General features: G+C 40.2%; 2 pseudogenes across 1 annotated transcript; one reads left to right on the plus strand and one right to left on the minus strand.

Moving 5' to 3' along the window:
- Nucleotides 1–26,724: 26,724 nt before the first annotated feature.
- Nucleotides 26,725–70,151, plus strand: LOC125366957 (annotated as a pseudogene).
- A 26,285-nt stretch (nucleotides 70,152–96,436) lies between these two features.
- LOC125367294 lies at nucleotides 96,437–97,747 on the minus strand (annotated as a pseudogene). Its single transcript, XR_007214041.1, has one exon. The product of XR_007214041.1 is annotated as a homer protein homolog 1-like (transcript).
- Between the last annotated feature and the right edge of the window lie 46,432 nt (nucleotides 97,748–144,179).

Consider the following 144,179-nt stretch of genomic DNA (forward strand, 5'->3'; position numbering starts at 1 on the left):
AGTCTTAGGTGGACCACTGCTCCATGTGTGACATTGGGTGAATTCCTGGGTCTTGCATGTCCTCTCTGGCACTCGCCAGAGTCCTCGCTCCCAGAGCTGATGAGGACCTTCATCTGAGATAATGGATGGCTCTGTGGCTCACACACTCTGAGTGCTCAGTCAATGTCAGTTGTTTTTAGCAAATTGCATCATGGCCTTGACACAAACTGCGGTCTCTGGATGGGAAGTGGAGCAGAACTCAGTTCTGGAGTATGCAAACAAAATGCAGTGGTGTGCAGCCAGCAGATTGAAATGCTCATTGGGAAGCCCAGGGGTGAGAAGGGAGTAGATAGAGTTCCTTTAACAAAGAGGGGACAGCTGGGCCCCCACATTTCCCCAGAGTTCCTAGGATAGTCCACCAGGTTGGCGCGGTCCAGGAAAACATCATGAGAGCTGATGGTCTCAGATGCTGAATTGTGGGTTTTTTTTCCCCCCCTTCCCATCCTCCCAGATCCAGTAACACAGCCAGGCAGAGCCATCCTCTGCCTCCTTCTACCCTACCGTCCTCTGAAGGCTAATTATTATCAAAATTCTCTGTCATTGTGTTATGCCCAGGTTTCAGGGGTCCCCAAAGACCACCAAGGAGCCGATTCCAATGCAAGTACGTGAGAGTCTTTATTGCAAGCTCGAGCCTGGACTCACAACCTTCACTGACGCAGTGGATCTGGATTGAGAGCCTCACCCTTCTATCTAGCAGGATTTTTACAGGGTTGTCAGGGGCATTTTATGCATCATAGTATCATGTAGCAAATTACAATGTACCGAGGGAAAATAATAAAACAATTCTAAAAGCTGGTTGGTGGGAGGTACAGGTCTGGAATAGGTGGTTGGTCAGCTCATGGGGGGTGGTGACCTAAGCTCAATGGTCTGGGCCCCCATGACATATGTGCCATCCTTCAGGGCTGTCTAGCCATTATCTTGCCTGAAGGAGTAGCTAGACCTTGAGGCCTTCTCTGCCATCTGCGGCTGAAGCTGGGGAGCTTACTGCACAAACTGGGGTTTGAGACATGTTTCCCAGTGTCTAAGTCCTTGACATTTTCATAGAGTAGCTGTCAAAGAATAACATTGTTAATAGTTGGCTGTGGCTGAGAAGGACTGGTTTTAACTCCTTAGGTGTGGAGAAGTAAAACAGCAGTTTTATTCAAGCTCAATTATTTTGGCAGGGCCACAAGTACGTTTTGAATAATGACTCAAATTATCCTAGCTCCACTGACTTCTGGCTACCTAAATTATTTAGATTGTATTAATATTTCATCTAGGCCTTATATTCCCCCTTCTCTGTGACTAAGGGGGGGGGGGCAATCATGGTCCCTTGACTTTTTTGGTGAGTTGATGGGCACAGATATATCATCTTCTGTAACTTCTTCTGATTGGCTCAGGGGCGTCGATTTTACCTAGTCAGGGACCTATACAGGCAAGTTCTGTCTGATTGTAAGGTAAACAGTCAAGGTGTTAGAAAAGCATGCTTGTGAACCACTCCTCCAGGGTTCCCTGGCTCCAATTAGTTTTTTGGTTTTTTTTGAAAGGCCAAACTCCCGTAACTCTAGGATCTAACACCAGCTCTGTTATCCAAGCAGCGACTCACTGGATGCTGTTCCATCATATTCAGGAGCGCATGCTGAAGTCACAGGTTTTGGGCTCCTGGCCTGAGAGCTGTCCTCCAGCACTTTAGCTCAAGGCTAGCACTCTGCCTTTTCAAGCTCTTTGCATGCTGTAGGGACTTTTTCTGCCTGGGCTGGCTTCTACAGGCCTAGATCAATGAGTCTCACTAAAGGGCAATTAATTTAAAGTAACAATGTGGTCCTAGCAGAGTAGCCCTCAAGCCGGCTTCACCTGGTTGGATGGCTCTGCCTCCTTGCTGTGAGCCCCAAAGCTGAGCACTGATTGGCTCGGGGGGTGAGGATGAGGAAGACAGCCAAGTCTGACATCTTGAGATCAGTGCCCAATTCCCCAGCACCCTTCCAGGGCCTAAGGGAAGGGGAGCAGGCATTCAAATGCAGGTTCCTAGGCTCTGTCTTTAGCCAGATGGAACTGAAAATATCCACACAGGTATTATTATGTGAAGGATGGAAGGGATGACGTGATCAAGATGCATTGTTCTCATAACCTGACTTTTCAAATTCAAAGTCCTTTGCACCACAGCTTCATTAAAAATAATATTAAAGAAATGTGTTACCTTATGTTATGCTATTTATTTCTTTATTTAGTGCCAGTCTTCAGGCTTGAACAAAGGGCCTGGGAGCTGTTCCTTCTGCTGAATGGTATCACTCCACTTCTTGAGCCATGGCTCCACTTCAGGAGTTTTTGTTTTGTTTTTTGCTTTTTTTTGGGGGGGGCAGTTAATTGGAGATAAGAGTTTCATGGACTTTTCTGCTTGGGCTAACTTTGAACTGTGATCCTCAGACCTCAGCCTCCTGAGTAGTTAAGATTACAGGTGTGAGTCACTAGTGCCTGGCCCTTATGTATTTTTATCCTGTAGAAAAGTAGACGATACTCAAGGGATGGTGTGATTTTCTTGTCCCCTGGAGACTTTTCCTGTACTGCCCAGGTGGGCCTCTGATTCCAGCCATTGACTCCTGATTCAAGATGCAGCCTAAAGCCCAGCCTGAACTGAAAACATCGGAGAATATCTCTCACTCTGTCCCAGGTACCCTGAGGCCTCCGCGTCAACTGGAGAAAATTTTTGAGATAGTGAGAGCTCTGAACCAGACCAAGGCACTTTGCTAAGAATAGACTTGCTTTTCAATACTGTGGTCTACAGCCAGACCCCAAATGCACATCCAGAAAACACTTAGGGAAAGAATATATTGAGCAACAAAAATTATAAATATCATAGCATCGTTCCCCTTGGTTCATGTCTTCCCTAAATGATTTATACATTGCATCTTGTTTCCCAAGATTTGCTTACAGTGAAAATTTGTGGCTAATCTTATCTAGTTCCAGCCTTAGTCAGTGGTGGAGAAACTGGACATTTATTTTCCACAGGAGATGTTTTTGTTTGTCTGTTTTCTAGTGTGAGGGCTTTGATTCAGGGCCTGAGCACTGTCCCTTAGCTTGCTATACTCAAGGCTAACACTCTACCACTTGAGCCACAGTGCCACTTCTGGATTTTTACTGATTAATTGAGGGTGCGATTCTCAGTCTGCCCAGACAAACTTTGAACCATGATCCTCAGATTTCAGCCTCCTGAGCAGCTAGGATGACAGCTAGGAGGCCCCAGTGCTGGCTTAAGCCTTCCTTTTTCTTTCACAATGAGCAGTCCTATGTGCAATAGGCAAGAATGGGCTGGACAACAAAGGAACAATACATTTTCAGTGGATTCGATGTGTCATTGCTGTGAATAGACAAACATGGGATCACATCCTGGACACCAAATAGGAGAGGGAAGGGGTTCATCCTAATTTCTTCCCTTTGCACTGGTCTCAAGTGTCAGGTTGAAACGAAGGAGCGCTGAATGAGTTAATGGGTAGAAAGTAGGGCAGATGCAAAATAGCTGGAAACCATAAAGCAATAATAGTAATAGTAATAATAGTAGTAGCATTAGTAATAGTAGTCTTTTGTTTTTTTAATTCTGGGGTTTATCCCTTAAGGAAATGCCTGAAAAATCCCAGAAGGTTCTAGAAGGGAGGCAATGAGCTCTCCCCTGGCATCTCCTAGTCACTTCTGACCATTTTCTATATACATGGTGCTGGGGAATCGAACCCAGGGCTTCATGTACATGAGGCAAGCACTCTTGCCACTAGGCCATATTCCCAGCCCTCCATGAGACTCTTATCACCAATGAACCACCAGGGAGAGGGCATTCAATACTCTTGGAGTATTGAATTTCTTCTTCACCAGCATTATGACACAATGACAGTAACCTTTCTCAAAAGGCTGTCCTGAGATTTAAGCAAACAAGTATTAGGAGAAATGGTAGTAACTATATGTAAGAATAAAGCCAACACATCAGGTACATCAGCTGGAGTCCCAGTCTAAAAGAACCAGAAAGAAAAGCTTCATGGCCACCAGGTAAAATAGGCACTGTTTCATTCCCTTACTATATATTTAAATTTTTCTACAAAATTACCTTGAAATAATCGTACACAAGGTCACAAGGTACAACAGGTCACCACCCCTTCCATTGCTCTCCCCAAACCTTTTCTGATAGAGTCCACACTGTGACTTGCCCAGGCCCTAGGCCTTGAATGTGAGGGAGCAGGGCTGTCAACGAGGCAGCCTGAGCCCAGAACACATAGCTCCCACACCACGTTCTCTCTCCACGGGTGACAACCAAGAGCTTAGCCATGAGCATCCTTCACTCTGTCATCATCTAGTCCTCAGCCAATCATTTCCAGAGGAAAGTGCCCACAGGCACAACCCAGAGCATCTTGATGCCTCAGCACCTGCTACCATGGTCCCTGAGATGCCCAGACTCCATCTGTACTCAGAGAGAAATTTCTGCCTTCAGATGCCACTGCACAGGGTTGTAGAGAGCCTAGGCCGCCTCAGTTAGCTCATCAACCAAAGGGCAATATCGGACAGTGTTATAATGCAAATGCATTGAGCTGCAACAGCGGTGTTTTTTTTTTCTCCACAAGACTTAACTAGGGTACCATGACCTCTGCAGGGACCAGAATTCTAAAAACACATTTAGAATGGAAAGGTTTAGGGAGATTCCTATGCTAATCAGCCACATGTTACTGGAATGATCATGCTCAGCAGTGTGGCCATTGGGCAGCTTCAGGTCAGGTGACCTAGAGAAAAAATGATGATTCAGAAAGGCAAAGAGAAGGCAACCAGAAGGCCATGGCACCATGAAGGTAATAGGAGAAAGTGCATACATGAGGCAGGTCCCCAAAGGAAGAGGGTATCCTATAGGATGCGGGCTCACAGCTTTCTGCTTTGCAGCCTGTGTTAATCTGCAGCATTAAAACCTTCTGTCTCAGCGTCAGTAAGAGCAACAGACCTCCAAGACTTGAAAACAAACCCAACAGGGAGGAAAACAAGAAAATGGCTGTGGCCACAGTGGAGATTCCCCTCGCACTTTCTCTTCACTCTTGGCTTGGAGACCATCAGGGTTGAAGGAAGAGGAAGAGGGTCTGATCTCTTTTCAACACCCATATGCCTTACATTTGTTCTGTTCTGGAATTAAAGGAATTGTCATAAGCTGTGCTAAGTATATATAGAACTGTGTGCAGAAAAAAAAAATCACACACACACACACACACACACACACACAAAAATCATATCTAGAGCTGGGTGCTGGTGGCTCACGCCTGTAATCTCAAGAGACTGAGATCTGAGGATAGTGTTTGAAAACCTGTATGAGCAGGAGACTGTGAGACTCTTCTGGCCAATGAAGCAGCCAAAAGCCAGATGTGGAGCTGTGGTTCCAGTGATAGATTTCTAGCCTTGAGAAAAAAAATAAATTAATAATAAAATTAAAAAACAAACTAAGGGTTAGAGCACACCCAGGCCCTGAGTTCAAGCCCCAGTACTGTCACAAAAAAACACATAAAAAACATGCAGCAACAACAACAACAACAAAATCAGATCTGATTTTCACTTATCCAAGCATGTTTCTATAAGAGTCAATAACCATCAAATAAGAGAAGAAAGAAATGAAGATAAACCACAGTGTTCCTTGGCCTAGTCCATGCTATCAGAACAGATTTATTTTTTGGGGAGTGGGGCTTGAACTCAGGGCCTGGGCACTGTCCCTGAGCTCTTTTGCTCAAGGCAAGCACTCTACCACTTGAGCCACAGTGCCACTTTTGGCTTTTTCTTTCTATGTGGTGCTGAGAATTGAACCCAGGGTTTCATGCATGCAATTTCTTGTCAAGTTCACCCATTTTCTGTTTTTAACAATTGTTCTTCAACACCACTAGCCTCCTTGCTCTTCATATAATGTTTGTCTTCATTTACATTAGAAAAGAAAAAAAAGTAGTTTGTTTGCAAAGCTTAAGTCAGGGTCCTAGGAGAATACATATATATAATGAGTAAAAGGTCCTTTTTTAGTATGGCATTGTCACGCTCATACTTATTAAGTTGTAGAAGTGATAATAGTATGTACCTTTAAATTATAACCTTTACTTGTTATCACCATGGCTATTATTACATTCAGGGCATATGAATTATAAAGAATCGACATGGCAATCAACAATATTATTGGGTAGTAGCCCAGTATAAAACCAAATGCTTTTTATATGCAGTCATGACTGAAAATCACTTGAAAATGATTTTTCATTTCAGTTTTTCAAGGACAAACTTCAAGTGACATGTTGAACTGAAACCTTTTTGCATAACTACATAAAGAAAATTATAATAGAAAGAACTCTCCATATACTTTCTTTTTTTCTTTTTTTTTTTTTTTTGGCCAGTCCTGGGCCGTGGACTCAGGGCCTGAGCACTGTCCCTGGCTTCTTCCCGCTCAAGGCTAGCACTGCGCCATCTGAACCACAGCGCCCCTTCTGGCCGTTTTCTGTATATGTGGTGCTGGGGAATCGAACCTAGGGCCTCGTGTATCCGAGGCAGGCACTCTTGCCACTAGGCTATATCCCCAGCCCCCCACATACTTTCTTGAAGTGAATTAAAGTGCCTGGAGCATACTGTGATCAGCACACCTGGCTATGGCACAGACAAATTGGAGCTTGAATGGATATTTTGACCTATCTCTGCACAGCTCAGAATGGGTCTTCTTTGAAGTATGAATTGATCATTCTCTTTGTTGTTGATCAAACATGAGTAATATTCTCACAACATGGATAAAGTTTAACTTGTGTACTAGAGAACCTAGAATGGAACAAAGATTCATTTTCCTGCTATCTATGTTGTTATAGTAAAAGCCAGCTGTATTAAGGTATACATTTCCTCCTGTGAGGAACTAAACAGCCTTCTCCATAGTCGTAAGTAATACGGCAAATTGACCAGAGGACTTTTTTTGCTTGATTTGTTGAGAGTAGGTGCAGAACTTGAAAAATCTCTTCTGAAAGTTCACTCCCAGTCTAATCCTTTCACAGTATAAGTAAGTGGCCAACAAATTTAGGACTATGAGGAATTACAAAGCCACACAGATCATACTGAAAAAATCTTATGACATAGAATATTAGGCAGTGCTGTTTACATATGAGTAATGCTGCCAAGGTAAGGATTGAGTCACCATTCAAGCATGCCTAGAAGTAGAGCTGTGGGTCAAGTGATAGGGCGCTACTCTTGATAAAAACAAACAAACCAAAAAAAAAAAAAAAAACCAAAGAAACTCAGGGACATTGCCCTGAGTTCAAGCCTTATTACAAGCACATACCACACGTTTCATCTGACTCCACCCACCCCCACACCCCCACATTACGTTTTTCTACAGATAAAATGGACCATATTTTCTATATATTACACTGAACACTTATATGTAATTTAGATTGAATCTAGAATCTGTTTGGGAAATATTTTTATTTATTTCATTTTTTTAAAATGTAGATTTTATTTTATTTTTTGAATTTTAAGGCATCAAAATTTCTTCTTCTTTTTTTTTTTTTTTTTGGCCAGTCCTGAGCCTTGGACTCAGGGCCTGAGCACTGTCCCTGGCTTCCTTTTTGCTCAAGGCTAGCACTCTGCCACTTGAGCCACAGCCCCACTTCTGGCCGTTTTCTGTATATGTGGTGCTGGGGAATTGAACCCAGGGCCTCATGTATACGAGGCAAGCTCTCTTGCCACTAGGCCATATCCCCAGCCCTCAAAATTTCTTCTTGAGAAGTTAAAGTTAAATTTTGCAGGTCACAGAAGGAAGAAAATGCCTTCCTCATCCATAATGTCACAGCACCTCTGGCTAAGAAAACACACGGTAAAGAACAGTGTGTGTTTACCTTTAAACAGCATTTCTTTGAGGAAATGTTATTTAATGGAAAAGATGGTACTATCATGTAATAAGTCCAAGGCTGTTCCTGGTTCTCCCAATGACTCACTTTGACTTTGGGGCAGGTCAATGGTCTTTACCACTGTTGCTCTTCATCTTGGAGAACTGGACTTCATGCATATGGGAGTTGCACTGCAAACAATGCCTGGAAAACGCGAAGTGACAGATGCTCCCAAAGTGCTGAGCCTTAAAAATAAAACTACCCACACCACCCCGATTTGAATTCAGTAGAGGTCGGGATTTACTGTTATTTAACCTTCCAAGGCTGGCACTAGAGGAAGTCCAAAGCATGGACTTACGGGATGGATTTATTTATTTATTTATTTATTCCGTTTTTTATTTATTTAATATCTGAGGTATTGGGGCTGGGAATATGGCCTGTGGCAAGAGTGCTTGCCTTGTATATATGAAGACCTATGTTTGATTCCTCAACACCACATATATAGACAATGGCCAGAAGTGGTGCTGTGGCTCAAGAGGTAGAGTGCTAGCCTTGAGCAAAAAGAAGACATGGAGAGTTCCCAGGCCCTGAGCTCAAGCCCCAGGACTGGCCAAAAAACAAAAAAAGAAGAAAGTTGTACAATCTTTGGAGTTTTGGAGTTTTTCTTCTTCATGGTGTTTGGTGGCTCTTTTAGAGCCAAGTAATACATCCATACTCACATGGGATGCTTTAAGTTGAAAACTACGTATTTAAAAAACATCTCAATATCTTCCCTGTCCCGCCTCGGGAGGGGAGGGGAGGAGACATAGGCCCTCCCTCCCCCCATCCCTCACCCACCAAGAAACCTTTCAAAACAAGAATTCTTCTAATGTCCACCCCTCTTCCTTCCTGCAGTTCTCCACGTTGTTACAGTCCTTGGAGTAGGTGGAACAAGCACAAAATACCATCTTTGAGCTTGGGGATATTTTCAGACTTGCAACCGTAGGTTATTCTAAGACCTTGGGCAAGAAGTCTCATTCTATGAGCTAGTTCAATGTTGCTTTTCTTTCAATGTGAATTCTTTACACAATATGGCTGATTTTTTTTCTGTACGCATTGCATAATTTCATTTTCTTTTACATTCCTTTCTTTTTATTTTGGTGGGGAGGTGAAAAAGGATAGATTCAACACCTGAATCTCACATCTTGGATGAAATAGTATGATTCCAATGTTCTAGCCTGGCCCAGTTTTCCTCCTTTGTTGAAATGTGCGTTTCTCCACAGACACTATGTAAGGAATTTGCTGAGAATATCTATGGAAGAATTTACGAAGAATAAACAGAGAGGGCATTTTGAGCACAGGAAGAAGCAGAGATGTGCTATGAAAAGCCAGGAGCCAATGCCTGGAAAATGCATTCAGTCCTTATACAGGGCTAGATCCTTGCCAGGGAAAGCCAAGCCCTGTTGCTTGAATCGGTTATTGGAGGATCTGTTTTGCCAGACTTATCAATCAGGTGTCAGGGGAGGGGATCAGATCTCCTAGCCAATCAAGAAGGAGGTTTCCAGGCTCCAGAACTGTCCAATGAGGAGTGCCGGTGAAGGGCAGGGTGAGGAGCAGGTACTTCTGGTGCTTGAATCTGTGTTTGCTCCTAGTGTCTGGTGCTCATGGAGTGCTGAGGTGGCACAGCAGGGAGATTCTGCTTCTGCTATGGCGTTGGAATCCTCCGGGGAGACCCAACAACAAGTGAGAAGAAGGAAATAGTGCATGTAAGTGTGAATATGGGGTCCTGCAGGACAAGCTATGGCAACCAGAAATAGCTGTGACACCCCTAGGTCACCTCAGCGGGCCTGGGGTTAGTGGGCTGAGCCTCCTGTGAATGCGCAGAGCTCTGGGTTATAGGCCTGACTGAATTTTGTTTTTGATGACCAGTGTGGATATTATGCATTTTATTGGATCATAGTTCTCTGCATCTCAAATAGTTGTTGATTCTTATTTTTGTGTGTGTAACTGTGTGTGTGAATGAGAATATGGCTTTTTGTGTCCTCCTAGGAGATACTATAAAGCAAAAGTATGTGATCTAATTTAACCATGGTATTAAGAGAGTTTCACCCTGTTTCTGTGCCTCACATCAAGATAATTTGAGGACATCATTTTATGGTGATACAATGGGATTCATATCACATACTCCTCTGCCCCTTTCAGTGAATACTCACTATAGCACTGTATATATGTATGTATATATATATATATATATATATACATACACATGAAATGTTATATGTATACATTAGTATGCACTTTGCTGGTATACTTGCTACAAGTTTGAGGGCCCTGCTCATCTCATGAACCCTCCCTTTGGTGCATAGTAAGCCTTTGAATATCCTCCTTCATGGCCTTACCACCAACATCAACACCAGAACATCACCTATGCAATTGACTATAATATTTGCTCAATATTGACAGGCTATTTTTAGGACCATCCTTTGTCTCATTTGTGTTACTCAGACTTTATAAGTTTCTCTAATGCTTGATGGCAAAATGAAATCTTACCCCTGGCATAGTGCAGAGTGGAGAACTCATATATTGAGAAGAGAGTTATTTGTTTCCTACTGAATGGGTAATCAGTGCTTTATTTAGCAATTATAATCCAACCCTATTGATGAAATTATTAAATCAAGAGTGATAAAATATCAAATTCTATAGAAACTAAGTTATATTGGCCATCTATTGGTAAAAATATTAATGATTTATAAACACTTCCTAAGTAGTATTCCATTTAAAAAGCATAAAAACTCATTATGTTGTGCAAATACATGGTTATATTTCCAAATGAAAACTAAAGCAATAGAAATCTATTGTATACATAGTGCATAATAACTCACTTATTACAAAAATAAACGTCACAAAGGAAACGTAAACAAAGGAATAAGGGACATTGGAAGAGAGCAAGGAAGCCTGATATTATGTGACCATGTGTTTTAAGTAGCCAAACATAGTATAGAAAGCAATAATTCAGATGTTTAATAATGAATAGAGAATTTCTTATAAAGTTAAAAAATTTGACTTGTAATTCTTGTTATCAAATGATGTGACATCAATTGACAACGAAATGAAAAATGTGTACCTATATAAATCTAAAGTATACAATTTTGTAAGTATAATGTTTCTAAAACAATTACATAAAAATATGTTGAAAAGTATATCTAGCCATGGGTAAGCAAACTATTATAAATCTTCACTTTCTTCAGCTTTTACACCATACATACAATACATCATGATATACAATTAAAATGTATTTGTGGAGGGGGGAATGAGGGATGAGGTAACAGTACAAGAAATGTATCCAATGCCTAATATATGAAACTGTAACCTCTCTGTAATTCAGTTTGATAATAATAATAAAAAAGTATTTGTGTAGCATATAAAACACATGCTTGAATTTCTAAAGCTTCATAAGGAACACAGAGAGGGAGGAGAAAGAAGAAAGAGGATGATAGGAAAAGAGAGAGGGAAAGGAAATGAAGAGGATGGGGAGAGAATGATCCAGCAAAACTGACTCAGGAATACTGCAAAGGCAGATATATGAATAGAAATACATCACTATTAAATAAACCCTCTCATGAGTATATAAAAATATGGAACTTTGTTAACAGGAAATATTATTGAAATGTATTTTGAGATTAAGAAACATAGTGATGTATATGCAGGAATACTATGTACTTTAGAATGTAGAAAATATCCATAATCCCATCTACTCAACAAGCTGTGACATAGGGATCAGATTTTGAAGGCAACCTGGGCAGGAAAGCCCATGAATATCTTATCTCCACTTAACTACCACAGAGTCAAATCTGAAGCTGTGGCTCATGCGCTAAAGCAATATCTTCAGCAAAAAAGACTCAGAAACAGTAGGAAGGCTTTATATTCAAGTCATAAGACTAGCACAAAAAAGAAATTGAAGGCAAATGATTAAGAAAACAAAATTAGAAAATAATTCAGTGAAAATAAACTAGTGAAGATGATGGAATAAGTGCAGAATAAATAGGACAAACCAAAATATACAGAATGAAATTCAAATTTACCTCGATTTGACTACAAATTGTGAATGTATCATCACTAGAGAAATGAGTATAAATTACTTATTTATTGAGGACATTTGAAATATATAAAGTAATATCTGATGAAAGAAAGGAGTGTAAATTTACTCTACACCTTCTATAAATTTTAACATATGTAAGATTCATCTTAAGAAGGATTATTCCTCACAGTGTGTGTTTTGTCATGGAAACAATGCAGAAAATTTCTTTCTGGCCTTCACAAGATGATGTAGCACTTGGGGGCAAAGATGCATCCCAGGAGCCCTGCAGTGGAAGCCAAGATCGAGAAAACTTCAACAGTCATCAGAACCTTCCCTTTGGCACTGTGGTAGACAGGCAGGAAAGTGAATCACACACTGTAGAACACCAGCATGCTGAAGGTCAGAAACTTGGCTTCATTGAAGCTGTCAGGCAGGTCCCTGGCCAGGAAAGCTATAGTGAAGCTGGCCAGGGCCAGGAAAACCAGGTATCCTAAGACACAGTAGAAAGCAAAGAAGGAGAGCTTGTTATACAGGATGATGATGTGGCCAGGTTCTGAGTGTACATTTATGTCAATGAAGGGAGGTGAAGTACCTAGTCAGATACACACAGAGTCACTAGGATCAGAGTGCAGATGAGAATGATGAAGTTAGGAGCCCATCATACCAGCAGCCACCTCATCCTACTCCCTGGAAAAATGACCTTGAAAGCCAGAAAAGCAGTTACAGTTTGGGCCAAGATAGCAGAAACAGCTGCAGTGAATGCAACTCCAAATTTGGTTTGCTGTAGAATGCAGGTGAGTGTGCTGGGAAGGCCAATAAAGAGCAAGGAATAGAGAAAATAGAAGAGGGAGATGAACAAAATGTAGCTGAGAACCTTGTTATTAGCCCTGACAATAGGGCTGCTCTGATGTTTCACAACGACCCCAAGAACAATAGCTGGGAGTGTAGAGAAACAAAGAGCCATGCAGACCATGTCAACCCCAAGGGTTCTCCATAAACCAGGAAACATGCAGCTCTTGGGAGGCACTGATTTTTCTGTGTGCTGGCATACTGTTGATCTGGGCACTTCACATACTGCTCCATATCTGGTGAGGAAATCATTAACTGTTAGTCCCTTTTCAATACTTAAACAGAAATTAGAAAATCCATGCAGAGAGGTAAATCTAACATGTCAAAACTTACCAGTATAGAACTAAATATTCCTTGACATTTTCAGTACTATTACTATTTCTTCATTATGCTGTCACACTAATTCCTACATTCCTGTTTTCAGTTTGATTGAAAGTTTTTTTTTTTTGTTACCAGCACTGACTGTCATGCATATTATTCCTTACCATTTCTAATCTGCGTGGCATGCATTGCCATAGCAATTCTCAGTCTTGTGTGTTCTACTCAAACTCCTCATCCAACATTGTGGACAGTAAAATTTGAAAGTCCCTGAATGTCTCTTTGCATTATAAATAAGACTCCTGTAGCCCTTCCTTAATGTTGTTACATTTGTCTCTCCTACTTACCCATAAAGCGGAGAGGGGGGCAGAGAATCAAATGGATCTTTGAAGGTCTAAATTCATACTGTGCACAATATTTGTGCTTGCATCTTCCACAAAAGCCAATGCAAGGGACTTGCTCTGTTGAAAGAACATTTCTGGGCACTAGGAAATAAAATTGTGCAAAACCTCTGTTTTCATTATAGTCTATAAAGTTAATTTAGAAGAAGATGGAGACCTTGTTGTTACAAAGGCATTGCTTTTAATGTGATAGAAGTTATCCTTACATTACTGAGTAGTTGAATAAACATGAAGAAAATTTAAAAAAAAAACAAACAAATAAATCCTACAAGTATTTCAGTGCCCATGAATTTTATTTCAAGGAACAATGACATCCATTTTGACAATTAAATTACAAAGTGAAGGAAGACTTTGATGTTGCAATTAATTGCAATACACAACTTTTATATTGCATGGATTGAAAGACACTAGAAGAGACAATGAATTCCTCCCTAAGTCATGAACTTACCTGTCACATTAGCCATCTCATTTTCTGAGCAAGGAGTTCAATCAAAGCAACAGGCAGGCTTTCCCTCCTGAGGGGATTTCCTGACCTCAGGACAAAATTCTCACTGCACTCAGAGTGAGGAGGCTAAGGAAAATCAAGTATGTGTCAATAAATGTTCAAAGTCTTATCTGGCACTCAAAAATTTTCCTTCTTTTAAAGAATAAGATGATTAAGCTTAGCATTTCTATGCAAATAAAGTTGGTGAGTTAAAAGAATCATGTTATAGATTCCATATCATATCACAAAAATATTATGTACAATAACCTTGATCTCTATCCAGCCTGCTTAACTCATGAGAAATGACAAGTTGCAGAGATTAATGGTGAGAAAGTAAGTCCTAGAGTCCAGCCCTGTGGAGTTACCTTGAATTCATATTATTTTAAGTCATCTCTTACTCATCTGTGACATGATGAGATGCTAGGAGGAAGAATCCCAGTTGGAATTTTGAAAGTATGTTGTAAGGTAACGCACAGACCTCCCTGTTATAGGATTATATGAACAACTGGCCTATTATATGTTCTTCTTATTTATCCAGTGGTCAGGCAGTGAGAATCTTCTTCTCACACAGTCTCCTTCACTGATTCATCTTACCAACATCACCCAAGTAGCAGGCCAAGTAACCATTGAAAGGAACCTCCAGAGAATGAGTGAAATAAACCTTGAAAACACATAAAGGGATTTCTCCAATACTTTTTCAGAGCACACAAACCTGCTAAGAAAAATGCAATTTATACTTTATAGTTCTAAACAAACACTTACAAACATAGTTAAGTTTGTATTAGTATTTTTTATGCTGATCCTAAGGCTTGAACTCGGTGTCTAGGCAAAGTCCTTGAACTACTTTTCTGTTCAAGATTAGCACTATACCACTTGAGCCACAGCTCCAAATAAGCTCTTTGGTAGATACTTACAATAAGCGACTCAGAATTTTCCGCCTGTTGGATTTTAAGCTGACATAGAATCTTAGATCTGAGGATATCAGCCTCTTGAGAGGGTAAAATTACAGGCACGAACACCAGAGCCCACCCCTGATGAATTACTTGGTTCCTTTTCTATCCAACAGTCAGTCAATACAATTTTTTTTAAAGTTGGGAATAGCTAGAAGTGCAATATGGGGTGTAAGTTAGCTTATAGGGTATAGAGTTTGTGTGTGTGTGTGTGTGTGTGTGTGTGTGTATGTGTGTGTGTGTGTGTGTGTGTGTGTATGTGTGGACTAAGTCTTGAAATCAGTGCCTGGGCTTTGCATCAGCATTGCTGCTGATTGTTAGCACCATACCACTTGAACCACAGCTCCACTCCCAGTTTTGTTGGTTGTAAGAGATAACTGTTTCACAGGCTTTCCTTCTAGGACAGAAACATTTGAAACAGGATATTAAGATCTCAGAAAGCTAATCAATAATATTTCAGGAGTAATTTTCTGGTACCCAGCCAGTTGTAAATTTTGAGGGTGAATTTAAAGAGTGCTTACTTATATGGCACACACACTTCTATAGTTCCTATGGCCCATTGTACCATATCTTCAGATAAAGACAGCCGATGACCATGCAGAGCATATGGAGAAAACTCTCCTATTTTCTCCACAAAGTGAAGACCTTCTGGAAAATTCCAAATGTTCAAAATATCATACTCTGCCGCTAATTTCTTTTCCTCGTGCAAAATCCCTTTATCTCCAGCAGGACAGTCTTCACAAAATTGGACGGTCTTCACAAAAGGTGCAGCTAAAAGAAATACATCATTTTATAGTGAAGTGCATCCCACAATTAAGTTGGATAATCTGGTCTAATAAGAGCTCCTGGTTGCCTTTAATTTCTGATTAAGCCTGCCGAGCCAGCCAGCAGCAAAAAGGGAATCCTGAATGAGGGGGGGCGAGGATTAAATAAAAGGAAAAATACAAGACAAGAGAAAAAAGACAAGAGGCAAAGATGGGGTACAGGACGTCTGCATCTTGAGATTGAAACTGAAGACTGCAGCTATGTTTATTTGTAAATTCCAGCTGATATACAGTTTGACAACCAGGAAATAGCATAGGATTAACTAAGGTTTAAGAAAACAGGAAGGCCCTGAAATTGGTAAATAACAACAGACAGTAAAACAAGATATGGTTAAATGGTTTACATAACAGACTCTTGTCCTTGAGATAACAACATAGCCAGAGGTTAGGATGAACTTTGTTGTTGGCTCCCTAAGCCATGACCTTGCATGCCCTTGAAAGTAAGCCAGAAGTCATGGTGAATTTCGCTGTTGGCTCCCGACAATTAAGAATTCAAAAATAGCAGAGATACTTAATGAAGTCTTGCAGAAAAAATTCTCTGGGGTAATACATAATCAAAATAATCACTCAGAAAAGAAGTAGAAGGCCTCATTTCAAGAGAAACCAGTTCTATGTAAATAATCATCAATGAGACAATTCTCAGTTACCTAGCTACAGTTTTTCAAGGTAACTAATTTTAGGAATATATATAGTTTGAGCATAGTAAAATTTTGAAACAAAGAACAGTGAATCTATATTATTCAGAAAAAATATGGATAATTTAGCAGATTATCTTTTCTATTAATTATGAAACTCATAAGTAAAAGGTTAATTTATAATTTTCAAAACATTGGCATTGTTGTGCCAAGTTGCAAGACCACCCCCAAGAAGACCACCGAGATTCAGACACTCCGAAATGCAAAAGCAAGGCAAGGCTTTATTTAACGAGCTGCCAACTCGGGCCTCGTCCTACCCACCGACACAGCGGAGGTTAGGAGGAAGCCCCGAGCTGTGATTATACAGGGCTTATAAAGGCAAAGAACAAGGTTACAACAATCAGCTGTGCAAGCAAGATTAGAACACAGGTACAAATCTAATTGGCTCAGGGTTCGATTCTAAAATGGGGTTCACATGGTGGGACCTGACTTCAAAGTCTGGCACCTCATTTCCCCCTTTTTCTTTTTGGTACCTTGGGAGCCAATCATGGCTCCATTCTGTCCATTTCAATGGCTTGCATGTCTAGGGGATGATATAGAGGTAAGGCATGGGCCAGTAGGGCCAAAAGTAGTATCCGAAAATAACTCTGGTCCCTCGGTTTTAAAGGGGGGCTGATGGGTGAAGATCATCCATCTTCTGTAACTTCTTCAGGCTGACTCAGGGGCGTTGACCTCACCCAGCCAGGAACCTATAACCCTAGTCTACTTTACCAAGGGACTGCAGGATTCACCTCACTTTGGAGTGAGCTGCCAAAATAACATTAACACCAGCCAGGGTAGTAAGGAAAGAAGGCAAAAAGAAAATTATAACAATATTCAGTCTAACTTTCTTTTCTTGAGGCAAAGGCGAAGCGGCCCAGCTGGGTGCTTGGAGACCTCCCATGTTCCATCACGGTAGTTGTCATCCAGGGCAAAGGGGTCAGCTGGCCTGGCGTAGAAGCAATGAACCCAAGTGGCGATGCCGTCTAGGGTCCCTTCCACCGTGGTTAATCTGTTGATTGGGGGCATTGGCAAGCTGACAGGCCTTTAACAGATCTCAATAAGGACACAACACAATCTCAGGTCTACAAGCTTTCTTTCCTAAACAGATGTATCAGCTTAAAATTTTTACTGCCAGTCAAGAGTTTTTGAGTAAATGCGGGGGGGGGGGGGGTGAGATTTTAATCTATCCTCTCATTTGACAAACTTCCCCTTACTAACCACTATCACAGATGACTGGCAAATACCTGCCCAGTAGACAGACATGGGCATTGGAAAGGCAGGCTTATGAACTATTCTAGGACTTCCCGGCTTTAACTTTTGAAAGGCCAACAGTAGTGACTCTAGGATCTGACATCATCTCTGCCATCCAAGCAGTGGCTTACTGCCTCTGGATGCTCCATCACTTTTGTCCCAGGAGGAGTGACTTTTGACTTGGACTCAGGGCCTGAGTGCTGTCCCTCAGCTCTCCAGCTCAAGACTAGCACCGTACCACTTTTGAGCTCCACACTACTCCGTTCCCAGCACTCTGCTGGCTGATTAGAGACAAGTCTCTCACAGGGACCTTTCTTTGCCCGGGCTGGCTTCGAACCGCAGATTCAGATCAATGAGTCTTATAAGGGGCCACTTTACTCCAATTATAAGCAACAAGGTGGTCCACACAGAAGTAGTTTTTAAGCATGCTCTCTTACCTGGAACTTATTAAGGGTCAGTATTAGATCTTGACAAACTTGTAGGAATCACCTGTGCTTCTCTGTGGGCCTGCTGGAAACTGTTACAAAAAACCTACAAAGAAGCTGGAATGGCAATTAAACATTTTGGTAGCCATAATTCTCCTTTTCTCACTTTGCAATAATTATTTAGGACAATTTTTACTTCCAAATTTCTTCCAAAAGGCTACAAAAACAAAACAATTAATACAAAAGGAGGAAAACACACAGGCCTAAGAAAAGTTACCAGTTGGAGATCTCCCAAGCTGGCCCACAACCTCCTACAAGGGTGCAGAAGGAATGGACCCGAGTTGGCCCACAACCTCCTGTAAGAAGGAGTGGACCCGAGTTGGCCCACAACCTCCTGCAAGGGTGCAGAAGGAGTGGACCCGAGTTACGAGTTGGAGATCTCCCAAGTTGGCCCACAACCTCCTGCCAGGGTACGGGAGGAGTGGACCCAAGTTGGCCCACAACCTCCTGCCAGATAAGCAGAAGGAGCAGACCCAAGTACAAGGTGGGCGGGTTGAGTCTCGTTTAGGAGGTCCTCCTGGTCAGTTCCGGCCAAAAACCAAACTGACTCGCGCCCTACAAGCAAAAGCAAAACAGACAAATTACAGGACAAGACAAATGAACAGTGCTGTTTTCTTACCTTCGGAGTCTGGGATCTCGGGGTCTCTGGGGCCATCCCGGACGAGCCCCCAAATGTTGTGCCAAGTTGCAAGACCACCCCCAAGAAGACCACCGAGATTCAGACACTCCGAAATGCAAAAGCAAGGCAAGGCTTTATTTAACGAGCTGCCAACTCGGGCCTCGTCCTACCCACCGACACAGCGGAGGTTAGGAGGGAGCCTCGAGCTGTGATTACACAGGGCTTATAAAGGCAAAGAACAAGGTTACAACAATCAGCTGTGCAAGCAAGATTAGAACACAGGTACAAATCTGATTGGCTCAGGGTTCGATTCTAAAATGGGGTTCACGTGGTGGGGCCTGACTTCAAAGTCTGGCACCTCATTTCCCCCTTTTTCTTTTTGGTACCTTGGGAGCCAATCATGGCTCCATTCTGTCCATTTCAATGGCTTGCATGTCTAGGGGATGATATAGAGGTAAGGCATGGGCCAGTAGGGCCAAAAGTAGTATCCAAAAATAACTCTGGTCCCTCGGTTTTAAAGGGGGGCTGATGGGTGAAGATCATCCATCTTCTGTAACTTCTTCAGGCTGACTCAGGGGCGTAGACCTTACCTAGCCAGGAACCTATAACCTTAGTCTCAGTCTTGAGGCGAAGGCAAAGCGGCTGAGTTGGGTGCTTGGAGACCTCCCATGTTCCATCACGGTAGTTGTCATCCAGGGCAAAGGGGTCAGCTGGCCTGGCGTGGAAGCAATGAACCCAAGTGGCGATGCCGTCTAGGGTCCCTTCCACCGTGGTTCTAAGGAGTTTAGTCTCCTGGGTAGGATTTCTTTCAGGATCTTCTTAGCCACTACATTCGCAGTCTCATGCTTTGTTGGATAGACTTCAACCCATCCTGAAAAGGTGTCTACAAAAACTAGCAAATATTTGTAATTTCTGTGAAATCTACTTCCCAATACACGCCTGGCCTATTCCCACAGAGGCGAGCTCCTTTAGTAATCTGTTGATTGGGGGCATTGGTAAGCTGACAGATCTTGCAATTTTTAACAATATACCTTTGCAGGCCTTTAACAGATCTCAATAAGGACACAATCTCAGGTCTACAAGCTTTCTTTACTAAACAGATGTATGAGCTTAAAATTCTCACTGCCAGTCAGGGCTTTGAGTAAATGCGGGGGGTGAGATTTTAATCTATCCTCTCATTTGACAAACTTACCCTTACTAACCACTATCACAGATGACTGGCAAATTCCTGCCCAGTAGACAGACATGGGCATTGGAAAGGCATGCTTATGAACTATTCTTCTAGGACTTCCCGGCTTTAACTTTTGAAAGGCCAACAGTAGTGACTCTAGGATCTGACACCATCTCTGCCATCCAAGCAGTGGCTTACTGCCTCTGGATGCTCCATCACTTTTGTCCCAGGAGGAGTGACTTTCAACTTGGACTCAGGGCCTGAGTGCTGTCCCTCAGCTCTCCAGCTCAAGACTAGCACCGTACCACTTTTGAGCTCCACACTACTCCATTCCCAGCACTCTGCTGGCTGATTAGAGACAAGCCTCTCACAGGGACCTTTCTTTGCCCGGGCTGGCTTCGAACCGCAGATTCAGATCAATGAGTCTTATAAGGGGCCACTTTACTCCAATTATAAGCAACAAGGTGGTCCACACAGAAGTAGTTTTTAAGCATGCTCTCTTACCTGGAACTTATTAAGGGTCAGTATTAGATCTTGACAAACTTGTAGGAATCACCTGTGCTTCTCTGTGGGCCTGCTGGAAACTGTTACAAAAAACCTACAAAGAAGCTGGAATGGCAATTAAACATTTTGGTAGCCATAATTCTCCTTTTCTCACTTTGCAATAATTATTTAGGACAATTTTTACTTCCAAATTTCTTCCAAAAGGCTACAAAAACAAAACAATTAATACAAAAGGAGGAAAACACACAGGCCTAAGAAAAGTTACCAGTTGGAGATCTCCCAAGCTGGCCCACAACCTCCTACAAGGGTGCAGAAGGAATGGACCCGAGTTGGCCCACAACCTCCTGTAAGAAGGAGTGGACCCGAGTTGGCCCACAACCTCCTGCAAGGGTGCAGAAGGAGTGGACCCGAGTTACGAGTTGGAGATCTCCCAAGTTGGCCCACAACCTCCTGCCAGGGTACGGGAGGAGTGGACCCAAGTTGGCCCACAACCTCCTGCCAGATAAGCAGAAGGAGCAGACCCAAGTACAAGGTGGGCGGGTTGAGTCTCGTTTAGGAGGTCCTCCTGGTCAGTTCCGGCCAAAAACCAAACTGACTCGCGCCCTACAAGCAAAAGCAAAACAGACAAATTACAGGACAAGACAAATGAACAGTGCTGTTTTCTTACCTTCGGAGTCTGGGATCTCGGGGTCTCTGGGGCCATCCCGGACGAGCCCCCAAATGTTGTGCCAAGTTGCAAGACCACCCCCAAGAAGACCACCGAGATTCAGACACTCCGAAATGCAAAAGCAAGGCAAGGCTTTATTTAACGAGCTGCCAACTCGGGCCTCGTCCTACCCACCGACACAGCGGAGGTTAGGAGGGAGCCTCGAGCTGTGATTACACAGGGCTTATAAAGGCAAAGAACAAGGTTACAACAATCAGCTGTGCAAGCAAGATTAGAACACAGGTACAAATCTGATTGGCTCAGGGTTCGATTCTAAAATGGGGTTCACGTGGTGGGGCCTGACTTCAAAGTCTGGCACCTCAGCATGAGCATGTTGAGGTTATTTGCAAGTAAAAATTTATGAAAAGATGGATTATATTTTGTCCCTTTACTGGCCTAGTTTTTCTTAAGAGCAAATAAACACATGTCTAGAGAACATCACATCACCGACATTCAAATAAGTATAATTTGTTAGGTTTTGGAAATATGCCTCAATTACTTGATTTTGTACCAAAAGAAACCTTTCTATACGTGTTTCCTCTTACCTGTGCAGGAGAAAGCACTGTCTCTTTTGTCTTTCTCCTTGTTTGTACTTCTGTTTGATGAAGAAGCATCCATAGAGAATCTGGGCCACAGCATACATGGCACTGTATTTATTGTAACTGTCCAGACATAGTCATGTAAAAAATGTGCCAAGGCAACCAATCCAAAGAGGCATCATGAGGACAGTTCTCCCACATGACCCAATCACACTTATAATCTGAGCAACTAAAGAAAAGAAACCACACCCTAGCAAGGAAAAAGTCTTCTGGGTATTTGGAAGGGTTAACTGCTTTTACAAATATCTGTGAATCCAGAAACATCTGGGTGATAGTGTGAAAAAATAAGAGGTACATGTAAAGAACCTAGCATGAAATTTCGATTTCTCCATGTTAAATCCCGCTGTGATTTCATGATGCAAACTTGGCCTTTTACAAAAATTTGCTCAACACTCATCATTAAATATAATAGGGATTCATTATCACCATACCTGATAAGGACATTTGCTGAGCATTTATTAATCTGGGTATAATATGCCATGATTTTGAAGATATATGACACAATATAGTTTGGGATTCCTATTTCAAATTCTACACAAATTCTGCTCTTGGCCATCTCTTCTTTTAATTCAGGAAGAATCCACAAACTCTTATCTTCTAATATTAACAGTCCCACCCAGTTCCAGCTGAAGTGAAGTAGTAAGGAGACCATGGCACTGGTTATCAGTGTGTCCTTTGGAGCCATCTGATAGAGAGCAGGAAACTTGTTATGGCATTCAGGGTGTCATAATAAGTTCCAAAAGTAAGCTAAAGGAAATGAATATTGTATGTTCCCTAAATGAGGAAATTTGCTTCCATCACAATGCAGTCATGATGTATATTAAATAATTATTTAAAGTAAGTGAATGGAAGGTTTTTCTTTTAATTAAAAATACATTTTATTTTTATTTTATAGTATTGTATGATTTTTTTTGTCTTTTTTTTGGGGGGGAGGGGGTTGTTGTTCTAATAATCATGGGGCTTCAACTCAGGACCTGGGCTCTGTCCCAAAACTTCTTGGTGCTCAATGCTACCGCTTGAACCTCAGTGCCACTTGTGATTTTTCCGAGTAGTTTCTGGGAGATCAAAGTCTCAGGAACCTTTGTGCCTTGGCTGCCTTTGAACTGAAAACCTCAGATCTCAGTTTACTGAGTACCTAGGATTACAGGCACCCAAAATACATTTTGTAAAATGCTTGCACAATGTATCAATTTGTGTACATTGAATCTTAATTTTACTTGCACATTCATCTACTCACTATTTCTCTTTCTGCCCCCATCCACATCTCCTCAACACCTACGGCCCTCAGACAAGATATACTTCAGATTTCTGCTGTTTATTTTCATACTTCCAGTTGATCAGAAAGATTACACCATTTAATTCTACCTGTATATATACCATAGTTTAGTTAGATTGGCCATGTATACATATTAATGGATATGTGTGTTGCATATTTTTCATATTCCATGATTTCTTATTTTAGATCAAATATTACAAGTTTTTATATTTTATAGCTAAGACTACATATGACAGAAGACATATCTTCTTTATTCGCCTGACTCAATTCATTCAACATATTTTGCACATGAGCATGAATGTATTTATGTACTATTATAGGGCCACAAACTCAGGGCCTCATGCACCTGTTGGCTTTTTCCCTCAAGGCTAGTTCTCTAACATTTGAACCACATATTATATCCTGCCTTTTGCTTATTAATTGGTGATAAGTTTCCTGAGTAGCTACAACTACACCTGTGAGCCACCCAGCTCAACATATCTTCACACTTTAAAGACATTTTCAGCTCTTTGATTTTTAAAGAAAATTACTGATGTCTTAAAACTCCAGATAATTCATTTTTCTGCTAAAATTTTCCAATCCTTTCATCAAACAAATTGGACAATAAATATCCAATTATCTTTAATACTCTTTGATACACCAAAATTTGATAGATTCCTTAATCCAGCCTTTTCCTTTAATTTTCTTGCAAAACCTGAAGTGGCATCCAATTAGACATTTTAAAATATCTCCCCACTTGTCCCAATCTCAATCACAAGGCCCTAAATTCCACAGCATGCCTGGGAATGTAAAGTAATTGTGGTTTCAACAAACTGAAAAGCTTCAGCACAATGAAAGTAACAGTGGGATAGCCAAATGAATGGTTGTAACTCTTACTAGCTATTCAGATCACAGAGCATTACTACCATATTGAAATGCAAATAAAATTTAAATACCAGTTGGAAAAATTCCAATCAAAAACAGATTCATGAGCAAACACTTTAAAAATTAAATGCTAAATTGGAAATCTAATATAGCAAAATTTTTAAACCATTTGAACAATAATAACAATGCAGTTCAAAGCAACAAAGTGTTACTCATTATCCCAGACAAAAACTGTAGTATCACTAGAACTGAAAAAATGGGTGGATGAGAAATATCAAGCTGAAAATATAGTGCCAGAGAAATTTTAGTTGAAGATTCGTTTACTACTTGAAAGATGGCAGCATGAGCAGAAAGGAATATGCAGTTTTAAATGATGGTACCAAGTCCATAATAACTCAAGAGATGAGGTCTCAGTGGAGATATATGCTAGGAACATGCAGCTCCCCTGTGGTAGAAGCTGAGAAGTAGCTACTTCACATATATTAATAAATTTGTAAATTAAATACCTGCAAGATCTCATTAAAAAACTTTTTAAGAGCCTGGAGATTAGCACCTTAAATACTCTCTGGGATGAATTACATTTTCATTGCTTATTTTTGTCTAGATAGAGTTCTGCTCATAAAGGTTCTAAGAACTAGAGGCTCCACATTTCACTGAAGAATTGTCAAATATATTCACAGGTGGATAACTTATACTCCTGGTTGTCATTCATGTACTTTGTACCTGGATCTACTTCTGTATAAAATGAACTGGCCAGTTTTCATACAGATGTTCTGGAACACAGGGGTAGCTTCTGAAAATAATTGTTGCATTTCTTTAGTTGAAAAGTAATGAAGGAGGAGGTAAACTTATTCAAGTGCACTTTATGCATATATGGACATATTATAGAGCAAAGCCTCCATAAGATAATTTGTACCAGCTCAAAAACAATAAAAATTAAAATTCTTACCCCTTAAATTTTCTTTGTGATGGTTTATAAAAATTGAAGATTGAGCATACCTCAAGAATTTAAAACTACTTGTGTTGGGGGCTCATGCAGGTAATTGTAGCAGGTCAGATGTAAGGATCTGGAGTCAGAGACAAATGGAGCAGAATAGTCCATGAGAAATTTAGCTCTAGTTAACAACAACCAAAAAATCAGAAGAGGATGGGTGGTTCAATTGATAGAGCATCAGACTTGAAAAAAAAAAAGGCCAATCAAGAGTGCACAGTTGGAAATTAACCAAAGAAAGAAGAGATATGGGAGAGAAGAAAGGATGTGGGACACAGTATAAATTATGGTCATAAATAGAGTGTCTATAATGAAAAGTTATCATAATGCTAGTAGGTGTAGTTAAGTCAAATATCTCACTTGCTAATGCTGAATCGCAGTGCTCCACTTATCTATAAGAATGGATTCATGGATAAATGTTGCTTTCTGAGGTCAACACCATGAGTAAAAATTTACTATCCCAGACCACACGTTTCTTTATGGGTGCTAAGAAACCCATCAGGTAGAAGAATAATGCTCAATGTATGTATATTTGCACACAAACAATAGTATTCAAGCATACTTTGGGAAATGAAGAGAAGCAAAATCAGGTAAACATGGGTAAAGAGTGGGGAATAAGAAACATAAGCTAGGCCAGGCAATAATGCCTCATACCTGTTTGTTAACTACTCTGGAGGCTGAGATCTGAGGATGATGTTTTGAAACGATCTTGGACAACCATGTCCGTGAGACTCTTATCTCCATTTAACAACCAACAATTGCCAGATGTGCAGCTGGGGCTCAAACTGTAGAATACTACCTTGGAGAAGATAATCTCAAGGACATTGCCCAAGCCCCAAGTTCCCAGGAACCACTGAGAAAGGAAGATAACTAAACATACCAGTGGCATGTAAAATAAGGACACAGATCTATAGCAAGGAAAAAAAAATTATTCCTGTTCCTGCCATCTCTGCTACCAACTATGAACAACTACCTCAGACTACACTTGTCATCAGCATTGCATAGAGACTGCAAATGATAGAGGCAATGACATTTTCTCTTGAAGCAAGTATCAATTAAGCTGTTAGAATTTCGTGAAGTATAGCATTTTTCTTTTATTTATTTATTTATTTATTTATTTATTTATTTATTTATTTATTTATTGTATAGCCATCTATTAGTGAGACATGTGCAACAGACCAAAAGAAAAGATTATGCATGTACCCAATTAAATCAGACCACATCGTAGGAAGGTAAAATTCTCCCATAAGGGATCTTTCAGAATGCTGACCTGCTTAGTAAGGTCTGCATGGTAAAGCATATCTGACATGAAATAAAGACACAGTGCTTAGTTTTCAGCAGTCATTAATGGTTTACAGTAAGAAACACACACACACACACACACACACACAGAGAGAGAGAGAGAGAGAGAGAGAGAGAGAGAGAGAGAGAGAGAGAGAGAGAGAGAAAGTCCTAAGGTTTGAAATCAGAGCCTGGACACGCTCTGTGAGCTTTTTTGCCCAAGGATAGCACTCTGCCACTTGAGACACAGCTCTAATTCCACTTTGGCTGGAAGTTCTCTGGCTGGCTGCAAACCTAGATCTTTGTATATCACTGTCCTGAGTAGTTAGGAGTACAGTTATGAGTCAACAGTCTACATTAAGAAATTTTATATGTGTGCTCCAATATATGTGTTTCCAAAGAAAAGTTCTCAGTCCACTGGACTGTGGATAAAGAAATGTGTCCTGTTAGGATGGAACTCATGTCACTCAGTTAGGTTGAAATAAGATCACTTCATCGTCTGCAGGGACAGCTGGGATGAAGAAAATACAGGAATGCTGGAGTAAAATGAAGAGTTTACAGCCCTGGAAAGGAAGCTACATGGAAGGTAAGCAGAGTCCTTTCCCACTAACAGGTAGAAAATTACTCAACAAAAGATGTAAGATAAAAGAATGAAGGTGATCTATTGCTGGTCCTATAGGAATGGGCGGCCAGGGTAGAGTAACAGAGAACATACACATGTATTCATGGAGTTCCATCAGCCATTGCCTATCTTGAGACCAAAATAAGTTGACAAGATACAGTTTGTTCACTTCATGCCCATAAGCATCGCTGTTACTAGGATCGGTTCCCCAAATATAGAGAGAGAAGAACCCAGCAATCATCACATTTCCATCCTTGTGTGCTCTCTGCTTCATTGCAGAAAAGAAGCTAGGGCCAGCTAAAGACCTGAGAGAGCAGGCAAGCTGGAGAAGGAATGTGAAAGTCAAAGAACACATCCCTGAAGCCTCTGGCAAGCTGAAATCCTGGCTGAAACTGGCCCACAGCTTCAGGTATATATAGTCGTATATCTTGGGATATGTGCATGTGTATTTTATTAGCAGAGAAGTACACTGTAGCTCACATTTCATCAACACCTCTTGTGATTTCCCAGGGTAAGTGGGGATCTGCATCTGAGGCAATTTACTCAGAAGAAAAACACGAGTTGGAAAACATGTTTGCAGATTTTCTTTCTTCATCCCAGGCACTATGATTTCTTCCAAGACCACAGATAATAAGGGACCAGGGAAGAAGTTATCTTTGATTATATTTGGTCCAACTTTTGTGTTAAGAAATTATTTGCATGGAAGCCATTTGGGATGATGCAACTGGATTACATCAGAGGATGCCATGTCAGGTGCACAGTGATATGGCCAGAAAATAAATATTTTTAAATGAGATGTTTAACAAAGTTATTAAGGAAGGCAACACACTCCCACCCCGAGTATCTACTAACAAACTCAGTGTCCACAACAGCCACAGAAAATTGCTGGTTGGTCCAGGCAATAAGAATCCCATGAGCACAGTCCTCCACACAAGTACTCATTTACTATTATTGCCTTAGAAGTAAAGATACTGCTTATTGAAGTTTCTGAATAGCATTTGGGTATAATAAATTTTGACAAGGAGAGTGACAGAGAATAATTTCCTCTGTTACCACATGTTCTCAGATCAATGCATCATAAAAAATATCTTCAATAGGATAACCTCAATAAGTAAATATCATTGCCAAAATTGAATGGCACATTTGCCTTTTGAACTCTCACATTCACAGAAGTAATTTATTTTAATATTTTATTGTCAAACTGATGTACAGAGAGATTACAGTTTCATACGTTAGGCATTGAATACATTTCTTGTACTGTTTGTTACCTCCTCCCTCATTCCCCCCCTCCCTTCCCCCTTTCTCTTTCCCCCCATGAGTTGTTCAGTTGATTTACACCAAACAGTTTTGCAAGTAATGCTTTTGTAGTTGTTTGTCTTTTTACCCTGTGTCTCTCAATTTTGGTATTCCCTTTCAGTTTCCTAGTTCTAATACCAGTATACACAGTTTCCAATATACTCAGATAAGTTACGGAGATAGTGCAGGTACAACCACAGGAAGGGGATACAAGAGGATCATCAATAATAGAAGTTACGGTTTCACATAGCATGTTGAAAGTGATTACAACAGTAATATAACAGTCGTTTCCATAACATGGAGTTCATTTCACTTAGCATCATCTTTTGTGTTCATAAGGGCATAGCTATTGGGCTCGTGTGATCCTCTGCTGTGACTAGCCTAAACCTGTGCTAATTATTCCCTATGAGGGAGACCATAGAGTCCATATTTCTTGGGTCTGGCTCACTTCACTTAGCATAATTTTTTCCAAGTCCTTCCATTTCCTTACGTATGGGGCAATGTCATTCTTTCTGAGAGGCATAAAATTCCATTGTGTATATGTACCACATTTTCCTGATCCATTCATCTACTGAGGGGCATCTGGGTTGGTTCCATATTTTAGCTATGACAAATTTTGCTGCAATGAACATTGTTGTGATGGTGGCTTTAGTGTGTTGTTGTTTGTGGTCTTTTGGGTAGATGCCCAAAAGTGGGGCTCCTGGGTCATAAGTGAGCTCTATGTTTAGCCTTCTGAGGAATCTCCATACCGCTTTCCAGAGTGGCAGAACCAGTTTATATTCCCACCCACAATGAAGTGGGGCTCCCTTTTGGCCACATCCCCACCAACATTTATTATTCTTAGTTTTCTTGATAATGGACATTCTTACTGGGGTGAGAAGGAATCTCAATGTTATTTTGATTTGCATTTCTTTTATGGCCAGTGATGTAGAGCAGTTTTTCATATGTGTCTTTGCCATTCTCATTTCCTTATCAGAGAAGTCTCTTTTTAAGTCTTTAGCCCACTTTTGCGGGGGCTGTTGGTTCTTTGCTGTTTTGTTTTGGCAGAATTTAATTTTTTTTAGTTCTGCATGCATTTTAGATATGAGGCCTTTGTCCATTGTATGGCTGGTAAAGAGCTTTTCCCCATCTGTGGGATTTCTGTTTATCTTGTGAGCTATGTCCTTTGTCCTGCAGAAGCTCTTCAGTTTGAGGCTGTCCCATTTGTCCACCCTTTCTTTGATTCGTTGCATTTCTAGGTTTTTGTTATGGAAGTTCCGTCCTGTGCCAAGGAACCCAAGTGTTTCTCCTACTCCTTCTTTTAGTGTTTTCAGTGTATCTATTTTAATTTTGAGGTCTTTGATCCACATAGAGTTGATTTGGGTGCAGGGTGATATGTAAGGATCTAGGTTTAGTCTGTTACATGTGTTGAACCAGTTTGCCAGCACCATTTGTTAAAGAGGCTATCTTTCTTCCATCCTCCTTTTTTAGCTCTTTTATCAAAGATTAAGTAGGAATAGTTCTGTGGGTTCATTTCTGGGTCTTCAATTCTGTTCCATTGGTCTTCAGGCCTGTTTTGGTGCCAATGCCAAGCTGTTTTTACTACTGTAGCTTTATAATACAGCTTAAAGTTGGGTGTTGTAATTCCTCCAGCACTGTTCATTCTGCTTAGGTTTGTTTTTGCTATTCTGGATCTTTTATTTTTCCCTGTGAATTTCTGGATTGCTTCCTTTATTTAATTAAAAATGTTGATTGAGATATTAATGGGTATTGCATTGAATTTGTAGATAGCCTTTGGCAATACTGCCATTTTGATTATATTAATCCTCCCAATCCAGGAGCATGGGAGGTTTTTCCATTTCCTTAGTTCTGACTTAATTTCGTTTTTCATGTTTTTAAAGTTCTCCTCAAAGAGGTCTTTCACTTCTTTGGTTAAGGTTATTCCTAGGTATTTTATGTTTTGGGGGGCTATTGCAAAGGGCATTGCTTTCCTGATATCAGCCTCGGTCTTTGGTTCGTTAGCATAGAGAAAGGCCGTTGATTTTTGAAGGTTTATTTTATATCCTGCAACTTTACCAAAGTTTTGGATCAGCTCTAGTAGCTTGGGGTTAGAGTCTATGGGATTCTTTAGGTATAGGATCATGTCATCTGCAAAGAGAGAAAGTTTAACTTCATCTTTTCCTATTTGGATCCACTTTATATTTTCTTCTTGTCTAATTGCTCTGGCTAGGAATTCTAGTACTATGTTGAAGAGCAGGGGAGAGAGTGGACATCCCTGCCTTGTTCCTGATTTTAATAGGAATGGCTTTAGTTTTTCCCCATTTAGAGTTATGTTTGCTGTTGGTTTGCCATAAACTGCCTTGATTATATTCAGGAGTGTTCCCTGGAATCCCAATTTTTCCAGGGCTTTTATCATAAATGGGTGCTGGATTTTATCACATGCCTTTTTTGCAACCAGATATATAACCATGTCGTTCTTTACCTTGCTCCGGTTGATGTGGTGGATTACATTAATTGACTTACGTATACTGAACCAACTTTGCATTCCTGGGATGAATCCAGTTTGATCATGGTGTATGATTTTTTTGATGACCTGTTTAATTTGATTGGCCAGGATTTTGTTCAGAATTTTTTTCATCTATGTTCATCAGAGAAATTGGTCTATAGTTCTCTTTCTGTGATGACTCCCTGCCTGGTTTTGGGATGAGGATTATACTGGCATCATAGAATGTTTTTGGTAGTAAACTTTCCCTTTCAATTTCACTCAAGAGTTTGAAAAATGTTGGTGTGATTTATGTTTTGAAGGCCTTGTAGAATTCTGCTGTGAATCCATCTGGACCTGGGTTTTTCTTGTATGGGAGATCACTTATTGGCATTTCTATTTCAATGCTGGATATGGGTCTGTTTAGAAGATTTATATCTTCATGGTTGAGTGTGGGGATATAATTTTTTCTAGGAAATCTTCCATGTCTTCCATGTTCTTGAATTTGTTGGCATAAAGGTTTGCTAAATATTCCCTTATCATGTTCTGAATGTTGGTTGTTTCTGTGGTGATGTTACCTGTTTCATCTCTGATCTTGTTCATTTGGGTGTGCTGCCTTCATTTTGTGGTCAGGATTGCTAGGGGTCTGTCTATCTTGTTAATTTTTTTTAAGAACTAACTCTTTGTTGTGTTGATTCTTTTGGTAGTTTGTGAGTACATTTCTTATCAAACTTGCTATCTCCTCCTCAATTTTTCTCCCAACTTCCCCCCCCTTTGTTCCCTCTCCACCTTCCCCCAAGTACTACAGTTGCTTACAGCATATTGTCTTGTAAGTATTGATGTTGCATTGGCTCACCTTTATTCTTGTCTCTCCATTTTGGTATTACCCTTCCCTGTTTCCAGTAAACGTACATAGAGTACTCAGTGTACCAAAGGCAGTTAGAGTGACATCATGGATAAAACCATGGGAAAGAAAGACAAAAGAAAAAGGCATAATTTCATATGGTACATTGAAAAAATAACAGCAACAAAGATAAACCACTTATTTCCAAATCTTGTAGTTAATTTCACTTAGCACCATCTTATGTGATCATATGTACATTGCCTTTGAGCTATTTTGCTCCTGTGCTAGGACTATCCAAGACAAGTACTAATTGTTTCTAATGAGTGAAACCAAAGAGTTTATGTTTCTTTGGGTTTGGCTCACTTCACTTAGTATGATTTTTTTCAAGTCGTTCCACCGTCCTCATGAATGGGGCCACATCATTCTTCCTAGTAAAAGCATAGAATTCCACTGTGTATATGTATCACATATTCTTGATCCATTCATCTACTGAGGGGCATCTGGGTTGGTCCTATATTTTAACAATGGTAAATTGGGCTGCGATAAATATCGTTGTCCTGGTAGCTTTAGTGTGATCTTGCTTGTAAATCCTTTGAGTAAACACCCCAATGCAGGGTTGCTGGGACATAGGGGAGCACTATGTTTAACCTTTTGAGGAACCCCCACACTGCATTCCAGAGTGGTTGAACGATGTTTTTGTTGTCTGTACTGCAGTGCTTTAAGTTTTCTGTCTTTCATTTCTTGGGGTGCATAAAGCAAAGATCATTCACTACTTAGAGCATAATAGAATACCTGGCCACCATGTTCAGAAGATTTCCAGAATTGTAGTCATAGAAGAAGAAGCTCTGTGATTGGAACCACGTGTATCCCGTGTGTGTACATGTGGGTTTTTTTCAGCTAGAGATATCCTGCCTGATTTGTAGACTAGATGTCTCCCTAAACTGTAACTCACACAACCTTCCAAAACTGTGGACAAGTCAATAACCGAGACCAGACTGTGGAATTGAGCTTTGAGCTGCCAGGGGACCTGTAGCTTTCTGTCAGTATCATATCCTATGATTCCATTCACCAAGGTATTTTTTTTTGTTTATTTGTTTTTGTTTTAGATTTCCTATAGGGGAGTATGTGCAGAAAGTAAGGTATAAATATCAACATGTGACACTACTTTTTAAGTGTTGTTGGATCTCAAATCATTTTGCAGACATACTTATTTTATTCCTTCTTATATTCTCACAGAAATTAAAGGTATCCCAGTTCCCAGTCCAAGATATACATTAAAAATAGACAAACCAAGAATGCCATCTATATCCTACAAAAGTAACAAGGGTGAGGGATGGAGCTTTGTTAAATAGCAACTCCTTTGTACAACTACTTAAAGTTTTTCTTAAACCTACTCAGAAAAAAGAAAAGAAGAAAAAAAAACTGTGTTTTCTGAGATTTCCTACAAATGTGATATTACACTAAACCTAATGCATTTTCACATTTAATTCACAGTTTTGACCAACCACAGAGAGAGAGAGAGAGAGAGAGAGAGAGAGAGAGAGAGAGAAGAACTCTGAGAAATTTAAAAAGTTACTTTTGGTGCATGTGTCATACTGAGACTTGAATTTGGGGCCTTGGGTTTACATTTGACTTTCATTGTTGTTGTTGTTCAGGTCCTGGGGCTTGAATTCAGGCCTGGGATCTCTCTCTCTCTCTCTCTCTCTCTCTCTCTCTCTGAGATTTTCACTTCAAAGCTGGCATTGTACCACTTGAGTCACAGCTCTACTCCTAGCATTTTGTGGGCTTATTGGAGATGAGTACCATTGACTTTCCTGCTCTGACTGGCTTTAAAATAAAGTCCTTAGAACTGAAACTTCTGAATATGTAGGATGAATATAGGCATGATCACCAGTGAGCAGCTACTATGTGATTATAAACACACACACACACACACACACACACACACACACATATATATATCACACACATATACATCTATCTATCTATCTATCTATCTGGTATTGGGGCTTGAACTCTGTGTGTGTGTGTGTGTGTGTGTGTGTGTGTGTGTGTGTGTGCGCATATTGCTGGTCCTGGGGCTTGAACTCAGTACCTGAGCACTGTTTCTGAACTTCTTTTATTCAAGGTGAGCAATATACCACTTATGCCACAGCTCCATTTTTTTACTTTCTTGAGTAGAGTATTGGAGATAAGTCTCACAGACTTCTGTGCCAAGACTGGCTTTGGACCTCAATTCTCAGATTTCAGTCTCCTGAGGAGCTAGGATAACAGGTATGAGCCACTACTGCCTAGCTGTGGTATAATATTTCTTAAGCAACCTTTCTCACATCCTTGTTCTGAATAAATAAACTACCCTGTCATTTTTTTATTCTGGCTCAATATAGTTTCTGGCCCACACAGACAAAAGTTCTGATTAATATAATTATTCCCTACAATTCTCTTATCTCCAATAAACTCAAAAATGCTGGAAATGGTGCTGTGACTCAAGTGGTAGAGCATTCACCATGAGCAGAAAACAAACTGACAGTGCCCAGGCATAGAGTTCAAGCCCTAGGACAGGCAACAACAACAAAAAATTACTTAGGACACTAAGATCTCGGGCTCATAGTTTGAAGCCAGTCAGGGTAGGAAAGTCCTTGAGATTCTGATCTCTAATTAACCACCAAGAAGCTAGAAGTGGAACTGGGGCTCCAGTGTAGAGCAATAGTCTTGTACAAAAAAACACAGTCTCCGGGCCTTGAGTTTCAACCCCAGCATTGGCATACACACACACACACACACACACACACACACACACACACACACACACACACTGTGATTATTATCTTCAGTGATTATTATCTCCCTAGAGTTTGTGTTTTTGATCAACTTGATCTGACCTTGAGGATCCATAACACTTCTGGAGCTTGGTGAAGAAAACAGAAGGTTTCTGAATTGAGGGGACTTTGCAGCCAGCCTTTGTCTAATTGTTATCATTCACAATATCCATTATGTTAAAGTCAGGAGATATTTGGCTGTCTTGCAAGAAGGGGGATCTTGAAATCTTCAGCCAACCCATTCCTTGACTCTTGGCTTGGGGTTACTGTGAGAAAAAAAAATGGATAGTGTCTCAGACCACTAAGTTTTGGGGTCTGTTTGCTACACAGCTCAATATAGCTAACACATAATCTAACAAGAAAATTAAATTCAACAAATGTATCTGAGTAGCCACCTAATCTACAGTAATATGCATACAAAATTATAAAGATGTCCAAATAGATCACATTATCAGAATTAGAATATATTTTCTGGTTTCCTTTGCTTGTTGAGTGTACCCTTCTAGGAGATACATATCTCCAAGGTGCTCTTACTTCAAATAATTAGACATTTGTGTTCAGCTAATGAGCGTTTTACCAGAATGAAAATTAAACGATTCTGGCCAAGTGTTACTGGCTCATGTGTGTAATCCTACCTACTCAGAAAACTGATATCTGAGGATCAAAATTCACTGCAGACTAATCTGTGAGTAGTTTTGTTATAGTTGACTAGCAGAGAAGCTGAAAGTGGAACTGGGGTCAAATAATAGAGTGCCAGCCTTGAGTGAAAAAGCCAAGAGTAGAGCATAAGGCACTGAGTTCACAAACTCAGTACTAGCACAAAAAGGAAAAAGAGAAAGGAAAGGAATGAAGATAGGGAAAATTAGAAGCACATCTTTTTCCTAAAAAATAATAAAATTCAGGAAACAGAGATGAGATCACTAGCGAAAAAAGACTGTGAAATGTCAAAGGCTGGTCTTTCTTTTCCCCACCCAGTGGGTTTTCTTTAAAAGGTAAACTGACCTAGAGAACACATTTCACAACAGTGCTACTATTTTAGATTTTAGAGGTTGTGTTGTTTAGATTCACTAAGTCACTTGTTGAGAAAATAGCCACTTAAATATTTTTAGCTATTCAAACTCTCCTTCCTTTAATTGCTAAATTAAGGGGTTTTTCAGAACAACTCAAGGCAATATTTGCTATCTTGAGCAGCTGTTGTTTCAAGATTCCAAAAGTAACTTTAAAAACTGTAATGGAAGAAGAAGGTAAAAGGATTTACAAATAACAACAACACTATTTTTAGAAAATTTTAAGGTAGTTTTGGCATTGTAGGAATCAAACCTTGATCCTCAGATCTCAGCCTCCTGAATAGCTAGAGTTACAGGCAGGAGCATAAACACTGGGCTTCTATTTCCTTTTGGGGGCACTATTTCAAGTGATACTGGGCATAACTAAGTCAGAGAAGAGGAAAATTAGAGCCTGCATTATGTTATATGGATGCTTTGGAAAAGGAACTTTTCTAAGAAACGCTACGTATATGAAAACCTGCTGGTATTAGGCATGAGAAATGACCATAAATCTGTAATACTTGAAAGTTTCTCAAACAGGATTATCCCCAGCCTGATGAAATTCGTGACATTATATTAAAAAGCAAATATTAAATACAGATGATTGTGGTTCATGCCTGTAATCATAGTCAGAAGGCTGAGATATGAGGATCAAGGTTCAAAGTCTGCCTGGGCCGGAAAGTCTGTGAGACTCTCATGGCCAAGGAACTGCCAGAAAATTCAAAATGGAGCAATGGTTCAAATTGGTAGAGTGCTAGCCTTGATCAAAAGTGTTCAAGGACAGTGCGTATGCCCCAAATTCAAGCTCTACTACTGACCAAAACAAACAAAAAGAAAATAATATTAAATTTAAAAAAAACAAAAACAGTTTTCCCCTCCCTCTGAAAGTTTAAACTTGCAAGTCTAAAATTGAATACAGGTTATAAGGTTAAAATTATACCTTTCTTTGTGTGTCTGTTCTAGGACTGTGCCCTGGGCCTGTGTTCTGTCCGTTAGCTTTTCACTATAATCAAGTCTGGTGCTCTACTACTTATGCCACTGCTCCACTTCTGGCTTTTTGTGCTTAATTGGAAATCAGTTTCAAAGACTCTCCTTTTCAGGCTAGCTTCAATAGTGTGACCTTCAGATCTCAGTCTCCTGAGTACCTAGGGTTACAGGCATAAGTACCATGCTTGGCTTACTTTTGCAACTGTAACCATTACTTTGAACCCCATTAGTAAATCTGTTAGACAACTTACTGGTATTTGTCAATTTATGAGGGTTTTTTTGGTAAGGATTTGAACTCAGAAGGAAAAAAATGTAGCCAAAACATAAAATGTAATGGCTGGTTTCCATTTTGGATGATTTTTTTTTAATACAAATTATAGCTACCACAACTTTCTTCATGCTGTGACTTAAAATAGCTACAAAGAAGTTGTACAGGACTGGGTAGGTAATGATTACGTTACTCTGAATATGTCAATATCACAGACATTGAAAAAGAGCTGACAGGAGCCTACAGAGTATTCACTGAAATGTGACACACACAACTATGAAGTACTCTTCCCAATATACATAGGGCTGCTCAGACCACTGTGGTAGACTCACATGCAGTGTGAGATTTCATATATATAAATATATATACACACATATGTATATATACACATGTGTATATATATCAATTATTTTTATGCAAATCATGAGGCTTGAACTCAAGGCCCAGGCACTGTACCTGAGCTTGGTTATTCATGGCCGGCAATCTAATAACGTGAGCCACTGCTCCTCTTCTGACTTTGTGTTGTTTCAGGGGAGATAAGAGTCTCATGGAACTTTCCTTCCTTGGCTGGCCTTGAATCATAATCCTCAGTTCTCAGCTTCTTGAGTAGTTAGGATTATAGACATGAGACGCTGGCACCCAGAGAGACTTCATATTTTGTTCAAGGATGTGGAGAATCTACAAAAGTTGGGGAGTATAATATCAGAATGCAAAAGGACTAGAAAATAGCATGGAAAAGGTGGGTGGGAGTTGGTTTTCCTTAGACCTAAGAAGGTTAAATGTTCTTGATATTTAAGAGTATTCTTGGTGTAAAAATAAAATGGACAATCTGGGCAACAGTAGATCACACGTTTAAGAGCAGCTATTCAGAAGGCTGAGATATGATGATTTAGGTTCAAAGCCAGCTGAACAAGCAAGTTGGTGAGGCACTTGTCTCTAATCAAGTACCACAAAAAACAGAAGTGAAACTGTGGCTCAAGTGGTAGAAGGCTAGATTTGAACATGAAAGCTAAGCGACAGTGCTCATGCCCTGAATTCAACCCTTAGGACTGATGCAATAAATAAAATAAACTAGGGAAATTACATATAGAGTTTCCAGCCTCCCAGAAAATAAAACAATATACTTAAATAAACAGGAACACAAACCTGTAATCATAATTCCTCCAGTGAAAATCAATTCTATCTTTTGATTGCAAAATTAGTAGACAGATCACCAGATGGCATCTCCACAATGGGAAAATACTTGGGAATGGAAATCTATCTGACTCAACAAAACCTTGGGCTGTCAGTCTATGGATTGCAGAATTTTGATATTGAACTAGTTCATTATTTTCCTAGAAATACTTTAGTTTTTATACTGGAGAGAGCCATATATGGAGATTTCAGGACCAGACATTTTCAGAAGTAAAAGGACTCACTCATCTCACTGTACTGTCAAGTCAGAATACAGGTTGTAGTATGCTGCATACTAAGCATGTCCAAGCAGAATCAAATCCCAGGGGTAAGATGAAATCCTTTAAAGCCAGGATACATGTCAGGGGGAATCATACAAGCTGTTAGGTTTGTGAGTCTGTGTGAGAGAGACTGACTCTGTGTGTGTGTGTGTGTGTGTGTGTGTGTGTGTGTGTGTGTGTGTGTGTGTGTGCAAGTTCTGGGACTTAAACTCAAGGCCTGAGATGTGTCCCTAAGCATATTCATTCCATGCTAGCACTCTATCACTTAAGCCACAGTTCTGCTTCTAGCTTTTTTTTTGGCCAGTGCTGGGCCTTGGACTCAGGGCCTAAGCACTGTCCCTGGCTTCTTCCCGCTCAAGGCTAGCACTCTGCCACTTGAGCCACAGCGCCGCTTCTGGCCGTTTTCTGTATATGTGGTGCTGGGGAATCGAACCTAGGGCCTCGGGTATACCAAGGCAGGCACTCTTGCCACTAGGCTATATCCCCAGCCCCTCTAGCTTTTTTTTAGTTAATTAGAGATTAGAGTCTCAAGTCTTTCCTGTTTGGGTGCATTTGAAAAGTGATCCTCAGATCTTAGCCTCCTAAGTAGCTAGGATTACAGGGGTGAGCCACTGGCTTCTGGCTCTCATTTCTTATTTTCAAATACTCTATTTGTCTTTTCATGTGTGTGGTCAAGTCCTAAGATTTAATCACACAATCAGTTATGCTTCTTGCATTTTATAGTATTGTTTGGGTTTTTTGAAGGTGGTGGTGGTAAGAAACTAAACATGCTAATTTAAAAAAGGAAAGATTATAGTTTCAGACCAGGAGCGGTCCATCGATAATTCCAGCCCACAGTGTAATCCTAGCTACATAGGAACTTGAGATCTGAGAATCACAGTTCAAGGCCAGAGAAGACTGTGAGACTCTTACTTGCAAAAAGCCAGGATTGAAGATATAGCTTAAGTGGTAGAACACTAGCTTTTTTTTCTGAGTAACTGAAGGGCAATTTATTGTGAAGTTGCAATTTAAATAACAGACAAGAATTTAGAGGGCTACTGTAACGAGGAAGGAATTCACCTCACACTCCATTTTCCTCCAGTACTCTAGAGAGAATTGATGGGATTATATTTTAGAGCTATAGAAAGCCTCACTTAACTTCGGATTCCTGAATACTTTTGTCCCCACTCCCCTTCCATGTTGCATATTGTAAATAAGTCAGAAAATGCAAGTCATCTTGCTCTGATTTAAATTCCAGGTAGTCAGGAATGGACCGAGCTCTCAGAACCTCAAACTGTAGGATGGAAGGAGCGAGCATCCACATGGGCCTCACCTGGCTCAGGGCCAGCTCTCCATCTGGAATGTCTCTAAAAGCATGACTTCACTTCTGTAGTCATTGTGATTAATGGCCCATTGTGGAGGGGGCAAAGAGGCACCATTTATCAGCAGGAAATGCAGGCTTCTCAGACATGCTATGTTAGTTACTTTTCTCATTTCTGTGATCAAATATCTGACAGAAGCATATTAAGGAAGAAAAGTTTTATTTGGGCTCCTGATTTCAGAGTTATCATTCTGTCATGGAGGAGGGAAGTAGGTAGCTCAGAATAGTTTACATCGTGGCAGCTGTAAAATAAAGAAAGGGGCATACAGGAAGAAGCCAGGGGAATGATATAGCTCAAGCTCACAAGATCAGAGTGCTCGAGCACCAGCTTTGTACAGAAAAATTTAATGAACATAATTTCATAGTTTCAAAAGAAGTAGCAAGTGGTACTTGGTTTCAGTATTCCTTGTTTGTGCCATCTTTAATCCCCCTTAGTCTGGTGAATGTTAGAAGCCAGCTTTGTTACTAATATTCTTCTTTAGACCAAGAACTAGGTGATAGCAAGAAAGACACCTTACAGAAAGCAGACAGGAATTGTGAAAAGCTTGTAGTGAGAGGGATGTGGGCTGGCAGCTCAGCATTCCATTCCTTTGCTGACAACCGTTCAAATCAGAAGCTGCTCCTGACTCCAGGTGACAATGGGCCCCAGCTGGACCTCAGGTGGCTTTTCAGAAAAAAGGGATACCTGTCCTTTTGGGAACACCAAAGAACAAACTGTGTGAATGTGGAATGGTATAAGGTAATTATCTTTCTTGCCACTATAGAAGATAAAGAGGAAAACAATGCTGACAGCAACGTTCAAGCTTCATCCAGCAAAGAGAAAACATAGCTACCTCTGTAAGTTTCATTCCAATGGGCCAATAGGGTAGCTTCCTCTTTGAAAATTAGTGTTTCTTTTGTTTTAAGTTTTGTTTTTATTTCTTTTAATATTTCTTTTTTATTAATTAAATTTGGTTGACAAGGTATTGTGCAAAAGGGGTACAGTTACATAATAAGGCAGTGAGTACATTTATTGTGATATCTAATACCCTCATTTTTCTTCACCTTCCCTAGACCAGGTAGGCGTATATACAATATTCAGTGTAACAAAATCAAATACAGTAACCATGTGGCGTATTCCAAAGGAAATTCACCTAGAACTTTAAATGTAATGCCAACAACAGAATCCTCCTGTGTCCTTCTCTTGGAGTTATTTTTGCTTATCCTCGTCTTATATGATCACATGTACATAGCTTTTGACCTATTGTGTTCCGCAGATAGGTCTATTCTAGACCTTTTTATGTATAATAGTTGTTTGGTTTGCGATACATAATGTAAGGTCGCTGACCCAAACCTGTGGAAATACCATTTGAAAAGAAGTTTTTTTGTTTTGCAGACCTGGTCTCTACTGTCCCCCCCGCCACCCCACCCTAACAGTCATATATCAAGGAGACCATGCCTCCTTGTGTTCTATGTGTTCTAGGCTTATCTCGCTCAACATTATTTGTTCAAGTTCTGGCCATTTCCCTGTGAATACCAATATTTTATCATTTTTAATCGCTATGTGTATGGGTACCGCATTTTTTTGATCCATTAATCTGTAGTGGGGCATCTAGGTTGTTTCCATATATTGTCTATTGTGAATTATGCAGCAATAAACATGGATGTGCAGATGTCTTTTTGATATCCTAAGACTTGTTGTTCAGTATAGATGCCCAGGAATGGTATGGGTGGGTCATAGGTCATAGGGTATGTCTATGCTGAGCATTTTGAGGAACCTCCATATTGTTCTCCAAAGTGGTTGTACTAATTTGCACTCCCACCAACAGTGGAGAAGGGTTCTTCTTTCCCCGCATCCCCTCCAGCATCTGTTGTTGGCTGAATTCAGAGTATAGGCCATTCTAACTCGAGTGAGTAGGTGTCTCAGGGTTGTTTTTATTTGCATTTCCTTTACTACCAGGGATGTTGAACATTTCCTCATAAGTTTCTTTGCCATTTTTCTCTCTTCTGGGAAGTCTCTCTTTACCTCCATTGCCCATTTAATAATTGGTTTACTGGGTTTGGAGCGGGTTAGTTTTTTGAGTTCTCTGTAGATGACGGATATTAGGCCTTTGTTGCTTTGCTGGTGAAGATCCTTTCCCATATGGTTGGCTGTCTTTCTAGATTGGTGGATATGTCTTTAGTTGTGCAATTTTTTTTTTATTTGGTAGTAGTCCCATTTGTTGAGATTCTCCCCTATCTGTTGTGCCCCTGGGACTATATTCAGGAATTTCCTCCCTGTGCCTGTAAGTCTCTCCTAGCTTCTCTAGCATCTCTCCTACTCTGTCCTTCAGTAGTTTCAGGGATTCAGGTCTGATGTTGAGGTCCTTGATCCATTTTGAGTTGATCTTGGTGCATGGTGATAGGCTTGGGTCTACTTTGAGTTTTCTACATATGGCTGCCCAGTTTTCCCAGAACTAGTAGTTGAAGAGGCTATAGTTTTTCCATTGTATGTCTTTAGCTCCTTTGTCGAATATCAGCGACTGTAAGAATGTGGCTTTATTTCTGGGTCTTCTATTCTAATCCATTGGTCTTCAGGTCTGTTTTTATTCCAATACCAGGCTGTTTTGGTTATGATGGCTGTGTAATAGAGCTTGAAGTCTGACATTTTGATTCCTTCTGCACTGCTTCTTTTGCCTAGAATTGCTTTGGCTATTCTAGATCTTTTGCTGTTCCATATGAATTTGTGGGTTGCTTTCTCTATGTCAGTGAAGAATGTGGCTAGGATCTTGATGGGGATTGCATTGTATTTGTATAACATTTTGGGTAATATGGCCATTTTCACTACATTGATTCTGCCTACCCATGAGCATGGGAGGTCTTTCCATCTCTTTGTGTCCTCTTTGATTTCCCTTTTAAGATTTTTATAGTTCTCATTAAATAGGTCCTTCACGTCTTTAGTTAGGTTAATACCTAGGTAATTTATTCTTTTTTAGCTATTGTAAATGTTATTATTTCCATAATTTCCTGTTCTGCCTATACATTGCTCGTGTACAGAATAGCTGCTCATTTGTGTGTTGATTTGTATCCTGCTACATTGCCAAAATGGTTTATTATGTCTAGGAGTTTGGGGACTGAGTTTTTTGGGTCCTTCAGATATAAGATCATGTCACCTGCAAATAGGGATAGGTTGATTTCTTTTTTTGCCAATGTGGATCCTTTGATGCCCTCCTCTTGCCATATTTCTATTGCTAGGGATTCCAGCATTATGTTGAATAGAAGTGGGGAGAGTGGGTATCCTTGTCTTGTTCCTGAGTTTAGGGGAAATGGTTTTAGTTGCTCCCCATTTAATATGATATTAGCAGTTGGTCTGTTGTATTTAGTTTTTATTGTTTTAAAGAATGTTTCCTCTATTCCTGTTCTCTCCAGGGCTTTTAACATGTATGGGTGTTGTATTTTGTCAAAGGCTTTTTGGGCATTGCTGAGATGATGATATGGTTCTTGGTTGTAGCTCTGTTAATATGGTGAATTACATTCATCGATTTACGGACGTTGAACCATCCTTGTGTGGGGGGGATGAAGCCTCCTTGATCATGATGTATAATTTTCTTGATCAGTTTCTGGATCCTGTTAGCTAATACTTTGTTGAGGAGGTGTTCATTAGTGATATTGGTCTGTAATTCCCTTTTTTGTTGGGTGTTTGCCTGGTTTGGATATGAGTATATTAGCTTCATAGAATGAGTTTGTGATTTCTCCCTCTGTTTCTATTTCACAGAAGAATTTGAGGAGTATTGGTATTAGCTCCTTATTGAAGGTTTTATAGAAATCATTGGTGAATCTATCCGGGCCTGGGCTTTTCTTTGTTGGGAGGCCCTTGATTACCTCCTGTATCTCACTGTAAGTTTTTGGTTTATTTAGTTGATTTATTTCTTCTTGATTCAGTTTGGGAAGTTTATACTTCTCTAAGAATTGATCAATTTCTGTAAAATTTTCGTTCTTTAGTGAGTAAAGGTTCGGGAAATAGTTCCTTATGATTGTTTGAATATCCTGTGTATTTGTTGTAATTTTTCCGGTGGAGTCCCTGATCCTATGGATATAAGTCTCTTCTCTTCATTTTTTGGAAGTCTTGCAAGAGGTCTGTCAATATTTTTTTATTTTATCAAAGAACCATCTTTTAGTTTTATTTATTTGTTGAATGGTCTCTCTATTAGCAATCAGATTTATCTCTTCTTTAGTCTTTTTGATATCCCTCCTCAAGGTCATTTTAGATTCAACATTATCTCATTGGAGATAAACATGTCAGTGAAATTCTGGCGTAGCCTGGCTTTGAACCACAATACTCAGAGATCTATAGTTCCTGAGTAGGTAGGATTGTATGAATGAGGCACCAACACCCTGTGTGTATATTCATAATAATATTTCACTCCCTGGCTCTGCAAACAAATGGAGGTGAATCCTTATTAACATTCCCACCATAGCAATGATTACAGTTATGCACCAATATTGAGATTATCATCCACACAGGATTGGACTAGAACTCTCTTTTACTCAATTCCCACCTCTTACACACTATGATGATAAATATACACCCCATCTACCTAAGGGATCCATAACTTTTTTTTCCAGCCTGGATTTAGACAGCAATCTTTTTATTTCAACTAGGATTATAGTTGTTTGCCACTGGTTGATGGTTACAAATTAGTTTTTTCTCTTGAAAAATCAATCCACTGGAATTTTCAGTGATATAGAATTGAATATGTAAAGTACTTTTGGGAATACATTACATCTATCATTTCAATTCTGCTAATTTTTGATTACTTGAAGTCTTTCCATAGTGTGATTCTTACTTGGTTTCTGTCTTGTAAGCTTTAGTTTTCATCAGAGAGGTCATTTACAATCCTTTCTTAGTTGTACAGACTATCTTGGTACTTCTTCTTCGGAAAGCTGACATTTAAACATGTATATTAAGTGAACTGTGTGCTAATCTTTTGTTTGTTTTATTTTGAAGAAAGAAAACTTAAAATTGGGCTAAACTCACAAAGGAGAGTTAGTTTTCTAACTCTAAATATATTAATTGTGAAATTTTTATTTTTGGATAATATTAAATTTTGCTAATGTAAATCTCTCAATCAAATGCACCTATACCCATTATTTATTTTATTTCTTCCAAAAAGTTTTAGTGTATTAATGAAGTCATTAAACGACTCCATTATCCTTTTTTCATTCATGCATATGAAATCATTAATGTTATGATAGAATGTATCTAAACCTTTTGGAAACAAGAGAATATTAGATAAAATAATCCTGTGACTACATTTTCCTTGTTCCCTTGTCTTGCCTAGTATATTTATCTGTGATATTATTTTATGTGCTTTTTTCTTCCTGCTTCCTATTCATAAAATCTTGCTTCAAAATATTAGACCATCCATGTGTACATTCTCCTCATCCCTTCATTTAAAAGAAATTCATGTTGTGTAAATTTAGTGAAAAACAATTAAGAAGAAATTGGAAAGGAACACACAGTATTATGCAAAAGAATTGAAATCAAGTATTCTCCCAACAACCTCCTGGAGTATATCACAAAGTGCAGATTCAGTGTTTTACCTACTTAGTCATTCTACTAACAAATTCCTAATATATTGGGGGGTAGACAAATACATCCAACAGAAACTGAGAGAATATTTTGATGATATCTGGATAAATATACTGTGGATATTGGAAATATATTTACATGATTTCATTTGTTTCACAGCATGCAGTTATGCATCTCATAGATTGTTTTGCCTGGGCTGGCTGCAATCAGCAATCCTTAGATCTGTGCCACCGAGTTACTAGGATTACAGATATAAAACATTGGTTCCCAGCTTGGAATTTTTTTTATAAGTGCTTTAATTTCATTCATTTATATTGGACATTTAAATATTTTTCATTATTGTTTTATTGGTCTTTATTATCTTCTTGTGTTTTTCTAATTCATCTTTGAAGAGTTTTCTATCTATGTCTGCCATGTTTTCAAGTAGAATAACAGGAAGTTTCATCTTAAGTATCTCAAGTTGAGTTTGTGTGTTTCTGTGATTGCATATCCAATCATATTTATTCCAGTCTTTTCTCCATTGTTCATAGTCTAGCTAAAGACTTCTCCCTTTTTTTTTTGAGAAACATCCTGTGTTTCATTGATTATTCTGTTTTTGTACACGATTTCATTTAATTTTATTTATGTATTTCAATTTTTCTAATAAGTATGGGTTTCATTTCTTTCTAGTTCCCTGAAGTCCAGTATGGTGGACTAGTGTAGACATATGTACTTTTGATTTAACAATGGCTGTTTATGCTTTCTCTTAGTCCTTTATCTATATATATAGACATTGTTATTCTATTTTCACTTTGTTTCTTTTCTAGTGTTAGCTTATGTACAATTCTTGTCTTAATTCAGAGGTTATAATTCATTTAATATTCATGTATTTGCATATTTCCTTGGTTTTCTTCTTAATTCCTAGCTTAGTACAGTATGGTCTTTCTGGGTTCTCAATAAAATTTCAGTAATTTTTAAATATTGAGGTGAATTTTGTGTACAATCATAAGATCTGTTTTGAAGAATGTTCAATATGTTGACAGCGGTTGTTTTATTCAGATGTTGGGTGAAATACTGTAGGTTTATGTGCAGTTTACTTGATCTAATGTGAAATTTAATTCTGATTCTCCATAAACTCTCTTCTCTCCATAATCTGTCCAGCTACTGATAGTATCAGTGACTACCTGTCTCTCAGAATCTGCTAATATTTCCTTACTATCATGAAGTGATAAAACACTAGGCAAATACATGTTTTGAATGCTTGTAATTTTTGTTAATTAAACACCTTTATCAATGGATTAGGAACATCATTGTCACATTTCAATGCTTAGAGTGTATTTTGTGTGATATTTTATGGACAGTGCTGCTTTCTTTTAGCTTCCACTGGAATGAACTCCTTATTCCACTCATTTCTTTGCAGTCTATGTGTGTCCTTAGAGATGAAATGCAAAATCACCATATAGGTGGCCTTGCATTTTTATTCAGTGGCCCACTCTCACTTATTTGCATATTTTCATGGATTTCTGTTTTCATTGACCACTTTCCATTACTCACATTACATAACTTGTTCTCAGATTTCCTGAAGTTTCTTCCAATTTTCTTCTTTCCTTTAGAAATTTTATTGGTTACTTTGTGAGTTCTCTAGTAGTTTGATTTGATTTTTTTTGGTGAATTTTCCTTGGTGGTTCACAGGAGGCTTAAAATATTTAATTACAACAAGCTATTTGGAATGATGACAAGGATTCATGTTGATAAAATCATGATGATTATAAGAGAAAGTCTCATCCCATGAGACAGAAGGCCAATGGTGACAAAATTATATTAAGTAAACACACTGAATACCTTAAAGTTTATCAATGTATGATTAAAAGAGTAAACGCAAACAAATTAAAAATCTAGAAGAGTACTGTATTCTTCCCGAAATTTCAAATATTGGATAGTCAGTTTTAAATTGTTCTGTGATGAGTACTGGGTAATAAATTATTCTTTGGATGTTTTTTTAAATCCATTTAAGGAAAGTATTTGTTTGGTACACCTAGCACTTTACCATTCTCATCTTCATTGTCTCATCACTCTTACTGCTTCTATACATTCCCTTATATTTTCTGTTCATTAATGTTTCTTTCTGCTTCAACAATTTTCTTTATGATCAAGCAGATCTGGTAGAGATAATATTCACTTATAATTTCTTCAAGTTCAGTAAATATTTTCTTCCTTTTTAAATCTGTTCAACATGTAAAGAATCTACTTACAACAGTAATATGATGATTTTGTCCTGTGATAATTCCATATGAGGAACCAGATTATATTCAAGAAGTTTATCCCCTCACTTTTACCTCTATTCCTGCTTTTATAGGGTGTCCTGGCTTGCATTATGCTGTCTTCTTGTATACACACATATTAGTTTTTACTAATATATGCATATATACTTGGGTATATACATACAACAATACATACCTTGATTTTCTTATTTTTTGTGTAACCTTTCATTATAGTAACTCAATCTAAATATACTGGTTCAAGGATAATAAGTATAATCGTTTTGCCCAACACTATATTTCATCATGGTAGCCTCAAACGAAGATATTTGTTTTAGACTCTTTATTACAATTATTTCTCCATAACCAATGATTAGGAGATATTTTAATGTCTATATTAACAGAGAAAAATGCATTCAATCCATCAAAGACTTGCCACTGTATTAGAAGATCATGTTTTGAATACTCCTTTCAAATTTCTGTATTTGTTGTGCAGGATTGTCTTCATTAATTACCAGCTTGTTCTCACTTTGGCTTTCGCTGTTTAGGAGATCAACAAGAAGCCCAATCTTTATACAACATGAATGTTGTAGTTGATATTTAAATATTGATTTCAGAACAGGATTAACATTCATGAATCCCTTTAGTTTGGCTTTCTGCATAATAACAAAAGGTGAACTATACGTGTCTGAAAGAAAGTAAGCCGGGATCAGTACATAAAGGACCAACAGGAACATCAATGTCCAGATTGTGGCACTCCTAGAACTCTACAATTTTCCACAGTTGAGGGTGGGAGGAATGGAAGGATGTGAAAACATGTCTACATTGGTGCATTGTAAAGTGTGTGAAGAACCCGAAGGGATAGGATTTATGAGCATATCAAATTTCACGAGTCTCCAAGACTAAACACAAAAACAGTGGGATATCCACATTCCATTATTCACAAAAGACACTACAAAAGATCTGAACAGAACTAGCCCAGATGCCTTATGTCCTCTGTGTGGTCTCTTGGCTCTGCCCCATTAAAAATGGTGTCCCAATTCAGCCCTGCATTACGGTTGATCTGAGTTATAGTATTGATTTTCTGATATTTCTTTACACTTCTCCTCTCATGACTTGGTTTTCTATCAGTGGTAAATGTATTTGTGGGTTTCAGGTCTTTGTGCTAATAGTCAACTTGTAGATGCCATTTTTCTAATAAAGACTCCCAGTTCAACCTCTCAATATATGGCTTCTCTGTATCTCACAGCAACCCATGGAAGTTTCCAACTATGTATCAGTTGGCTCCAAAAGACACATCACTACCCAACATGATGGCCTCCTTCCTGCTTCACATCATGTGGAAATGGGTGAGACCATTAATCTCACAAGATGAGAATGGTTTCTGAACCCTTCCAGAACTGAGGCAGAAATTAAAGAACAAGTGAAAGAACCATATGAAACAAAATATTCCAAGAATTTTTTCACAACCCAATCAATTATATGTCTTGAATGACTATAAGGCACTTTAGACTTGTGTTCATGTACTCTTTAAGAAAAGCAGGTAAGTAAAAATGAAGAAATATACTCCAAGTGTGTATAAATACTTTTAGCTACAAATAACCTCAACATGGTTGCAGTTAACTTTTGAAAACTGTAAATTCACCGTTCCCCTCTGAGTTTCTTAATAACAAAAATGACCTGCTGAATAGAATTATCCATAATCTTTGTTAGAGACCTTGTTTCATTCCAAATTCAAACTAGACACATGTAAAGTTAGTGGCTATGGAAAACTCTAACGAACAACTGAGAATTATCTGATTCACTATTTGCATGAAATTGGATTCTCTTGAAAAGAGGCCTTATACTCCTTTGCTGAGTAATCAGGATTCAGAAAGATTCCTTCTTTTTTCTGCATAGATTGTCTTCTGGGATACTTCTTTAAGTGTTCCTGCCATTCTTCAATTCTGTATCAAAAATTAAAGGGAATCAGAAGCTTTTCTAAGTTCAAGTTTGCTGTCCTAAATCTAGAATGTACTTCACTGTTAAATGATATGCTTTTTTAGATGCATTATTTTCAGAATAGCGTAAAATTCTACATACCTGCTGGAGACCAAGTGATTTTGCATGAGAAAAGTAAGTTAGAAGCACATTATGACATGTGAACATTTGGGATTTTCCATAGAGTCTTGAACTTGAAGTGAAAAGGGGAAATTTTCTGCATATACTCTGCAGGGCCATCAAGTGTTTTTCTTTGCACATATGGCAAAGTGGGTCATAGGAACTACAGATGCTTACTTGGTCTAATTTAATGATGTTTTGGACAGGTACATAAGTAAAATTCACTTTAAAAATGTATACCTGGTTGTGGGCCAGCAACTTAGTTCTGTAATACTAGCCACTCAGGTGGCTGAGACTTGAATATTGTGTTTTGAAATAAGCCAACCAGGAAACACTGTGATAATAGAATCTTCATTTAACCATCAAAACCCTGGAAATGGTGGTGTGGACCAAGTGCTATAATTATGTAGCAAAGTTCAGATGTAAAGCCCATGATCTGAATTCAAGCTTCTACATACCACAGAGAGAATGCAAAATGTATACAATATGTACTTACTAACAACTTAAGAATACACATTAAATATATTCAAATTAAGAAATGTTATTGCCTATTGGATAGAAAAGGAACTTAATGGAATAGAGCTGGGCACTTGTGACTAATGCCTAGAAGCTTAACTACTCAGGAGGCTGACATTTTCAGATCAAGCATTACAGGTCACTTTAAAACTTTTCCTAAAGTGTACATGAACAGATATCTTAAGTACCTTATTGGCATTTAACAAGTGTTATTTGTTAGGTTTTGAAAAAAAATCCTTGGAATATTTAATATCATATGGTAAGAAAACCCTCTAGGAAATGACTTTCTTCATGGTGTGTGCCATCCAACACAGAAGTCCTTAGCTTTGGAGGGGAAGGCACTTTTCCCAAGTGATTTTCCATTTTTGTAGTTCTGTTTGATGAAGAAGCATCTCGTGGAGACCCTGGGACATAGTATACACAATATTGTATACACTGTCACTCAGTCCAGATATAGTCACTTCAAGAATGTATCCAGGCAACCAATCCAAGGTGGCATCCTGAGGGAAATTCTCTAACATTACACAGAGAGAATCAGAATCTGAGCAATTAAAAAAGAGAAACCACAGCTTAGCAAGGAAATAATCTTGTGGGCATTTGGAAGGGTTCACTGCCAGACAAGACAGAAAAGTCAGTGAGACACTTATCTCAGTTACCCACCAAAAAACTCAAGTGAACCTGTGGTTCAAGTGGTAGAGTGCCAATTCTGAGTACAAAGAGCTAAGTGTCATGCCCAGAGCCCTAGTTCAAACCCCAGGATCAGCACAAAATTGAATGTTGATTGGAAATTTTTCATAAACTATAAATTACATCTTTCTTAGCAGGTTTCTAACATGGTGAAAAAGTGCCTGCGGAATCATTTTTTTTTGTGTGTGTTTGCCAGATTTATTTTGCTTTGTTCTGTGGAAGTTCCGTTCAACCTTTAGTTGTATTCACAGTGGCCAACACTGTGATTGTGGTTCTGACTCTCAAGTCCACTTCTCAGAGTGCCTTGTAAGGGGCTTCCTGGTAGTATCATGGGCACCCGAATGCATGATACTCATCTGTACTCTAATCCAGGTTAAGGTGACTTTGGAAAACAGTTGGGAGTCTCTCCTTCCTGCATTGACACAGGTGCACATTTGGTCCATAGCCACACCATCATCTTGTGTAACAGGGTTTGCTGTGTCCTGGGATACTTCAGTTCACTCGCCTGGGTCAGCTTCCCTGTGGGTTTTCAGGCCTGGAAGAATTTTTGATGCAGTCAATAAAGCTATGTTCCTGATATTCAGTTCCTGATATTCAGTGTTCTGCAGTGTCTGGGTCACCTTTCTGTCTAACTACCACAATAGCCAGGGGAAAGGCAAGATGGCTGTGGAGGTCTTCTCTTTCAAGGCTTCTAGTTCAAAGCTCCTACACTGTATTTTTGCCCCCAAGTGCAACATCACCTTGTTAATGCCAAATAGAAATTCTCTGCAGTAATTCAGGGGTAAATGATACAGAATAAGAAGAATAAGAATGCTTAAGATTAAATTCATGTGTTTCATTAGTTTATAGGTCTAATGTAAATCTACAGCAAATTTTCAGTATTAAAATTGGATATATTGAGAAATTCTGCTTCAGTGAATGAGGCTCTAGTACTCCTTTTTTATTACTACCATGTGTTGATCACCATTTAAAGTGGGATTTTCACTTGTATAATTCCTATTAGACCTCTTTTCTTTGTCTTTTCACTATTGACTTTGTCAATCAGTTTCTTGGGGTTTTTTTTGTCAGTTGCGTGGCTTGAACTCAGGGTCTCGGTGCTGTCCCTGAGCTAATTTGTGTACAAGTGTAGCATTCTACTACTTGAGCCATAGTGCCACTTATAGTTTGTGGGTGGTTAATTGGAGATAAGAGCCTCACAGGAACTTTTCTACCTTAGCTAGCTGTGAACCACCATCTCAAAATCTCAGCCTATTGAGAAGCTAGCATTGCAATGAGGCATGAGTAACGAGCACATGGCACTTTAAAAAGGTTTTAACTATTCTAACTTTCTATACAACATCATACTGCATATTCCTCTAACATATTTTATTGCTATTTTCCTCTTCACAATGTTTCACCTTTTAACATGATTCTTAGAGATTGTTTTGTTCAAAATTTGTATAGTTCCATTCACACATTTATATTCTGCAATAAACTTGAGGATCTTTTATGGGACGGGTCTCTATGTCTGTCTCTCTTTCTACTTGTCCCTCTTTATCTCCTTCCCACTCTTCCTATTCCCTCTCTCTCTGCTTCCTTCATATGGCTTTTAGACATCTAGGAATGGCCTGTACAAGCTACCAAAATCCATTTCAATTTAAGATTACAATGTATAAGGTTATTTGATTTCTTTTCAGAGAAAAATTGATAATGTTTCATAGTCTGCTCTTCCATCGCTAGAATAACTTTAAATTTACTATTGTTTAGGCACTATTAAAATGCCACATAGAAATTTCCATACATTAAATACATCTACATCACTGGCCATAAAAGAAATGCAAATCAAAACAACATTGAGATTCCATCTCACCCCAGTAAGAATGTCATATATCAAGAAAACTAACAATAACAATTGTTGGAGGGGATGTGGCCAAAAGGGAACCCTGCTTCACTGTTAGTGGGAATGTAAACTGGTTCAGCCACAATGGCAGGCAGTATGGAGATTCCTCAGAAGGCTAAATATAGAACTCCCCTATGAACCAGCAGCCCCACTTTTGGGTATTTATCCAAAAGACCACAAACAAAATCAAGTAATATCACCAGCAGAACAATGTTCATCGCAGCACAATTTGTCATAGCGAGAATCTGGAACCAACCCAGATGCACCTCAGTAGATGAATGGATCAGGAAAATGTGGTACATATACACAATGGAATTTTATGCCTCTATCAGAAAGAATGACATTGTCCCATTTGTAAGGAAATGGAAAGACTTGGAAAAAATTATACTAAGTGAAGTGAGCCAGACCCAAAGAAACATGGACTCTATGGCCTCCCTTATTGGGAATAATTAGTACAGGTTTAGGCAAGTCATAGCAGAGCACCACAAGGCCCAAAAGTTATACCCTTATGAGCACATAGGATGATGCTAAGTGAAATGAACTCTATGTTATGGAGACAATTGTTATATCACAGTTGTAACTACTTGTAACATCCCATGTGTATCTTTAGCTTCTATTATTGATGATGTTCTTGTATCACCTTCCTGTGGTTGTACCTACACTATCTCTGTAATCTTATCTGAGTATATTGGAAACCATGTATACTGGTATTGGAACTAGGAAATTGAAAGGGAATATCAAAATTGAGAGACACAGGGTAAAAAAAGACAAACAACTACAAAAGCAATACTTGCAAATCTGTTTGGTGTAAGTGAACTGAACACCAAATGGGGGGAAAGGGAAAGGGGTAGGGAGGAGGGGGGTATGAGGGAGGAGGTAACAAACAGTACAAGTAATGTATCCAATGCCTAACGTATGAAACTGTAACCTCTCTGTATATCAGTTTGATAATAAAAATTTGAAAAAAAAATAAAATGCCACATAGAAATTTGCATACATTAAATACATTTTACATTTCTGTTGTAATGTTATTACATCTTACTATCTCTTGAAACATGAGAATGTTTATGTACCACATTTCAAAACTATTAATTTGTAAGGAAAGCATTATTTTCTGTTTCAAATAGGTTAAATGGTGCGTTCTATACTACTTTTCAAAATCACAAAACTATTTAACACATATGGACACAATCTCAGGCATTTCTTGTCTCTTCAGATGTACTTTCATATTTCTTCTGATATGAATTAAATTTATTTATTCATCGTGGTACTTGGGCTTGAACTCAGGGCCTAGCCTGTACCCTAACTTTTTCACTCAGGGCTGCTCAATCACTGGAGCCACAAGCCACCTCTGGCACTCCAGTAACTGGAAAAAAGAGTCTTGTGGACTTTCCTGCCCTGGCTAGCTTCATAACTTGGTCCCAAGAACATAGAGTCTTGAGTAATTAGGATTCTCTTCTCAATTTACATTTCTAATAGATGATGATATCGCTGAATAAAGATTTTTAAAAATTAAAATTTAGTTGAAAATACAACAATGTATTCCCCAAAGTAATATTTTACATATGATGTTTCTGGAGGGCATGCTGTTTAACAAATGAAATTATGTAATAATATTTTCAATATCCACAGTATATTTATACAGACATCAACACAATAATCCTCAGTTTCTATTGGATATATTTGTCTAACTTTCTTCTTTATTTTAGGAATTTCATTAGTAGAGTTGAGTTTAATATAGCAAAGTAAAACACAGGACCTTCATTTTGTGATATACCATGACGCAGTTGGGAAAATATTTGATGTCTTTTTTTTTTTGCCAGTACTAGCACTTGAACTCCGGGCCTCATCACTGTCCCTGGATTCCTTTTGCTCAAGGCAGCACTGTGCCACTTGAGCCACAGCACCACTTCTGGATTTTTCTCTGTGTATGGTCCTGAGGAATCAAACCCAGTACTTCATGTATATGAGACAAGCATTCTAGCACTAGGCCATATTCCCATTTTGTCTACTGAGGGGCATCTGGGTTGGTTCCATATTTTAGCAATGACAAATTGTTCTGTGATGAACATTCTTGTGCTGGTGGCTTTAGTGTGTTCTTGTTTGTAATCTTTTGGGTAGATGCCCAAGAATGGGGCTTCTGGATCTTAGGGGAGCACTATGTGTAGCCTTCTGAGGAATCTCCATACTACTTTCCAGAGTGGCTAAACAAGTTTACATGCCCACCAACAATGTAGTAGGGTTTCCTTTGGCAACATCACCTCCAGCATTTCTTATTCTTAGATTTCTTGATAATGGACATTCTTACTGGGGTGAGGTGGAATCTGGAATCTCAATGTTGTTTTGATTTGCATTTCTTTTATAGCCATTGACGTAGAGAACTTTTCATATGTCTCTTGGCCATTCTCATTTCCTCTTCAGTGAAATCTCTTTTTAGGTCTTTAGCCAACTTGTTGAGGGGGCTATAGGTTCTTCGAGGATTTGTTTTGGAGGAATTTTTTTTTTCTTTTTAGTTCTGCATATATTTTATATGTGAGGCTTTTTTCCATTGTATGCCCAGTAAAGATTTTCTCCCCATCTGCGGGCTTTCTGTTTATCTTGCAAGCTATATCCTTTTCCCTGCAGAAGATCTGCAGTTTGATGCATTCTCATTTGTGCAACCTTTCTTTGATTTGTTGCATTTCTGGGCCTTTGTTAAGGAAGTTCCGTCCTGTGACAAGGAGCCCACGGGTTTCTCCTATTCCTTGTTGTAGTGTTTTCAGGGTATCTGTTTTTATTTCGAGGTCATCAATTTGAAATTTATTTTGGTGCATGGTGACATATAAGGATCTAGTTTAAATTAGTTGCAGGTGTTGAACCAGTTTTGCCAGGATCATTTGTTGAAAAGGCTGTTTCTTCCATCCTATTTTTTAGCTCCTTTATTAAAGATTAAGAAGGCATAGGTCTGCGGGTTCATTTCTGAGTCTTCAGTTCTGTTCCATTGGTTCTCAGGCCTGTTCTTGTGCCAATACCAAGCTGTTTTTACTACTGTAGCTTTGTAATACAGCTTAAAGTTTGGTATTGTAATTCCTCCAGCACTATTTTTTTTACTGGTGGACCCAGGTAACTGCAACCATAGTCAGGACATGGGGCATGCAGTGGCGAGTGGACCAATGCACACTTTATTTCAGGAGGGCTAGGGTTTATAAAGGGTTAGAAATCAATTTCACAACTTCAAGGGTAAAAATTAATACAGCATAATATCCATCTCAAATACAAAAGTGGAAGATGTTACTACTGGGAGGGAGGAAACTAATACAAAAGTTTTCCTATTACAAAAGGTAGTTACTACAAATTGTTGATATCAAAACAAGGGATTATAACCAGTCAAGGCAGAACTGTAATTATCACCTAGCTACTATTTCCTCAAGACTAAATAACTTTGATCATGACTTCTCCATTTACTTGTGAAGAGACTTCCCTATCTACAGGGAGAATCTTTCCCTAAAGGCAGCTGGTCAAGCAAGTCTCCTCAGGGAGACTCTGTACAGGGGAAAGGGAGATTTTCATAACAAAAGGTGGCTTCCTTTGGCCCACAAACACAAAAGAACTCATTAGTAGGGATTTTTCCCCACAGACCTATTAGTGTGCTAATGAGGCACCAGAGTAACTGTGCCAAGGCTCAGTTTTCCACTGAAGTTAATTCTCCCACATTCTACTTAGGATTATTTTTGCTTTTTGCCGTCTTTTATTGTTCCATATGAATATCTGGATTGCTTCCTTGGGATATTAATGGGTATTGCATTGAATTTGTAAATAGCCTTTGGCAATATTGCCATTTTGACTATATTAATTCTACCACTCCAAAAGCATGGGACGTTTTTCCATTTCCTTAGTTCTGCCTTAATTTCGTTTTTCATGTTTTGAATGTTCTCATCACAGAGGTCTTTCACTTCTTTAGTTAAGGTCATTTCTAGGTATTTTATGTTTTTTGAGGCTATTGCAAAAGGAATTGCTTTCCTGATTTTGGCCTCAGTCTTTGGGTCATTGGCATATTGAAAGGACATTGATATTTGAGGGTTTAATTTATATCCTGCTACTTTGCCAAAGTTTTGGATCAGCTCAAGTAGCGTGGGAGTAGAGTCTATGAGGTTCTTTAGGTACAGGATCATTTCCTCTGCAAAGAGAGAGAGAGTTTGACTTCATCTTTTCCTATTTGGATCCCCGTTATATCTTCCTCTTGCCTTATTGCTCTGGCTAGGAATTCTAGTACTATTTTGAAGAGGAGAGGGATGAGCGGACAACCTTGTCTTGCTCCTGATTTTAGAAGAAATGGCGTTATCTTTTCCCCATTAAGAGTAATGTTCACTGTGGATTTGTCACTTTCAGCCTTAATTATATGCATGACTGTTCCCTGGAATCCTAGTTTCTCCAAAGCTTTTATCATAATTGGGTGCTGGATTTTATTAGATGCTTTTGCTGCATCTAGCGAAATAATCATATGATTCTTGACATTGCTCCTGTTGATGTGGTAGTTTATGTTGATTGACTTGCGTACAATGAACCAGCTCTGCATACCGGGGATGAATCCAGTTTGGTCATAGTGTATGATGTTTTTGATGACCTGTTGAAGTCAATTGACCAGAATTTTGTTGAGAATTCTTGCATCAATTTTCATTAGGGAAATCGTTCTATAGTTCTCTTTCCGTGAGTCACCACCTGCTTTTGGGATAAGGGTTATACTGGTATCATAGAATGTGTTTGGTAGTGAACTTTCTCTTTCAATTTCATTGAAGAGTTTGAGAAATATTGGTATGAATTCTGTTTTAAAGGCCTTGTAGAATTCTGCTATGAATCCATTTGGACCTCTGCTTTTCTTGGATGGGAGATCTTTTATTGAAGTTTCTATGTCAATGCTGGATATGGGTCTGCTTACAAGGTATATATCTTCATGGTTAAGTTTTGGTATATCAATTTTTGCTAGGAATTCATCCATTACTTCTAGGTTCTTGAATTTTTTGGTGTAAAGGTTTGCAAAATATTCCCTTATTGTGTTCTGAATATTGCTTGTTTCTGTGGTGATTTTACCTGTTTCATCTCTAATCTTGTTTATTTTGGTGTAATGCCTTCTTTTTTGGTCAGAATTGCTAGAAGTCTGCTTATCTTGTTAATTTTTTCAAAGAACCAACTCTTCATTTTGTTGATTCTTTCTATTATTTTTAACTCTAAGTCATTTAATTCTGATTAAATTTTAAATATTTGCTTCTATCTATTGGCTTGGGTTTGGCTTGTTCTCTTTCAAGGAGCTTAAGGTACTTCCTTAAGTGGTTGAAGTTGCTGTTTCTCTAGTTTGTTGACGTAGGTACTCTGAGATATAAATTTTCCTTTGAGTACTGCCTTTGCTGTTTGCCAAAGGAGCTGGTACTTTTTGTGCCCATCTTGGTTTAATGCCATAAACATTTGAACTTCTGTTCTAATTTCTTCAATGACCCACTGGTGCTTCAACAGTATGTTGTTCAGTCTCCATGACTTACAGGATTTTCTGTGGTGGCTGTTTGTATTGAGCTCTAATTTTATTCCATTGTGGTCTGTGAGAATGCAGGGAATGACTTTGATACTTCTGAATTTGTACAGATTTGCTTTGTGCCCTAAGATGTGATCTGTTTTGGGAATGTTCCAAGTGCTGCTTAAAAGAAGGTATATTCTGGTGTTCCTGGATGGAATATTATGTAGATGTCAATTACGTCTAGTTGGTCTGTGCTGTTTTTTAGTTCTGAGGGTTCTTTCCTCAGTTTTTGGCATGGTGATCTGTCCAGAGGTGGCAGTGAAGTGTTATAGTCATCCATTGTCAATGTGTTTGGATCTATTATTCTTTTTAGAATCAGTAGTGTTTGTTTGAAGTTGGGTACTCCTGTATTTGGGGTAGAGATATTTAGGATGGCCATATCCTCCTTTAGGAAAGATCACATTATTAGTATGCAGTAACCATCTTTGTCTCTTCTTACTATTTTTAATTTGAAGTCAATTGTTGCTGATACTAGGATTGCAACTCCAGCCTGCTTATGGGGGCCATTTGCTTGGTAGATTTTATTCCAGTGTTTGACTTTTAGAAAATATTTGCTTTTGCTGGGTAGATATGTCTCTTGGAGGCAGCAGAAAGATAGGTTTTGATTTTTGATCCAATTTATGTGCCTATGTAGTTTAATTGGAGAGTTAAGTCCATTAATATTGAGAGTTAGGATTGAGAGATCATCATTTGTTCCTTTCAGTATAGCTAACTTGTTAAAAGCTGTGCCTTCCCTATTCTTGTCCTAATATCCAGGTTTTCTAATTAGGGTTCATTCCTCTGTCTGCATTTTGTTCTTGATTATTTTCCAAGTGTAGGACATCCTTGAGGATTTTCTGTAGTGCTGCTTTGGTAGAGATGTATTGTTTCAGTTTTTCCTTACTGTGGAAGACTTTTACTTGACCTTTGGCTATGAATGCGAGTTTAGCTGGGTACAGTATTTTTGGTTGATAGCTATTTTTCTTTGGAGTGTGACATTCCAGGCTCTCCTTGCTTTCATGGTCTCTGCTGAGAAGTCGGGTAAATCTGATTGTTTTTCCTACATATGTGATTGTTTTCTTCTCCCTAGCAGCTTTAAGGATTCTTTCTTTGGTCTTTATTGATCCTGTTTTGATCACAATGTGTCAGTGGGATGTCCTATTATAGTCTGGTCTGTTTGGCATTCTAACTGTTTCTTGTGTCTGAATAGGCCTATCCTTCTGGATATTTGGGAACTTCTCTACTATTATTCCGTTGAACATATTACCTATTCCATTAACTTCTTTCTCTAGGTTTTTCTCAATACCTATTAGCCTTAACCTGGGCTTCTTGATTGTATATTGGAGCTCCTGAAGTGATCTGTTTTGCTTATTCGATTGTTTTGTTGTTGTTTTTTTGTTGTTGTTCTTTCTCCATACAGTCTAAGGAATCTTCAGTTTCTACAATTCAGTCCTTTGTTTCTAGTCTGTTCTTTAGGCTAACTACTTGATTTCAAATATTCCTTCCATCTGACTGGTCTTTCTTGATGGCTTCCATGTCTTTGCTATAATTTTCTAGTAGGTCCTGTATGGACTTCTTTACTTCACTAATTTGGTTCTGAGTGCTGTCTTTCAAATCTTTCAGCTTGGTAGCTATCTTTTCATTGGACTCTTGAAGTTCATTTATGTTTCTATTTGTGGAGGCCATGATATCCTCTATTAATCTATGGGTGGACTGATGTATTAATCTTTGGATCACCTCCTTATACTCTAGAATACTTGTCTGAAGAGATTCAAACTTTTAACATTTTTATTAGTAGAATTTGTAGAGAATTTTGAGGGTTCTCTTCTAGGTCTTTCATTGACTGCTCTGCTTCCTGCTTATTTTGAGTGGGAGATGAGATTCCCTGGCTTGCCATCTTTCTTGTGCTTCTTCTGCCCATTTGGATTGGAAATGCCAATCTACAAGCACCTGTGAGCACTGTTTAAGACCCAAAGCAGACCTTACCAAGCCCTGTTGTATAAATCTTAGAAGTTCACAATCATATACAGATACCTTCCCTGTGTTTTTGTAAATAAAGGCAGATTTGGTATCCCCATAGAATATAATTTTAATATAACAACCAACCCTATGCTCTGTATTCAGTGGTTACTTGTTTACTGCTATAATTCTATGAGCAAATTTGTTCTTACATTTAGTTCTTTTTGTACTGGTGGGATTTCTCTATGAACCCTTTTGACTCACTCAGATTGAACAGGGATACCTTCTAACTAGGCTGCCGATAACCAGGGGTCAATGGAGTCTGGAGTTCCTGGAAGTAAATTTAGGAGGGTAAGTTAGGAGTAGTGAAGAGAATGGAGTAGAAGGAATGGAGGAATGATGATTTTTGTTCAGTTTCAGTGACGTGGAAGAATGGAGAAGAGTAGAGTGGGTAGAAAGAACAAGATTAAAATGATAAGCATTGGAGAGTCAACCGAAGACTAAAGGTTTTAGTCAAAGGAAAGTAATTTTAAAGAAAAAAATGTAAAACGAGAAACTAAGAATAAATACAGAAAAACAAACACACAAAACAAAACAAAAATGTCACTAAAAAACAAAAAAAAAAAACCCAGACGACTCAAAAATGAAAGAGAAAAAATTAAAAAGTTAAAAAAAAATGGTTAAGAAACAAGAATTAGACAAACATGCAAAGCCAAAGGGAGTCTTCCTTATTTGGGTGGACTATTTCCAGTCTCTAGTTTCCTTGCACTGGTCTACAGTTTGCTTTCCTGCTGCTTGGCTGGTTTGATTTGCTTTCAGCTTGGAGGGTGTGGATCTGTTCTGACTTTCCTCCCCTATTCATTAAATCCTGGGGCTCTGTGGTTTGCACAGCTTGCAGGCAGGAGCTGGGTGTCTTCTGTAGTTGAGGGACACTGAACATTCTTGGGAACCATGGGAACCAGTCTGCTGTGGTGCTGTTGCCTTTAATGCCTGCCTCTGACTATGCTGCAGACTCATTAGGGCGGATCACCTTGGGCCTGGTTTACCTGGCTGAGAGCCGCATGCGGGGGGGGGGGGGGGAGGGGGAGTGGGAGGCAGGGGGCAGAAGGATACCTTCTCCTGGGTGGAGGTGGCCATGGAATTCAGCTCAGTTTGCTGGTAGTATTTGGGTGTCCACCGTAATGGGGATGTTTATTTGACTCTGGAACTGTTTACTCTCCTTCGGTTTGTTCCATGCTGCTAGTAGCTGCTTGCCGCTTTTAGTTTGATTTTAGAAATTCTGGCTTCTGAGGAGTTAGCAGCTGCAGCTCTGGCTGACTTTACCTGAGTTTGTGAGCCATGGCCCAGGAACAAGCCTCTTGCCTAGGCAGAGGGACCTTCTCCGGGGCGAGCTGTCTCTCACCATTCAGTTACTCTTGCCCTTTTAAAAGGTGGCCCCTTTGTCCTCGCTTTCCTGTGGCCCATTTTATTTCCAGTCTACTCTGTCCCAGTTTATGCCAGAGTCAAAGATTGTGCCTTGCTGTGGTGAGAGGGAAGGGCTACCTTCCTGATGCTGCTCTGTGGGCATGGGTAAGAATGTCTTTCCTGGGGTACTCATGCTTTCTCTGTGATTTTGGCCCCTTCTTGCTCAGCCTGTGATCTGCATCTGTCTGGCTCCATCTGGAGGATTTCTTCCCGGTCACCTCTGTGTGCTTTAGGTGCGTGGAGTGCCAGGTGTTGTATGTGGTAGCGGGACGCCACCTGGGGCTCAAATCTGTTTTCCCGCCAGCAAAGATGATTTTTCCTTTCTGACCAGAATCTCTATACTGTTTTTTTGTTTTGTTTTGTTTTGTTTTGTTTTGTTTTGGTCCTGGGCCTTGGACTCAGGGCCTGAGCACTGTCCCTGGCTTCTTTTTGCTCAAGGCTAGCACTCTGCCACTTGAGCCACAGCGCCGCTTCTGGCCATTTTCTGTATATGTGGTGCTGGGGAATCAAACCCAGGGCCTCATGTATACGAGGCAGGCACTCTTGCCACTAGGCCATATCCCCAGCCCTTATACTGTTATAACTTACTTTGGCTGTCTTTCTTGGAGTAAGAGTTTCTCTGGAGTGGTAAAACTGAGATCTCAGAGGGAGCTTAACTAGGGATCTGCTCCTCCTCTGCCATCTTCCTTGAAGTCTCTATGTCTTCTTTTGTGTGAATGTGTCTATAATTTTGCATGGTCATGACATTCTCTGGTAGAATTCTGTTAAATGTGTTACCTGTATCTTTCATTGTATGTTATTCTCCTTCCTGAATAGTTGATCTTAAATTAGTCCTTCTGCTTGATCACTGAAGTCCTTGCAAGTTCATTCATTGTTTCTTATATTTGTTCTAAAAAATTTTTTCCATGTCTTCTATTCCACTGTCAAAATTTTCCATTTCATATTTTTTTATTTCTTTCCCTCATACTTGATTATTTTTATGGCTTTATTTTAGGTCTTATATGGACTCCTTTACCTCCTTAAGGTTATCTGTGTCTTCTCTCATATTATTTTGTTGGGAGACTATGTTTTCATTGGACCCCTTTCCATCTTCTGATATTCATTTATGTCTCTTTGTAGATGACATGAATTATTGTACTAATCTTTAGGCCAACCATGCTCACAAATTGCCTTCTGTAGGTTCTTTTTCTTTTCATAAACATTTTTACCATTGTATTTTCAAAGCATAGTTAGAACTGTCTTCTAACTCCTTCATTGTCTACCCTGTAACCTGCTTATTTTCTGTAAGAATCAATTTTTCCTTAATTTCCATTTTCATGTATTTCTGTGGATACTTTCAGTCCATTTTGAATCACTTCTATTTCCATGTTGCTTCCATTGATTCCTTCTTTACACAATGTGCCTTCATTTCATTATATTCATTTCATTAGAATGTCCACACTCCCACATTCCATTGCATACATATATAAGACAAAACATAAGGAAAAATACTGTTATCCTCCTTACTCCTCTGTTTTCCTTCTTTCCAGTATCTCAACCCAAATATATTGGGAAGAGAGTAGTGATTAATGCAATTTCTTATTGTGGCCTTGGAAGATGGATTTCTATGTAAACCTTCCTCACAATTCTTTCTGCATCCCCCTTGTTAAAGTTTCCTCTCTCAATAGTTAGTGCCTGGGATTTGGGTGATTGCGTTTGGTTTCCCTACATAAATAAAAATTTCCCTCAAATGATATTTAAGATCTAATTATGTTTATTGTTGCAGGAAGAGCTGTTCATTAGTTTGGGTTTGTGAGCACAGTTTCCTATAGAATCTTCATTAAATGGGGCTTTGCTTCTGAAAGATGCTATTTACTTGAAACTACCTTAGCTCAACCCGCAATATAACTACATAACCTATGCTACATAGAGACTTACATACAAATTTTCACATAGGTGGAGATTATTACTTAAAAGGAAGTGAAAAGAATATTCAGTGTCTCATGAAAGCCTCCTCTATGTTTAATGGAAAAAACTTTGCTGTGCTCCATGTGTGTGGTAGTGAGGATAAAGCAAGCTCTTTCTCATTTAACTAAGTGTCTGAGGGGATTGACAAATTCCTTTCATGTCCATATATAATAGTATATACCAGCACAAGACATGAAATTCATATTCCATCCAGATTGGTGATAATGTTTTGACATATTTATTGGCAGAAGTGCAAACATTCAGTCCATAAAAGTCATGAGTTTGCAATCAACCTCCTGAATTTCTATGTTCACCATGCAGGTTTTCCATCAAGAACTACCAGTTTGTTTTGGCCTTTGCTTTTGCCATTGAAGAGATCAACAAAAACCCTGACCTTTTATATAACTTGACTTTAGGATTTGATATCTATGATATTTATTATGGACAATGGACATCATTTAAAAATCCCTTCACTTGCCTCTTTGGGAAGTACAAGATTCCAAACTATAACTGTATGAGAGAGAGCAAGTCTATAGCAGTACTTACAGGAAATTCAGGAGCAATATCTTCCCTGATTGGGACACTGCTGGACATCTACATGTTTCCACAGGTGAGAGTGGGAAGGGAGCAGGATATTAAAAATGACTAATTTAGGTCACTTCAGGCATTAGAAGACAATACTAAAAACAGACTGGATTTATGAACCAATCAAATTTTGTCAAATGATAGAGTGAATAGTCAAAGACAATTGTATATATTCCCACTGGTTTGGAAAAGGGTATAAAAATGTTAGAGAAGACAAAGGGACTTTTCTGGAGTTTTAAGTTTGATTTTCTTAAAGATCAGGAAATGTCAAATGATTTTAAAATGTCAAGAGATATTGAGCTGTGTGCTAGTCACTCACATTTGTAATCCTAGTGGCCCAAGAAACTTATTTCTAATTGAAGAGAAAAAAGTGGACACTAATACGTGTTTCAAATAGTAGAGTGTTGCCTTCCAGGGAAAGGGCAAGAACTACATGAGGCCCTGATTTCCTGGATCTGTACTGACACACACACACACACACACACACACACACACACACACACACACACGTGTACCTATTGTGGTAGAACTTCATGGTGCAACTTCTCTGGGAAACACAGTAAGTATAAAAAATGACCATCAGAATACTGAAGAGTATCTTCTCTTTGAGGAGGTTGGTGTTACAGGGATGTGGAAAGCAGCAGCAGAAGGAGTAAATAGGTGGGCAAATAAAATATAATGCTCAATGTACATATGTGGAAATGGAACTACTAAGGTCGGAGAATACAGAGGCTGGAAATACATGACTGGAGTTGATGATAACTGACAAAAATGAGGAGACATCATACAAAGAAATTGATGCATTGTACAATAATTTGTAAGTTTAAATTCTTTTCAAAAACTAAAAGAAAACCCACTTTTCACTTACTTCACATGGTTATATAATACACACCATGTCTGAGATTATGACAGATGGAAATCATATCATTCATGAAGTGTCCTACTTTCATTCTCTTTAGATTACCTCTGGTCCTTTTGATCATACCCTGCGTGATAATAACAACTTTCGTGGTCTCTATCAGATGGCTCCAAAGGACACATCAATAGCAAGTGCAATGGTCTTATTACTGCTTCACTTCAGGTGGAATTGGGTGGTACTGATAACCTTACAAGATGAGAATGATTTGTGGATTCTTCCTGCATTGAAAGAAGAGATGGACAAGAACAGAATTTGTATAGACATTGAGCTAGCATTTCCAAAACAGTTCCTCTTAAATATTTTCAAATTCATGGGAAGTTATAACCACATAAATAAATCTACATCAAATATCCTCATCTTCCATGCTGATAATGAATTCCTACATCATGTAATGATTTTTGTTGAGCAATTTTTAATAAAAGGCAAAGTTTTTATCATGGACTCAGTGTTCGACTCAACCAGCAGAAAAAAATACTTTGTTCTAGGTTCACTGCATGTACATCTCATTTTTTCACACTATCACCCAGATGTTTCTGGATTCATAAATTTTGTCAAGGCAGTTAGCCCTTCTAAATACCCACAAGACTTTTTCCTTGCTAAACTGTGGTTTCTCTCTTTTAATTGCTCAGATTCTGAGTCTGACTGTGTAATATTGGAGAATTGTCCTCATGATGCCTCCATGGATTGGTTGCCTGTGCACATTTTTGACATGACTATGTCTGGAGACAGTTACAATATATACAATGCTGTGTATGCTGTGGCCCAGGCTCTCCATGAAATGCTTCTTCATCAAACAGAACAACAAACAATGGGAAATTGGAAAGGGACAGTGCCTTCCCCTGCACAGGTAAGGAAGGCTGTGTTGATGGCACACAACAAGAATATACTCACTTCATAGAGGGGTTTCTAAATACATGAAATTAACTATTTCTGGTTTTCAATAAACAAAGAAACTATACATGTTTAAATGTCTGTGACATTCTGTAGACATGTGTTCATGTACTCTACAGGAAAAGCAGGCCACTAAAAAGGATAAGTTGTATTTCATGCGTCTAAAAATTCTTTTAGTTACAATTAACATCAACATGATAATAGGTAATGTTTTGAAAACTGTAAAATCACCATTTCACTCTGCAAAGTAATTGCAAATGATGAAATCCCGTACATAGTTAACTATATTTACATTATTAATCAAGATTTGTTCTACTTTATATATTGAATTTTACAAACTTCAAGATAAAGACATTGACAAAAAGTGGTGGTTGTAGGAAACTGTAGATAGGCGACTTAAAATTGTCTCACTCATGACTATTTACATGGAATTCGTTTCTCTTGCAAAGAGTCCTTCCATTACTGTACAGAAGGGCCAGCATTCAGAAAGGCTATTTATATTCTCCTGTAAATTATCTTCTGGGATACTTCATTACAATCCTCTGGTATTCTGGAATTCTGAACCAGAAATTTATGGCAATCAGGAACTTTTCTTAGTTTAGGTCTTTTCTGGGATGTACAGCACCATCAGCCAGTGTATCTCTTTTAGTTGCATCCTTTTCTGAAGAACATCCAATTTCACAATTCTGCTGGAGATAAAGTGGTTTTGCATGATGAAAGGAAATTGAAACCAGAGTTTGATCTTGTGAATATTTGGAATTTTCCAGAAGGTCTTGGACTTAAAGTGAAAGTGGGAAAGTTTTCTCCATATACTCTACAAGGACATCAACTATCTTTATCTGAAGATATGGTAGAGTGGGCCATAGAAGATATAGAGGTGTGCTGGATATCTTTCTAATGATTTTGAGAATATGTAATTAAGCAAAATTCATTCGTAAGTTTTATACCTGGTTGGATGCTAGCAACTTACTCCTATAATGAACTACTTAGCTGGCTGAGGTCTGAATATCATGTTTTCAAATCAGTGCTAGGAGGAAAGCCTGTGAGATGCCTCACCAATTACCCATGAATTCAGTGGGAAGTGGAGCTCTGGATCAATCATTAGCGTAAGCCAAAAGCAACAAACCTCAGATACACATCCTAGGCTTTCAATTCAAGTCTTAGTCTCACACACACACACACACACACATACACACACACACACATACACACACACACAAATTTGTACCGTAAAAAGAAGGTATTGTACCATTAAATATTTTCCACTTAAGAAATTCCGTGGATGGACTACTCTATAGGAAAGGAACAGAATAATTTAAAAGGGTGGAGCATTCATGGCACATGTTTGTAATTCTATTTTCTCAAGCTGTCAGCTGTCTGCTTTAGATTTCAGATTACATGCCAGGTCAAGTCTGTAGAAAAGTCTGTGAGACCATTATCTCAATTAACTACTAAATAGCTGAAGTGGAGATTTGCCTCAAGTGGTAAAATCCTAATCTTGAGCAAACAATTCTCAAAGGCAGGGCCCAGACTCTGAGTTCACACTACCTTACCTACGTAAATGTAACTCCTCTGTACATCACCTTGACAACAAAATTACATCAATAAAAGGAAAAAATGTTACTAGTGTGTTTCTCAATGTTTACTGAGAATGGTATCGTAAAATATCATTTACATTTCTTTTGTCTGTCATAGGGCTTGAACTCTGGGCCTTGGTGTGTGCCTGAGTTCTTCGCCTCAAAGCTAGACATCTACAACTTGAGCCACATCGCCACTTCTCGTTTTTCTGGTGGTTAATTGGTGATAAGAGTCTCACGGACTTTCTTTTCCTTCCTGGCTTTGAACTGCGGTCCTGAGATCTCAGCCTCCTGAGAACCTTGGATTGCAGGCATGAACCATTGGTGCCCAGCTAAACTGCAGTTTACTCAGCAGGTTTCTCTGCTGTGACAAAATATCAGAGCAAGTGTTTTGTGTGTTTTAGATGTAATATTTTGCTCCATCTCCTGGAAGTTTTATTCAATACTTAATTGCCTGCTACTTAGGCACATATACTGAGAGATATCAGTGAAGAAGCATGAGCTTTAAAAACAAGATTCTCAGCACATGGCCCCTGGATGAATCAGAAGATATGATGATCCTGGGGTTCAAATAACTCTGAAAAGGGAAGGCTTGTGCATTTCTGTGCAGCATAGTTTGAATGCTTTAAAAATGACTTTCCTCCTTATTCCTCATCACTCTCATATGTGTAGGAGAGAAATGATAACATGAATTCGAGAAACTCCACAATGCTAGTCAGTAGGAATTACTTTCTTACTAATAATTTCCACAATACTCAACATTTAACAGGTTAAGTAGAGATCAAGAATTTAGAACACAAGCAGTTTTGGGGATATGAGGTGGAATCTATAACGGTATTCAATTAAATGACCAGATTTATGTGCATAAACCATGATGCTTAATAAAACAATGGAATTATTAGAGTGTCATGTGAAAGTCTGTTGGGTTACTGATACATATCTGGCTTTCTTTAGCCGCCACACTCTGTCTGCAGTGCGAGTTGCCCTCCTGGATTGAGGAAATCCCCTCGGGAAAGAAAGGCTGCCTGTTGTTTTGATTGCACTCCTTGTTCAGAAAATGAGATGGCTAATGAGACAGGTAAGTGCATGACTTAGGCAGAAAATTCATACTCCTTCTTAGTGTCCCCCAAACAAGGCAATGCAAAGGTTGTGTATTAGGATTGCAGCATCAAAGCATCTTTTTCTTCACTTGGTAATCTAATTGTGACCATCATGCTACTGCTCCTTGATAAAGAAATCGTGAGCTCTGAATTACGTGTGTTTTTAATTTTTTCGACATTGTTCAATGCATGTTTACTCACGTAATCACCAGTATAAGTTTAATATTTGTGATATTAATTTTTTCGACATTGTTCAATGCATGTTTACTCATGTAATCACCAATATAAGTTTAACATTTGTGATATTAAGTACAAAGCCTTTTTAAAGGTATGCTCTCCTTTTTCTTCAAAATGAACTTTAACACAAAAAAAGGACCTTTCATAATTTTATATCCACTCCCCAGAAATGTTCTTCCAACAAAGCAAGTGCTGTGGGTTGAGTTATGTGGAAGAAGCAGGCACAGTTTTGTTTTTTTCCATAGCGTAAATTTAGGTCTTCAAAAATTGATTTGATTTTCAGTTGATCAGCCCTTTGTTAAGTAGGAGAGACAAATATAACAATGGCAAGGAAGGGCTACATGGCTCGGATTTAGTTTGCACACAGACATTTAGAGAGGTGAACGCTTATTATGCACAGTTGTGGATGAGTGTTTTGACTAGTGTAGATAAGGCTAAGAATAACTATGGCAGCATAAAGTGGTATAGAAAATTTTTATTGGGATATTAGAAAGGGCAGTAAATAACATGTTTGATATTTCATAGTGGCTAAGAAAAGGTGAGAATGCATGTCAGGATATGATGAAGACATAAAATAATACTGAACAAGTCTGGTAATAGTTACTTTCACGATAATAAGTATAGATATGTTAGATATGTTGGAATTGTCTCTATGTATAGTCTTGCTAACTTCCCTTTAAGTACTGAAAGGGCCTAATGGTTATTTGAATTCCTCACCAGACATGGAGCAGTGCGTGAAGTGCCTATATCACCAGTATGCCAACACAAAGGGAACCCAATGCCTCCAAAGAGCTGCAAATTTCCTGGCTTATGAAGAGCCCTTGGGGATGGCCTTGGCCTGCACTGCTCTTTGTTTATCTACACTCACAGCAGTTGTTCTTGGAGTCTTTGTGAAACATCAGAGCACACCTATTGTCAAAGCTAATAACCAGGCTCTCAGCTATATCCTGCTCATCTCCCTCATCTTCTGTTTTCTCTGCCCCCTGCTCTTTATTGGCCATCCCAACACCATCTCCTGCATTCTGCAAGAAACCACATTTGGAGTTGCATTCACTGTAGCTGTTTCTGCTGTCTTGGCCAAAACAGTAACTGTGGTTCTGGCTTTCAAGGTCAATTTTCCAGAGAGAAGGATGAGGTGGCTGCTGGTGTCAGGGGCTCCTAACTTCATCGTTCCCATCTGTACTCTGATCCAGGTGACTCTCTGTATACTCTGACTAGGGACTTCACCACCCTTCATTGACACAGATACACACTCAGAACATGCTCACATCATCATCCTGTGTAACAAGGGCTCCCTCATTGCCTTCTACTGTGTCTTGGGATATCTGGTTTTCCTGGCCCTGGCCAGTTTCACTGTGGCTTTCCTGGCCAAAAACCTCCCTGACACCTTCAATGAAGCCAAGTTCCTGACCTTTAGCATGCTGGTGTTCTGCAGTGTCTGGTTCACTTTTCTGCCTGCCTACCACAGTGCCAAAGGGAAGCTAATCGTGGCTGTAGAGGTCTTCTCCATCTTGGCTTCCAGTGCAGGGCTCCTGGGCTTCATCTTTGCACCCAAGTGCTACATCATCTTGTTGAAGCCAGATAGAAATGTTCTGCACAGCTTTAGGAACAAAATACACACTGGGAGAAATAGTTCTTCTTAACATGAAACTTACATGTACAATCAAATATATGCAAGGTTGAGACCAAATTTGCATTCTTTTTTTTCATCTGATGTTTATATTGTTGCAATCAATTCAATGAATAAGTGATACTCGTTCATTTCTCTAGTAATGGTACAATCAGAAATTACAATCAGAACAATGAATCTCTGAATTTCATTTTGTGTGTTTTTTATTTCTTTTTACTCTGCACTTACACAATCAGTTCCAATAGAATATATTCACTGTTACTCATTTTCTAATTGTGCTTCCTGAATCACTTCCCTAAAATTTCCTCATTTCCAGTCATAGGTCATGAATTTAAAGCCTGGGTAATGTCCTTGTTGTTTTATGCTCAAGGCTAGTGCTTTAATCCTTGATGCAGAGCTCTACTTTGGCCTCTCTGATAGTTAAATTGGAATAAGGTTTTCTTGACTTTACTGTCTAAATTGGCTTTAAACCCTAATCACAAGAGCATAGCTTCCTGTATATCTGGGTTTATGGATACATTTCTAGCTTTTAAATTACATCATGTTCCTGCGTGCGCATTGCTATTCTTCTTAGTCATAATTCATTTATATTTTCATCTTTAAAAAGTTCCATGTTGGGGCTGGGAATATGGTTTAGCGGTAGAGTGCTTGCCTTGCATGCATGAAGCCCTGGGTTCAATTCCTCATTATGCCAAAAACATAAAAAATGCACAAGTGGCCCTGGAGCTCAAGTGGTAGCAAGCTAACCTTGAGCAAAATGAAGCCAGGGACAGTGTTCATGCCCTGAATCCATGCCCCAAGACTGGCAAAAATAAATAAATAAATTAATTAATTAATTAATTAATAATAAATAAATTCCATATCTTCAATTGAGTGTATTTTGCATAAGTGTTGCATTTCCATGCACACATCTGCCATTTTCTATATTCCTCAATCTGTTTTTGTGGATCATCTCCCTCATTCTCTCTGATTGATTTCCTAATTCTTCCCTTTCATTTACTTCCTTATATCTCCACCTTCTCTTCTTTCCTTATATTGATTTACAATTTCAATAATGGGTTGATTTGCTACAAAAATATTCAATTATATATAAGGTATTGGCTTTATGAAGTAATACCTGATGAATGTAGAGATTCATAATTTGCTTGCCTATGGCTGGATATACTGTTCAACTTATTCTAGTTCAATCACTTAAAAAATATTGTATGTATGAAATTACATACATCTTATCTGTGTATTTTTTCATGTTATCATTTGATGTTACAACTTTTGATAAAAGTAATGTCACATTTCTAATATTTTAATTCTATATGAAATGTATTATTCATCATTAAAAGGCCTGAATTATTGCTTTCTATATTATATTTAAGAAATACATGACTATTTAAGAGATATGATCACATAATGGAATGCCATTCTACTCTTTCCTATTGTTCATTGCACATTTCTTCTGAAATATTCATTCCTTACTAAATGTATATTATTATCTTTACATACTTCTATACTGATTCCCAATCAAACATGTCAATTTATGAGTACAATGACATTTCATTTGTACGTGTGGGATTATATGCTGAGAATGGACTTGTATTGCTTTAGTTTTAAAATAGAATTGTTGGGCAAAATAAAGTCCTGCATTGTGTCTATGTTCCTTTCAAAAGGCATACTACTTAGCAACTATTTTTGAATTACTAGTATTTTTATCACTGGTTGGTCAAAATATTTCCATTTCTATTAAAGTTCACATTTTATCTTTCTTCTTGATTTTAGTAAATCCATCAATATAAATAGATTACTATTGATGATTAAAACACTGGTTTCCCATTTAGTAGCAAGCAGTTAACACTCATCACATAAAAGATCCCCAACTACAAGTTAAGCAGAAGTGAAAGTGCATTTTGTCCATCTGGCAGGAGAGCAAGTAATCAAGTCTGAGTAAAAAAAAAAAAAACAAAAAAAAACACATGAGATGATTCTTAAGATGTACTTTTAATGTTGGTGTGAATGTTATAGTCAATTGTACAGGTGAAGATCTTGAACTGGCATTGTTGATAATAAGACAAAGAAAAGATGACATACAAAGGATTAGTACCCATTTAAATGAGTTATAAGATAAGCAAGGCACTCAAACTGTTAGCAAATAATGCAGAGTAGTACATATTAAATACAAATATACACTATTTCATGTATATATAGTGAGTATTCACTGATTGGGGCAGAAATGTGGGTGGCCTCAGTTCTCCTCACAGCTCCATAGGATGATGTCCTCGGGCTTTTAATCACCTTATCTTCATTTGAGGCATAATATCAGAGTGAAACTCTGTGACCATCATGGGAAAATTATGTCACTTACTTTGACTTTATAGTTGCTCCTGGAAAGATATGGAAGGCCATAATCTCATTCATACACAAAAAAAGAAAAAAAAAACAAAGATGAACAACTCTTAAAGATTCAAAGAATTAAGGTAAACACAATGGATAGTATCCATGTTGGTGATTAAAACAAATCTCAGCCAGCACTTGTGGCTCTGCATAATTCCAGCTATTCAGGAGGCTGAGGTCTCAGAAATGTGGTTTAAAGCCAGGCCTGGCAGGAAATCCATGAGTTATCTCCAGTTAATCACCAGAGTACCAGAAGTGGAATTATTGGTTAAATTATGAGAGCTAGCCTGGAGCAGAAAAGAGATCATGAATAGTACCTGTGCCCTGAATTCAAGCTCCACTTCCTCCCTCCATCCCCAAAATGACTTAGACAAGTCGGAAGTCCTTTCAGATGAATCCCTAGTAACAAAGATAGGAAAATCACCTGTGTTTTGGTGATCTGCTGAAGGCACACAGAAAAGAAATTTCAAAACACTCGAGGAGGCTTGAAAAGTTACAAAACACACACTAGAGCATAGTGGCATTGAAAATTTCCCTGGCAACTGGCTGCAGAATTCCTGTTGCTTGTTGGCCATCATGCTACTTTCTTGGTTCTAGGCTGTTTTCAAAGAAAAACCCTGGAGGAGCCACTGAATGATGACAACTCTCTTAATAAATGCGTGTCACAACATTGTCAGCTATTTGTCCAGCTCTTCAAAAGAGAAGAACAAGTCAACATATTTCCTTTCACAGGATTAACCTGAACTTAAGAGCCAATGTGACATCAGGAAACTTGTAAGAGTTCTCTGTCCTTCTATATACTGGGGAACTCCACCCTACTATGTCTTATATGACCACTCCCTTTTACATCTTGCAGAACTTCAATCCCCCATGCCATCACCATATCTAGATGTCTTTTTCACTAAAGGATAAAATACCTTACACTTCAATCCTAACACAGTGGTAAATGGTTAGAAGTTTTGTATGTCCAAGCATTCCTTACTCTCTGCACTTACCTTTCCCACCTCTGGTCTTGTATAATTTTCCCTACTCCCCTGGCACTTGAGCAGCATATCCTTGCCAAGTCACCAGAGAGCCTGAAGATTACATAGGCCCCAATGAAAGTACATTGCCATGAAGCCTAGGGTCTTTCTTGAAGTTGGTAGTCTCTGATCATGGTCTCCCAGCCATCTCCTAGAAAGGTATCAATTCATATTCTAATGTGACTTGCTACCAAAACTGCTGCCTCTCTTCATGGGCCCCAGAATCTGAGGCTTTCCTTCTGTTGTTTGTGTGTCTTCTAACATTTGTTCTTATTGCTAAGCCCTTGCCTTGTAAAATTCCTGTCAAATTTTATCCAAGGACACATACACAGGTTCACCAAGAAACAGTTGCCACTAGCTACATTCTCCTGGACTGGACCAGCCATCTCTCTCTCCTACCCCTAATGTGCCCCTTGCCAGCAGGAAGTAGCCAAAGAGAATCAGCACCCCTTTTCACTTTATAATTCAGAAGCCTGGAATGATATGCTTGTCTAGGAAGGCCACCATCTCTCTATGCCTGTCTGCACATAGGCTTCCTCATCCCCTTTGTTTTCCATGCAAGAAGTCTCCAATCAGCATCTGCATTACCTAGATGATGGGCACACCTGGAGACAGTTACCTTCCCTTTCTCTGAGGGCACATCCTGGACTGCCCCAGTCATACCTCCTCGAATTGTGGGAGGTTCCCAGATGCTGAGATCATATCTGCATTCACCATGGCCACAGCTCCTCCATTTCCCTTCCTACTTAATTCCAAACCTGCCAGTGGTCAGCCCATTTCTGTGGGCCTTCCATTGCAAGGTGTGCTGGCAGTTTGCTCTCCCCCAGTGAACACTCTTCTGCCTGAACCATGGGGTGGTTTCACTTCAGCAAACCTTACACAAAGTTCAAGCCCCAGAACCAGCAAAAAAAAAATTCCTCTCAAATGAAGATTTGATTTCCATGTAAGTGTTGCAAATTCACAGATATGAGAGAATAAAAAACCAAACTACTTAGAAAGGCTCTGCTGCCTTTTCCAATGATGTTTTGAGATTGATAACTTGAGGAAAATGAGGCCTAATGAAGGATTCTCAGAAAGATCATATGATGAACGTAGAAGTGCCATCTTTACTTCAAAGAGAGACAACAGGATACATTCATTCCTAGGGATGCATGTCTCATCCCAGTAAATAACACTTGTCTGACAGCATGTATGCCTTTCTGAGAGACTTGCTTCCCCAAAGCTTATGCAACCCCTTACCCAAAATGCAGATAACAGAACGCCTTCTTTGTCTCAAGGGAAAGGATCTGTTTCATGGCAGGATTCATTCTTAGCTGCAAAGAGGGCCCCAAACACCCAGAAACTCAGAAAGTAACACCAGGAGTGATTAGAGCAAAGATCATCTGTCTTTACATAACTTTGAAGGTAGACCCCCTGCCTTTACCACCAAAATCTCTCTATCTCATGAGACCATGCACACTCTGTTATAGTGGGCTCCTGCCCTTCTGTTTGTCTGTATGATTTTTGTCAGCTTCTCTGCTTGCTTGCTTGTGTGCTTACTTGATAAATCTCTACCATATTTTTTCAACATCGTGACTTTTCCAGAAACCTTGTTCTGCAATCAAAGAACTCTAAGAGTGAAATAGAGAGGCTAAGTGTAGCTGGCTTCATCTTGGCTAGGTGCTAGTTAAGGAATTGAGGTTACCTGTTGCCATCTTGTCTTCCTGGTAAAGGAAGGTTAGGTCCTACCTCCCAGGCGAGGGGTACACCTGAATTCTGAGAGGCAGGACAGGGACTTGGACAATAGTTTAGTGGAGGTGCCAACCTTGGGTCAGAACCTGTCAACCTCCCTATGACCTGACCTCATTTATGCCCAGACCTGCTCAGATGCCATTACACCATGCATCTTGCCCTGTGTCTCCTGTCTCTCCTCCAGTCACCATGGAATCCTATATCAGCTCTCCATTTGAGTTGATCTGGTTTGTTGGAATTATTTTTCCATTCTTTGTTTGTTTTATTAATGTCATGTATCCGTTTTCTAGTAATGTTAAGTGTATTTAAGGGACATGCAGTTCATTGTGACAAAAAAAAAAAAGCCGACCTGAAATTGTTGCTTTTCCAATAAAGACTCCCAACTTGACTTCTCAAAATGTGACTTATCTCTTTTTGTGCGTGTGTGTGTGTGTGTGTGTGTGTGTGTGTGTGTGTGTGACCGATTTACCTTACAGTTGAAGACTCCCTCCTTTCAAAGAAAAACATCCTTAAACCTCACCTGGGTCCAATGACAGTTTGACTACTAGCTTGACCCAAACTTGAACATAAACTTCAGCTAGGAAAACAAAAGAAAAAAAACAAAAATGATTCCACAGAGAAAACCAAGGTAAATTTAGTTGTATTTATACAAATTTTTCATCTTAGAAACTGAAGTCAAATTTAGAGTTTGGGGATAATGCTTCACTATTAATGATTTTAAATGAGTGATAAGCAACTAATTTGAAATAAAATATGAACATGTGCCATTGTATTATAACACTATGAGCTTTCTTGACAGTTAAAAATATTTTATAGCATGTATGGTTTATGTTTATAGTGTACACAGTAAATAAAAATGTGTAAAAAATACCCATAGAATTTGCCTGCAATGGGAACATTGTTTACTTTCCTTACTTTTGGTAAACAATAAACTGAGACACTAAAATCCCAGGATGTTTCAGAAGACCCCACTGTTGTGTCTTTTTCAACTGGCTCTTCTCCACACCCACGTTCTGATAAACAAAAAGTTTGGGTCATTTGGGTTTATTTTCAGGTAAGAGAAACCATCTCTTTTCCCTTCACGTGATACAAGGAAAGCTGGGGAAAATACATTTGTATTAGAGAGAGAGAGAGAGAGAGAGAGAGAGAGAGAGAGAGAGAGAGAGAGAGAGAGAGAGAGAGAGTGTGTTACTCAGGAGACTGAGAACTGAGACTCATCATTTGAAGCAAGCTGGGACTTGAAAGTACATGAGACTATTCTACAAGTAATCAAGTAATTATGGTAAAATAGAATTTCTACTGGGATATCTTATTACATTTCTCTGCTATTTTTCATTTAGGAATCAGAAATTAAAGGCATTCAGGAATTTTTCTTAGTTCAGGTTTTCTGTTTTAATTCTCAGATGTACTTCACCATGAGATGATGCAACACCTTTTCCTGAAGAACATCCAAGTTCACAATCCTGCTGAAGTTCAACTTATTTGCATGAGGAGAGGATGACATAACCTCTTGCCATGATCACCAACCACTCAGAAAACCCAACCTACAATAAAGAGAAAAAATTCACAACAAAACATAGGTACTATTATGTCTTCATTGACATAATTTTCTCAACCAATCTTACTGCCCTTAAGCACAATGTATAAAGGATTTGGAGGCATGTTGTATACATTATTAAAAATGATTCCCTTCCAATACCTGTTGAAACAGTGTGCAACGTTGTCTTTATTGTGGCCTGGGATTTCTGAGAGAAGGGTGATCATGACAGGATGTTGACTGTACCTCCTATTGCCTGCCTGTCTACCTGCCAGCAGGCCTGCCTGCCTGCCTGCCATGATCACCCATCTCTCAGAAATTCCAGGCTACAAGAAACAGAAAAAAAATTACAGCAAAACATAGCTACTACAATGTCATAATTGACATTATTTGCTCAACCAGTCTGACTTCCCTTAAACACAAGGTATAAAGGATTTTGGGCTATGAAGTACGCATTATTAAAAATGCTTCCTTCCTAGATGTGGTATGACAATGCTCGAAGATCTGTTTATTGTATTCTGGGATTTCTGTGAGAAGGGTGATCATAACAGGATGTTGACTGTACCTCCGAATGCCTGCCTGCCTTCCTGCCTGCTTCTTGCCAGCTTGCATACCTGCCTGCCTGAATGCCTGCTATGTTCACCCATCTCTCATAAATCACAGGGTACAATAAACAGAAAAAAAAAAACTACAATACAACATAGCTACTATGATGTCATAATTGACATTATTTGCTCAACAAATCTGACTGCCCTTAACCACAATGTATACAGCATTTGGGGGCATTTTGTATACATAATTAGAAGTGTTTCCCTTCCCAGATGTGTTGAGACAGCATGAATTTCTGTTTATTTTAGCCTGGGATTTCTGAGAGAAGGATTATCATGACTGGATGTTGACACTACCTCTTAAAGCCTGCCTGCCTACTTGCCTGCCTTTAAGCCTACCTGCCTGATTTCCTGCCTGCCTGCATGCCCGGCTGTGTGCCTACCTGCCTGCCATTATCACCCATCTCTCAGAAATCTCATCCTACAAAAAAACAGAAAAAATTACAAAAAAACAGCTACTATTTTGTCATAATGGACACTATTTTCTCAACCAAACTGACTGCTATATTGTGCTAAGCACAATATATAAAGGATTTGGGGGCATGTTGTATACATTATTAAAGATGCTTCCCTTACCAGATGTGTTGAGACTGTGAATGAAGTTCTCTTTATTGTATCCTCGTATTTCTTACACAGGGCTGATCAGGACTGGATGTTGACTGTACCTCCAAATGCTTGCCTGCATGACTGCCTTCCTGCCTGCTTGCCTGCCTGCCTGCCATGATCACCCATCTCTCAGAAATCACAGGTTACAATAAACAGAAAAAAATTGCAACACAACGTACCTACTATTATAACATAATTGTCTTTTTTTTTTTTTTTTTTTTTTTTTTTTGGCCAGTCCTGGGCCTTGGACTCAGGGCCTGAGCACTGTCCCTGGCTTCTTCCCGCTCAAGGCTAGCACTCTGCCACTTGAGCCACAGCGCCCCTTCTGGCCGTTTTTCTGTATATGTGGTGCTGGGGAATCGAACCTAGGGCCTCGTGTATCCGAGGCAGGCACTCTTGCCACTAGGCTATCTCCCCAGCCCCTGTCATTGTTTGCTCAACCAATCTTACTGCCTTTAAGCCCAATGTATAAAGGAGTTGGGGCATGTTGTATACATTAAAAATTCTTTCCTTCGCAGATGTTTTAAGACTATGTATGAAGTTGTTATTGTAACCTGGGATTTCTGAGAGTGGGGTGTTCATGATAGGATGTTGACTGTACCTCCTAATGCCAGCCTGCCTGCCTGTCTGCAATGATCACCCATAACTAAAAAATACCAGGCTACAATAAACAGAAAATTTACAAAAAAACATAGTTACTTTTATGTCACAATTGATATATTTGCTCACCAAATCTTATGGCACTTAAGGACAGTTTATAAAGCATTTGGAGGCATGTTGTATAAATTATTAAAAATCATTGCCTTCCTAGATGTGTTGAGACAGTGCATAAATTTTTGTTTATTGTAGCCTGAGATTTTTGAGATAAGGATGATCATGACAGGATGTTGACTCTACCTCCTAATGCCTGCCAGCCTGCCTTCCTGCCTGCCTGCCTTCTGCCTGCATGCCTGCCTGCCTGTCCTGATCAGTCATCTCTCAGCAATCCCAGACTACAATAAACCGAAAAAATTTACAAGAAAACATAGCTAGTATATTGTCATAATTGACATTATTTTCACAACCAATCTGAATGCCCTTAAGCACAATGTATAAAGGATTTTGGGGAATGTTGTATACGTTATTAAAAAATGCTTGCCTGCCCAGATGTGTTGAGATTGTGCACAAAGTTCTGTGTTTTGTAGCCTTGGATTTCTGAGAGATGGGTGATCATGACAGGATGTTGACTGTACTTCGTAATGCCTGCCTTCCTGCTTACCATGATCATCCATCTCTCAGAAATCACATGCTACAATAAACAGAAAAAATTAACAACTAAACATAGCTACTATAATATCATTACAGACATTATTTGCTCCACCTGTCTGACTGCCAGAAAGCACACTGTATAAAAAATATGGGGGCATGTTGTATACATAGATATAAATGCTTGCCTTCCCAGATGTGATGAGACAGTGCATGAATCTCTGTTTATGGGATTCTGGGATTCTGAGATAAGGGTTATCATGACTGGATGTTGACTGTACCTTCTAAGGCCTGCCTGCCTGTTTGACTGCCTTCCCGCCTACCTGCCTGCCTGCCTGCCTGGCATCATCACCCATTTCTCAACAATCACAGGCTACAATAACCAGAAAAAATTTACAACAAAACAAAGCTATTATTATGTCATAATTAATGTATTTGCTCAACCAATCTGACTGCCCTTAACCACAATATATAAAGGATTTGGGGGCATGTGTATACATTATTTAAAATGTTTGTCTTCCCTGATGTGTTGAGACAGTGCAGAAAGTTTTCTTTACTGTAGACTGGGATTTCTGAGTGAAAATTATTATGACAGGATGTGGACTGTACCTCCTAATGCCTGCCTTCCTGCCTTCCTGCCTTCCTGCTGGCTTGCTTGCCTGCCTACCTGCCTGCCTACATGCCTGCCTGACTGCCCGACATGATCACCCATCTCTCAGAAATCCCAGGCTATAATAAAGAATAAAAAATTGCAACAAATAATAGCTACTATTATATCATAATTGACATTTTTTGCTTAGCCTTTCTGACTGCCACTAAGCACTAGGTTTCAGGTATTTATGGGCATGTTGTATACATTATTGAAAATACTTCCCTTCCCAAACATCTGGAGAAAGTGCACGGATTTCTGTTTATTGTAGCCTGGGATTTGTGAGAGAAGCTTGATTCTGACAGGATGTTGACTATACTTCCTAATGCCTGTCTCCTTCCTGCCTGCTTTCCTGCAGAGTGCTTGCCTGCCAGCCTGCAAGCCTACCTGCCTGCCAGGCTTCGTGACTGCCTGCCATGATCACACATCTCTCAGATATCACAGTGTACAATAAACAGATAAAAATTACAACAAAACATAGCTACTATTATGTCATAATTGACATATTTGTTCATCCAAACTGACTGCCCCTAAGCGCAATGTATAAAGGATTTGTGGATATGTGGTATACATCATTAAAAATGATTTCAGTCCCAGATGTGTCGAGACAGTGAAGGAAGTTCTGCTTATTGTAGCCTGGGATTACAGAGAGAAAGGTGATCATGATAGGATGTTGACTGTACCTCCTAAGGACTGCCTGCCTGCCTGCCTACCTACCTGTCTAGCTGTCTGCCTGGATGCATGCCATGATCACCCATCTCTCAGAAATCCCTGGCTACAATAAAGAGAAAAAATTTACAACAAACTAAGCTACTATTGTGTCATAATTGACATTGTTTACTCAACCGATCTGAATGCCCTTAGCATGTTGTATACATTATTAAAAATGCTTACCTTCCCAGAGGTGTTGAGAAGTTGCACGCTGTTCTGTTTATTGTAGCTTGGGATTTCTGAGAGAAGGGAGAACATGACAGAATATTGTGTACCTCATAATGCCTGTCTGCCTGCCTGACTGCCTTCCTTCCTTCCCTCCAGCCTGCATTATTTTGCAGAGCCAGAATTCTTCATTCCACACAGCATGTTCTCTTAAGATTGTATTTTGTTTAAGAAATGAGGAAGTGTGTACACAGCATGACTATACAGATTTAGAGTGCTTTCTCTGTTCTCATTACTTCACAATTGAGGTGAGACAAATATAATGAAATGAACTCAAGGATGTATTCCAAGGACTAAATGAGTATTTCACACAGACATATAGGAAAGTATAAAGTGTGGTATTCACAATTTTCAATATGGTTGCAGAACTTTTCACATTTCTGTTAATAAGAGAGAAACAAGGTATGGAAAATGGTTGTTAGCACATTAAAATCACAAAAGTAGAACATTAGTAACTTGTGTTATAATTGCTACTGGAAAAAAGAAGCTGCAAAAAGTGGCCAAAGAAGAGGGTGGAAATTGGAGAGACTTATGTTTTAGAAAAGAAACAAAAAATCTTTTATCAGAGTCAATGCTGACATGTTATGATTATGTCAAAGTGAAAACTTTCCTAATCTTTTGAAGAGAAAAAATACACAAAAATAGAGTGGTGCCACCCTTCCCTCATTTTCTCTCAATTTTTCCTCCCTACCCCCACCCTGACAAATTATACATGTCAGCTTCAATCTAACTTCTAGTATCACTGTTGCGTTTATTCACCCTTTGACCCACCATTTCTGTGCTCCCCATTAACCTTCTCAAAATAGACAAGCTTACATAAAAGAAAAAAAAATTAAAAAAGACAAAACCAAGAAACAAACTCCAAAAGCGAAATAAAACTTTCTTGGTTCTATTTCTTGGGAGTTCATTATAATAAACATTTTATTAAGATCATATACATATAGCAATTGAGCCTTTGTGATCCTTTCTTGAGCATATCCTCCTTTGGTCTCACTGTGTCAATGTTTAGGATTCTGTATAATTTGTCATGCCCAAGTGTAAGATTTGGGTTTTACCACCCCGTGTGTTTACTTGTAAATATATTTTAGCTATATATTATGGACACATTTTAGTTACAACAATCAGGGAAGCCATGCAACCAGTGTTTCTTTGGGTCCTGATTTATATTGTTTAATACTGTATTTTCCAATTTTTTCTATGTATGTATGAAGGTAGCAATACAACTTTCAGATAGAAGCATACAATGCCATTTTGCATACATATCATACTTTGTTGATCCATTCATCCACTGAGGAGCATCTGGGTTAATTCCTTTTCTTGACTATGGTAAACAATGGTGCAGTGAACATGATTGGGTGATACCGTCACTGTGTCCTCATTTGGGTTCTATTGAATGAATGCCCAAGATGGGATTTGCTAGGTCACAGGGAAGCTCTATGTTTACTTTCTTTAGGAAACTTCATACCACCTTCAAAAGTGATTGAACAAGGGCTGGGGATATAGCCTAGTGGCAAGAGTGCCTGCCTCGGATACACGAGGCCCTAGGTTCGATTCCCCAGCACCACATATACAGAAAATGACCAGAAGCGGCGCTGTGGCTCAAGTGGCAGAGTGCTAGCCTTGAGCGGGAAGAAGCCAGGGACAGTGCTCAGGCCCTGAGTCCAAGGCCCAGGACTGGCCAAAAAAAAAAAAAAAAAAAGTGATTGAACAAGTTTACATTCCTACAAATAATGTAGTAGTTTCCCTGTTGGCTTCATTCCTGTCAGCATATCTAACTGTTAGTTTCCTTTATAATGGCCAGTTTAACTGAGGTGAGGTGGAATCTCAATGTTGTTTTCATGTACATTTCTTTTTTGACCAGAGATGTAGAATATATCTTCATGTAGTGATTGGCTATTCTTACTTTTTCTTTGGAGAAACTACACTTTAAGCCTTTCATCCACTAATTAGGCTATTAATTGGGTTGTTGTTTCTTTGAGGATTTTTTTGGGGGGCGGGGTAAAATTTTTACCTCTGAGTAGATTTTAAGTATGAGGCCTTTGTCTTATGCATAGTGACGACTTTCTCCCATTTTGTGAGCTATTTATCTTGATAGGTATATCTTTTGGCATGCAGCAATTGTTCATTTTGAGGCAATCCTATTTACCTAGACTTCCTTTGATATGTTGTGATTCTGAATTGTTACTTGTGATAGTTCAGCCTGTGCCAAGGATCCTTAGTATTTCCCCACCTCTTCCTTTAATATCTTCAGTGTATCTGGTCTTAAATTGAGTTGATTGATCTATGAGGAATTGATTCTGTTGCAGGGTATTATGTAATGATATAACTTCACTTTTCTGCATATACATACCCTATTCTGTCACCATTTGTTGAAGAGGCTATCTTGCTTCCATCCTGTGGTTCTGGCTCCTTATCAAATATTAGGTTGCTATAGGCATGTGAGTTCATTTCTGGGTCTTCTATTCCATTGGTCCTCAGTCCTATTCTTGTGCCACTACCAAACTTTTTTATTACTATGGTTTTGTCACAGAGTTTCAACTGGGTATTGCTATTCCTCCAGCACTGTTCTTCATGGTAAGGACCTTTTTTGCTCTTCAGGTCTTTAACTATTACTTAAGAATTTTCCAGTTGCACCTTCTATGTCATTGGAGACTGTTGTTGGCATGTTAATGGGTATTGCCTTGATTTGTAGAAAGCTTGTGGAAGTACTTCCATTTTCATGATACTCATTTCTAATCAAGAGCATGGAATGTTATTCCATTTCCTAGTATTTGCTTTAATTTTTTTAGATTTTTAAACTTTTATACATTTTGTTCACATCCTTGGGTAATTCCTACATATTTTCAATATTTTGAGACCATTGCAAAAACAGTTGGTTTCCTGACTTCAGTCTCAATCTTCTCATTGTTGGCACACCAGAAAGCTACTGATTTTTGTGGATTAATTTATATACTGTTACTTTTCCAAAGTTCTGGGTAAGTTCAAGTGATTTGTGGGAGGAAGCTATAGGTTTCTTTCCATATATGATTATGCCATGTGCAAAGAGGCATAGTTTTACTGTTTCTTTCCCTTTTGAGTCCCTTTTATTTTTTCTCTCACTTTATTGTTCCTACTAGGAATTCTACTACTATATTGGAGAAGAGTGGAGAGACTAGGCATCTTTATCTTGTTCCTGATTTTAGAGGAAATGTTTCTAGCTTTTCACCATTGAGTATAATGCCAGCTATAATTTTGTGATATATGGCCTTTATTATATTGAGGAATGGTTCGTGGGTTCTTAGCCTCTCCAGAGCATTTTTCATAAAGGAGTATTGAATCTTGTCAAATTCTCTTTTTTTTTTCATCTTTTAGATGATCATGTAGTTGTTGTCATGCTTCTGTTGTGTTGATTTACATTAATTGACTTGTGTATATTTTACTAGATTTGAATGACGGAAATGATTACTATATGATTTTTTTGGATAGTTGTTGAATTAGGTTGGCTAGAAGTTTAGTGAGAAGTTCTGCATTGATGTTCATCTATGAAATGGGTCTACAGATCTCTTTCTTTGATGAGTCCATATCTTGTTTTTGTGTAAGTGTTTTTCTGGCTTCAAAGAGTGAGTTTGATAGTGATATCTCCCTCTTGATTACATTGAAGAATTTAAGGAATATTGAAGTGAGTTCTCTTTGAGAGCCTTGCATGACTCAGTTGTACATCCATCAGACCCTGAGCTTTCCACCGATAGGAGGTCTTTATTGCCAATTCAATTTCATTACTTGTTATTGGTCTATTTCATTGGTTCCACTCTCTTTTATTAGTTAAAGTATAACAGTGTTTTCTGGAAATTTTACCATTTACTACAGATTCTCCAATTTGTTATGATAAATGTTTACAAATTGTGTCTTTTTAATGTTCAGAATCTTGATTGTATCTTATGTTCTTTTCCCATTTTGGGTGTCTAATTTTATTTGTTTGGGTGTTTTCTCTTCTTTTTGTGATGAGATTGGCTAAGTCTGACAATTTTGTTTAATTTTTCAAAGAACCAATCTGTTTTCTTAATGCTTTCTATGGCATTTTTCTTCTCTATTTTATTTACTTCTGATTAAATTTTATTGTTTCCATCTAATGGTTTGGGGTTTGGCTTTTCTTTCCTGTTGTTTATGAAGCTTAATGTTCATCACTAAACTTCTGATTTGAGGTTCCTCCCATTTGTTTTTTAGGTACTTAGAGCAGTAAATTTTCTCTGTGTACTGCCTTCATTGTGTCACAGAGGAGCTAGTTTTTCATGTGTTCATTTCTGTTAAGTTTCGTAAACATTTGAATTTCCTGTCTCATCTCTTCAAAACCCTTGGATCATTCTGCAGTACATTGTTCAGTCACTATGTGTTAAATTTTCTCTAATAATTTTTCTTCTTGAGCTCTTATTTTATGTCATTATGATCTGTCAGGATGCAGGGAATAATTTCAATATTTTGCACAATCTCGTACTTTGTGACCTAAAGTATAACCTACTTCTGAGAATGTTCTTTGAACTGAACAGAAGAAGTTATATTCTGATGTTCCCAGGTCAATTATTCAATAGATATCTGGAAAATGTAATGGGCCAATGCATTTGTCTAGCTCTGAGTTTTCCCTTTGCAGACTTTTTGCCTGGATAATCTATCCAGAGGTGACAGGGGTGTGTTGATGCCAACAACAATCAACATGTTTGGATCAAGCTGCATTTTTAGATTAAGAATTTGGGGCTGGGGATATAGCCTAGTGGCAAGAGTGCCTGCCTCGGATACACGAGGCCCTAGGTTCGATTCCCCAGCACCACATATACAGAAAACGGCCAGAAGCGGCGCTGTGGCTCAAGTGGCAGAGTGCTAGCCTTGAGCGGGAAGAAGCCAGGGACAGTGCTCAGACCCTGAATCCAAGGCCCAGGACTGGCCAAAAAAAAAAGAAGTATTTGGTTAGTGGAACTGAGATCTCCAGTGCTTGGCAGATAGATAATCAGAATTATTATATCCTACTGACAGAGTTCTTTTTTATGAGTATGTAATGCCTTCTTTGTTATCATTAATTTTAGTTTGGAATCTATTTCATTTGATATTAGGATTGCTAATGCACTATGTTTATGGGGACCATATGATTGAAATATTTTATTCTGGGTCAATTTAAAAATGTTCATTTTTGTTGGGAAGATGGGTGTCTTGTAGAAAGCAGATGAATGTTTTTTGTATCCAATTACTCAATTTGTGTCATTTATTTGGCAAGTTAAATCCATTAATATTGAGAGTTGAGAATGGTTGTGCAACTCCTGACATGTTATCCACCTATTTCTTGGCTGTGCCTCCACTTTTCTTAGTATATTAATCTGGCTGTCCAATTGGGGACATTCTCTTTGCCACAGTCATGTTCTTGATTTTTATACGTAGTACATTTTAACTATCTTTTCCATTGCTTGATTGATAGAGAAAATAATTGCATTTTTTCTTTTATGTAATGTAGTTTTATATTTTTCCCTCAGTGTTGAGGGAGTCCTTTGCTGGGTACATTATACTTGGTTGGTAGTTGTTTTCTGGTAAGCTGTGGCATACACCATTTCAGTTTCTCTGCATGTCATGGTCTCAGAAAATTTAGAGTTATTTTGAAAGCTTTTCCATGGTAAGTAATCAATTATTCCTCTCTGATAGTTTCTTTTTTTTTTTTCAAATTTTTATTATCAAACTGATATACAGAGAGGTTACAGTTTCATACGTTAGGCATTGGATACAATACTTTACTGTATGTTACCTCGTCACTCATATCCCCACTTCCTCCTCCCCCATTCCCTTTCCCCCCATGAGGTGTTCAGTTCACTTACACCAAAGAGTTTTGCAAGTATTGCTTTTGTAGATGTTTTTCTTTTTTTACCCTGTGTCTCTCAATTTTGGTATTCCCTTTCAATTTCCTAGTTCTAATACCAGTACACATGGTTTCCAATATACTCAGATAAGCTTACAAAGATAGTGTAGGTACAACCACAGGAAGGTGATACAAGAACATCATCAATAATAGAAGCTACAGATACACATGGGTCTTTGAAAGTAGTTACAACTGTGATATAACAATCATTTCCATAACATGGAGTTCATTTCACTTAGCATCATCTTATGTGATCATAAGGGTATAGTTTTTGGGCTCCTGTGATCCTCTGCTGTGACTTGCCTAAACTTGTACTAATTATTCCCAATAAGAGAAACCATAGAGTTCATGTTTCTTTGGGTCTGGCTCACTTCATTTAGTGTAATTTTTTCCAAGTCCTTCCATTTCCTTACAAATGGGGCAATGTCATTCTTTCTGACAGAGGCATGTAAACAGGTTCAGCCACTCTGGAAAGCAGTATGGAGATTCCTCAGAAGGCTAAATATAGAACTCACCTATGACCCAGCAGCCACACTTTTAGGTATCTATCCAAAAGAACACAAACAAAATCACAGTAAAGCCACCAGCACAACAATGTTCATCGCAGAGCAATTTATCATAGCTAGAATCTGGAACCAACCCAGATGCCACTCAGTTTGCGAATGGATCAGGAAAATTTAGTTTCTTTTCTTTTTAAAACCATGCTTTCAAAAAAAAAAAAAAAAATCATGCTTTCGACTTCCGGGAAGGCAGCAGAGCAGCTGCAGTGCACTAGCTCAGCTCCCTACAGCCCCGCAGATTTCTCACCCCATAGAAACTTTTACCACTAGAAATACAACCAGCCTAAGTAGTAACAGTACATGGATTCTGGCCAGGAAGTAAAAATCGACTTTGCACATCTAAAAACACAGATTCGAGCTCTGGGCGGTTTCCCACTGCCACGTCAGTGCCGGCGGCACCGGCACAGTGCCCATCACAGCAACCTGCACTCCACGGAGGTAAAGCACACAGTGGAGACCAGGAGGCACCTGAGCACGGACGACCTGAAATCGCAGAGAAATTGTGAGTACCCACGAAAGATATTCTCACTCGCGACCACAGAGCAACTCCGGCAAGGCAGCCTTGCCCCCACCGCCAGAGCAAAGCGCCATCTTTGCCACTGGCATAGGGTCAGACCAGATTGGAACTAAAGCGGGCCTGGGAAAAGCGAGGTCAAATTAGCCATCTTTGAAAAGGGCAAGAGGGACCAATCAGCGAGAGCCAACTCCGCCCAGGAGAACGCCGCCTGCCAAGGCGGGAGGCATGCCCTGAGCCTTGGCTTAGCCAGAGGTGCCCTGCCCTGCCTGCCTTACTTCTAAATTTAAAGAGAAAACAGCCACCAGCTCCCAGAGGTAGGGAAACACCAGACGGAGGAACCTGAGACAGTTAAACGGTCCTGTCACAGAGGAAGCCCAATTCCCAGCCTGAAAAGGAGCTGCTTTCCAAAGCCACCTCTGTGAAAGAGGCCGCCTGGTGCAGGAGGCAGAAGCCTTGCACAGCCAATCACCTCTCAGCTGGGTAAAACAGGCCAGAGGCAACCCTCACTGCTGAGTTCACAACCTATTCAAATGCAGGCTGTAAAGGCCACAGCACTCCAGCAAACAGAGGAGCAAGCTGAATTCTGAAAAATCCAGAAAATCAGGAATATAGACTGCAGACCATCATAAGGAAACCAGAGACTGGGGAAAGACGACCCAAACAAGGAAGACTCCATTTGTTTTTCTTTATCTTTTCAACATTTCTTAAACTTTAAAAAAAAAATTATTTTTCAATTCAGAAACGTTGTCTTTTTTGTTTCCCCCATGTTTTCTATTTTTACCAGTTTGTTTTATCAAGTTTTTTTTTCTTTTCTGTTTCTTTGGGTTGTTCCTTTGCTGATTTATTTTAATTTTTTTCCTTTTTATTTTATCTTATTTTTTAAATAATTTTTCTCTGTTGTGTGCGTCTGTCTCCCACTACTTTTACTTTATTTCTCTCTTTGCGTTCTCTTTCTTTAAAACTTATTTTCCTATGAAGAACACCTCCACTCTTTTCTGCTAACTCTCCAGTGTCAGTCATTTTAACCTTGTTCTTTCTACTGATTCTACTCTTCTCCACATTTCCACGTCACTGAAACTAAACCAAAATAACCACCCCCCGCATTACATTTTACTCTATTCTCTTTACTACCTCCAACTTACCCTCCTGACTTACTGCCTGGACCTCCAGGTTCCACTGAATCCTGGTTATTGGATAGAGGGTATCCCAGCTTAATACGAGTGAATCAAAGGGATTCATAGAGAAAGCCAGTCCTAAAAGATCTTAATATAAAAAAAAAGAATTGCTTATAGGCTTGTAACAGTAAAAAAGTAACTACTGAATACAGGGCCCAGGATCAGTTGTTATATTGAGATTGTATTCTTTAGGAACACCAAATCTAATTTTATAGACAGGTATACAGGGTATCTGTACATAATTGTAAACTTGTAAGATTTACACAACAGTGCTTGGTAAGGGCTGCTTTGGGTCTTAAATGGTGCTCACAGGTGCTGATAGACTGGCATCCCCAATTCAAATGGGCAGAAGAAACACAAGAATGATGGCAAACAATGGAGTCTTATCTCCCACTCAAAACAAGCAGGAAGCAGAGCAGTCAATCAAAGACATAGAAGAGAACCCACAAAATGCTCTACAAAGTCTACTGATAAATGAAAAGTTCGAATCTCTTCGGTCAATTATTCTAGAGCGTGAGGAGGCAAAGCAAAAATTAATGAAGAATTTCAAATTTCATGGCATCCACAAATAGAAAGATAAATGAACTTCAAGAGTCAAATGAAAAGATAGCTAACCAGCTTAAAGATTTGAGAGACAACACTCAAAACCAAAGTAATGAAGTTAATGAAGTAAAGAAGTGCATACAAGACCTAAGAAATGACATGGAAATCATCAGGAAAGACCAGTCAGAAGCAAAAGAGATTCGAAATCAAGTAACTAGCCTACAGTCCCGACTAACTGAAGCAGAGGATCGAATTTCGGGAGCTGAAGATTCCTTACATTCTATGGAGAAAGATAAAAAATCAACACAAATTCAGTCCAATCAACAAAACAGATCGCTACAGGAGATTCAAGACACAATCAGGAAGCCCAATTTAAGGATAATAGGTATTGAGGAAAACTTGGAGAAAGAGGTAAATTGGATAGGCAACCTATTTAACAGAATATTAGCTGAGAACTTCCCAAATATCCAGAAGGAAAGGCCTATACAGATACAAAAATCATTTAGAACCCCAAATCGACCAGACCAGAATAGGACATCCCACCGACACATTGTGTTCAAAACAGCTTCAGCAGAGTACAAGGAAAAAATACTCACAGCTATTAGGGCAAAGGAAACAATCACATATAAAGGAAAAGCAATCAGAATTACCCCAAACTTCTCAGCAGAGACCATGAAAGCAAGGAGAGCCTGGAATGAAGTATACCAAACTCTAAATAAAAACAACTACCAACCAAGAATTCTGTACCCAGCCAAACTCTCCTTCATAGCCGAAGGTCAAGTAAAAGTCTTCCACAATAAGGAAAAACTGAAACAATATATCTCCACCAAACCAGCTTTACACAAAATCCTTAAAGATGTACTATACAGGGAAAATAATCAAGATCCCAACACAGACAGAGAAATGAACCCTAATTAGTAAACATCAGATCAAGAAATGGAAAGACACAGCTTTAAACAAGATATTGTTAATGAAAGGAACAAACGATCATCTCTCAATCCTGTCAACGTTAATGGACTTAATTCTCCAATCAAACGACATAGGTTCATAAGTGGGATCAAAAATCAAGATCCATCTTTCTGCTGCCTCCAAGAGACACATCTATCCAGCAAAAGTAAACATCTTCTAAAAGTGAAAAGCTGGAAACAAATATATCAAGCAAATGGCCCCATAAGCAGGCTGGAGTTGCAATACTAGTATCAGACAAAATTGACTTCAAATTAAAAAAGGTAAGAAGAGACAAAGAAGGTTACTACATACTAGTAAAGGGATTTCTCCTACAGGAAGATATAACCATTCTAAATATCTACACACCAAATGCAGGAGCACCCAACTTCATCAAACACTACTGGCTCTAAAAACACTCATAGACCCAAACACATTGATAGTTGGGAACTTTAACACTCCAGTATCACTTCTGGACCGATCAACACGCCAAAAACTGAACAAAGAAACCACAGAACTAAACAATTGCATAGACCAACTAGACTTAATCGACATCTACAGAATATTCCACCCAGCAAGGTCAGAATACACATTCTTTTCGGCAGCACACGGAACATTCTCCAAAATAGATCACATCTTAGGGCACAAAGAAAATCTGTAAAAATTCAGAAGTATCAAAACCATTCCCTGCAATCTCTCAGACCACAATGGAATAAAATTAGAGCTCGACTCAAACAGCCACCACAGAAATTGCTACAGGGATTTGGAGGAAGACGGTGGAGGAGCGGCTGAGCCCTTGCAGAGCTCCCTCCGGTATCGTAGTTTTCTCACCTCATAGAAACTGTTTCTCTGAGAAAGACAGCCAAAGTAAGTTCTAACAGTACAGGGATTCTGAACAGGAAGGAAAAATCGACTTTGCTGATCTGAAAACACAGATTTGAGCTCCGGGCGGCATCCCGCCGCTGGACCAGCGCCGGCTCTGGCACAGTGCTGGGCACAGCCCCCCCCCCCCCCCCCGCACTCCGCACAGCTAAAGCGTTAAATACTCCGGACGGCAGCTGAGCACGGAGGACCTGACATCGCAGAGACAGCGTGAGTACCCCAGAAAAGTTATCCTCACTTATGCCCACAGTCCAGCTTCTGGAAGGCATCCCTGTCCCCACCGCCAGAGCAAAGCGCCATCTTTGCCACTCACATAGGTTCAGACCAGACTGGAACTGAAGCGGGCCTGGGGAAATCGAGGTCAAAAAAGCCATCTTTGAAAAGGGCAGGAGGGGCGGAATCAGTGAGAACCAGCTCCGCCCAGAAGAACGCCCCCTGCCTTGGCGGGAGGCGAGTCTGGGGCTTAGCCAGAGGTGCCCCGCCCTGCCCACAGGAATTTCTAAACTTAAAGCAAAAGCTTCGAGCAGCTACCAGGGGCACGGAAACAACAGAAGGAGGAACAAACAGTTCCGGGGACAGCTAAACGGTCCCGTCATAGAGGAAACTAATTCCCAAACGAAACTAATTCGTTCTTTGAAAAAATCAACAAGATAGACAGACCCCTGGCAAACCTGACCAAAAAACGAAGGCAGCACACTCAAATAAAAAAGATAAGAGATGAAACAGGTAGAATCACCACAGAAATAACCGAAATTCAGAAAATAATAAGGGACTATTTTGCAAACCTTTACGCCAACAAATTCGAGAACTTGGAAGAAATGGATGATTTCCTAGAAAAAAAATTGATACCACCAAACTCAACTATGAAGACTTAAACCTTCTAAACAGACCCATATCCAGTATTGAAATAGAAACAGCAATAAATGATCTCCCATCCAAGAAAAGCCCAGGTCCAGACGGATTCACCGCAGAATTCTACAAGGCCTTCAAAACAGAACTCACTCCAATATTTCTCAAACTCTTCAATGAAATTGAAAGAGGTCGTTCACTACCAGACTCATTTTATGAAGCCAGTATAACCCTCATCCCAAAACCAGGCAGAGACTCATCACGGAAAGAGGACTACAGACCAATCTCCCTGATGAACATAGATGCAAAAATTCTCAACAAAATTCTGGCCAATCGACTTCAACAGGTCATCAAAAAACTCATACACCACGATCAAACTGGATTCATCCCAGGGATACAAAGCTGGTTTAATATACGCAAGTCAATTAATGTAATCCACCACATCAACCGGAGCAAGGTAAAGAACCACATGGTTTTATCGCCGGATGCGGAAAAAGCGTTCGATGAAATCCAGCACCCATTTATGCTAAAAGCCCTGGAAAAACTGGGATTCCAGGGAACATTCCTGAATATAATCAAGGCAGTTTATGACAAACCAACAGCAAGCATAACTCTAAATGGTGAAAAACTAAAGCCATTCCCTTTAAAATCAGGAACAAGGCAGGGATGTCCACTCTCTCCCCTGCTTTTCAACATAGTACTAGAATTCCTAGCCAGAGCAATTAGGCAAGAAGAGAATATAAAGGGGATCCAAATAGGAAGAGATGAAGTTAAACTTTCTCTTTTCGCAGATGACATGATCCTATACCTAAAGAATCCCATAGACTCTACCCCCAAGCTACTAGAGCTGATCCAAAACTTTGGCAAAGTGGCAGGATATAAAATAAACCTTCAAAAATCAACGTCCTTTCTCTATGCTAACAACCCGAAGACCGAGGCTGAAATCAGGAAAGCAACTCCTTTTGCAATAGCCCCCCAAAACATAAAATATCTAGGAATAACCTTAACCAAAGAAGTGAAAGACCTCTTTGAAGAGAACTTTAAAAGCTTGAAAAATGAAATTAAGTCAGAACAAAAAAATGGAAAAACCTCCCATGCTCCTGGATTGGGAGGATTAATATAATCAAAATGACAATATTGCCTAAGGCTATCTACAAATTCAATGAAATACCCATTAATATCCCAACACCATTCTTTAATGAAATAGAGGAAGCAATCCAGAAATTCATATGGAACAATAAAAGACCTAGAATAGTAAAAACAATCCTAAGCAGAAAGAACAGTGCTGGGGGAATTACAATACCCAACTTCAAGTTGTATTATAAAGCTATAGTAATAAAAACAGCTTGGTTTTGGCACCGGAACAGGCCTGAAGACCCGGTAATGAACCCACAGAAGTACACCTACTTAATATTTGATAAAGGGGCTAAAACAATTGTTTGGAAGAAAGATAGCCTATTTAACAAATTGTGCTGGCAAAACTGGCTCAACACATGCAACAAACTAAAACTAGATCCTTATATATCACCCTGCACCAAAATCAATTCCAAATGGATTAAAGACTTTGAAATCAAAACAGACACCCTGAAAACACTAAAGGAAGGAGTAGGAGAAACACTTGGGCTCCTTGGCACAGGACGGAACTTCCTTAACAAAGACCCTGAAAGGCTACAAATCAAAGAAAGGTTGGACAAATGGGACTGCATCAAACTGCAGAGCTTCTGCACAGCAAAGGGCATAGCTTGCAAGATAAACGGAAATCCCACAGACTAGGAGAAGATATTTACCGGCCATTCAACAGACAAAGGCCTCATCTCTAAAATATATGCAGAACTAAAAAAATTACCTTCTTCCAAAACAAAACCGCAAAGAACTAATAGCCCACTCATCAAGTGGGCTAAAGACCTACAAAGAGACTTCTCTGATGAGGAAATGAGAATGGCCAAGAGACATATGAAAAACTGCTCTACATCACTGTCCATAAAGGAAATGCAAATCAAAACAACATTGAGATTCCATCTCACCCCAGTAAAAATGTCATATATCAAGAAAACTAACAATAACAGTTGTTGGAGGGGATGTGGCCAAAAGGGAACCCTACTTTATTGTTGGTGGGAACGTAAACTGTTCATCCACTCTGGCAAGCAGCATGGAGATTCCTCAGAAGGCTAAATGTAGAACTCCCCTATGACCCAGCAACCCCACTTTTGGGTATTTATCCAAAAAACCACAAACAAAATCACAGTAAAGCCACCCGCACAACAATGTTCATTGCAGCACAATTTGTCATAACGAGAATCTGGAACCAACCCAGATGCCCATCCGTAGACAAATTGATCAGGAAAATGTGGTACATATACACAATGGAATTTTATGCCTCTATCAGAAAGAATGACATTTTCTCATTTGTAAGGAAATGGAAGGACTTGGAAAAAATTATACTAAGTGAAGTGAGCCAGACCCAAAGAAACCTGGACTCTATGGTCTCCCTTATTGGGAATAATTAGCACAGGATTAGGCAAGCCATAGCAGAGGATCACAAAAGCCCAATAGCTATACCCTTATAATCACATAAGGTGATGCTAAGTGAAATGAACTCCATTTTATGGAAGTGATTGTTATATCACAGTTGTAACTACTTTCAACATCCCATGTGTATCTGTAGTTTCTACTGTTGATGATGTTCTTGTATCACCTTCTTGGATTGTATCTACACTATCTCTGTAATCTTATCTGAGTATATGGGAAACCGTGTATACTGGTATTAGAATTAGGAAATTGAGAGGGAATACCAAAATTGAGAGACAAAGGGTAAATTAAGAGCAACAACAACAAAAGCATTACTTGCAAAACTGTGTGATATAAGCGAACTGAACACCTCAGGGCGGGAAAGGGGGAGGGGGGAGGGGGGTATGAGGGACAAGGTAACAAACAGTATAAGAAATGTATCCAATGCCTAACGTATGAAACTGTAACCTCTCTGTACATCAGTTTTATAATAAAAAATTTTAAAAAAGAAATGCATATTTGCTAAAAGTCTTTTAAAATTACATCAAAACAACATTAAAACCTGCTCACTGAGAAGAGCCTGTTGAATATAATTTCTGTTTTGAAATGCCTAGTTAACAGTTCAGAATATTGCCTTGTGAGGTTTGAATAAAGATGTAGATGATGTAAAGACCAGATAGAGTACTTTAACTCCATCTCCATATGCCACGATCACAATTTAGATTTAGTCCTCCAATCAGCTGTTCGATGTAAATGGATCACCTTGAAAATTGCTATACACCTTAAAATTATCTATAATAAACAATTCCACAACAACCATTATTATTCATCAATTGAAATGTATTGATCATTCAGAAAAGGTTTCTTGCAAAATATATAAATAAATGTAACTGCATATTTTTCTGTAAAGATATTTAAAATTGCTAGACCAGACCATCAGTGACAGGCTGCTGTATTTCAGTTCTGTGTTGTCAAATTTATTAGAAATGTAAAAGGAAAAATTTCTGAGGGACTCAGCTGCCTTTGTTAGTTGGCTTTAAAATATGTAGTAAAATGGGAGACAATATCCTCTCATAAATACATGGAATCAATATGGAAAATAAAGTACACAACAGACAAAGTTAGAGAACACCAGAATGTACCAGAGTAGTCAACAGAGTGAAAAGTCTTCTAGTACAAAAAAGGGAAGAAGTCTATACACCCAGTTATCATGTTTTTTTCAATTAAAGATGCAGCGTTCTCTCACTCCTGGCAATAATTAATTGGTAATGGCACTGCTTCTTAGCAGTGCAAAAATATCCTGAGAAATTATTTAGATTACAACAAAAGACAGGGCTTTCATTACACAGTTTTTGCACAAAACACAGCTCTAGATATCATAAATAAATTAATTTTAAAAGCCGATAATCTTCACTGTGTTGAACACAAAAAAGAGGATGTGACCTAGACATTGTTAATTCTCCCATTGGTTAATATCAGAAAAAAAAAAGAATGCATTAAGTGTCTATTTACATCGTTCTAGTTAACTATGGCCAATAATATACATGGAGGTAATTTGTAGTTCAAGTTTTTCATCCTTTTTTTCCCCAACTAGCTATAAGCTGAATTCTAAAATTTACACTGAAATATTCAATTGCAACTTTCAAAAGATTCTCCTCCTGGAGGAGTGATAATCAAAAAATTTCGTGCAATCTTGATGCAGAGCCCATACAGTCCATCGAAGAGAGACAGTGTATCTTTTAATCAATTGGCACTGAAATTTAACTTTCCTTAGCTGCATTCTAGTAGCTTGGCCAGGTTATCTCTTAATTCTGTTAGTTCAAATATTTTTCGATCCAGAATCTCTAAGAGTGTCTTCAGATTATTGCAAAAAGCTTCTTGTTCATTTTGACTCTTCTCCAGACGTTGCTCTAAGTCAGAGAGTTGTCCCTCCAGGTCTTTGTTCCGAATTTCTACTTCCTGTAGTTTCTGAGTCAAAGAGTACATCTGTTCTTGTAGTTCTCTGGCATTATCAATTTCTTGTTTTAATCTTTCTATTTCCTCTTCCTTTTCTTTCAATGTCTCTTCTAGTTCTTGTATTGTCTGATTTAGTTCTGTTTTATGAGTATGCACTGCATTGCTTGGCTACTAACACACTCAAGCTCAGTGACCGGCTTGTGCAGATGCTGATTCCTCTTGATATGCAGCAAGTTGCTGTTTCCATTGTTTCACATTGGCAGTGGACTCCAACAGGGCTGCAGTGAGTTTAGCATTATTTCCTTTGAGGGTAGCCAGTTCAGCTTCCCAGTGTTTGCTGATGGCTGAACTATGTGAAAATGGCAATGCATTCTGAGTTGGTTCAGCCCTTGGCTCTGATTTCTGTGCCACATCAGGTGTTCTTCCATCATCTGTCCCATTGATAATTTCTGGTGTTAATGGAGACTGAAGATCTCCACCTGCTGATTCCTGTGAAGGTGTACTGGTAAGTTCCATCTTTTCTTGTGATTTCTCCTTTGCTAGTCGAGCAGTTTCTTTAAATTCCTGAAACTTTTCTGCAAAGTTTGAAAGATGGTGCTCAGAGGAGAATCCCAATCCATAGACAGTGTTTGCCCGGCTATCGGCCCACTGGCCAAACTTCTGAGATGTTTTAGTAAATGTCATGTTTGGGGTGATGGTACTATTTATTTTTGCCTTTGAGTCATCTAAACTGATTATCCTATACACATTTCTTGTGCTGTCATAAAAATAAGACACAGTAACTGCGTGCTTGCTGGTGGGTACCCAATTCTTCTTTGTGTTTGGGTGAATCTGGAAGACATGAGCTCTAGTGCTGAAGATAGGTTGCTCCCCCATTTTGCCCAGTGAAAACTTGCTCTGAAGTTTCTGCTTTTATGCTACAGAATAACTTCCAAAAGGATTTCTCTGTCTGCTATTTCGCAGTTGCTTTTCCACCTCTCCGAGATCTTTTCCGGGGGTGCTTCAATGATGTTGACCAATTCAACTATTTCTCTTAGGTAATATGAGCTCTCCCTCGTAGATACCAAAATGTTCAAACAGAGGTGGCATTTGCTTATTGTCAGTTAAAATGCTGAGTGGAGGGGCTGGGGATATGGCCTAGTGGCAAGAGTGCCTGCCTTGGATACAAGAGGCCCTAGGTTCGATTCCCCAGCACCACATATACAGAAAAGGGCCAGAAGCGGCGCTGTGGCTCAAGTGGCAGAGTGCTAGCCTTGAGCAAAAGGAAGCCAGGGACAGTGCTGAGTTCAAGGCCCAGGACTGGACAAAAAAAAAAAAAATGCTGCGTGGAGGATACAACGGTCAAACTATTCCACAAAATGAGTGCACATGTAGGAAAACGCAGAACCTGGCTTCAAGGAGTCCTATCAAAAATGAGTTCGCTGGTCATTTCACTCATGTCCTCCTAGGCACTCAGGGAGAGCCAGGTAATTCGGCCTGGATGGCGCTAAGGCTGTGGGTTCAAATTTCTCCACCCCACTAGCTCCCGGGGGGGTGGAGCATGCAACCCAATGCGACTTCACTTTAATAAAAACCCTAAAAGCAGCGATGCCACTGCTTCCCTGGGCTTACATTACAAAAAAAAGAAAAAAAGAAAAAGAAAAAAAAAGACTATATAGAAAAATCTTCTGGAAGTGCAAACCCGGCAGCTGGTGACTTGCTCGGCACTCCTCGCTTCAGAGCACCGCGGCGCTAAGGCTCCAGTCCGCGGAGAATGAATGAATCAGAGAGCCGAAGCCTCGTGCCTCCCCTCCCGGCACCCAGCCCCCCAGCGCCAGGGCGGCCGAGCAGCTGCGGCCAGCGGCGGAGGCTGAGGAGCCGCCGGGTGCTCGCCCGGGCTGAGGCGGGAGGCTGCCGCCGCCGCGTCCGAGGCAGGAGAGCCGGGCTGGGAGCGGTGCGAGCCGCCGCTCCAGCGCCCCCACCCCGGCGGGTCTCTCGCGCTCCGTGCCGCCGCCACGCGCCGCCTCACATTCCCCGGGCCCGCGGCTGCCTCCTCACACTCCCATCACAGGCCGCCTCCGTCGGCCTCCAGATCCCGCTGGGCCAGGGCAGCGCCGGCCGGGACAGGAGGAAGCCCGCCGGGGAGGCTGCGGCGGACCCGCTCGCCCGAGAGGAGGGCGCCGCTTCCCCGAGTCAGCGCGGCCGCTCCCTTTCCTTTTTCTTTTTGGAAGTTTATTGGAGATGAGAGTCTTACAGACTTTCCTGCCTGGGCTGGGTTTGAACGGTTATCCTCAGATCTCAGCCTCCTTGAGTAGCTAGGATGATGGGTGTGAGCTACTGGTGTCTGGTTCCATTTTCACCCCTCTATTACACTGATAAAAAATAAATAAAAACGTTCAAGCTAAAAGACAAGGTAGCAGTTGACACATCCATCTTCTGCACTGTATGCATTCCCAGCAAACTGTACAAAGAAACTGCTGTGACACAAAATGGCCACTAGGTGGGGACATTTGCTGGCTCAACTCTCTTCAAGCTTTTCCCAAAAGCAATCTTTTCCACAACAGAGCAGCAACAACAATAATAATAAACCTCTATAAAAATGTATGGTATGGGCTGGGAATGTGGCTTAGTGGTAGAGTGCTTGCCTAGCATGTATGCAGCACAGGGTTGGACTCCTCAGTAACAGACACAGAAAAGCCAGAAGTGTCAATGCGGATCATGTGTAGAGTGCTAGTCTTGAACAAAAGCAGCTTGAGGGCAATGCCCAGGATCTGAGTTCAAGTCCCAGGACTGGAAAAACAAACAAAAATGTAAGGTGTATGAGGCTCTGTCTTATAATTTGGGGGGGTTGGAGAGGGGCGGTATGTGCCATCACTGGGACTTGAACTCAGGGCCACACACGTTTGCTTAGCTGTTCTGCTCAAGGCTAATGCTCTACAACTTGAGCCACAGTACCACTTCTGACGTTTCCTGAGGATTTTATTGGAGATCAAGAATCTCATGGGCTTTTCTGCCCAGGATGGCTTCAAACTACGATCCTCAGATCTCAGCCTCCTGAGTAGCTGGGATTGCATGTGTGAGCCACCAGCTCCTGGCTCAACAGTCCTCTAACTAATCATAGTTTCACTGAATATTTAAGTACTAGCTGCTATTATGACCATTTCTTTCCTTCACTGGGGCTGGATTGCAGGCTGGAGTGAATGAACCCCCACGGGGCTGGGAACGGCTGAGGTGGGGACTGGGGGTCCCGGGGAAAACCATTTCACCTCAGCCGCTCACCCAGTGGGGCCAAGGCTCAGGGTCTGACACCAGAGCACCCCTGTTTTCAGTTAATTTTCTGACCAGGTGTTGAGTTTTTATCCTTGGCTGGCATTCAAATTGAAGTTCCTCATCTCTGCCTTCCTATTAGCCGTTATTGATTATGAGTGTGCAGGTCTACTACCAGAGTTACAAAACAACAATTATATAAATGTAACAGTTGTGGAAACACAAGTAGATATATAGAAGTCATGTAAAATTTCTGAAAGGTATAGATGATGGATAGCTAACATTTTCTAGAAACTTGAATCCCTAGACTCAGAGCCCATAGTACAGATGTGGAAGACTTCAATAGCTGGTACAGTTCTGGGGTCCACTTCCCAGATTAAAAGAATGAATACTACTCCAGGATCTTAAATTGATTCAAACTGACAAAACTCTTTGCTTGTTACATTTAAGTCAGGCTTCAAATCTTTGCTTTGAACCAGCTATTTGATTTCTTAGAAAATCAGGTTTTCAGAAGACCCCTGACCAGGCACTGGTCAGCCTATAATGTTAGCTAGTCAGGAAGATAGATCTGAGGATCATGGTTCAAAGCCAGCTCAGGCAGAAAAGTCCATGAGACTCTTAGCTCTCAATAAGCACTAGAAAACTGGGAAGGGAGCTAAGGCTCAAAATGAAAGAACATTAGCCTTGAGCCAAAAAGGCTCAGAGTCAGTGCTCCTGATTTGAGCTCATTCACCAGATGCAACAACAACAAAAGTTGATAACTCAATTGACAAAGTACCAGGATATTGGAGATGTTTTTCCTAATCTTCCACAATTCACCACATGGTACCACATCATCCTAGTCTACCTTCAGCTATCTAGGACACTATTTTGTGCTTAATAAGTCATTCCATATGCTCTTGTAGAACCTGAATAGCTACACAGCCACTCACCAATGCTTTATTCTACATTAGGGCCAATAATGTGCCTACCTATCTCTATGGTCAGTTATATCACCTTTTCAGAAGTGTCACTGTCTATGTTTTAAATAATGCACACATAGAGCACTCACAACTAAACCAGTTGCATAAAGATGTTACAAAAACCTTTGTTCCTGTACCACTATAGCAAATATATTCTAAATGGTCTTCATTTCCACAGATATCTTTGTAGAGTAAAAGACAATGGAATAATCAAACTCTGAACTTAAAATGACTAAGAAAAATCTCATTTAGTTCAAAGGAATAAATCCTTTAACCATATTAAAAATGCATTAAGGCATTTGGAGATGGGCATAAAATGTATAAGTTCTTTTGTGTTAATACTGGGGCTTCAATTCCACACATTAAAGCAAGCCCTGAGCGTTTATGCTCAAGGCAAGTGCTCCACCAGTTAAGCCAAAAAATCATTTACCCTTGAGATACTTAGTATTCATATAATTTCAGGTTGTTCCACATAAGAGACTTTCAAGAAGTTAAAGTTTCAAAAAATGCCTTTAGTACCCAGATTGAACTAGATAGAGATAGAAAAAAAAACCAAAGCTTGTAGTATGGCCTAGTGGTAGAGTGCTTGCCTCGCATACATTAAGCCCTGGGTTTGATTCCTCAGTACCACATATATACAAAAAGCCAGAAGTGGAACGTAGAGTGCTAGCCTGGAGGAAAAAGAAGCCCAGGACAATGCTCAGGTCCTGAATCCAAGCCCCAGGATTTGAAAAAAATATAAAAAGAGAAAGAAACAATAAAACAAAATGAATCACAAACATGTCCTGATTATCAGAGAAAAGACTCAGCATAGCAGTCATTGTCTACAGGCTTTTTGTTGTTTTCTTATGCAGGTAGTAGGTCATGAATTTCCTGTTCTCACTTCAGTTGTTTCTGCTCTTGGCTGGTGCTCTACCACTTTAGACAGGTCCTAGTTCCTGCTTTTTCATGGTTGATTAGAAGTATTAGAGCTTTCTTGTATTGGAGCAATGAATCACTAAAATCCACCATTTTACCTATTTGAGTCATAATGATCAGGAGCTTCTGTGTGAGGGAAAACCTAATTTGCTTTTTTTTGGTATCCAGACTCAATGTATAAAGTTGGCCTTTTTGCTTAAGTGAATATGTAGCTTTCCCATTTCATAAATACCTGTTTTTCCTTGGTTTAAAAATTCCTTTATCCAAATTGTATATCTTTATCTTCCTTTTGTGCCAGTAGTGGAATTTGAACTCAGGTCCATGAGTTTTTATTTTTTTGTTCAATGCCTAGACATACAACTTGATCCACATCTTGAACTCCTGATTTTTTATTGCTCATTGGATAAGAGACTTTCATATTTGGGTGCAGGTGTTTCTTCCGACTGCCATCTTACCTGGCATGCTGTTCATGTACATAAGCCTTCTTTCTTCATTTCATGACTTTTACTTTTCAGTATACATATTTCCTTTGTATTTTGTTAAACATTGTCTCCCCAAACCAGACTTTTAATATTATTTGAGTTGAAATGCTCCTACATTGTTGGGGCTGTTTCTCTGGCCCGGCTCAGATGCCTATTTCTTTCTCTCCTTTTACCCTCCATATCGTCCTCTCCCCTAACCCTCGGCCTGCAGGTATGTTAGGGTGGGACGTAGGGGTCACTCCGGCCTGGCGTGCGCGCGACCTGCGTGGTAATGTGACCGCTATCCTTCCCTGGGAGCTAGCGTACATAGACCACGGAGTAGGCTTCTGAGAGCGAACTAACTTTATTGAGAGAAGGACAAGGGGAGATGATTCCGAAGGAAGGGGGTTGGCCAGGATTCCGATAGGCTGAGAGCTGTCACTTGACCTCCAAGGGTCACTTGAGCCCACCGAACCCGGGCGGGGTTGGTGGGCGCCTGGCTGGCTGCCAGCTAAGTCGGGGGTCTATTTGCCCAACCGGTTTCTCCGGATTCCAATGTAGAGAGGATGGTAGGGCCGCATTCCCCAGCTGGGGGAGGTGCCTCAAGCCCCTTCCATCCAGGGGAGAAAGATGGACCCCAACACTACATATTTGCACAAAGAACAATTGATGTTTAAACAAACTTGAGCTCACAGTTGCAAGAGATTACTTGTAATACTATAATTTATCTGAGGGCATGTGTCCCAATTGACACCTTTCTAGGGCATCTGAGTTGCTATGTTGTAGAGTTTTTGTAGGTCCCTATCATCGCATGGAGGCATGGCCTGGATTCCTTGCCACTCCTTGTGCAATTAACTGTTCCCTGTATATCCAGTAAGGTTCTCTTATACAGCTCCAGCTCACTCTGTTTTACCCAACTCAGGACCCATGTTTCTGGGGCATCAGATGGCAGGTAGAACATAACACAAAGCATTTAGGATTCACTCATCATAAAACAAAATAGAAAACAGGTATTTTAATAAAGTTAAACAAGTAAACAGAAGGAACATTTTACAACAATCAGGGCAAAAAGAAGAATGGAGATTTTCCCAGGGAGGGGAGAGGGAGTCTCTACTTCTAGATCTTCCTCTAAGTTTCCTTCATGAAGAAAGCCTGGAGTCCTCAATGGGATCTACCTCTTCATTAAAGAAATTATTTTCTTCCTGAGTTGAGGGAGGGGCAGATTCTAATTTCTCAATGTGACATTGGTTCTCCTGCTTCAGGATAGATTTTTTCCAGGTATTTTGTGAGGACAGATTCACTTTCATCAAGTGAATCTAGCTTTTGGATGTCATTTGTTGGTTCTCCTGAATATAGACTGGGGAAATTTTCCCCTAGCCCCATGGGGGCTACTTTATCAGGCATAGCCAGAGGGGTGCTGACTGGATTTGTTGGGAGCTGATCTAGGCAGACTGTGAACATCAAAGGAAGACATTCTGGATCATCTTATTTTTCCTTGGGGGAAGCTGCTTGTTCATCTATGTCATGTGTGGGGTTCAGAACACATGGGATAGCCACAGGACTCAAAACCTGTTTGGTATTTTCTACCAATGGGACAAACCCCTCTCTGTTCATAGGCTTTCTGGAGTCCAGGGATGGCTCCAGATCTTCATTGGTCACCATCACAGACATCACTGATGAGTTCTTCATCTGGAGGTCAGGAGGTCAGGAGAAGCTCCTCTATGGTGACCCAAACCTAAAAATGGACATAGGTAGAGGATTCCCTGAGTGGACTCTACAAGTTCACTTGTGACTCAAGTTGCAGGAGGATCTAATGGAGGGAGCTGTAGAATTTGAATTTGGACTGAGCACTGATGAGAAGGTACGGACTTTCTAATGACTGGCTATGGCTGAATATTTTCAAAAAAGAGAAGAGAGTTTACCTGAGAGAGAAAGTCCATAAAAGGACATTTTGCCAATCTGGGTATGCTAAGGGATCCTGGCCAATCAGGCCCAACCCTAGAGATCCAGGTTTCATCCCAACTCATAAGCTCTAAGGAATCCACACAAGGACTCCTTCCTCTTTTTCTGGGTCTCCCTGGTAACACTTTGTTCCAGCTCATCAAAAAGAATGTGTAAGTGGAAGAGCAGGTCTGAGGAGAGAATGTTGAGCTTGAGATAGTGCCTAAGTTGTTTCAGGATATTGCAGTTCTTATGCTCATAGAAGTCATCAGGATAGATGTCCTTCCACATAGTCAAGATGCAACAAACACTGCTATGGGAAGATTGGTGAAAAGGAAAGTGAGAGCTTGCTCTCCCCTTCCTGTTCCTTCTACCATAGCTCCTTTCTGGCAGGACTCCCATGCTGTGTCTCTCCATAATCTATGAAGACTTGCATGTTGGGAAGAGGTAGGAAACTCCTGGGAGGAGGAAGATTCACAACCCATTTTGAGAAGCTTCTTAAAGATACTTCTCCAAAATTCTCACTGTGTTAGGCAATGAGAAGGTTGTGTCCCCACAGGATCTGACTTTCTACACACAGTGCTCCCTGTCAACCATGACAGCCCATACCCACAACTGTCATCTGCCATCTACTGAATTCCCAAGCCTTAATCTCCTGGTGGAAATGACAAGTTGTGTGCCAACAAGAAACTTGCACTTTCATTCAGAAGACTCAAAGATACCCAGTTTTCAAGGACAGAATTCATCTTTGTGTCCGCTTACTTCTTCATTTGTTCATCTTCTTCCCAGTTACAGTGGAGGGATCTGTAGCAATGGGAGGAGAGAAGGAAGTCACCTTTGTAGTTCTCCTTTGCTGAACTAACAGAACACCTACTGGGCTGGCTCAGTCCCAGATGGGAACATAAAACTGACTGACAGACAAGTTAGATATGTCTATATATTCCTGAGAAAATTTTACTAAGAGGCTCATGTGAATGTGCCCAAAGTAAATGCACCAAAAGTCTCATGCTCTAATCCTAGCTAATCAGGAGGCTAAGATCTAAGCATAACAGTTGGAAGCCAGTCTAGTCAACAAAAATTTTAAGACACTTCTATTGAATTAACCAGCGAAAGGACAAAATTGGACCTGTGGCTCAAATGTGAGAGTGCTAGCTCTGACCAACCAAGTACTCAGGCAGAGTTCAAGTTGCAGGACTGGAATACACACAAAATATAAATGCTTTGGGCTTATAAGTAAGTAAAGCAGGGGCTAGGAATATGGCCTAGTGGCAAGAGCACTTGCCTGGTATACATGAAGCCCTGGGTTCAATTCCCCAGCACCACATATATACAAAATGGCCACAAGTGGCGCTGTGGCTCAAGTGGCAGAGTGCTAGCCTTGAGCAAAAAGAAGCCAGGGACAGTGCTCAGGCCCTAAGTCCAAGGCCCAGGACTGGCAAAAAAAAAAAAAAAAAAAAAAAGGTAAAGCAAACGTAATCCCTCCCTCATGGCTCAGAAATGATTCAGTTCCCAGGTCACCCTCAGCCTTTCCTCTGTCGACATTACATCACAGGCCTCCAAGATTGTTACTGAAACATTATTTACTAATGGGAAATGTGATTGTCTGGGCCTACCGGAGGTGGGCAGAAGGTGGGTGCCACTGGCTCAGGCTTGTAATCCTAGCTTCTTAGTCAGCAAACTACTGAGGCTCCAGTAGCTTCTGAGGGAAATGAAATGCCCTGGTGGCCCAGGCCTAAGAAACTACCCAGCGTGTGTGCTTTTGTCTCATTCTGAGCTCTGTGAGAAGAACTCCCACTGAAACAACAGGCTTAGTTAGGTGCCACGTATTCCAATTCTCAGCCATGAGTGGCTGAGCAGCCCTGGATTTGAAGGGGGAACACTCACTTTTTAAAAAGAACACCCGAAATTGCTACATTGTCCCAGATTGTCTATAGTTGTGGAGAAAGTTTCCAACATAGAACAGATCCCCTTTCCGGTAGTCTGGGACCAGGTTTATGACCATCTCCAGCAGGCCTTCCTCCAGGCTCCATATATCGTAAGGCACATTCAAGGTCGGGGCTGACTCATTGACACACATAATTGGGAAAAAGAATGGATCTTTCAAACATGAAAATTGGAGCTCACTTCTAACACGAATTGTGATAGAGTGCATTCAAAACTAAGCAGGAGAATTTTTTTTTCACAGAAAGTCACTTAAAAGCACACAGAAGAAGGCTCTAGTGTGGGTAGGATTGAATGAAATAGGTTTCCTCTGAGGAGTATACCTGGCCTGAGTTGCCCTTTATTTGCCTTGTTATCCTCTCAGAAAAAGGCACGAGATGCTGATATCATGTCTTTGCACTGATGCAGTGTCTGTACCCTCGAGTGAGGCACCCACACCTCTTTTGCCTGAGATCTGCAACTCTTGACCTTTGACAACAGCACCAGATCATCTTTCTAGTTCGTCAGCCACAGGCCAAGTGAGCTGGCTTGAGCTGACTGCCAGTTACAGTTGCCTGGATTTCAGGGTTCCATATTCTATCCCATTGTGAGGTGGGGGGTGGTGACCTCCCAGGGTCCAATGATCCAACCTGTTTGCTCATGTAAGACCTTCCCAATGACAAACTGGAGGCTGAAATCTCCCATCCCACATCACAGTATACACATGGAGACATAGTAAAGAGCACAACTTGTTTGACAGATCCCAACATCCTCTGCTAAGCCTAAGTATTGGCATGCACTCAGCCTGAAGGAGCCATTCCTAGCTCAGATTCATGCCTTATTTCTCACAATTCCTCTCCTTCTGCACAACCAGAGTCCTCAGACACCAGCTTTGTGAGAAGCTAGACTTATAAATGTGAGCCTCTAATGCTCAGCTTGTAGGATTTGTTTTCAAACAGAATTCATATCAAGTTTCATTAGAATTTTTTTTTTCCAGAAAGGATCTCATTATTAGTCTATGATGGCCTCTAACTCAACTCTTGATCTTCCTGCTTCCGTATTTTGAGTTCTGGGATTATAGGTTAGCACTGACAGGTACTTGAATTTGATTTATAAAGTGTATGCATCCTTGACATAGAAGGATATGTCCTGTGTAACTTTAAAAAACACTGAGTTATACAAGATTATTATGAAGAAATAGGCATTCATTTAAGATTGGCGATATATTTTGTGGACAGTTGTAAAATTTCTATACTTTACACTAGGACTACTAAGATTGGTACAATAAACAAAGTATAACATATTGTGACAGGAAATAATAAACTGTGTCTCTAGAATAATCTTTCTTGTTTTAGTATATGGCTTGGGGCTTTCCTAGAATGAGAAAACCTCTCCATCTTTTATAACCCACTTGAAAAACTTAACTTGCTGGAGACCAGGGCAAGCACGAGGTGTTGGTAGCACCTCTGCAGATCCTCAGTGTTATTGGGACTGGTGACACTCCTGACACTGGCAGCTCTGAATGTCTGCAAAGGCACCAGAGGCTCAGGGTCAGCATGATCTTTGGTTGAATGACCATTCCCAGGGGTGTTTATCTTTGGGTTGCCTCCCTTGAGATTTTTCTTCTTTTTATTGAATTTTGCAAGTCCACTGGCAGTAGCGATGTGTAAAGTGTCCAGATCATCAGTTTGCTAACACAGGGGGAAACCAGTGTCTCCCAAGAGCTGAAAGCTTCCTGGCTTATGGAGAGCCCTTGGGGATGGCCTTAGCCTGGATGGCTCTTGGTTTATCTACACTCACAGCACTTGTTCTTGGAGATCTTTGTGAAGCATCACAACACCCCCATTGTCAAGGCAATGTGTCATCTTGTCAATGTGTCAAGGCAAATATCAAGGCTCTCAGCTACATCCTGCTCATCTCCCTCATCTTCTGCTTCCTCTGTTCCTTGCTCTTTATTGGCCATCCCAACACAGTCACATAAGAACACATAAGATGATGCCAAGTTAAATGAACTCCATGTTATGGAAACAATTGTTATATCACAGTTGTAACTACTTTCAACGTCCTATGTGTATCTGTAGCTTCTATTATTGATGATGTTCTTGTATCACCTTCCAGTGGTTGTACCTACACTATCTCTGTAATCTTAACTGAGTATACTGAAACTGTGTATAATGGTATTAGAAGTAGGAAATTGAAATGGAATACCAAAATTGAGAGACACAGGGTAAAAAAACGACAAACAACTACAAAATCAATACTTGCAAAACTGTTTCGTGTAAGTGAACTGAACACCTCGGGGCGGGGGAGGGAGAGGGGGGAGGGAGGGGGGCATGAGGGACAAGGTAACAAACAGTACAAGAAATGTATCCAATGCCTAACGTATGAAACTGTAACCTCTCTGTACATCAGTTTGATAATAAAAATTTGAAAAAGAAAAGGAAATTAACAGTCTCTAAATATCAATTAAAATAGTGTCATAAAATATGAGTTGCATATTTATAGCAAGTTTTTAACACTGTGCCAAATTATCTAAGGAATCACTTTATGTGGTTTAAAGATTTGCTTCCTTCTGTGGAGGTTTCATTCAAGGGTTAGTTGTCCTGCTAGTCATCTTTGGCAGAGGAATCCTTGGGAATCTATCAGAAGATTCTCACTTTTGGCCACTGAAAAAATAAGAAGATATGATACATATGGGGATCATATACCTTATAAAATGAATGTCTGTGCTCTACCTTAGAGCATACTGTTAAAGTTTCAAAGGGGATCCTCCATTCTTGCTGTTCACAATTTCATGGATGAGTAGGAGACAACATATTCAATGATGTTCCATAAGGCTTGCCAGTAGAGCTTACTTTCTAATCATTAATCTCTACTTTTAAAGGTCTCCCATTTCTCAATCATTCAAAAGACTAGAAATCAAGGGTATAGCCCATAAACCTTTTGTGATCGTGTGATTGGGAATCTATAACAGCATTCAATTCTTGACTGTACTTACGTGTATGGAAGTAATATGCTTTATAATCCAATATTTTAAAACAATGGATTTTTGGTGTATTACATAAAAGTTACTGACATATATCTGATTTTACTCAGCCTCCCCACTCTGTCTGTAGTAAGAGTTGTGGTCCTGGATTCAGGAAATCCCCTCAGGAGGGAACGGCTGCCTATTGCTTTGATTGCACTCCTTGCTCAGAGAATGAGATGGCTAATGGGTCAGGTAAGTGCATGTCTTTGGGAGAAATTCATACTTTCTCCCAACCCATGAAAGTCAATTCAAATGTTGGATATTAGGATTGCACAATCAACATTTTCTTTCACTGCCTTAATAATTTAATTGGGACAGTTGTTGGTACTTCTTTTTTAAAAAATCATGGCCTCTGATTTACATATAGGGTTATTTTTTTCTAGTCTGCTGTGTGTATGTTTACTCAGCTACTCATTTCTATAAGTTTAACTTCTATCATATTAAATGCAAAGCCTTTTAAAGAACAAAGACTCTATCTTCTTCAAGATTACCTTATGACTACAAAGGAAACACAGATCCTGCACATGTTTACTTCCTAGTGCTTAGGCCTTTTCTTACAACAGAACAAGTGCTCAGGTTTGGGTTTGATGTAAGAAGAAGGCACATAGTTCCTAAGAGTTACTTCCACTGTTCCTACAGTTGAGTAGAGACAAGTATAACAACTGCAGAAGGGCCACCATGTTCCAATCTATATTGAACAGAGAAGTAGAGAAATATGCAAGCCTTAGGCCCCACAATTTCGAATGAGGGGTTTGAATTGTAACCACAATTCTGAGGATTATGACAGCATAAAGAAAGGAAAAAGTTATTCGTGGATATTAGAAATGGCAAGAACTTAGATGCATGATTGTCATAGCAAGTAAAAGAGCATCAATAAGACTGAAATATGAGGAATGGGTATGTAAACATGATGTAGACATAAAAATAATGTTAAAAGCATCTGGTAATACTCAATAATATTGACTTTATATTACTAATTATTAATATGTCAAAAATATCTCCATATAGGCATTTTCTAATTTCCTTTTAAGTACTACAAGGAGACTAATAGTAATTTGTCTCCCTCACCAGATATAGAACAGTGTGTGAAGTACCCAGATCATCAGTATGCCAACACACAGAGAAACTAGTGCCTCCCAAGAGCTGCAAGTTTCCTAGCTTATGGAGAGCCCTTGGGGATGGTCTCGGCTTGCATGGCTCTTTGCTTATCTACATTCACAGTAGTTGTTCTTCAAGTGTTTGTGAAACATCACAACACCCCTATTGTCAAGGCTACAACCAGGCTATCAGCTACATCCTGCTCATCTCCCTCATCTTCTGCTTCCTCTGTCCCCTGGTCTTTATTGGCCATCCCAACACAGTCACCTGCATTCTACAGCAAACCACATTTGGAGTTGCATTCACTGTAGCTGTTTCTGCTGTCTTGGCCAAAATTGGAACTGTGTTTCTGGCCTTCAAGGTCACTTCTCTAGGGAGTACAATGAGGTAGCTGCTGGTATCAGGGGCTCCTAACATCACCATTCCCATCTGTACCCGAATCCAGGTGACACTCTGTAGACTCTGGCTGGCAACCTTTCCTCCCTTCATTGATACAGATACCCATCCTGAACATGGCATCATCATCATCCTGCGTAACAAGGGCTCCCTCATTGCTTTCTATTGTGTCTTGGGATTCCTGGACTCCCTGGCCCTGGCCAGCTTCCCTGTGGCTTTCCTGGCCAGGAACCTGCCTGACACCTTCAATGAAGCCAAGTTCCTGACCTTCAGCATGCTGGTGTTCTGCTGTGTGTGGCTCAGCTTCCTGCCTGTCTACCACATTGCCAAGGGGAAGTTCATGATGGCTGTGGAGGTCTTCTCCATCTTGGCCTCCAGTGCAAGGCTCCTGGGCTGCATCTTTACCCAAAAATTGTCAGCATGGTTTCAGGGATAAAAGACATAGAAGTAGAGATAAGCATTGTTAAGACTAAACTTATATATTTGATTACTGTATACAATTTCTGAGTTAAATCTATAGTCATCTTGTGGATACCTAAGACCGTAACCCAAATCTCCTGTACTCATATTAATATACCCCTTTGTAAAATGCAAAACTGTTATTTGTTAAATATAAAAGTACAAAATCTAATTCCATGCTGTACTTAACAGTCTTAGTCTGATGACTATTTTGCTACTATGTCACCTCAAACTTCTCATTTTATGGGTATCGTAAATCACACCATTTGATTTATACTTGCTTCTTAGTAAGGATGTCTTTTGATTGGTCTGTTATGTGAATGTCTGCAGTCCTGTATAATTTATCATGTCAAAGTGTATAATTTGTCTTTTCCTATCGAGTGTGTATACTTCTAGACATACATATTCTAGTTACAATAAATGGAAAAAATCATGCATTGCATGTTTCTTTGGGTCCGGTTTACTTTGATGAAAATAATTTTTCCATGTTTCTATTTCCTTCCAGAGAGTACATAGCATTTTTTCTGATGGAAGCTTAAAATTCCATTGTGTATGTATACACAACTAATAAATTGGCAAATAGTAAAGGTACGTCTCAGAAGCAGAATTATAAATGTCTAAACAAATGCACAATGATATACTCAACATCCTTAGTGAATGGGAATGCAAAGCCAAATGGCACTGAATTTTATCTCACTCTAGTGGCAATGTCTATCATTAAGAAGACTAATTTAAAAATGCTGCCAAGTATAAAGGGAAAAAGGACACGTGTACACAGGTTCATAGGGATGTAATTCCATATACATAGTAGGGAAATCATTACGTAGCTTTAACATACGAAACAGTGAGACAACCTTGTGAGGCTGAGGCCCATTGCATGCATACAGGGACAAATCTAAATAAACCTGCTGTACAGCTAACACATACTACTAAGAATTGTTAAATTTAGTGATAAAATCATATATAATATAACAAATATAAAAGTAAAAAAAAAAAAAGACCAAGGGCTGGGGATATAGCCTAGTGGCAAGAGTGCCTGCCTCGGATACACGAGGCCCTAGGTTCGATTCCCCAGCACCACATATGCAGAAAATGGCCAGAAGCGGCACTGTGGCTCAAGTGGCTGAGTGCTAGCCTTGAGCGGGAAGAAGCCAGGGACAGTGCTCAGGCCCTGAGTCCAAGGCCCAGGACTGGCCAAAAAAAAAAAAAAAAAAAAAAAAGACCAGGGGCAGTAGAATTTGGGAAAAGGACTGCTTGCATTCAGTCTACCCCTAGCACTCCTGCACAGACCCCTTCTCTGTTGAGAAGAACAGAAATGCATTTGTAAAGGTGTTAGCCTTGATATTCCCAGGATCTTCAAAGAGCATTATGTTCCTCCAGTTCTCTAAATGGAGCAACAACTTGTCCAGGTCAGAGACAGAACCATATTGATTCATATGAGACCTTCTATCCATCCATCTTTTTACTTCTTTCTTTCTTCCTCTTTTACTTTACTTCCTCCCTCCCTCCCTCCTATCCTCCCTCCTATCCTCCCTCCTTTCCTCCCTCCCTCCCTCCCTCTCTTCCTCCCTCTCTCCCTTCTTTTTCTTTTGTGCCAGTTCCTGGGATTGAACTTCAGGGCCTGGCTACTGTTCCTTACGTTTTTCATTTTTGCAAGGCTGTCACTTTACCACTTGAGCCATACCTGCAACTCTAGACTTTTGCTCATTAATTGGACATAAGATTCCCATAGACTTTTCTATCTGGGCTGGCTTTAAACCAGTATCCTCAGATCTTAGCCTCCTGAGTAGCTAGGATTATAGGTGTGAGTCACTGCCTGGACCTGTTCCAATATAGTACTCTGAAGGGAGAGATTGGGAGAAATCTGGGGGTTTTCAATATGGCTATCAGATGAATGATTCTGAACTACAGGGTGGAGATGGATTTATGTGAAATCAATACAGATTTGGCTCCCCTTCTTTAAGTGTAAGAAAGAGCCAAGCAGTTCATTTCTCAGTGTCAAGCCTAAATTCCATTCTGAGTCTCAATATTTTTGTTGCCAAGTTTTTGGATTTATCTCCCTTCTTTCCCTATGTAACCCTGGAGGCTTGAGTAATAATGTCCACCAAGTGGTGATGGGGCTTTAGTGCCCATCAGAAGAAAGCCATGGTGTCTCTGTGTACTGAGTGCAGATCTTGCCACCTCTGGGCAAGTTGAAATCATTCACAGAATACCTGTGTCCTCTGAGTGCACCTAATGCACTCAATCTCAATGGATGATCTCAGCATACAGTGACAAGCACATGACAAGGCACACACAAAGAGTTACAACACAAGCTGAGCACAGGTGCCTCCATGCGTGAAATCCTAGTTACTCAAGAGGCTGAGATCTGAGGATAGTGGTTCAAAGGCAGCTGGGGCAAGAAAGGCCATGGGACTCTTATCTACAATGAACCACCAGTAAACTGGATGTGGAGCTGTGGCTCAAAGACGTAGAGGGCTTAACCTTGAGCAAAAAAGCTCAGGAACAGTGCTCAGGCGCTGAGTTCAAACCCCACAACCAACAACAACAGACAATAACAAGAGAACACATTTTAGTGAGGGTAAATTATAAGGAGGTCAACCTAGAAACTTCTTGATGCCTGTAGCAGATCTGCTGTCTGGATCTTATCTGTTCAGTTCCTGGAACTGAAATAAGGATACTGATCTAAGTAGCATTATCTTGTCCTCACCACAATCCTAGCATCTTGCTTGGTGGTGGGGCTTTTCACCCAGCTTCAAAGAGTCTAGAGGTGACAAAGAGTCTAGTGGTGACACAGGCTGTTCTTTGAACTGTATATGTGTCATGCTGTTTGGCCCCACGACAACCTTGCTACAGAGAATGCTCACCCCGATTGTCCCCCTAGATGGTTTTCATTACTAGCTCCTGAGTGGTCTACTCCATGGTTTGATTTTGGTGGGCTTGGGTCCTCACTCCAAACATATGGCTTTTGCCTTGAAAAGCTCGATGCAAGCCACTTTATGGGCTGCAGGCTTTTGGGACAGAAGTCTTCCTGCAGTCATCGGCTTTTTAATAAAGACTCCCAGTTCAGCCTCTCAAGACGTGGCTTCTCTGTATCTTGCAAATGAATTCCCACAGAACAGAATCTAATGGACTCTGACTCCTCCTTGTCTCTCCCCTCCCCTCCACCCCCGGCCTCCAATTTTACCCACTTGCCCTCCAGAAATTCAACTTGTTATGCCAGGAACTACAGCCATCTCCACCGACAGAACCTGCAAAAGAAAATTTCGAGCCATCCTCCTTTATTGGCAGTTTGTTCAGGAACCTAGTGTTTGACATACGTGAATCATTCAAGCCACAGTCAGATGGGAGAAAGGAATTGTTGGGGTGCTACTACACAGAAGGGAGATGCTAGGTACAATTTCCAGCTATTCCACACACCAGTTGCAGCCTCTTGCCCCTATAAGACAAATAGACATAGTGCATGTTAGAGAAAGAAGATTTATTACCTGGCAGCCAGGGAGAGTACAGCATTCAGCCTATTTTCAGCCATTTTCAGACATACAGATAGGATCTTAGGCTTTGAATACATAACTAGGGCAAGAGGTATAAGAATTATAATTTTCAAGCCAGATGCTGGTGGCTCAGGCCTGTAACCCTGGCTAATCAGGAGGCTGAGATCTGAGAATCAAGGTTTGAGACCTGCCCTGGCAGAAAAGTCCTTGAGACTCCTCTGTACAATTAACCACCTACAAACCAGAAGTTGACATGTGGTTCATACTGGTAAGGTGCTGTCTCTGAGCAAAAAGAGGCTTAGAGACAATGCCCAGGCCCTGAGTTCAAGCCCCAGTGGCACTGCCAAAAAAAATTGAATCTCAAAGTGATTGCTTCCTTTCATCCAACCTTGTAAAGCCTCCTTTCAAACAAAAAGCTATTTTAATTAAGTCCTACCTTTTAATGTTACATCCTGTAACAAATTCTTGATTTGGCCAGCTTGTGTGCCCTTTTTGATTGCATTTTTAGCCGCATTAACTACAACTACCTAAGCCACATTCTGTTAAAGTTTTACATTTAAAATGTATTTTAAAAAATAATTATCTTTAAGTAGTTGTATAGAAGCGTTCCATTTAGCAAATGAATATAATGTGTTTTGATCCACGTTACCGCTTGAGAAAATGGGAGGGGGACCCTCATACTTGGCAACTAGAAAACTGAGACTCAGAATTGAATTTAGTTTTATATAAAGATATGAACTGCTTGGCTCTTTCTTACACTCAAAGACGGGGAACCAAATCTGTATTGATTCCACATAAATCAGTCTCCACTCTGTAGTGTGGAATCATTCATCTGATAGTCACACTGCAACCCCCTTATTTCTCCCCATCTCTCCTTTCAGAGTACTTGGAACAGCTCCATGCGTACTTGATGTCAGCAGAAAGGTGGTGATTCCCACCTGTAATCCTAGCTACTCTGAGAGCTGTAACCTAATCAGCAAGAAAACAGAGGATGCCACAATTAATAAGCCACATCATAGCAGTCCCCTCCACAGGCTAGCGGCTGCACATAGACTTCCCAAATTTTGCATCTGGAAGCAGATCAGAGTTAAGTCTTTTAAAGACAAAAACCATATCCTTTCTGCCAAGCAATGCTTTGTTTTTCAAAGCATATACAGAAGCAAAACTGAGCAGTAAATGTTGACTTACTCCCCTAAATACTAGGAGGCTGGAACATTTTGGGGGACTTTTCTTTTTTTAGAAGCTGCTTAGCAAACAGCTTTTTGCAAAACCTGTTTGAGCAAACAGCAGTTCTAGTGTCAGGGGCTTTTTTCCTTGGGGGACAAAATGGCATTACTTCTGCCAAGTTTCAGTCCATAACCTACATCATAGGAATACTAGTTTGAAGCCAGCCCAGATAGAAAGTCAATGGGATTCTAATCTGCCATTCAGCAAAAAGCTAGAAGTGGAGATGTGGCTCAAGTGGTAAAGTGCCAGCTTTGAGCTGAGTTCCATCTGCATTGTTAGCCTGGCATTGCCCTTTCCTCCTACTGGCCCACCAAGGGTCCTATTGGAGCAGGCGGCTGATCACCAGCTCCCCCTCCCCCACTCCTCTCACCTTGAAGTATCATTCCACTTGGACAGTCTCCACCACAAATGCTAACAGCAGCTCCCTTATCTACTATCCAGGCAGCTGCCACAAATCTTAGCCCACTGTAATGACATCCCTTGTTCCCACGCCTCACATGAATCCCCAGCTCTTAGCTCCCCTAGGTTAATAAATCCCCCCCCCTACATAAAGATAAGCACCATTTCTCCCCCTCCCATTGGCGAGGTGGTCCCGTCAGCCCCTGCAGACAAGAGACTCCTGTTGCTGTACCTGACTGTGTCCACATGGTTTTGCAATGGCTGTTTTCACCCAGTACTGGCACAAAAGAAAAGGAAAGAAGGAAGGAAGGAAGGAAGGAAGGAAGGAAGGAAGGAAGGAAGGAAGGAAGGAAGGAAGGAAGGAAGGAAGGAAGGGGAGAAAGAGGGAGAGAGAATGAGCAAAACTTGGTCTCATACCTATCATTATGGTTCTATCTCTGACCTAGCCAACCTGTTGCTTCTTTTAGAGACCTGGGGAAACATAATGGTCTTTGAAGGTCCTGGGAATGTCAAGGCTAACACCTTTAAAAATGCATTTCTATTCTTCTGAACAGAGACTGGGTCTGCTCAGGAGTGTTGGGGTTAGATGGAATGCATGCAGTCCTCCTCCACAAACATTGTTTCTACTTCTGAGGTTCACTGGAGACCTCAGTATTTACCATGATTATAGAGTTGGCAAGAGAAAAATAAATCCAGTAACACCACTGCCATGAGAAATTAATCTAAATGTTAATACTGCCACATCCCACAGAAGGAAGGTAGCGACCCACCGCCCTCTCCTACCCTTGCCTTTCCAGACACCTTGGGCTCCACCTCCTCCAAGCTCCTCCTGTGCCACCTCATTTGTGGTCAGGTAGTGGTTACAACACTTGTAGTCCACTTCTAAGGAAACTGAGGCATTTGGGCAGTGGAATACCTTGTGCCCTTGGCCTGGCCTTTGGGCAATAAGCTCCTACTTATGGCCTCAGGCACACAGATCGCATCTCAGCCATATGCTTAATTTATGGGGTGGCAATCTTGCACATGCGCAGAGCCCTTCCAAAAAAAAAATGAAACTGATGGAATACTAGAAGGTTCAGATGCCCCAGAGAGGGAAGTTTCATATTGGTTTAGTAGAATTACATACTGGGTTTTCTCAATCTTCTCAGCCCTAGGAATCTGTCCCAAAACACGGAAGCAAATATTCAACAGTACAGGAAGAATTTTTTAATGTGCCATATTTATGAAACCAAACAATAACTGAAACATCTGTTAAGGGACAGAAACATGGTTCAATAAATTATACACACACACAGAGTGCCATGAAAGCACCCACCCCAAGGGTGGGGTTGGGAGAGATGCGGAGAATTATAGAAGGGGTGACATTGTTGAAGATGCCTTCTATTCACCATATACTGATATGTTGGATTAAAAACCCTTTGTAGGGGGGCTGGGGATATAGCCTAGTGGTAAGAGTACCTGCCTCGGATACACAAGGCCCTAGGTTCGATTCCCCAGCACCACATATACAGAAAATGGCCAGAAGCGGCGCTGTGGCTCAAGTGGCAGAGTGCTAGCCTTGAGCGGGAAGAAGCCAGGGACAGTGCTCAGGCCCTGAGTCCAAGGCCCAGGACTGGCCAAAAAAAAACCTTTGTAGGGGCCAGGAATATGGCCTAGTGGCAAGAGTGCTTACCTTGTATACAATGAAGCCCTAGGTTCGATTCCTCAGGACCACATACAGAAAAGGCCACAAGTGGCGCTGTGGCTCAAGTTGGCAAGTGCTAGCCTTGAGCAAAAAGAAGCCAGGGACAGTGCTCAGGCCCTGAGTTCAAGCCCCAGGACTGGCCAAAAAGAATCCCTTTGTATGATTACTTAAAGATAATTAAGAAATTATACAAATAAATGTTTTTAAAGTTTGGGGAGTTGACAGGTGCTGGTGGTTCACACCTCTAATCCTAGCTACTCAAGAGATTGAGATCTGAGGATCATAGTTAAAAGCCAGCCCAGGGAAGGAAAGTCATGAGACTTTCCAATTAACCACTAATAGTTGAAAGTGGACTGAGCACTAGCCATGAAGAAAAATGTTTAAAAACAGCGCCCAGGCCTGGAGTTTGATCCTAAGGTCCAGTGTGCATGCTCTCTCTCTCTCTCACTCTCTCTCTCAAAACTTTAAAACATGTAAAACTAAGTAATACAAGAATAGATATGAGAATTATGAGTCATATTTTTCTTCTCTACAGCAGTGAGCTTGTCCAAAAGAGACTTGAGAGGCAGTCTCAGAAGTCAACTATCATTGCTGTTATTGTGTAACACTTATAGAGAGCAGTGGGTTTCATTATCTTTATATCTTGTATGTAAATATATAATATGTACCATACAACATATATAAAATGTAATATAACACTATATAATACATGATATACAATAAAATAGTACAATATATAACTATATATAACACAGCATATAGTATATACTATATGTATAGAGTATACTATGTATAGTACATAGATAGCAGTATACTACCCATATACTATATATCTCGTATATAGTACTTATGTATATAGCATGTAGTACACCGGATAGTGCTTAGTATATATACTATGTAAACTATACTATATATGTTATATATGCAGGGCTATAGAGTATAATATAAGCATACTATATACTATATAATACAGTATTGAATGTATATACTGTATGCAATATACTATCTATATAATAGAATGTGAATGTCATAAATATCCCATATATAATATGCATTATAAATATGATAGACAGCATATATCTAGTATTATATGCTATAAATACACTATATAGTATCTATATATTATAAATAGCATACTGCTATAAATACTATACATGTAATATACACTATATTATATAAACATTATAGATAGTATATATCTAGTATTATATGCTATAAATACACTATATACTATCTATATATTATAAATAGCATACTGCTATATATACTATACATATAATATACACTATATTATATATTATTATATATTGCATTATATTATGTATTATATATTTTATACTATATTGTCATATATTATAATATATATACTATATACAGTATGTATATGATACTACTCTGTTATATATAATGTATACTATATTATGCTATATATTATATTAATAGATTGTAATATAGATGGTATATTATATTATTTGTAAAATACATAAATATATGTATAAAATATTTATATATGCTATATATAAACACATACTATATATACACTGTATGTCTATACTATATACAGTGTAAACTGTATATAGCATATAGTAAGTATAGACTATGTGTACTATATATAGTATTATATACCCTATATATGTACCACATACTGTATATATTGTATATAGAGTTAATATATATTCTATGTAAATATATATTCAAATGTTATATATGTAAAACCTATTTATATGCTGATTACATTTAACCCTATACTGCCCCAAACTTTCCTTCTCTTCTACCATGACCTGACCTGAATGCCTTCCTTTGTCTAATAGTCCCCTTCTGTGCCCATGTCTCATCTTTCTGAATGCCCCAGATTCCACATGAATGAGTGGCAGCCCACCCCTGCATTTGCATAGCACTTGGGCTCTCTCTAGATGATGCACGGTAAGGTTACTACCTTTGGGAATCTTCAAAGATTCCTACACTGAGATCCTGGACTCTTCCGATTTTGATTTGTGGGTATTACTGATTATCCACTTTGTTCAGAGGTTGATGGAATTCTGCCTAAGTATGACTGGTCAGGTAAAAAAAAAACAAAAAACCTATAAGCCACTCACTGACTCATTAAATCACAGACTTTAAATTGCAGAAATTAAATAATAAAGCCAAGACTTTCAGGGTATGATTATCATCTAAAAGGTGGTAGAGGAAATTCTGAGTTTATGGCTCTATTTTCTAGTCTGCCAATCACCATTTATGAGAAAGCAACTATTTCACCGAGTTGGAATTTTACATCAGCCAATGCAAGCACTCTTCTGTCTTGAGAGTGGAGGCAATTGTAATCACAATACCAAAGAATCACTTTTTAAACCATCAACATCGTCATTCTAATTATTTAGTCAACAACAAAGAAAAAAGGAACACTTTCAAAGTGGGCTTTTACAGCCAGGATGTTATTAAATATGAATCCCAAAATGACAAATTCATAGAAGGAACAATGTGTTCTATTAAAATAATCATAATTTGTTGACACATTCCACACACAAATGATGTACATTATGCTACCTAATTGGGCTTTGCCATTAGCAGTAGAGTTTTGTAAAGTGGGAGAATACTTTCCTCACTGTGATGGAGTTTGAACTCAGGGGCTTGTGCTTCCTAGGGTTGGCGTGATACTACCCAGCCTGCCTGCCCATATTTCCCACTGGTGGCTGTTAGCCTTGGGTCTCACTTCCCTCCCTGGCATTTGCTCAAGTCAAGATCTGCCTGACCCCATGGAATTAATGTCTACAGTACTTTTATGCCCATGTTATCCTCAAATCACAATCCTCCCACTCTCAGCCTCCCACGTAGGAAACACTTTTCTCCCCATACCTATTAAAATGCATAATTAATTTCTTTCATTTCCTAAAAAAGGTGATTACATGAAAATTAGATTTTAATTTCTGTAACATTATACTTCAGTCATCTAGCAAAGCTTCTTTTCTTAGCAGAAAAAAATCCTTTCTTATCATCCAAGCCTATGTTGTCCAAGATGGCAACCAATACTCACGTGCTGGGGACATTGGATATGTCACTGAATTTAGTTTTGTTTCCTCTTGACTTATCTTTAAACTTTTAAACAAGTTCCTGAGCTGGTGGATTGTGCCTGTAATACTAGCTACTCAGAAGGATGAAATCTGAAGATGAAGGTTCAAAGTGGACACAAACAGGAAAGTCCAGGTGACTCTTGTTTCCAATTAACCACCACAAAACCATAAGTGAAGCTGAAGTCTAGACTTACCTGAAAGAGCTCCGGGACATGCTTCTAGGCTCTGAGTTCAAGCCCCACACAGGGCAGGAAAAAAAATTAAAATAGTCATATAGAGATTTCTATTGAACCTACTTATGGTTTTATAGTACAATATTTCTTTTAAACAGTTGAAAATTTAGCACCTAAACTAGGCTGTGCTGAAAATCTATTATCCATACTGCTGATTTAATGCAAAAACAATGGAAAATATATTAATGGTTTCACGGTAACTCAACTGAATTTAAGAAAACACACTAATAAAATTATTTTTTCAAAAAGTGGCTAGAAGGTTTGGATTTTATGTCTGTGTCTCAGAGACATAATATCTGTAAGCCATTAGTTCTGTTTTGTCTGGCTCATCTTACAATCTAGTGATACTGAGTCATGTCCTAATCTGTTTAATAAAGATTTTACCAAATGTATCCTCCTCCAGATAGAATTTAAAAACTGCATCAGAGAGAGGACAAAAGATTTTAATTTTTATACCAGTACTGGCCTTGAACTCAGGGTCTGGGTACTGTCTCTAGCTTTTTCAGTCAAGGTTGGTGCTCTACCACTTGAGCACAGCTCCACTCCTAGCTTTTTGGTGGTTCACTAGAGAGAAAAGTCTCATAGACTTTCCTACCTCTGCTGGCTTTGAATCAAGATCTTCAGACCTCAGCCTCCTCAGTTGCTAAGATTATAGGTATGAGCCACCAATTCACAAAGGATTTATGAAGACCCAATTAATAGCCAAAAATGAAAAAAAAAAAAGAAAGTAATTGGACTATGAGAGAAGGGGATATAATCTCACCCCAAGGTATTGCTTAATCTGCAGGAATCTGACTGGACAGAACTCAAACACAAAGTCTCAGGCAGGAGACCAGAAAGGAAGAAGCCAGGGGCTGTGGGAAGATGACAGGGAGCTGCAGGAAGCCAGGAGGCCTTACCTCTACCTGTGACTGTCACTCAGTGGGAAGCCCCAGGGTTCACAGATTAAACATCTGTGAAGTTGAAGACACTGAGCAGAGCTTTTAGTTTCTATCCACTACAAGGATGACAGTTACATACTAATAAATTTGGAAGACAAATAAAATCTTGAGCTGGATTCAACATGTGTGTGTTGGTACTTGTTGTTGTTGTTCATACAGCTTGAACACAGGGTCTGGGCACTATCCTTGAACTTCTTTTTGCTTAAGGCTAGCACTATGAGTCACAGCACTACTTCTGAACACACTGAACACTTTTTTGTGTGTGCTAATCCTAGGGCTAAAAGTCAGGGTCTGGGTGCTATCTCTGAACTTTCTTGCTCAAGACCAGTGCTCTACCATTTGAATCACAACTCCATTTCTGGCTTTTCTGATGGTTAATTTGAGATGAGAGTGTCATGGACTTTCCTGCCTGGGCGGGCTTTGAACCATGATCCCAGGATCTTAACCTCCTTAGTAGCTAGCATTACAAGTGTGAGGCACCAGTGCCCAGCCTAAGTTAAAACAGACACACACACACACACACACACACACACACACACACACACACACACTTTTCTCAGTCTCATTCTATTTTAGAATTAGATACCAATGGTAGAAAGGTAGAAATGTTCAAGATCTGTGTCTTTGAAAGGAGTTCATGTCAATTAGCTAACACTTCACAGATGCCCCAAAGAAAACATCTGCACACCCAGGATACTAGAATGTTCCAAACTTTCCTGTGTGGGAGGGGTGGTAAGTCAGAAGTTGAGTAGAAGCTCTCAACTCAGGACATCTGGCAGACTTTATTGTGAAAGATCATTCAGTAAAGCTATCTAGCTTCCCCTTTGGGGAGACTTTCATAAATCTTTTGTGGTTGCTCACAACTACTGTACAAATAGGAACCCCATTTTAAAAAGCAATACTCAGTTTAAATTGATGCAAAACAGCAATGAGCAATTAGTGGACCTAGTTCTGATGAGAGCTCTACAGGATTTCACAACGTTGCTGGGTAATTCCAGCATCAGAAAACACTGCCTTTTAGTGACAGAAAAGTCATTACAACCTGGAACACTCCTGATTCTCTATGGATAATTATTCATCCATGATCACTTTGAATCCACGTGCAACAAGGAAAGAGAGTGGGATTAATCCCCCCCACACACACTCCTTCATTCTCTTCTTTACTTTCTTTTGTCAGTACTGTGGCTTGAACTCATGGCTTCTGACTCAGTTTTTCTACTTGAGGCTGCCCCTCTACTACTTAAGCCGCGATTCTACTTCTGGCTTTTTGGTGGTTAACAGGAAATAAAGAGTCTCACAGACTTTCCTTCTGTCTGACTTTGAACTGTGATCCTCAGATCTCAGCCTCCTGAGTAGCTAGAATGACAGGTGTGAGCCACCAGCACCTGTTTGGTTCATTACATGGTGGAAGCATAGTCTAGTAGCTGGCTACCTTGGATGTGCAAAAAAGTTCTTCTTTCATATAATTCCAATTAATGAGCTCATAGCTTCTTACATGCCCGAGCGCTGTCTCTGAGCTCCTTTTGCTCAAGGCGAGCACTCTAGACTTGAGCCACAGTATCACTTCCAGCTTTTTTGAGTAGTTCATTGAGTCTCATAGAGTTTCCTGCCTAGGTTGGCTTCAAACAGCAATCCTCAGATCTCAGCCCCCTGAGTAGTTAAGATGACAGGCACAAACCATGGGTGGTTGGCCTTTTATGCTTCTTTATAATTTCCCAATCACTAGACTTAAGTAAAGTGACTGCTTTGGCTTCAGAGGGGTATTTGATCAAATACCCATCAATATTTTGATCATACTGGTCAAATACTAGCATTCTCACACTAACTAATTGAGAATGGATGAGGGCTCTACCACAGCTGAGATTTCTGCTGTTATCTTGCTACCTCTTCCTCTTTCTCCTGCAGCTACTGTGGGTCAGCATCATATCCTTCTGGAATTATCCCAATCACCCCTCAGATCCAGCCTCCCCTTAAACAACTCCTTCCCTCACAAACATGCAGAGCTTGTACCATATCGGTGAAATGCATTCTGTGGACACACTGCGTTGTCCGGGGGGCCTATATATCTCCCTCAGAGACGCCTACCATTCCTATTAGGATCAAGACAAGAGGGAGGACTGGAGAAAGGAGTTTATAGTAGAGATGGTAATGTCATGTCCTTGTGGGTCCATTCCTACCACTGCCACAGGGGCAGGTCACATGATCTGATTAATGGGATTCACACGAATTCTTTCTAAGAAAGAAGGATTTGGCCATCTCCAGGATTCTATCTAAATTCCCAAAGTAGTTCTTGTGGAAGATGTTACTGAAAAATGTAAGAAGGGTTGAATGGAAAAGTAAGAGAAAATGATGCTCATCCCCCTTCCCCAATAGCTGCACACCTGGAGATTCACCAGGCACAGTGGCATATTGAAAATTCAAGGAAGTCCAGCAATAGGAAAAGAATGTCACTCTGTCTGACATGAGTCTCAGCACTTTCTGAGGAACTTTAATCAAACCACCTTGTTTTCCCTTTTATCTCTTCACAGGCCATGCCTCAGGAGTTTGTGACATCTGGATTTGAACAGACTGAGAGGGGACGTCAGAATTACAGGTCATCTGTCTTGGCATGGCCACCTCCCCCTGGATTTTGTCCACATGGGACAAGCCTGCTTTCCAACTGAAGCTTCAGCTGCCTCCTCTGCAGAACCTAATGTCAGAATCATTGCATGTTCATGCAACTCTCTCTGGCCAGACTGCTTTATGGGCATCTGTGTTTCTGTCTGTTCTCAGGGGGGTAGTTTCATGGGAAGAAGTTGCCAACTCCGTTTAAATAACAGTTTTATAATACAGCTTCAACCCACTTTATCTTGCAGAGCCAATCATGTCTTGCTCTCTTCTGCCCTGTGAACATTTTTTAAACATTTTTTTCACTTGTGAAGAAGGCAGTTAGTGCTTGTATTGGCACTGTAGCTGACCTGGGTCTGACTCCCCCAGGAGGAAGGCTGTAACACAGGTGGGTTGGAGACTGATGGAGCTCACTCACTGGTTACCAGGCAACAGTGCAAATGGGATGGAAGCAATATCCATACCTAGACTGCACTTTGGAAGTCTATTTGCTTCACATCTCCAAAGTTACACTTCTCCTTTGCAAAAATAAATAAGCAAAAAGGTTAAGAATACATTATCTTGCTTTTCAAAACAATTCTGGGGCCAATGAAAACACAAGCCTTGTTTCTACATGCTGAAGGCTATATTAGCTTTATTTACTAGAAGGCCTTCCCTCTGCCCCCTTTCTCGCCCTATACAGGGGCCATCTATCTTTGTATTTCACAAGGTCTTGAACATTTCCAAGCCCTACCTTTGAGAATCTCAAACAAGCTTGAAGGATGGATGGAAGAAAAGAAAATTAGAGGCATGTCAAAAGCAATGGGGACTAAAGGCTATGGAAGAATGGAGGTTAGAGTGAAGATGAGAAGGAGAAAGGGTAAGAGAAAGATTGATGAGGAAATATACTTAATTTGGAGGTGGAAGGATGGATCAAAGGGTCTTTTTTCAACTGATCTTTGCCCCTTTGTTTCCTAATATGTTAGCTGCTTAATAGGAAAATTTTCTCTTTGGTAGGTTGGTATCGGAGCACCCCTCCATGTGTCTTCATGAAGGAGCAGTCAGGACCTGCTATAGTATTGGAAAGAGATGACTCAACAAAATGCATGCTGGAGGACTCAGAAAGATGCATGCAAATCTCAGTGGGGGTAAATGATTCAGTAGAGATAGGGACACCAATCAGGAGACTCCAAGCAGCACATATCCATCCCTAGACCCACCAATTGGACCAGGCCATGCCACAGAGGGAGGAGTCAAGGCTCTCTACACACTGGGCAGGTAAGGTGAGGATAGACAGGAGACATAAGGCTTTCACAAGGAGTCTGTGTGGATGCTTCTTCCACTGCTTCTATTGCTGTCCCTTTTACCTTTAGTAACCTTAGACTGTTTTAAACACTTTCCCTGCTCTTGAATTCCTTAATGGGCTCAGAAAAACAAACCTGAATCTTAGCCAGCATCACTTCCCATGCTCATGTTCAGTATTAGGGGAAAAGCAGAAGATGATGCAGAGTGAATTGGTTCAGAAACGATCACCAGGGAAAGAGATATCTGATATGATAGGAAGATCCAGACAAACGTCTGGAGCAAAGAGATGGAGGAGCCAAATTTTGACAGGTTATGGTTAGAAATTAGATCCAAATATGCTTCATGGTGGTAGAAACTATATATATCACACCCACACACATATATACACATATATTATATAACTATACTATACTTCATATTATAACATATAATTTGTTTTCCAGATACTATTTTTTATGGCAGATGTTTTGTGCAGGGAGTAGGGCTTGAGCTGAAGAGACTCATGGTGTCACTTAGCTTTTTCCTTCAAGACCACTACTCTCCCACTTGAGCCACATCTCCTCTTAGGCCTTTTTGGTGGTTAATTGGAGTTTAAGAGTCTTGCAAATATGTCTACTGGGCTGGCTTTGAACTGTGATCTTCCAATCTCAGCCTCCTGAGTAGCTATAAAATGACAGTGTAATACACCAGCGCCGGCCTCCACAAACTATTTTAGCAGTATGTCCTTCTGCTTTCTGTGATACATTACTTAATCCTCATAATCACTGAAAGTTACATTCTCCTATTTTCATAATGCTTGCTAAGAGGATCTTGTGGTTCAAAGAGGTTACAGTTCTCAAGGTCTCACTCTGACAGTCATTGTCATGGTTTGGATCTTGAACATGCTGAGGTGGCGATACCAGAAGATGATGGAGGCCCAACAAGAGATGGATCTTTATGGGGAGGTTCCTGCTCCCTTATTTTGCTTGCCATCTGAGCGTTTGCTCTGACACATGTTCCTGTCAGGGGATGCAATCCTTGTCAGAGGCCCAGAGCAAGAGACCACCAGACCACGAACTTGAACCCACAAACAGTAAGGACCTAGAGGACCTTATCAATTATAAGCTAACTACCTGAAGTATCTTACTGAAGTAAAGCAAAGCTGGCCAATGCAATTATGATGACAACACATGCTCCCCTTCAGTTGTCTGTTAGTTGTTGGTCATGGGCTTCAACTCAGGGCCTGGGTGATACCCGAGTGCTCTTTGCTCAAGGCTAGTACTCTACCACTTTGAGCCACAGCACCACTTCCGGTTTTCTGGTGGCTAGCTTCAAGCAGTGATTTTCAGTTCTCAGTCTCCTGAGCAGCTAGGATGACAGACATGAGCCGCTGGCTCCCAGTTCCCCTTCTTTTTCACATCAGGGCTTTAGACTAACTTCTGTTCCCAATTTGAACCTGCCCCTTGACACTCTTAGTTGTCTGTCCTCCAGCTATAGAAGAGCTGTGAGGAGAGGACACTTGTGATTCCCCTTATAGTCAGAAGACCATAAAGAATGGAAAATAGAAGATCAGAAATACTAAGAATTCTTCTATTTCCCTACTTCTTAATTTTTCCTGCCACAGCAATTTTATTTGAGAGTGTAACTGTAATTGTGATAGCTTTTACCTTGACTCTAATGATGCCTGATTTTTAAAAACACACATAGACATCCAAGAGTTGTCACAGAGGCTGATGAAATCCCCACAGTCAGGGAAAAGATGTCTTATGCTGTAGACTTGTGTAGTTCTCAAAGGAGAAGCCAGACCCTGTAGCTCTTGGCATTAAGGTGGCCAATTCTGCCACGTAGAGGACTTTGTATAAACTTCAATTCAAAGCCTTCTGTAATTCAGTGAATACTATCTAATATGACAAGGGAACCATGGAGTTGAGGGCTCTTGACTATAATCCCAGCTACTCAGGAGACTGAAATCTGAGGAGCAGATGATTGGTTCAAAGTCCTCCTGGGCAGGAAAGTGCATGAGATTCCTATCTTTAATTAACCACCAGGTAGCTGGAAGTTGTGCTGTAGCTCAAAATGGTAGAGTGCTAGCTTGACCAAGAAAAAGTTCAAGCCCTATGACCAACCAAAAGAAAAAATATCAGGATAGAACAAATACAAAAAAATGGAAGTGGTGCTGTGGCTTAAAGTGCTAGATTGCTAGCCATGCGCACCAAAGCTCAGAGAAAGCCCCCAAGCCCTGAGCTCAAGCCCCACAACAAAGAAGAACAAGAAAAAATGTTAGTGCCAGAATGGCCTTGTGAGAAGAATATCATACTTCCTTTATTTTTCAGATCTATGGGGAAGAGTAAATATGAATCTGGAACTATTGCTTACCACTAGGAAACTTTGGCCATAACTGTTAACACTGATTTTCTCAGTACCCCTAAAATAAGCACCATAAAAGCAAAGATTATCTCTTTCTTACAGACATCCCCAGTGACCAAAAACAGTCTGCACACTACTAGTCAGCAATCAGAAAATATTTGGTGAGTAAATACATGTGCTTAGGATAAGTAAATAAAAGATGAGGTAACAGATTGTCTCAAAGGTAGGAAAGTAAGTTTTGTGAGTTTTGCTTTGTCAACAAGGTAAATCTAGTTACTGAAATTTCTGGGTGAGCCATGAGAAAAGACCTTAGGCCATCTGACTGCCTTTGTGTGGTCTTATTCCTTGGTGATGTCTTTATGGTGCTTAGGAATGTGCAGCAAAATTATTTTCTATGTACCACATGGAAAACAAATTGTGTTCTTGTTCTTGCTGAATACTTAAACAGTGAGGCTGAGAAGTGGGTTCAGAAGTTTAGTAAGGCTGACACTGACATCACAAGCTGATAGGAAGATCTTTTTTACAGATTCCTATTTTTACGACTCATTTGGGTGAATCCCATCTAGGCAGGAAAGACTGTGTTTCCTGGCTGGCCTGAGAACAACATTAGGCTTTGGGAATTAGGATCAGGAACTGCTTTTCAAATAGAAAATGTGAGAGACTAGAGCCTTAGGAGCACAACTAGAACTTCCTTTTGGGTCCTGAATGCACAGTTTGGCTGTGGTTGGATAGCTTGTGTCAGGGCCTTTGGGGTCAGAGTGGGTGAAGATCGACCCGCTTTTCTATTGAAGGGTTGGTCATTTCAATTGACGTATTCAATATGGAATTATTTCCATTCTTTCCAAACCAAAGAACAACAGGGGTAAGGAAAGTGTACAAAGGTTGATTTTCACAAATAACTTTAACTTTTTTTGTTGTTGTTGGTAGTTGTGGGGCTTGAACTTGGGGCTTGGGAGCTGTCCTTGAGCTCTTCAGCTCAAGGTTACTGCTCAACCACTGTGAGCCATGGCACCACTTCTGGTTTCCTGGTAGTTAAATGGAAATAAGAGTCTCATGGGCTTTCCAGTTGAGGTTGACTTTGAACAGGAATGCTCAGCGTTTTAGGTTTACAGGTGTCATCAGGAGTCAAGTCACAGACCTGCCCCCAGGAGGTCAGCTCAGAAAGGTGACTGGCCAGGGCTGCACTGATCTTAAGTGTGGCTGCCCAACTCCAGCAATGCCTCTAAGGGCAGCAAAACCAGGGTTCTGTCTCAACTACAGCTACACTCAAGAGGATCCCAACTTTCACACAGCCACTGGGAATCAAGGGATCACTGGCAATGAACAACGTGGGACCAAATAAAGAAGCTCCCAAGCAGAACATATGTAAATTAGGACAAGCCCTTGACCATTTGACCACCAACTTGTTCTATCCCATGGAGGAACCCAACCTTTAACGGGGATAAGAACTTGCAGAGCCATTGGAACCCTGATGACCTCGGGAGTATTGTCAGAGGAAGGAAGGGCAGAATGTGGAATTTCCTACTTTTATTTCATCACCATTAACAGAGCAGCTAACAGAGCTTGTCAGACCTTCCAAAATGAGTGAACCACTGGGTAAAGGACTGGTAAAGGGTCACAAGAACTAAGTCTCTGTGAGAGCGTGGGGGACTCTGCCATTCTTCCATGAGGCCCAGAGTCTCCACCTGGGAACTACCAGGGGAAAGGAAACACCATACCCAAAGCCTGGTGCTCAACGGAAGGCTGTGTCATCTAAGGGCCTCTCTGGAGACTCATAGAGATTCTACTAGACAGTGCAGGCCTGGATGTGTCACTCAAGCCATGAATCACCAGCAATGACCATGCAAATTGAAAGACACAGAAAGAGACACACACACACAAAGACAGACAGACAGACAGAGACAGAGAGAGAAATAGAGACAGAGAGTCTAGAGGTAAGGAAAGATTCAAGAGGAAGGAAAGAGGGAGAGGGAATGAAAAAGAAAGAGCAGAAGAAGAGAAAAAGGGGAAGAGAGGACGAGAGTAATGGAGCAAAATTAAAGTAGAGAAGGTAAATGGCACAGGGTTGAAAGATGGGAAAAGGTGAGAAAGGGAAGAGAGAGGAATGGACACAGAGATATAGAGAGAAGCACTGGGTTCAAGCCTCAGTACCAGCACACAGTCAAAAACACATATACACAACAAACAAAAAAATGGAGGGATGGAGAAAAAGCATTGAGAAATTATGGAAAAGAACAGTACATCCTTCCCACCCACCCAATCACTGAGGACTGGTTCATGTGCAGTTCAGGATTCCTCAGCCTCCCCTCTCAGTTCTCCTTCAGCATCAGGGTCAACCCTGTCTTTCAGCAAGGTGCCCAGCCTCTGCTCTATTGGGGCCCTCACTGCCTCTCCCACAAGAATCCCATCTTATTCTCTGAGCAGAGCCCCCAGGAGCCCCAGCCCTCCTCATGCAAATCTCACCAGTCTGCTCTGCAGGTTTAAACTCCTGAACCCAGAGCACACACAGCAAAGGCCAGGTGTGACCAACCCCTCCCGTCACACACATGTCACCAGCCTCAGCCTTCAACACTGCCTGTATGTGGAAATATTATGTTCCTTCCTAAACAAAAACAGATAACCCAGTGGTGAAGGGTCACTTCCAATCTTACCGAATTTCTGTTCGTGTGTGTACGCCCTCAGCTCAGGCAGGGAGCAACCGCAGGTGCCACTACACCTCCATGCTTTCTCAGGTCTCTTGCTCCTTCATATCAGAGATTTCTCCATCTCTAATTGAAAGGAAAAGAAATATTTTACTTCATACACTTTGTGATTACAAAAATGGAAGCTGGATGTCCAGAATATTCTAATATTTGCAAGTCAGCTGTCCAATAGTCTGGTTCCCTTAGGGAAAATATGGGCTCTCCTATACCAGAGAAGGCCCAGAGCATTCAACAGAAATATGACAAGGTAAGGGAACACCATGTCCAAAGCCTGGTGCTCTTGGAAAGGGGTGACACCTGGGTCCTCTCAGTGGACTCCCAGAATCTCCACCAAGATATGCCAACACTCTGTACTGACACTCTTGTATAGTTCCCATGTCCCTCCCTCCCTACCATTCTGCATTCAGGCCCACCATCCCCTTCTTCCCCAACACTGTGAAGGTGGCCCTCTCAGCGCTGTCACTCAGGTAAGTCCACAAATCCCTTGTGTCATGTCAGAGAAACTAACTTGTGTTACACCAGGTCAAGGTCAAAAGCATCACCAGGTGTGGGTGTCTCTGAACTACAGTTCTAACTGCTAGATCTAGCAGCACTTCGGACTCTTTTCACATGTGTCTGGGTGCCATCATCGTCCCACTACAATTGAGGACAAACTGAAACTGTTAAGTTGTGTGGGTAAGCTGGATCTCCTTCCTGCAGGGAGAGGGCTGGGGGGATGTTATTCAGGATTTGGGCATGGTGGTACCATCTAAGGCATTGTTCTCAACTCCAAACAGCTGGCATTCTGTTTTGAGTTTTCACTGATGACCACATAGGTGCCCATGGCTTCGTTGAATGCTCTGTCCTGTATTGCCTCTTGAGTCTCAGCTGCATTGTGCCCCATGTCGCACATGACTGCCACAATAATGGGATCCAGCTTACTGGGTAGTGGCTCATCAGGACCCAGGCCACATATCCTACCTACACTCAGCCACGGATGCTCCAGTATTTGTTCAACATTGGGCCTCTGACTGGAGTCCACAGGCAGCAGTTGGGAAAGTAGGTCATTTCCCTTTGCAGATAGGTATAGTGGAGGGCTGTACTTGGCCTCTACAACTAGGACTTGGATGTCAGCAAACTTCCTCCCCTCAAATGGGAACTTTCCCATTGTCATCACACAAAAAATGATGCCAAAGTTCCAAATGTCCATCTTGTAGGCATCATATATTTTGTGTAGGAACATTTCTGGGGGTCGGAATATCAAAGTTCCACAAGCTTCCTTTATCAACGGCCTCTGAGTCGTCCTGACACAGCCCAAAATCACTGACCTTGCTGTTGCGTTTGGATGTTGTTGGGTTTGAGGTCTTGGTGTGCAATTCTGTTCTTGTGAAGGTAGTTCACAGAACTCACGATCTGTTTGAACAGCTTCCTGGTTTATGCTCAAATATGCAGCTGCAGCAGGATGTGCAGATCCATCCTATGAGGTTTCTCTGCATGGCCAACGCCATGACAAGATATAGACAGTCTTTATCCTACATGACCTCAAAAAATTGGATGATGTGTGGGTGATGTATGCTCTTGACAACGTCCACTTTGTTTTCTATGGCATGGTTCTCTGGGTCTTTCTTCAGGAATTCTTACATAGCCAGCCTTGTTTCTGTGAGGCGGTGCTAGGCCACCTTCCCATATCCAAAGATACCATGGCCCATGGTCTCCTTCATTGATACTGTCCGATGATGGTGATCTCCTCCTCCTCTTCTGAGGAAGAATTAAAGGAAACTTTGTTGTATTTTGACATCTTTCCTCTGGGATGTCTAGTAGTCAATCTTACAATTATCTCAAATGTTCTATATGAAGATGACACATAAGAAATCGTAATGAAAATGAGCTAAACTAAAAAACAAAGAAGTAAACACCAGAATAATGAAAAGAAGTACCCAAACCCAAACCACACCAACACAGCTCCCTTCCACCCCTTCATACAAATAAAGCCTTAGACTTGTTCAAAGTTAGTCCAGTAGGCCAAGTGACAGGTTCCACTTACCTCGAATCCACTCAGAAGCATGGATGAAGGGACTGGAAGTGCATGTGAAGGGACCAGAAGTACAGGTGACAGGACAGGAACTTTGGGTGAAGGAATTGGAAACAGGGTAACAGGAAACTCAAGCTCACTTGCAGAGCCACGTAGGTGCTCTAGTGGCCCACGGTGAAGGCAGGCCAGGGGACTCAGAGGCCTCCATGCCTCCCCTTCCCTGGTATGGCCCAGGGTTGCACCATTCCGCCGAGTCCTCTGGTGGTCATGGGGCTGGAGCCATGTTCACTGCTGCCTTCTCTGAACTGGCACTGCATCTCCTACAGTGATGTGGTGCCAAGGCCTCTTGGGTTTCACCATTGTCTGTGTGGGCATGCATGGGACCAAAGCTGGTGAAGGCAGTCCTCTCATTCCTGTTGTTATGAAGAAAAGATGGGGACTTGGAGAAAGGAGGTCTCATTAGGAATGGAGAAGTCCTGTCACACACATAGGGTTCACTCTTGTCCCCTGCTTCAGGAATTTAATCACAGGACCTGCTCAATTAGATCCTTGAAACTCTAATAATCCAAAAGTGAACTGCAGGTAGATTTGGTCAGCTCTATGAACATAAGACATAGCTGTTTCGTGGCTAATTTCAAAGTAGATTTCTCGTGGATGATCAATACAAAAAAGTGCTATTCGTTAACACAGGAGAAGTGTCAAATGGCAAAGTAAAACAGAGAAAATAATGCTCTTTCCCCCTTCCCAATAGATGTCCACTTGGGAGATTGACTGGGCACAGTGGCTTATTGAAAACTGAGAGAAGTCCAGGGATTGAAAAAGAATGTCACTTTGCCTTACGTGGATCTTAGAATTTCCTGAGAAACTTTGATCAATCAATCTCATTTTCTCTTTGCACAGACCATTACCCAGGAGCTCAGGACATCTGATTTTGAACAGAGAGGTGACCCTAGAATGACAAGGGACCACAGCATGGCCACCACCACCTGGATTTTGTCAGTAAGGAACCTGTCCCCTTTCCTACTAGAGCGTCAGTTGCCTCCTCTGCAGGATACAAGGTCAGAATCATTGGATGTTCATGTTGCTATCTGTTGCCAAATTGGTTTATGGGAGCCTGTGTGTCTGTCCATCCTTGAGGGGTAGATACTTTACATGAAGTTGCCAACTTAGTTTAAATGATAGCTTTGTAATATAGCTTCAAATCACTTATCTCTCTTAGACTATCATGATTTGCTCTTTCATAACCTGTGAGATTTTTTATAACTTTTTTTACTTGCAAAGAAGGCAGTTAATAGTTGATTTAGAAATGTAGCTTTGTATCTTTAAACCTTGTTTTCACTTGCAAGGAAGGTAATTAATAACAGGGTTGGAACCGTAACTTATGTTACTAGGCAATTGTCTGCTGTGGGATGGGAGGAATACTGATGCTTGCAGGTGTTCTGCAAGTCCATTTGGTTCAAATCTCCATGGTTACATTTCTTTTTAACATTTAAAAAAGTGTTGACAAAGCATTCTCTTAGTTTTCAAAACAACTCTGGCACCAATGAAAACACAAGCCATGTTTCTGCATGCTAAGTACTGCATTAGCTTTATTGACCAAACCAGAGTTCCAAAGGCCATGGAATGAAACCCTTCATTTGTAGAGGAAACAGAAAGAGATTCCAGTGTCAAGATGACCTGCCTTCAGTCCCTATGATTTATGCAGTTCATTTGAACTCTGGTCCTCCTCAAAATGGATCATGTAAAAGTAATGGGTGATCCCGGTGCTGATGGCTCATCCCTGTAATCATTGCTACTCATGAAGTTCAGATCCAATTGACAGTGTCTTAAAGCCAGCCTGGGAAGATTAGTCTAAGAAACTTCATCTCCAAACTAACCAACAAAAAGCTAGAATGGAGGCATAACTCAAGTGAGCAAAACAGATAAGCTTTTGTGAGGCCATAAGTTCAAACCCTAGAACTGGAGGTGGAGGGGAAGAATATGTGGATTTGTATGTGGCTTGTCAGGCTTGTTTCAAGTCAGCAAGGGAAGGTGGGGGGAGGGGTGTCATTCAGAGGTGGTAATGGGGTGTTGCCCCATAATTTACCACTCCTTATACCTCTGCTTCTCATTTTAATCTGGAAAGGCATAAAACTTGATCTTCACACTGCTGCAGAACACACAAAACTGTGACTTCCCTTTCAAGTTGTTCTTTTGTGTTCTTTTTGAAAATTTGGCCCATTTCAGGTTTTCACATTTCCCCTTCCCTTAGCATAAGCTTAGCGTTTATGTTAAATCATTGGGAGGAGCACATGTGAATGACCTCAACCCCATGATGACTTACAGTCCATATGTACAGGACACTCACATTAAAAAGAAAGAAAAAGGAAACTTTCTTCCCAGAGGAAAAAAGGGTAAAGTAGAAAGGGAAAAAAAAAAACAGAGAAAAATGAAGAGACTTTAGCTACAGAATCCTTTGTTGTATCTCTATCTTAGATTCCCTAAGAGATAAAAGCTGCATTTTCACATCTGTGCTCTGAACATGGAAGTCAAATTAGAATTATATAACGCCAATATCTCTGAATATGTAAATGCAAGGTTACAAATGGTAGAACAATCTGTGTGTGTGTGTGTGTGTGTGTGTGTGTGCAAGTCCTGGGATTTGATCTCAGGATCTGGGCTCTGTTCCTGAACTCTCATGCTCAGGGCTATTATTCTATAGCCACAGGTCCACCTATGGATTTATGAAGATAATAGTTTCATGGATTGCCTGGGCTGGCTTCAATCCTCAATACTCAGATCTCAGCCTTTTCTGAGTAGCTAGGATTAGAGCTGTGAGCCATCAGTGTTTGGAATCAGTTAGTAAAACTTGCCATCATTTCTCTCTCCCATTACTTATACTTACAGAAAACAGGAAATCAAAAAGTCAAAGGCAATAGTAGAATCAGAGCAGCATAGAAGTCAGTGGAATTACAGTAGCACTCCACAATGCACTTTTCCAAGGCTGTGTGTTTCACAGATCAGTGAAGGCAGGCACACAGATGGCTCTAAGAAAAATACTCATGGATGGAGGATTGGGAGGAGGTGGTACAGATTGTCTGGTCCTCAGACAATTGATGCCTAACTGTCCATCTTCATTCTAGCCTCAAATGGTTAAATAGAGGATGTGTGCACAAATTGGAATTATGTTCCTTTTAACTTTGGGTTATGAAAAGCAATATTCTGCTTGGCTCCTGAACAGAAGGTCACTCAGGTGATCTGAGTTAAAGTCATCATGTCCAGGAGACCCTTAAGACAATGCGAACATCCCTGAGTTAAAAAAAATAAAAATAAAAAAATAGGAAGGTGGAAGGTTTCATCTCATGTTGTTTTAGTACTAACAGCCTATGAGTTTAAACTTATAAAATGTTCCTCACTCCTCTGTGATATTTGATGACTTGAATGTCAATTGGACTATCACTCTGACCTGGACTGTATTTCTCTATTGTATGTTTTAATCAATTATCTAATCATGGCCATTGTCTTTTTTTGTCACGGGGCTAGCTCTCTACCATTTTGAGCCATAGCTCAACTTCCAGTTTTCTTGTAGTTCATTGGAGGTAGGGTTGGCTGTGAACCACAATATTCAGATCTTAGACTCCTGAGTAGCTGGGATTATAGGCAAGAGCCCTCACCTCCTGGTTTCCCCTGTCATTTCAAATAGGATTCACTGGATTACAGAAGGCTTTGAATTGAAGTTGATTCAAAGTCCGCTAGATGGCAGAATTGCCCACCTTAACACCAAGAACTACAGGGTCCAGATTCTCCTTTGAGTACATAAGTCAGCATAAGGCATCTTAGCCCTGACTGTGGGAATTTCATCAGCCTCTCTGAAAACTCTGGGACGTCCACTTGATTTTTTAAAAATCAAGTGTTCCTCATATAATGTAATAGCTATAGTCATTGCCCCCAAGGACTATTGAAGCCTTTTTTCAGATGATTATTCTTGAACGTAAACTGACAATTTATAAAATACATATTGTATTCACCTATGTATAAACTGAGGTACAAGTAAGCTCAGTAACAATGCCACACATATTTGGGAACTACACAGTGAATTTAATAATCTATACACTATAAGTGAACTGTAGGCCATGACTCTTTGATGTAGAGAGGGTGATCACATGACCTCTGTTTTATGTTTCTCACCATTTCAGTGGCTTGCCTGTGTAGCAAATATTGTTGAACACCAAGCTTCTATTCTCACTCAGTTTCTAGGGGCTAGAAAACCAGAAGAAGCTTTGCAGAGGAGGGGTAGTGAGTGAGGAGCTCAGGAGACAACTGTGAAAATTTCCACTGGGGCCCTGGTCATCTCCAGGCCTGACGCCTTCCCAGCTCATGTCTTCCAGCCATCATCTGGAAGCTGCAGCTCCTTGTCATGGGGCTTTCCCCATAGACTACTCACACATGCAGTTGTTTCACCAGAATCAAAGAGTGAAAGAGAGATAAAGATATAGAGAGATGTCACAGTGTGAGTAACAGCCATTTATAACTTAATACCAGAAGTGATACTTTATCATTTTTGTCCATTTCTACTTATTAGACACAATGACTATATCTGCCCACATCTGGAAAAATGAGCCAGGTGATTGTCAGAATTTGTGCAGTTTTGACCTGGGACTTCCTTTTATTTATTTTATTTTATTATTTATTTATTTTTAGTGACCTGATTTTTACATGCATGGCAACTACTAATTTTGTGTGTATGATCTCTGTAGTATCTTTACTACCACTTGTATTATGTAGTATATAGTCTTCTCATACTGGTTTTCCACTTTGTAATATGCATTTAAGATTCATTCATATCTTTGCGAAGTTTGATAGCTCAAATCTCTTTATTAATCACTGATTACCATTCCATTCTATGAACACACCAGTTTGTTTACCCAGTAACCTATTGAATGATATCATGGTTGCTTTCAGATTTTCATAGGTTTGAATAAATCTACCACAGACATTCATGTGTAGATTTTGAATAAACATAAACTTGCAGATTTGGGTAAATAAGGTAAGCATGATTGCTGGATTATAAGACTATGCGTAGCTTTGTAAGAAACTGCCAAACTATCTTTCAAAATGACTGTACCAGTTTTATTGTTCCCACCAGAAATAAATTAGAATTCCTTTTGCTCCATGTCCTCACTGGGACTTCCTTTTAAAGTGCTTTCTGTTAAAGGGACCTGCTTAGCTAATGACTTGCAGTTCTGAATTGAAGGGACAATCTACATTCCATTTATGCTCTGTCATATCCAGTGCCTGAATTTGTCTGTGCCCAAGATACTTGGTCTTGGACAGTGCTGGGTATGCCTGGCACTGGCTGGCAATGCCCTGAGGCTATGGGCTCCTGAATGGGACAGAAAAGAAAGGAAATTCAGAAAAGAGTCTAAGGGACATCTAGGACTAATGTGTGTGAAGAGTCTAGGGAATAGAGAGAGCACTCTATCATAAAAGATAATGGCCACGCCAGTCATGTCCATGTATTCCTGTACTCCTGCCATTCAGAACACTGAGGCGGGGGGGGGGGGGGAGGGGGGCAGGCAACCTAAGACACGGCGCACTCTCAAGTAGGGCGCCTCCTGCTGATCAAAGAAAAAATAAAAAATAAAACTAAAAGGGGCAGATGTTGGGGTTCATTCAGCCTTATGGACTTCAGGTGAAGGGCATTGGAGAGCGCACCCGAGACGCCACCCTTCCCCCAGCCCTGGGGAATGCGGAAGCCGGCCACAATTCTCTGGGTCCGGAACCAGAAGAACCGGCTTTGCAAACATCCCCCAACTTGCTTGCCAGCCCATGCGCCCCCAGTCTCTCCCTGGCGCGCGCGGCGCTTTCGAGTGACGTTAGCTCATGAGGGGGTCATATGACAAGCTCGCAGCCTATCAGCGTCCTGGCTGATCGCCTTCTCTCTTCTCTTCCTATCATTAGTCCTTGCCCCAGCCTTAATAAATCAGATTGCTCTTGAAGCATCTCCGAGATCCGCGTATGCCTGATTTTCTTCACGGGTAAGAAGGGAGGTAAGCGATCTTGTTCGGCCGCACACGTGAGGTCTGTGCTGACTCCCCCACTCCACCCTGGCCCTACCTGTGGGTCAGGTGACCAGGGGAGAGGGAGAGAAAGGGAGCTGTTAGAAGCATAGCTGAGCCTTGATCTCCGCGCCAGGGGAGGCGAACCAAGCCCGACATCCATGTATTCCTATACTCCTGCCATTCAGAACACTGAGGCAGGAAGATCATGAATCCAGTTCAGCTTGGCAATATCATCCTCTTCTACTCAAAAAAGAAGGAAGATAGAGACAAAGGGAGGAAAAATGTATCAAATGAAAAGAAGAGAAAGGAAGGGGATGGTAAAGAAGAGGGAGGGGTAAATAGAGGAAAGAAGAGGGGAAGAGAATTAGAAGAACCAATGCTACAAGGAAAAAGTATAAGTTTGGATGTGTAAATAACCCTCATGGATAAACCAACAATGATAAATGACAGCAACTAATTATGGAGACTTTTTAGAGGAAGAGTAAAGTAGTAGGTAACAAACACTACAAGGAATGTACCCAAGGCCTAACGTATGAAACTGTAACCTCTCTGTACATCACTTTGACAATAACTAAGAGAAAAAAATAAAGTAGTAGGTCACAATAATTGACAAAATTAAATAGGTTTTATGGAAGTATGGCTCTCTGAGATTGCTTTGTGAGTTAGCTTTCTGGTATGGTTTTTGGAATTGTCTTGCTATGATAAGTTGGACTGGAAATCATTACACAGGCCAAGCTGGCCTTAATCCCCCAAACCTCCTGCCTCAATCTTCTTTTACCTTCTGTGTTAGACTATGGCATTATTATGCCCAGCTCATGTTTATTACTGTGCTGTTCTCAGACCTAGGTGGAATACAGGGCCTGGGCACTGTCCCTCAGTATTTATGCTTAAGGATAGTTCTATCATAATTCAGGCCACAGGGCCCCCTGCATTTTTTTGGTAATTGCTGAGGAATGTTTCATGGAATTTCCTGCCCAGGCCAGCTTTAAATGAGATTCTCAGATCTCAGCCTTCTGAGTAGCTAAAATTTCAGGTATGAGCCACCACTGCCCCACCTATTATTTATTTCCCTTAACAAAACAAAGACTCTTAAAGTGGGCACCATGGTTCACAGTACCAGAAAACCAGAAGTGATGCTGTGGCTCAAGTGGTAGAGAGCTAGCCTTGAACTGAAGATCAGTTCAGGGAGAGCAAAGAGACCCAGAGTTCAAGAGCAACAACAAAAAAGGCCTCTCAAGTAGAATAAGCTTCAGGTCCATGTTGTCACTGTATTTCATTTCTGTGTCCTGGTTATTGTATATATGTTTATCTGAATTAGGGAAGGGAAGGGGAAGCATCAAAATGGTGAGACAAAAGATAAATGACAAACCAACAGTGATATTCACAAGAAAATATGTCAGAAATTAACTGTACACCTCAGGCAAGGGGGAATTTTAGAGGAGGGAAGATGGAAGAAGAATGAGGGAGGTGGTAAAATTTATTACAAGAAATGTACTCACTACCTTACATATGTAACTAACCCCTCTATACGTCACCTTGACAATAAGATTAAATTAAAATTAAATTTAAAAAAATGATTAAGCTACTCAAAAACAAAAGCAGGACAAAGCATAGAAAATGGTACAAACAGGAAACACAAACTAAAATGGCAGATGTGGACAAAACTATGACTTATTCTTGGATGTCTGTTCTCCATTCTCAAGTAGATACGGAATATTTGAGTCAAACTCTTGTATTCCGACAAGAATAATCCACACTTAAGGTGGGAAAGGGTTTTATTTACAAAGGTATTTTATTTACAATCTAAAACCCTGAACCAGAGCCACCCTACACATCCTAATGCTTGCCTGTGCTACCTTTGCCTCGGTTAGTTACCCAGAACCCAGACCTGAGACCTGTCTTAACCTGAAGCCCGAACCTCCACCTTAATTTCTAATCACCTCAGCCTCCTGGCCTCCAAATGTCCAAACCTCCAGACCTCCAGAGGAGCAAGCTTCCTTCCTGCAGGCCTCGCCTCTCTTCAACTTTACGCTTCAAGCCTCCCCGCAGGCTTTAGGCTTCTCTGCCAGCATCAGGCTCTGGACTCCTCTCTCAGTCCTCAGACTCCTCCTTAGGCCTAAGGCTCCAGACTCTCCCTCAGGCCTCAGGCCTAAGACTCTTCCTAAGGCCTAAGGCTCTAGTTTGGCTCCACCCCTTCCTCTGGCCCTCTTGGTTTGGCTCACTGCCATTCCTCTGGCCAGCTCCGGTTAGGTTCTGCCCCACTCCTCTGGCCAGCTCCAGTTCAGCTCTCCCCACTCCTCCAGCTGGCTGTGGTTCACCTGTGCCCTGCTCCTCTGGCTGGCCTGGTATGGCTCGCCACTCCACTCCGCTCCTCAAACTGTCTAGGTTTTCCTCTCTGTCCTGCTCCTCCAGATGGTCTGGTTCCGCTTTGCTCTGCTTTACTCCTCCTGTTCTTATCTTCTCCTCTCCTCTGGAAGTTCTCCCTTTTTTTATTTCCCAGCACTGGAAGTCAGGGGGTGGAAGTTCCGGTCCCTCAAACGTGGGGCAGTATCTCTTTCTTCTGCAGTGGGGTGTGGCAATCATGCCAACATGGGGAGAGGCTTCTGCCCCTCAGGTTATTACAAAATTGTTGCAAAGTCTCCATCTCTTGGGCTCCTTTGTAATTAGATATAGGTAATGCTATGGGACAAGAACAAAATTGTAATTTCTGTACAAAAATTGAGTACACTGGGTAATGTTCCCCTAGGAGCAAACCTAAGGTACCCTGCCCTCCTTACTCCCACCCCACAAATGTCAGGGGCCACTGGTTATTGTTCTCTTCTTAGGGTTCCTACATGGCTGCCAGGGGAGCAGGAGCATTGTCCCTTGTACCTGGCTTCCTTGGCAACAGTCCTCCAGGCGCAAGAGCATACCTATCAGTGGGTGCATTCTGAGCCCTGATTGGTCCATTCTCATTGATATCACTGGTCCCACTTGTGATTGGTCCATTTGCTCCCTGATGTCATCAGGCATTGTGAGGCATCCCCAGTAGGGTATAGAAGAAGCTCCTCTCCATATTTGTCAGTTACAGCATGGGTAGCTTTTCTTGGTGACTTGCTGGACTAATTTCAAAGGACTCTAAAGTTTTATTTGGTGGGGGGGTTGGGGGGGGGAGCTGTGTTGGTGTGGTTTGAGTTTGGGTATTTCTTTTCATTATTCTGGTGTTTTCATTTACTCTTTTTTTTAAGTTTAGCTCATTTTGGTTAAGATTTCTTATGTGTCATCTTCATTTAGAACATTCGAGATAATGTAAGATTGATTATTTGCCATCCCAGTGGGAAGATGTTAAAATACAACAAAGTTTCCTTTAATTCTTCCTCAGAAGAGGAAGAGGACATCACCATCATTATCAGTATCAATTGAAGGAGACCATCAGGACATGGTAGCTTTGTATATGTGAAGGTTTCCCATCATTGCCTCACAGACACAAGGCTGGCCGAGAAAGTTCTCCTTTAGAAAGACCTGGAGATCCATGCCATAGAAAACGAGGTGGATATTGTCAAGAGCATACAACACCCAAACATCATCCGATTTTTTGCGGTGATGGAGGATAAAAACTGTCCATATCTTGTCGTGGAGCTGGCCATGCAGGAACAACTCATGGGTTATATCTGCAAATCCTGCTGCAGCCCCATATTCCAGCATGAAACCAGGAGGCCATTCAAACAGATAGTGACTTCTGTGCACTACTTTCATGTGAATGGAATTGCACACTGACAACTCCAGACCAACATCCTCTTGGATGCCAAAAACAATGCCAAGGTCAGTGATTTTGGGCTGAGTGTCGGGAAGACCCTAGGGCAGTTGATAAAGGCAGTTTGTGGAGCCTTAATATTCTGACCTGCAGAAATATTCCTACACAAAATATATGATGCCTACAAGATGGACATTTACAACTTAGGCATCATTTTGTATGTTATGACAATGGGAAAGTTCCCATCTGAGGGGAGGAAGTTTGCTGACATCCAGGTCCTAGTCGTAGAGGCCAAGTACAGCCCTCCACTATACCTAACTGTAAAGGGACATGACCTACTTTCCCAACTGCTGACTGTGGACTCAAGTCACTTGAGCACCAGTGGCTGAGTGTCGATAGGGTATGTGGCCTGGGTCCTGATAAGCCACTACCCAGCAAACTGGACCCCATTATTGTGGCAGTCTTGTGTGACATTGGGTACAATGCAGGTGATACAGGACAGAGCATTCAACGAAGCCATGGTTACCTGTTGGGGCACAGATAACTGCACCAAAGACAGGACACAGGGGAAGTGGTTCTGTCAGAAGAAGACATGTGTTTTATTTTTGAGAAGTGGGGGTTATATAGGGTTAGAGATCAATTCATAAATCCAAGAGCAAAACAGAACGATTTACTACTCTATTCACACTGTTATGGCCCAGTCACGAGATTACCTCCAAGACCACTGAGAGCCAGACATTCCAAAATACAAAAGCAAGGCTTTTATTCAGGCAAGCTGCAGCTTGGGTCTCGTCCCCATTCACCGATGCAGCGGCGATAGGGAGGAGGACCCCTGAGCTGAAATCGTACAGGGTTTATAAAGGCAAAAACCACAAAGTTACAGCAACCAGGAGCTTCAGCAAGATTAGGGTACAGGCATAAGTCTGATTGGCTCAGGGCTGGGGACATTCCAAGGCGGTCAGAGAGTTTCCTGGCTGTCTGGGTTATGACGATCTGCTCTGCTAGCCAAAATAATTGGTGGTCTGGGTCTGCTCATAGTGCCCATTTTTCTTGGGCTTGCATGGTCATTTCCCGGAGTTTGTGCAGGCCCAAGGTCAGTTTGCACAAAGTGGAGCCTGACTTCAAGATAGCTTTGTTCAAGCTATTTACAGTTTAGCAGTCTCAGCAGAATCAAGTCAGTTCCTGGAATTCAGGTGGGCTCTGGGTTACTCATAGTTTAAACAATCAACAAAATGGGGGCTGCCTGAAAATGGAGTCATTTTGGCTTTCAACACCATGGATATCATGGCAACAAAAGATCAGATTAGCAAAAGTAATGC

Source organism: Perognathus longimembris, chromosome 18, assembly GCF_023159225.1.
Source record: "Perognathus longimembris pacificus isolate PPM17 chromosome 18, ASM2315922v1, whole genome shotgun sequence".
NCBI classification, from domain to species: domain Eukaryota; kingdom Metazoa; phylum Chordata; class Mammalia; order Rodentia; family Heteromyidae; genus Perognathus; species Perognathus longimembris.